The 144,179-nt window shown below is 45.6% G+C and overlaps 1 protein-coding gene across 1 annotated transcript; it reads right to left on the bottom strand.

Annotated features, from left to right (window-relative positions):
* Positions 1 to 37,459: 37,459 nt before the first annotated feature.
* On the bottom strand, positions 37,460 to 136,661 carry LOC311150471 (uncharacterized protein; the record flags this gene model as incomplete). Its single annotated transcript, XM_084187970.1, has 5 exons — positions 37,460 to 37,635; positions 83,975 to 84,113; positions 104,242 to 104,362; positions 136,252 to 136,444; positions 136,616 to 136,661. 5 exons carry the CDS (start codon positions 136,659 to 136,661, stop codon positions 37,460 to 37,462), a joined length of 675 nt encoding a protein of 224 aa, XP_084044096.1.
* Positions 136,662 to 144,179: the final 7,518 nt, after the last annotated feature.

The following is a 144,179-nucleotide window of genomic DNA, read 5'->3' as shown; positions in this document are numbered from 1 at the left end:
TACATTTGGTTGGGTCGCCCAAAAGGTTACATATTGTAGCTTTAAAAAAGACCCATCTGCTGTGTCAACTCAATAAAAACCCAACTGATGGTTAAATTAACCCATGTTTGGGTAATCCAAAGGCATGGCCTATTGGGGGCGTGGCTTTCAGATAGTTATTTTTGGCTCACCAGTGAGGGTAAATGTCATACATGTTCATCATGTTAAGTTTTTACACTGCAAATCACAATTTTCCTTAAATATTTTAATCTAAAATTAATAACATTATTATTTAAATATTATAACAAAGTGGTAACTATCCCAACATTGGGATATGCACAGGAACTCATACACTCTTGCCTTATTAAAGCTACAGAAGTGTCCATGCTCAACCTTAACATGTGTTCACAATACAACAGAACAGATTAACCGGGATGACATTTACTCTCACGGGTGGCCAACAATAACAAAGCCACGCCCCTACTAAGCCATGCCTCCAGTCTTCTGAGCTGACCCGGTGGATCATAGCTCAATAACCCAGCATCAACAACCCAACTTAAAGAAAACAATGTGTTGTCTGTGACCCAACTGGCTGGGTCAAAATATTTACACAAATTGGGTTGTTTTTCATCCAGCACTTTTTAGAGTGAACGTGTACAATGTGTCTTGACAGCTTGACGACCTCATGCCAGGTGTCACAGGTGGACTCTCACCTGTAGAATGTCACTCTGCCTTCAGGTAACAGTCCTCCAATCAACGGCTGCCCTCAGGTACCAGTCCACCAATCAGCAGCTAGTGTCCTTGTGCTTGGGCCTGTCTGTATCATCACTCCTCAAGGTGCAATAACAGACTGGGAGCATGCTGCTACCTGCCCAAACACTACCAGCCCTGTCCCCTTCTGACTATCTCCCTTGACTCTGCTGTGTGTGTTGTGTGTGTATGTGTGTGTGTACATTTGGGTTTCACAGATTTTTACCTTTTTCCAATCCCCCTACTCTCACTCTCTCTCTCTCTCTCTCTCTCTCTCTCTCTCTCTCTCTCTCTCTCTCTCTCTCTCTCTCTCTCCCTCTGTCTGTCTGTCTCTCTTTCTCTTACCATCTGTCTCTCTCTCTCTCTCTCTCTTCTTCTCATGCCACTCTCTTGGCGTCGTATCCCTTTGTGTGGTTATGTAAGTGTGATGTTCGTGTATTTTTAAGGGCAGTACACGTATGAGCGGGTGCGTCAGTGAGAAAGCGTCCCACTGGTTATCTCGCTGTGTAATCACACACATCAGTTCTTTAGTCCTTCGTTCCTCTCACACCTTCCTCTCTAAAGCCTGTCTTACTCAAGTACATCTCTTTCTCGGTTTTATATTTTTTAACAAACAGACCCTGATGGGACTCAATGGCCAGTGCAGCACAATAAAATGCATCTCTGCTGGCTTACTTTCACAAAACCATACTCTGAAGTGCACTGTATAATCGCTCCGCAGGTAATATGACACACATTACATTACAATGGAACGATTTGATTAGTGTAATGTTAGCTAGCTACATAGTTGTCTTTGTATCAAAGATAAAGGTGTAGTATAGAGAAACTATCGAGGTTAGCGAGCCAGCTACATTCGTTCGCAGCGGCGCCGTTTTTCAAACAAAGTCAACACTGCAGCCATTGCTAGCTAGCCAACACTACCAGCTAGCAGTACTGTAGCAACTAAATACAATATAATTTTAGTCAATGAGAATTTTGCAACGTAAAGCTTCACTTTCTGAACATTCGAGATGTGTAGTCCACTTGTTTAGCAAGCATGACTGACTTTGTGCTAGCTAGCCAACGTTTAATTATTTCTGCGTTATGAAAGGAACTTGTAACCAAGTATTGGTGCTAAATCGTGTGTTATTGGATGCTAGCATGCTAGTTATCTATGGCGTCATAGGATACGGTGCCCTGGGCGGTTTTCACGGAAGAATACTGTACCAAGTTAGCTAGCTGAATAAACAAAGACGAGAGTCTATTCCTAGAAAACATTGAACCGCTGTAGTTTAGAACAATTATAATTTCTAAAGTGGAAGTTGGGAGAGTTATATTTGAGTGTTTCAGTGAAAGGTAAGTGAGGGAGGCCCTGCTCTCTTGCTTCCTCAGATGTTTAGTTAATTTTATTCCGATCTCTTTTGCATTATTGTAGCCTTTTCTGTAGCCTGTCAACTATGTGTCTGTCTATCCCTGTTCTCTCCTCTCTGCACAGGCCATACAAACGCTTCACACAGCGTGGCTGCTGCCACTCTTATCTGGTGGTCCCTGCACGCAACAACCTAACTGGACTTCCAGGTCTCCGGCAGCCTCTGGAACTGCCGTTCTGCGGCCAACAAGGCAGAGTTCCTCTCAGCCTATGCTACCCTCCAGTCCCTCGACTTCTTGGCGCTGACGGAAACATGGATTACCACAGAAAACACTGCTACTCCTACTGCTCTTTCCTCATCTGATCGTGTGTTCTCGCATACCCCGAGAGCATCTGGTCAGCGCGGCGGTGGCACAGGAATCCTCATCTCTCCCAAGTGGACATTCTCTCTTTCTCCCCTGACCCATCTGTCTATCTCCTCATTTGAATTCCATGCTGTCACAGTCACTAGCCCATTCAAGCTTAACATCCTTATCATTTATCGCCCTCCAGGTTCCCTTGGAGAGTTCATCAATGAGCTTGACGCCTTGATAAGTTCCTTTCCTGAGGATGGCTCACCCCTCACAGTTCTAGGTGACTTTAACCTCCCTACGTCTGCCTTTGACTCATTTCTCGCTGCCTCCTTCTTTCCACTCCTTTCCTCTTTTGACCTCACCCTCTTACCGTCCCCCCCTACTCACAAGGCAGGCAATACGCTTGACCTCATCGTTACTAGATGCTGTTCTTCTACTAATCTCACTGCAACTCCCCTCCAAGTCTCCGGCCACTACTTTGTATCCTTTTCTCTCTCGCTCTCCTCCTCCCCCCCCCCCCCCCCCCCCTCTCTGTGGATGATTTCGTCAACCATTTTGAAAAGAAGGTTGACGACATCCGATCCTCATTTATTAAGTCAAATGACACAGCTGGTCCTGCTCACACTGCCCTACCCTATGCTTTGACTTCTTTCTCCCCTCTCTCTCCAGATGAAAACTTGCGACTTGTGACGGCCGGCCGCCCAACAACCTGCCCGCTTGTCCCTATCCCCTCCTCTCTTCTCCAGACCATTTCCTGAGACCTTCTCCCTTACCTCACCTCGCTCATCAACTCATCCTTGACCGCTGGCTATGTCCCTTCTGTCTTCAAGAGAGCGAGAGTTGCAGAGAGAGAGAGAGAGAGAGAGAGAGAGAGAGAGAGAGAGAGAGAGAGAGAGAGAGAGAGAGAGAGAGAGATGAGATCGAGAGAGAGAGAGCGAGAGAGAGGGAAAGTGTGCCATACGCCATAAATAGTCATATCCATCCTGCCTCATGAATCTATTTGTGATCATCCGATAATGTTTATGAATGCATTAGCTACTGTCACTGTATTCTTAGGTGTTCCATGTGACTTGATCCCTCCTAACATTAGCTACTGTCCTCACATATCACAGTACACCCACAAATAAATAGACCCACCCCCTCACCCCCTCTCCTATAACACATAATAGTTATTCTTAGTGGAAATGAATAGCGGCTCTTTTACAATGTTGCTACTGTAATATGAACTTTTCAGCATTGTAATGCCTCATTTTATTGTTTTACTTTGTAGCACAGTTAGATATTCTGTGTCATAAGGGCACAGCCTTAGATAGTCCTACTTACCACACATAGGCTACAGTAGACCGAGCAAAATGCTGTGAGGTACAGTGAAGACCTATTTTTTTGTTGTAATTCCTGTCCCCCCTCTTTATCCAGTGTGACTTACTACCCTCCCAGAGTGTCTCACATATGGCCTTAGGTTGGTGTGTGTGTCTCAGGTGTCTGATGGCACCTTAATTGGGGAGGACGGGGTCATAGTAATGGCAGGAACAGAATAAATGAAATGTTATCAAACATCACACACGGTTTCCATGTGTTCGATTCCATTCACTCCATTCCAGCCATTATTTTGAGCCGTCCTCCCTTCACCAAAAATTGCACTTTTCCTACTAGCACTAACTTTGCTGATTACTTCTTTATTGAGGAAAACATTTGCTTACTACGACTGTGATATGTGGTTGTCTCACCTAGCTATCTTAAGATAAATGTACTAACTGTAAGTCGCTCTGGATAAGAGTGACTCAAATGGAAATAGAAATCTGCGCGAGTGTGTGTTTGTGAGTGTATATCAAACACATGTGGACCTAGGTTGGCCCTTGGTTGTGGTATATATGGACAGCCTGATAGGGAAGCTGTCCGGTGTCTGGTATGGGGATTATGCAATTAACGTGGGTTAAAGCCACAACGCAGGCATGTTTTCTCCAGGCTCCACCATTGAAGTTTTATTGGGCCTGACCATGAAAGCCTTCCTAACGAGTAGCAGGATGCAGGGTGTGTGTGTGTGTTTGTGTTTGGTTGGAGGGGGAGGTGAGGGGGACGAGGCGGGAGGAGAGAGGACCGGGGGTGAGAGGGTGAGAGGGAACACACATCTTCCACACTGTTATTACATGACAGCCATTTTTAGGGCGTGATATACTGTTCTTTATAAATTATACTGTTCTAGTAAACTCAAATCATAGAGTTAAAAGCCTTTAGGATTAGTCAGACGAGCGCACGCGCGCACACAAAACACACACACACACACACAAAAAACACATACCAGCAGTACATTTGCTGTTCTATGGCTTTTCCTCCAAATGGTTTCCATAAAGCAGAGAGAAGAGATCACAGTGAGTGGATGCTATCTGTTTCACCCCAGGATAACACCTGAGGGGAGGAGACACACACACACACTGTGATCCCTCTGTGCTAAAGGCTGATTGGATCTGTTAAGCCAGCACACAGGTATTTACATAGAAACACCACTGAGGCACTGGGGTAGGTGCTGTCAGCTGGCCAGAGCTGCCCCCCTCTCTCAATTCAATTCAATTTAATTCAATTCAATTTAAGGGCTTTATTGGCATGGAAAACTTATGTTAACATTGCCAAAGGAAGTGTAGTAGATAGTAAACAAAAGTGAAATAAACAATCAATATTAACAGTAAACATTACACTCAGAAGTTCCAAAAGAATAAAGACATTTCAAATGTCATATTATGTATATATACAGTGTTGTAACAATGTGCAAATAGGAAAAAGTACAAATGGAAAAATAAATAAACATAAATATGGGTTGTATTTACAATGGTGTTTGTTCTTCACTGGTTGCCCTTTTCTTGTGGCAACAGGTCACACATCTTGCTGCTGTGATGGCACACTGTGGTATTTCACCCAGTAGATAAGGGAGTTTATCAAAATTGGGTTTGTTTACACAGATTCTTTCTGGATCTGTTTAATCTGAGGGAAATATGTGTCTCTAATATGGTCATACATTTGGCAGGAGGTTAGGAAGTGCAGCTCAGTTTCCACCTTATTTTGTGGGCAGTGTGCACATAGCCTGTCTTCTCTTGAGAGCCAGGTCTTCCTACGGCGGCCTTTCTCAATAGCAATGCTATGTTCACTGAGTCTGTACATAGTCAAAGATTTCCTTAAGTTTGGGTCAGTCACAGTGGTCAGGTATTCTGCCAATGTCTACTCTCTGTTTAGGGTCAAATAGCATTCTAGATTGCTCCGTTTTTTTTGTTAATTCTTTCCAATGTGTCAAGTAATTCTCTTTTTGTTTTCTCATGATTTGGTTGGGTCTAATTGTGTTTTTGTCCTGGAGCTCTGTGGGGTCTGTTTGTGTTTGTGAACAGAGTCCCAGGACCAGCTTGCCTAGGGGACTCTTCTCCAAGTTCATCTTTCTGTAGGTGATGGCTTTGTTATGGAAGGTATGGGAATCGCTTCCTTTTAAGTGGTTATAGAATTTAACTGCTCTTTTCTGGATTTTGATCATTAGCGGGTATCGGCCTAATTCTGTTCTGCATGCATTATTTGGTGTTTTTCGTTGTACACAGAGGATATTTTTGCAGAATTATGCATGCAGTCTCAATTTGGTGTTTGTCCCATTTTGTGAATTCTTGGTTGGTGAGCGGACCCCAGACCTCACAACCATAAAGGGCAATGGGTTCTATAATTGATTCAAGTATTTTTAGCCAGATCCTAATTGGTATGTCGAATTTTATGTTCCTTTTGATGGCATAGAAGGCCCTTCTTGCCTTGTCTCTCAGATCGTTCACAGCTTTGTGGAAGTTACCTGTGGCGCTGATGTTTAGGCCGAGGTATGTATAGTTTTTTGTGTGCTCTAGGGCAACGATGTCTAGATGGAATTTGTATTTGTGGTCCTAGCAACTGGACCTTTTTTGGAACACCATTATTTTTTGTCTTACTGAGATTTACTGTCAGGGCCCAGGTCTGGCAGAATCTGTGCAGAAGATTTAGGTGCTGCTGTGGGCCCTCCTTCGTTGGTGACAGAAGCACCAGATCATCAGCAAACATTAGACATTTTACTTCAGATTCTAGTAGGGTGAGGCCGGGTGCTGCAGACTGTTCTAGTGCCCTCGCCAATTCGTTGATATATATGTTGAAGAGGGTGGGGCTTAAACTGCATCCCTGTCTCACCCCACAGCCCTGTGGAAAGAAATGTATGTGTTTTTTGCCAATTTTAACCACAGACTTGTTGTTTGTGTACATGGATTTTATAATGTCATATGTTTTTCCCCCAACTGCACTTTCCATAAATGTGTGTAGCAGACCCTCATGCCAAATTGAGTCATCAAAAGCTTTTTTGAAATCAACAAAGCGTGAGAAGATTTTGCCTTTGTTTTGGTTTGTTTGTTTGTCAATTAGGGTGTGCAGGGTGAATACATGGTCTGTTGTATGGTAATTTGGTAAAAAAAACAATTTGACATTTGCTCAGTGCATTGTTTTCACTGAGGAAATGAACTAGTCTGCTGTTAATGATAATGCAGAGGATTTTCCCAAGGTTGCTGTTGACGCATATCCCACAGTAGTTATTGGGGTCAAATTTGTCTCCAGTTTTGTGGATTGGGGTGATCAATACTTGGTTCCAAATATTGGGGAAGATGCCAGAGCTAAGGAGGATGTCAAATAGTTTAAGTACAGCCAATTGGAATTTGTGGTCTGTATATTTTATCATTTAATTGAGGATACCATCAACACCACAGGCCTTTTTTTGGGTTGGAGGGTTTGTATTTTGTCCTGTAGTTCATTCAATGTAATTGGCTTTATTTGTCACTGTCACGGTTTCGGCCGAGGCTGCTCCTCCTCCTTGTTCGGGCAGGTTTCGGCGGTCGTCGTCCCCGGAGTACTAGCTGCCACCGATCTATGTTTCATGTTCGTTTGGTTTTGTCTTGATGTTGTACACCTGTGTCTAGTTAGTCCTCATTAGTGTCCTATTTAGTTCTCGTTGTGTGTGTATGGTGTTGTGTGTGATTGCTCTTCTGTTTGGTGTTCTGAGCTTCGTATCTTCCCTCCGTTGTTTGGAGAGGTTTTCGCACATGTTAGTGCGCCTTTTGTTTGACGCCTGTGTGCGCCTTTATTTCGCCTCCGGGCTTATAGTTCTTGTGTACTACGTGAATAATTCACTAAAGTCTTTTGGACTTAGCATCTGCGTCCTGCGCTTGATTCCTGCACCACACCCACCTTCAGCACCCCTGACAGAATCACACACCTTTATGAAATGGAATCAGCAGGAGCAACAGTCACGCCTGAGTCGCTGGAGGAGCATGTCCGCGGCCAGGATGACCAGATCAGACAACTGGGGACCGCTCTACAGGACGTCATCAACAACCTGCACCGATGGGAGTCCAGAGGGGTACCCACACCTCCACCTACCCTGCCACCCCCATCGGCCGGTCCACGAGTCCCAGGTCCGGAACCCAGTGGGATTCGGCTCTCGCTCCCGAGGGCGTATGACGGAACAGCTGCCGGGTGTCAGGGGTTCCTCCTGCAGTTGGAGCTCTACCTGGCCACTGTACACCCGGTGCCCTCGGGACACGAGAGCGTTTCCGCCCTCATCTCCTGTCTCACGGGCAAGGCGTTGGAATGGGCCAACGCCGAGTGGAGGAGGATGGACGCCACCACCATCTCCTACGCCGAGTTCTCCCGTCGCTTCAAGGCCGTGTTCGACCATCCACCTGAGGGCAAAGGGGCGTGGGAGCGTCTATTCCACCTGAGACAGGGGAGGAGGAGCGCACAGGCGTTCGCGCTGGAGTTCCGGACTCTAGCGGCAGACGCAGGGTGGAATGAACGGGCCCTCATCGACCATTTTCGATGTAGCCTACGGGAGGACGTTCAACGTGAGTTGGCCTGCAGGGACACCAATTTCACCTTCGACCAGTTGGTCGATATGTCCATCCGTCTGGACACCCTGCTGGCCACCCGTGGACGTCCCGAGTGGGGTCCGTCCATTCCACCCTCCGGCACCTCCGAGCCGAGCCCTATGGAGCTCGGGGGTGCTGGCGCTAGAGAAAGGAGGAGGAGGAGCCCGAGGGGGCCTGTCCCCTGCACCAAGTGCGGTCGTGGAGGGCACACTGCGGCCAGGTGCTGGGGAGGGTTCCCCGAGGGAGGAGACAACAGGCCACGCACTGGGGAGCCCTCCCAGGTGATTAGATGCCCCACTTACCCAGAGCTCTCTGTTGCGCACTTTTGTATACCTGTTTGTTTTCCACAGGTTGCACCTCATTCCCAGCATAAGGCGCTAGTAGATTCAGGCGCAGCTGGGAATTTTGTTGATCGGAAGTTTTGTTTAGATTTAGGGATCCCTCTCCTGCCTGTTGACAAGCCTTTTCCCGTTCATGCTTTAGATAGCCGCCCGTTGGGGTCGGGGTTGATTAGGGAAGTCACAGCGCCACTTAGGATGTGTGCGCAGGGGGGTCATGAAGAGACTATACAGTTGTATCTGATCGACTCTCCTGCGTACCCGGTGGTGCTGGGAATTCCCTGGTTAAGCACCCATAATCCTGCTATTTCGTGGCAACAGAGGGCTCTCAATGGGTGGTCTGCTCAGTGTGAGGGGCGATGTCTGGGTGTTTCCGTAGGGGCGACTTCGGTGGAAAGTCCAAACCAAGTGCCCGCACTGCACATTCCGCCTGAATATGGGGATTTAGCTCTCGTGTTTAGTAAAGCTAGGGCGACGCAGTTGCCTCCTCATAGACAGGGGGATTGTGCGATTGATCTCCAGGCAGGAGCAGCGCTCCCACGGAGCCACGTGTATCCTTTGTCTCAAGAGGAGAGAAAAGCTATGGAAACTTACATAGCCGAATCTTTGAGACAGGGAACATACGGCCCTCCACTTCTCCCGCCTCCTCGAGCTTCTTTTTTGTGAAGAAAAAAGATGGAGGGTTGCGCCCGTGCATCGATTACCGTGGTCTCAATCAGATTACTGTGAAATACAGTTATCCACTCCCTCTGATTGCGACCATGACGGAGTCATTGCATGGAGCGCGGTTTTTCACAAAACTGGATCTCAGGAGCGCGTATAACTTGGTGCGCATTAGGGAGGGCGACGAATGGAAAACAGCGTTTAGTACCACGTCAGGTCATTTCGAGTATCTCGTCATGCCATATAGGTTGATGAATGCTCCATCAGTCTTCCAATCCTTCGTAGATGACATTTTCCGGGATATGCAGGGGCAAGGGGTGGTCGTGTACATTGATGACATTCTAGTGTACTCGTCTACCCGAGCCGAGCATATAGCCCTGGTGCGTCGTGTATTGAGGAGGCTGTTGGAGCACGACCTATATGTCAAGGCAGAGAAATGTCTGTTTTTCCAGGAGTCGGTCTCCTTTTTGGGTTATCGGTTGTCCGCGTCCGGGGTGAGAATGGAGGTGGATCGTGTGTCAGCTGTGCGTAATTGGCAAACCCCAACCACTGTCAAAGAGGTGCAGCAGTTCTTGGGCTTTGCGAATTACTACCGGAGGTTTATCCGGGGTTTTGGACAGGTGGCAGCTCCCATCACGTCCCTTCTGAAAGGGGGTCCGGTGCGCCTGCAGTGGTCAGCTGATGCGGACAGGGCCTTTAGGAGACTGAAAGACCTGTTTACATCGGCTCCGGTGCTGGCGCATCCGGACCCCGCATTACCCTTTCAGGTCGAGGTGGACGCGTCTGAGGCCGGTATAGGGGCCGTACTCTCTCAACGGTCCGGCACGCCACCTAAACTCCGCCCCTGTGCTTTTTACTCCAAAAAGCTCAGCCCGGCGGAGCGAAATTATGACGTCGGGGACAGGGAGCTGTTAGCTGTAGTTCAGGCCCTTAAGGTGTGGAGGCATTGGCTTGAGGGGGCTCAACACCCTTTCCTCATTTTGACTGACCATCGGAACCTGGAGTACATCCGGGCAGCGAGGAGACTGAACCCTCGCCAGGCTCGATGGACTATGTTTCTCGCCAGGTTCGTATTTAAAATCACGTACATCCCTGGGTCCCAGAATGGTAAGGCAGATGCGCTGTCCCGGCGGTATGACACGGAGGAGAGGTCCGTTGAGCCTACTCCCATACTACCGGAGTCTTGTCTTGTGGCACCGGTGGTGTGGGAGGTCGATGCTGAAATCGAGTGAGCGTTGCGTACCGACCCCAGCCCTCCACAGTGTCCTGAGGGTCGGAAGTACGTTCCGCTCGAGATTCGGGATCGACTCATTTACTGGGCTCACACGTCACCCTCCTCTGGACATCCGGGTATTGGCCGGAGAGTGCATTGTCTTAGCACTAAATACTGGTGGCCCACGTTAGCCAGGGATGTGAGGGTTTATGTCTCCTCCTGCTCGGTGTGCGCCCAGTGTAAGGCGCCCAGACACCTGCCCAGGGGTAAGTTACAACCCCTGCCAGTTCCACAACGACCATGGTCCCACCTCTCGGTGGATTTTGTGACAGACCTTCCCCTCTCTCAGGGGAATACCACCATCCTGGTCATTGTGGACTGGTTCTCTAAGGCCTGTCGTCTTCTCCCTATGTCGGGTCTTCCTACTGCCCTACAAACCGCAGAGGCACTATTTACCCACGTCTTCCGGCATTACGGGGTACCCGAGGATATAGTGTCTGATCGAGGCCCCCAGTTTACCTCCCGAGTATGGAGAGCGTTCATGGAGCGTTTGGGGGTCTCGGTGAGCCTTACCTCAGGGTACCACCCGGAGAGTAACGGGCAGGTAGAACGAGTCAACCAGGATGTGGGTAGGTTTCTGAGGTCGTATTGCCAGGACCGGCCTGAGGAGTGGGCTCGGTACATTCCCTGGGCCGAGATGGCCCAGAACTCTCTCCGCCACTCCTCTACCAACCTAACCCCCTTCCAATGTGTGTTAGGTTACCAGCCGGTTCTGGCACCTTGGCAGCAGAGCCAGATCGAGGCCCCTGCGGTGGATGATTGGATGAGGCACTCGGAGGAGACGTGGAACGCTGCACACGTCCACCTGCAGCGGGCCATCCGTCGTCACAAGGCGAGCGCCGATCTCCACCGCAGTGAGGGGCCGGTGTACGCACCCGGAGATCGAGTCTGGCTCTCTACCAGAAACCTACCCCTCCGCCTGCCCTGCCGGAAGCTGGGTCGGCGGTTTGTGGGGCCTTTTAAAGTCCTGAGAAGATTGAACGAGGTGTGTTATAGGTTACATCTGCCTGTTGAATATAAGAATATTAACCCCTCGTTCCATGTGTCTCTTCTCAGGCCGGTGGTAGCTGGTCCACTCCAGGAAGGTGAGATAGGAGAGACTCCTCCGCCCCCACTGGACATCGAGGGGGCTCCGGCGTACACCGTTCGGTCCATCTTGGACTCAAGACGCCGGATGGGGGGTCTCCAGTATCTCGTGGAGTGGGAGGGGTACGGCCCGGAGGAGCGGTGCTGGGTGCCGCGGAGGGACATCCTAGACCCATCTCTCCTGTCGGAGTTCCACCGGGACCATCCCGCGCGCCCTGCTCCGCGCCCTCCTGGTCGTCCCCGAGGCCGGGGTCGGCGCACGGCTGGAGCCGCGCGTCAAGGGGGGGGTACTGTCACGGTTTCGGCCGAGGCTGCTCCTCCTCCTTGTTCGGGCAGGTTTCGGCGGTCGTCGTCCCCGGAGTACTAGCTGCCACCGATCTATGTTTCATGTTCGTTTGGTTTTGTCTTGATGTTGTACACCTGTGTCTAGTTAGTCCTCATTAGTGTCCTATTTAGTTCTCGTTGTGTGTGTATGGTGTTGTGTGTGATTGCTCTTCTGTTTGGTGTTCTGAGCTTCGTATCTTCCCTCCGTTGTTTGGAGAGGTTTTCGCACATGTTAGTGCGCCTTTTGTTTGACGCCTGTGTGCGCCTTTATTTCGCCTCCGGGCTTATAGTTCTCGTGTACTACGTGAATAATTCACTAAAGTCTTTTGGACTTAGCTTCTGCGTCCTGCGCTTGATTCCTGCACCACACCCACCTTCAGCACCCCTGACAGTCACGTTCGTTCAAGGACGGGTCAGACCAAGGCGCAGCGTGATATGCATACATGTTTATTTACCGATAAACACACAACAAAACAACAAACCAAACCAAACGTGAAGTCCAAAGGCTGGACACAAAACTAGCCTAAACACGGAACAAGATCCCACAACTAACGAGTGCCAATAGGCTGCCTAAGTATGATCCCCAATCAGAGACAACGAGCGACAGCTGCCTCTGATTGGGAACCACACCGGCCAACATAGATCTACACATACTAGAACATAAACATAGATATACACAACATAGAAAACCACACCCTGACTCAACATATAAGAGTCCCCTGAGTCAGGGCGTGACATTATAGGCATGGGAAAAATATGTTTACATTGCCAAAGCAAGTGAAATAGATAATACAAAAATGAACAGTAAACATTACACTCACAAAAGTTCCAAAAGAATAAAGACATTTCAAATGTCATAATATGTGCAAATAGTTAAAGTACAAAATAAATATGGGTTGTATTTACAATGGTGTTTGTTCCTCACTGGTTGCCCTTTTCTTGTGGCAACATGTCACAAATGTTGCTGCTTTGATGGCACACTGTGGTATTTCACCCAGTAGATATGGGAGTTTATCAAAATTGGGTTTGTTTTTTAATTCTTTGTGGGTCTGTAATCTGAGGGAAATATGTGTCTCTAATATGGTCTCTCAATTCAATTCAAATGTTCTCTCTCTCTCGCTCTCTCTCTCTCTCTCTCTCTCTCTCTCTCTCTCTCTCTCTCTCTCTCTCTCTCTCTCTCTCTCTCTCTCTCTCTCTCTCTCTCTCTCTCTCTCTCTCTCTCTCTCTCTCTCTCTCTCTCTCTCTCTCTCTCTGTCCCATCCCTTTCTCTCCCTCCACCCCTCTCTCACTTTCTTTCTCTACCTCATGTATAACTCAAAGGGATGTTTTCAGGATTCTCATTCTCTGGGCCATTGGGTACTGGTGCTATATCACTCAGCGATTCCATTTGCACAGTGTCTCTCTGTAAACACAGTGCATACACAAACACCAGATCTGAATTATCCTCCACACAGAGCCTTGAGAGAGACAGAAAGAGGCTGAGAGGCAGAAAGGGTGAAATATCGATGAAAGAAGAGTGAGGAGAAAGAGACGGCTGAGAAAATAATATAAATAAATAGAAAGAGAGAGACAGAGCGAGCGAGAAACTAGAAAGATGAAAGTGAAAGCACAGAAAACAGAAAGACCAATGAACCGACTATAGACAGAGACGTAAGAGGGTGAGAAAAACAGAGGGAGGAGAGAAAGGAAAGAGCGAATGGAGCGGAGGAGTAGAAGCCCTGCCAGCCAACACCAGCCAACATACTCCGTTCCCAGATATTCTGTTGTTGTCCTAGTGGGAGGGCCATTGTTGGGGCTGAGCATTGCCCCATGGGGGAGTGTGGGTAGAGGTCTGTTTGCCATTCCCTCTCCCTGCGGGTAGCCTGGTAACCCTGCACCACCACGTCTCCTAGGTAATTACCAATCTGAACACATTCCACACATCCCATTAAACCGGCTTCCAGACTATACATATTTCAATCAATCACCTCATCAGCTCTACTGGGTCTTTCTGTGTTGGTAGCAAGCGTTTATGAGACAAAGAGTGGAGAAATGAATGAAAATAAAGTACAGCACTGTGACAGAAGGAATGGATGGAGAGAAGTTGCTGAGAGATGTAGATGAGGGACAGAATGAAAGAGGTTAGGAATGGATGAGAATGGATGGAGGTAAGCTGTTTGGTTAGAGAAAGATGATAGACTAGTACAGGAAATACAATACCCTATAACATCAACGTCTATCTCACATTGATAGTACACTCCCCTCTCTCTCTCTTCATTTGGTTTTCCTTATACACCTACATACTGTAGCATCACTGTACCCCTCTGGCTCCCCACTTCTCCACCGACACCTTCATCCAATTACTATTTTAATTGGCTTTCATGCTGTTTCCATTGGCTTTCATGCTGTTTCCATATACATATTTCAGCTTGTCTATTTGTAATGTGTCTTAGTGGATAAATTAACCTCTCTCGTCGGCTGCCTTGGAGAAATACTGAGAACTCATGATGTCTTGGGGAGGTAGTGAGGAGGGTACAGCAGGCTGGGGAGTGGAGTCAGGGGACACAAACCACTTTCTGGGCCATTGCATGACAATCCATGAATACAAACAACTCATATCATTAAAATGCATGCCTAAGTGAAGAACTGCAGGTTGATGTAAATTTCATGGCTAGTGCCTTGTGTTTTGCGCTATCATGCGACATGCCACAAGTTTGCCATACAATTGGCACCATGTCCATGTCGGGGATCTGGTCACTGTGGGGGGGGGGGGGGGGGGGGGTCATATCTATGGGAGCTTCTCAGACCCCTGTGTGGAACTCTTAATTATGTTCCCACAGCCTCTCCAGAACGCCGGGAACATTCCTACTACATTCCAATACTCATCTCTTCAGTTTTATCATGTTACTCCTCCTTTCCTCCATCCCTGTCTGTTTTTTGTTTTCATAATTAATTGATCTCTCTCTCTCTCTCTCTCTCTCTCTCTCTCTCTCTCTCTCTCTCTCTCTCTCTCTCTCTCTCTCTCTCAGTTTCTATTACTCCTTCACTCCATTCAAGCTTTGGTAGTTCTCTCTCTCTTCCTGGGTAGTTCTCTCTCTCTCCCTGGGTAGTGTCTCTCTCTCCCTGGGGTAATTCTCTTTCTCCCTGGGGTAGTGTCTCTCTCTCTCCTTCTCTCTATCTTCTCTCTCTCCCCACCTCTCTCCCATCCCTCTCTTCCTTAATCCCAGTGGTGGCAGTGGTCTGGGCATCTGGACATGGGGCCTGGCATACAGTCAACCCTGCCACCAGCCTCCACAGTCCACAGTGATCAGGGCCCGGTTTCCCAAAAGCATCTCAAGGCTAAGTTCATCGTTAGAACATTCGTAGGACCATCGTTAAATCTCCGAGCTGTTTCCCAAAACCATCGTTATTAACGTAGCACTTGAAAATGACCGTAATCTAATGCCTGCCTCAAACAACTCGTAGAAAAGCTATGCACGTGGTTAGATGCTTTTTTGCCCTCCCGAATCACTTTATACACAGATCTCCGCAAAACATAGAATCACATGGTTTATCCGTCTCTCTGTGACCGAGATAGCTTCAGAACAAAGTTGAATAGAAATACAAAGTTGCCAATGTCTTTGATACAAACAAGTTACATATATGCTTCAAATGAAAACCGAGATGACTGCGTTAAAATATAAACAGTAAGCTATGTTCAATCGAGTTCTATTTTGCTACGTGTAGGCTACTGTCGGTAATTTGTCTCAATATATTTCATGATGTGTAGCCTAACATGTGTGCAGTGCAATGATGTGCAAAATCGGTGATTTTGTGAATTTTTATTGGGTAAGCATTAGAATAAAGCCGCCTCAATATTTACAGCCGTAGATGGTAATATCTCGCTGGGAGCTGATCCTTCGTCAGTATTGTGAAATAATTCTAATGTTAAGGAAAGATTTTAATGGAGAAAGCTGATCCGAGAGCAGTGTCAACACATGCTTCAACGACGCACTAAGCGGCCGTTCTCTCTGCGTGGTGTTTTGGAAAACGCATGTTACATCTTCGGCCATTGTAGGAAAGATGCATTGTTAAAACACTCGTAAGCCTAAATTCCATCGCTATCGGCAAACGGGCCCAGAGCAGTGCCTGGCTAATGGTGAATTGGCATTTAGATTAAGTCATTTCAGCACACTCCTCATCTGGTGTTGTAAACTGCATTGTAAAACAAATCTTGTAAAGCTGTCTAGGGGAAAAACATTTTGTTTTTTGGTCGCGTATCAAATAATGCTGCAATACACTGGTACATTTCCTGCAGGCAGGCGGGGCCTGGGGATGGAAAGTGTTGTGTACTTCCTATTGATTTACAATAGGGGCCACTTGACTGGAGCTCCATTTAGTAATGCTCCAAAGTACATGGGTTTGTGTATGAGGCTATGGGCAATTACATAGGAAACAATGAGTTACATACAGCATGGCTATATTTCATCCCAGCAATAAGTGGTTTGTTTTCCTTATGTACTGTGTTCTGCATAGGCATAGCAAAGACTTTCTCCAGCACGATATAAAACTCAGTTGTTAGTGATCAATGCCCCAGTCTCTGCTATGGTTTCGCTCTCAGTTCAATCCCCATTAGCCTCTTCACTTAAAAAATGCTGGGTTGTTTGGATGACCCAACTGCTGTGATGCAGGCATTGGGTCACTTAGTTGGGTTGATTTCTTTAAAAAGAGCAAGGTTGGGTTGTTGATGCTGAGTTATTGATGCTGAATTATTTTGATATGATATATGAGCCAGAGGGTCAGTTCAGAAGACTGGAGGCATGGCTTAGTAGATGTGTGGCTTTGCTGAAGTTATTTTTGGCTACCTGTGAGAGTAATTGTCATTCCGGTTACTCTGTTTTGTTGTATTGTTATCACATGTTAAGGTTGAACAGTGACACTTTTGTAGCTTTAATGAGGCTTACACAAGTGTATGAGTTCTTAAAGATCCTATGCATATCCCAATGTTGGGATAGTTACTACTTTGTTACAATATTTAAATAATAATGTTATTAATTTTATATTTGAATATGTAATGTGCAACAATATTCAAGGAACATTTTAATTGCAGTGTACAAACTTAACATGATGAACAGAAATGGGATTTACAGTGCCTTGCAAAAGTATTCATCCCCCTTGCCGTTTTTCCTATTTTATTGCATTATAACCTGTAATTTAAATTGATTTTTATTTGGATTTCATGTAATGGACATACACAAAATAGTCCAAATTGGTGAAGTGAAATGAAAAAAATAACTTGTTTCAAAAAATTCTAAAAAATAAATAACGGAAAAGTGGTGCGTGCATATGTATTCACCCCCTTTGCTATATAGCCCCTAAATAAGATCTGGTGCAACCAATTACCTTCAGAAGTTACATAATTAGTTAAATAAAGTCCACCTGTGTGCAATCTAAGTGTCACATGATTTGTCACATGATCTCAGTAGAGGCAACAAAGAGACCAAAGATAACCCTGAAGGAGCTGCAAAGCTCCACAGCGGAGATTGGAGTATCTGTCCATAGGACCACTTTAAGCCGTACACTCCACAGAGCTGGGCTTTATGGAAGAGTGGCCAGAAAAAAAGCCATTGCTTAAAGAAAAAAATAAGCAAACACGTTTGGTGTTCGCCAAAAGGCATGTGGAAGACTCCCCAAACATATGGAAGAAGGTACTCTGGTCAGATGAGACTAAAATTTAGCTTTTTGGCCATCAAGGAAAACGCTCTGTCTGGCGCAAACCCAACACCTCTCATCATCCCGAGAACACCATTCCCACAGTGAAGCATGGTGGTGGCAGCATCATGCTGTGGGGATGTTTTTCATCGGCAGGGAGTGGGAAACTGGTCAGAATTGAAGGAATGATGAATGTTGCTAAATACAGGGAAATTCTTGAGGGAAACCTGTTTCAGTCTTCCAGATATTTGAGACTGGGACTGAGGTTCACCTTCCAGCAGGACAATGACCCTAAGCATACTGTTTTTTTGTCTTATTTCTTTTTTGTTTCACAATAAAACATATTTAGCATCTTCAAAGTGGTAGGCATGTTGTGTAAATCAAATGATACAAACCCCCCAAAAAATCATTTTAATTCCAGGTTGTAAGGCAACAAAATAGGAAAATTGCCAAGGGGGGTCAATACTTTCGCAAGCCACTGTACTCTCACGAGTGGGCAGAAATAAAGACTTGAAAGCCACGCTCCTAATAGGCCACGCATCCTGAAAATAGCCTATGGATTACATAAAAAAAGATCCAGCTTCTCAGTCAACCCAACATGAATAAAACCCAACTGATGGTTAAATTAATTGTTGTTTGTGTAATCCAAAAAACCCAACATGTTCGGTTATTCACGCAACCCAACTGCTCAAAATAACCCAGTGTGTGTTCTGTGTCTAATATTTACTCAGTGCTGGGTTACCAAATAACCCAAATAAGGATGTTTTTAACCCAGCATTTTTTTGAATGTCATCCTTGTCCTACTATGACTATAGATTTTTTACTGGTCAGCTTATGTAGTCAGTATAAACTCCTGGCCCTATGAGTCAGAGGTGAGAACCACAGCGGCATCGATCTCCACACTGGTCAGGTAGCATGGGACTGTCAGACACTCACGGGGTACACACTGAATCAATGACCCCTCTGTACCTCCACACACATCCATCATGTAACACACACACACACATGCACGCATGCAAGCACACAAACTGTGACGCACACACACACACAATGATGCACACACAGGTACACACAAACACCGACACTCCCCTATGATCTCTACCCTTTGAGATGAGGAGTGTCCGAGGGAAAAAAGAGGGAGAGGGGTGAGGAGAGGGAGAGAAAGAAGTAGAGAGAGAGAGAGGAGGAGGAAGAGAGTGGGAAAGAGAGAGTGGAAGGTAGAGAGGGATGAACAATGGTGCCAATGGGGGCTGAGCACTCATCTAAATTTAACAGTGGTCTAGGTGGAGGAATAGCACCCAGGGGAGAAAGGAAGGAGTGACAGAGGAGAGGAGGGAGGAGCGTTCACAGAAGCATTCCTTGATTTTAGACATGAAGCAAGGAGAACAGGGCAGAATGCCAAACAGAGCATGTCTGTTCCGTCTAATGGATAGAAGATGAGAAACAACCTCTTACAGGTTTCCATCATTTCATCTGTAGGGACGATCTACTGGTGTTTATTGTATTACTCTAACGTTTGAGATAGGACAAGTAGTAGCCTATGTAATTTAGTGACAAGAAGAACTTACTTGGGGTATTTTTGGCTACCCTGTATTGCAGACTTCTGTTCTTTCCCTTGCAGCCTGCATTGTTTGTAAGGGTTACATGATTTACGTGCCACTAATTGTTACCTTCACTTAAAACATAGATCGCACCAGACTGCACATTTCACTACAAGCAAATGAAGACACACACACAGAGAAAGAACACTGTACCATTTCCTCAGTGATTCAGCTCACGATGCGGACGGTAGGCTTGAGTAATGCTCGGTGCCCAAGACCCGGGCAGAACCTCCCATCCCCCCCACTGGCCCCACATCCTCTCACACTTACACACACACACCAACCCACCCTTAGCGCAGTCTAGCGTTTAATTGGAATGGGTGAGCATGAGAACGCCTTGCGGGGCCACATATCTCCACGGCAGAGCCGTTCTCATCAGGGCGATGCAGCTAATCTGTTTCCCTAACGGCCACCCCTTCAGTGTGAGTAATGCCCTGGGCCCTACTGCTCTCTGCCTTATTAAGACACAATATATGACAACTAGCTCACTTTACACTCCACTAGAGAGGAGAGGGAGAGTATTGGGATGTAATGGGTGCGTGTGTGAGGGGGTAGGGATGTGTGTGTGTAGGGAGGGGGGGGGGGGGGGGGTGATTTGTGTGTGTGTGTGTGTCCATGCATTTACAATGAACAGGAATTGATTTAAACCTCCTTCTCTGCTCTCATGCCCCTCTGTCGCATTGCCTTAATCCACCCGTAGGCACTAAAGTAGGGGAGAGATTAGGACCTCCTAACCCCTCTGTCTCCTCTCAGTCCCTTCCTCGGTCAGTCAGTCAGTCAGTGAGTGGTCCAGACTAGCCTGTTTGTACCTCTCTCTATTTTCCTTTAATAACCTACAGAATAACGGTGGATTCCTCTTGGATACAGCTTTATTGCAGAGAGCGGAGTGTGTGTGTGTCACGCCCTGGCTCTGGGGACTCTTGTATGTTGAGCCAGGGTGTTAGTTTCTTTGTGTAGTGTCTATGTTTCGTTTTCTATGTTCTGTTCTAGGTTATGTGTTTCTATGTTGGCCGGGGTGGTTCTCAATCAGAGGCAACGAGAATCAGCTGTTGCTTGTTGTCTCTGATTGGGTACCATACTTAGGCAGCCTTTTGTGCACTTGTGATTCGTGGGATCTTGTTCCGTGTAGGTTTGTGTTTTGTTAACCGAGGACTTCACGTATCGTTTATTGTTTTGTTTTGTTGTGTTATTGTGTTGCTAAGTACTCTATTAAAGAAGATGTACGCATATCACGCTGCGCCTTGGTCCGTTGCTTACAACGATCGTGACAGAAGATCCCACCAAAACAGGACCAAGCAGCGTGTCCAGGAGCAGACAGCCTGGACTTGGGAGGAGATCTTGGACGGGCAGGGGTCCTGGACTTGGGAGGAAATCCAGGCCGGAATGGATCGCCGTCCGTGGGAGGAGACGGTGGAGGCACGCCATAGAGAGGAGCAGCGGCGCCAACCGGGCCGACGTCGGACACGCAAGAGGCAACCCCAATAAAAAATTTTGGGGGGGCACACGGCATGGACGACGGGGCTGCTGGAGGCAGCTACTGGGCGAGTTTGTGGATTAGGAGAGGAAGCCACCGGGTTTGGGGGGCTGGAAGGGAGGTTAGCGGAGCCTAGAGGTAGAGCAGAGCCAACTCCCCGTACTCAGGCTAGGCAGCGTGAGACTGGGCAGGTTCCGGGGTATGCGGAGCTGCGTACTGTGCCGCGAGTGGTCCGGCACAGTCCGGTACGTCCTGTGCGAGCACCACGCACGTGTCGTGCTAAGGTGGGCATGCAGCCAGGACGGAGTGTGCCGGCTCAACGCTCATGGCCTCCAGTACCCCTCCTCGGTCCCGGATATCCTGCGCCAGTGTCACGTGCTGTAGTGCCAGTACGAGTACACAGCCCTGTACGTCCTGTGCTGATGCCTCACACAGAGTGTGTAAAAATAGGCATTCAGCCAGGACGGGTTGTGTCAGCTCTTCGCTCCAGACCTCCAGTCCGTCTCCACAGCCCGGTCCGGCCTGTTCCTGCTCCCCGCACCAAGCCTGTGGTGCGCGTCGCCAGCCCAGTCCGGCCTGTTCCTGCCCCTCGCACCAAGCCTGTGATGCGCGTCGCCAGCCCGGCCCGGCCTGTTCCTACCCCTCGCACCAAGCCTGTGGTGCGCGTCGCCAGCCCGGCCCGGCCTGTTCCTGCCCCTCGCACCAAGCCTGTGGTGCGCGTCGCCAGCCCGGCCCAGCCTGTTCCTGTCCCTCGCACCAAGCCTATGGTGCGCGTCGCCAGCCCGGGCTGGCCTGTTCCTGCCCCTCGCACCAAGCCAATGGTGTGCGTCGCCAGCCCGGCCCGGCCTGTTCCTGCTCCCCGCACCAAGCCAATGGTGCGCGTCGCCAGCCCGGCCCAGCCTGTTCCTGCTCCCCGCACCAAGCCAGTGGTGCGCTTCGTCAGCCCGGTCCAGCCCATTCCTGCTCCCCGCACCAAGCCAATGGTGCGCGTTGTCAGCCCGGCCCGGCCTGTTCCTGCTCCCCGCACCAAGCCTGTGGTGCGCGTCGCCAGCCCGGTCCGGCCTGTTCCTGCTCCCCGCACCAAGCCTGTGGTGCGCGTCGCCAGCCCGGTCTGGCCCGTCCCTGCTCCCCGCACCAAGCCTGTGGTGCGCGTCGTCAGTCCGGCACAGCCCGTGCCTGTTTCACCGGTGCCTGGTCAGGTACCGGTCAGCTGCTCCACACCGGAGCCTAAGCAATCCGCTCCACCGATGTCCAGTCCAGCTCCAGCCAGCGGGACCAGACCAGGGGCGCTACGGGGGGGTTGTTAGAGGGTGGTGGTCACGCCCGGAGCCGGATCCGCCTCCGAGGTGGAATGCCCACCCGGCCCCTCCCCTGTTGGGTTTATGCTGGCGCGGTCGCAGTCCACGCCTTTGGGGGGGGGGGGGGGGGGGTACTGTCACGCCCTGGCTCTGGGGACTCTTGTATGTTGAGCCAGGGTGTTAGTTTCTTTGTGTAGTGTCTATGTTTCGTTTTCTATGTTCTGTTCTAGGTTATGTGTTTCTATGTTGGCCGGGGTGGTTCTCAATCAGAGGCAACGAGAATCAGCTGTTGCCTGTTGTCTCTGATTGGGTACCATACTTAGGCAGCCTTTTGTGCACTTGTGATTCGTGGGATCTTGTTCCGTGTAGGTTTGTGTTTTGTTAACCGAGGACTTCACGTATCGTTTATTGTTTTGTTTTGTTGTGTTATTGTGTTGCTAAGTACTCTATTAAAGAAGATGCACGCATATCACGCTGCGCCTTGGTCCGTTGCTTACAACGATCGTGACAGTGTGTTTATCTCAGCTTTATTGTGTTCATAATCATCTCTGTTTGTCCTCCTCAAGATACATTCTAATGACTCGCCAAAAGGCTCTACTGGGTATTGGACCAAGGTGCTATTTGGAATCAGTGGTGTCTGTGAGTGTGTGCATCTCAAGAAAGAAAGACACACACACACACACATACACACATACTTAAGCAAAACAAAAGCCAACTTCCATACAGTGATAAAGAAACTCCTGTGTAGTATTTCAACACACACAAGGTGACCACACACCAGGCACATCATGTCATTTAAACGGGGAGAATTGGCAAATATTTGGTAGATACAGTGGCTTGCGAAAGTATTCACCCCCCTTGGCATTTTTCCTATTTTGTTGCCTTACAACCTGGAATTAAAATGGATTTTTTGGGGGTTTGTATCATTTGATTTACACAACATGCCTACCACTTGCAAAATATGTTTTATTGTGAAACAAACAAGAAATAAGACCAAAAAAAACCTGAAAACTTGAGCGTGCATAACTATTCACCCCCCAAAGTCAATACTTTGTAGAGCCACCTTTTGCAGCAATTACAGCTGCAAGTCTCTTGGGGTATGTCTCTATAAGCTTGGCACATCTAGACACTGGGATTTTTGCCCATTCTTCAAGGCAGAACTGCTCCAGCTCCTTCAAGTTGGATGGGTTCCGCTGGTGTACAGCAATCTTTAAGTCATACCACAGATTCTCAATTGGATTGAGGTCTGGGCTTTGACTAGGCCATTCCAAGACATTTAAATGTTTCCCCTTAAACCACTTGAGTGTTGCTTTAGCAGTATGCTTAGGGTCATTGTCCTGCTGGAAGGTGAACCTCCATCCCAGTCTCAAATCTCTGGAAGACTGAAACAGGTTTCCCTCAAGAATTTCCCTTGAGGTGTTGGGTTTGCGCCAGACATAGCGTTTTCCTTGATGGCCAAAAAGCTCAATTTTAGTCTCATCTGACCAGAGTACCTTCTTCCATATGTTTGGGGAGTCTCCCACATGCCTTTTGGTGAACACCAAACGTGTTTGCTTATTTTTTTCTTTAAGCAATGGCTTTTTTCTGGCCACTCTTCTGTAAAGCCCAGCTCTGTAGAGTGTATGGCTTAAAGTGGTCCTATGTACAGATACTCCAATCTCCGCTGTGGAGCTTTTCAGCTCCTTCAGGGTTATCTTTGGTCTCTTTGTTGCCTCTCTGATTAATACCCTCCTTGCCTGGGCCGTGACTTTTGGTGGGCGGCCCTCTCTTGGCAGGTTTGTTGTGGTGCCATATTCTTTCCATTTTTTAATAATGGATTTAATGGTGCTCCATGGGATGTTCAAAGTTTCAGATATTGTTTTATAACCCAACCCTGATCTGTACTTCTCCACAACTTTGTCCCTGACCTGTTTGGAGAGCTCCTTGGTCTTCATGGTGCCGCTTGCTTGGTGGTGCCCCTTGCTAGTGGTGTTGCAGACTCTGGGGCCTTTCAGAACATGTGTATATATACTGATATCATGTGACAGATCATGAGACACTTAGATTGCACACAGGTGAACTTTATTTAACTAATTATGTGACTTCTGAAGGTAATTGGTTGCACCAGATCTTATTTAGGGGCTTCATAGCAAAGGGGGTGAATACATATGCACGCACCACTTTTCTGTTATATATTTTTTTGAATTTCTTTAAACAGATAATTTTTTTCATTTCACTTCAACAATTTGGACTATTTTGTGTATGTCCATTACATGACATCCAAATAAAACTAAATTTAAATTACAGGTTGTAATGCAACAAAATACAAAAAAACGGCAAGGGGGATGAATACTTTTGCAAGGCAGTGTATGATTGGTAAAGTATGTTTACATTTCATTTGCTCTGTTGAACCTACCCTTTGGAATGACTTCAATAGCATCAGTGAATCTATTAAGTGGACATTTCTCAACAATCATTCTCACGATAGCACATTGGTAATAGTCAGACGGTGACATACAGTTGAAGTCGGAAGTTTACATACACCTTAGCCAAATACATTTAAACTCAGTTTTTCACAATTCCTGACATTTAATCCTAGTAAAAATTCCCTGTCTTAGGTCAGTTAGGATCACCACTTTATTTTAAGAATGTGAAATGTCAGAATATTAGTTATTTCAGCTTTTATTTCTTTCATCACATTCCAAGTGGGTCAGAAGTTTACATACACTCAATTAGTATTTGGTAGCATTGCCTTTAAATTGTTTAACTTGGGTCAAACGTTTCGGGTAGCCTTCCACAAGCTTCCCACAATAAATTGGGTGAATTTTGGCCCATTCCTCCTGACAGAGCTGGTGTAACTGAGTCAGGTTTGTAGGCCTCCTTGCTCGCACACGCTTTTTCAGTTCTGCCCACAAATTTCTATAGGATTGAGGTCAGGGCTTTGTGATGGCCACTCCAATACCTTGACTTTGTTGTCCTTAAGCCATTTTGCCACAACTTTGGAAGTATGCTTGGGGTCATTGTCCATTTGGAAAACCCATTTACGACCAAGCTTTAACTTCCTGACTGATGTCTTGAGATGTTGCTTCAATATATCCACATAATTTTCCTTCTTCATGACTCTATCTATTTTGTGAAGTGCACCAGTCCCTCCTGCAGCAAAGCACCCCCACAGCATGATGCTGCCACCCCCGTGCTTCACGGTTGGGATGGTGTTCTTCGGCTTACAAATCACCCCCTTTTTCCTCCAAACATAACAATGATCATTATGGCCAAACAGTTCTATTTTTGTTTAATCAGACCAGAGGACATTTCTCCAAAAACTACGATCTTTGTCCCCATGTGCAGTTGCAAACCGTAGTCTGGCTTTTTTATGGCAGTGGATTCTTCCTTGCTGAGCGGCCTTTCAGGTTTACATTTTTTATTTTTTTATTTCACCTTTATTTAACCAGGTAAGCCAGTTGAGAACATGTTCTCATTTACAACTGCGACCTGGCCAAGATAAAGCAAAACAGTGCGATAAAAACAACAACACATAGTTTATTTATTTTATTTTATTTCACCTTAAATTTAACCAGGTAAGCCAGTTACAGAGTTACATATGGAATAAAACAAAACAAAACGTACAGTCAATAACACAATAGAAAATCTATATACAGTGTGTGCAAATGTAGTAAGTTATGGAGGTAAGGCAATAAATAGGCCATAGTGCAAAATAATTACAATTTAGTATTAACACTGGAGTGATAGATGTGCAGAAGATGATGTGCAAATAGAGATACTGGGGTGCAAATGAGCAAAATAAATAACATGTCAATAACAATATGGGGATGAGGTAGTTGGGTGGGCTAATTACAGATGGGTTGTGAACAGGTGCAGTGATCGGTAAGCTGCTCTGACAACTGATGCTTCAAGTTAGTGAGGGAGATAAGTGTCTCCAGCTTCAGAGATTTTTGCAGTTCGTTCCAGTCAGCAGAGAACTGGAAGGAATGGCAGCCAAAGGAGGTGTTGGCTTTGGGGATGACCAGTGAGATATACCTGCTGGAACGCATACTACGGGTGGGTGTTGCTATAGTGACCAATGATCTAAGATAAGGCAGGGATTTGCCTAGAAGTGATTTATTGATGACCTGGAGCCAGTGGGTTTGGCGACGAATATGTAGTGAGGGCCAGCCAACAAGAGCGTACAGGTCACAATGGTGGCTAGTATTTACATTTTAGTCATTTAGCAGACGCTCTTATCCAGAGCGACTTACAGTTAGTGCATACATTATTTTGTATAACCCCCGTGGGAATCGAACCCACAACCCTGGCGTTGCAAACGCCATGCTCTACCAACTGAGCTACATCCCTGCCGGCCATTCCCTCCCCTACCTTGGACAACTGTGCGCCACCCCATGGGTCTCCCGGTCGCGGCCGGCTACGACAGAGCCTAGATTCGAACCAGGATCTCTAGTGACACAGCTAGCACTGCGATGCAGTGCCTTAGACCACTGCGCCACTCGGGAGACTAAATGGGTATATGGGTATATAGTATATGGTGCTTTGGTGACAAAACGGATGGCACTGTGATAGACTACATCCAATTTGCTGAGTAGAGTGTTGGAGGCTATTTTGTAAATGACATCGCCAAAGTCAAGGATCGGTAGGATAGTCCGTTTTACGAGGGCATGTTTAGCAGCATGAGTGAAGGAGGCTTTGTTGCGAAATAGGAAGCCGATTCTAGATTTAACTTTGGATTGGAGATGCTTAATGTGAGTCTGGAAGGAGAGTTTACGGTCTAACCAGACACCTAGGTATTTGTAGTTGTCCACATATTCTAAGTCAGACCCGCAGAGAGTAGTGATTCTAGTCGGGCGGGTGGGTGTAAGCAGCGTTCGATTGAAGAGCATGCATTTAGTTTTACTAGCGTTTAAGAGCAGTTGGAGGCCACGGAAGAAGTGTTGTATGGCATTGAAGCTCGTTTGGAGGTTTGTTAGCACAGTGTCCAATGAAGGGCCAGATGTATACAAAATGGTGTCGTCTGCGTAGAGGTGGATGACGGCTGCGTGGTCCCATGGTGTTTATACTTGCGTACTTTTGTTTGTACAGATGAACTTGGTACCTTCAGGCATTTGGAAATTGCTCCCAAGGATGAACCTGACCTGTGGAGGTCTACCATTTTTTTTTATGAGGTCTTGGCTGATTTCTTTAGATTTTCCCATGATGTCAAGCAAAGAGGCACTGAGTTTGAAGGTAGGCCTTGAAATACATCCACAGGCACACCTCCAATTGACTCAAATGATGTCAATTAGCCTATCAGAAGCTTCTAAAGCCATGACAACATTTTCTGGAATTTTCCAAGCTGTTTAAAGGCACAGTCAACTTAGTGTATGTAAACTTCTGACCCACTGGAATTGTGATCCAGTGAATTATAAGTGAAATAATCTGTCTGTAAACAATTGTTGGAAAAATTACTTGTGTCATGCACAAAGTAGATGCCCTAACCGACTTGCCAAAACTATAATTTGTTAACAAGAAATGGTTGAGAAACAAGTTTTAATGACTCCAAACTAAGTGTACGTAAACTTCTGACTAAGCAGGGCTGGGCTTGGATAAAACCCTGGATGGGAGACTGAAGGGATAGCTAGGTGCTTCCCAGCCTATTGTTTTTTACCTTGAAGAGCTGACATTGTTTCAAGGGTACAAATTCGACATATTTTGTACAAGGTTTGTCTATGTTGGCAATTACCATGATGACATAATCCTGTGGCTGAAATCTTACCATCAAAACAACAGTTTACGTTGATTACTTTTTTTTACATCCAATGTACTGTATTTTCCATGTAGATTCCACATTACAATACGTTGACAAATTACATTGAAACAACCGGTTTGTGCCCAGTTGTCACGACTTCCTCCGAAGCTGCCTCCTCTCCTTGTTCGGGCAGGCGTCGGCATTCGTCGTCACCGGCCTTCTAGCCACTGCCGCTCCTCTTTTCATCATTCCATTTGTTTTGTCTTGTTTTTCACACACCTGGTTCATATCCCCTCATCAGTCTCTGTATAAGTATTCCCTCTGCTCCCCATGTCTTTGTGTGTTATTGTTTCCGTGTGGAGGTGTCGCTAGCTCGGTTGAACATTATGTACTTTTATCGCCGGGATATTCACCTGTGTGTTTTGTTTTCCCAGTACACATTTAAGGCGCACTGTATTTGGTTTACGCATTGCTGCGAACTGCTGTATTGGACGAATAAACCATATTCTGTGATTCACACCTCCTGTGCCTGACTCCGTCCTAATCACCCGCTACACCAGTGGGCAGTTCCTTTGCCTGTTCCCATCCCCTCTTTACAATGCCACATCCCACTGGGCACACATTGGTTGAATCAATGTTGTTTCCACATAATTTCAATGAAATTACATTGAACCAACGTGGAATAGACGTTGAATTGACTTCTGTGCCCAGTGGGATCAGACTATAAAGGACAAAGTCAATGTAGTGTGTTAATACATACAGCATTTATGATCTATTTCTTTATATACTGCAGAGAAAGTGAATGTTGGAGAATGTCACAGTGCGTTAGTTTGAGCAAAGTGGTTGTTTGATCAGTTTGAGCAGAAACTCTGTAGCTTGGTCCCATATCTGTGAGTGATATTGGCAAGACAGCACAAACAGATCTGGGACCAGGCTAGTAACTCTCAGAGCTCCAGTCCCAGTCCTGTTTCCTCCTTTAACTAAGAGAGTCCTAAGAGGACTTTGGGGAAGGGCAGAGTAGGGCAGAGTTGCATCTCCGACCATCTCTATTTCCATACAGGAAGCCTCTAGCTAAACTTATCTGTGTGACAACAGAGTAGAGAGCAGCCTGTGCCAACCGCACCAGGAATACTTTAAAGACACTGCTGGCTGGGACAGTCACTGCTTCTGGAAGGATAGTCCCAGTGGTGAGTTAGTGGTGGTGACACTGGCATCGATGTTGACAGCTACTGTAGCTCTCTCAACTGATGTGACTGACCGGCTGGCTAGTTCAGAGTCTGTATGGCTGGCTGGATGGAAGGAAGTTGATGGAGGAAATGTTGCTATTTATGGAAGATAATTGCCCAGAATTAGCCAGTGGTGTTCGCTCTATACACACACGCACACACACACACACACACACACACACACACACAGCCAGAGTGCTGGCAGAGGTATGTGTCCTTAGAGACATGTGGTATGATGGTGCACCCACTGTCCTTCTGTCCTGGCTCAGGCTGGGGCGACTAGGGTTGCAAAGCTACTGGTAATTTTGGTAGTTAAGAGAAAATCTATGGCAATCTATCGTAATTTTGGTCATTTATATTTGAATAACTTCAAAAATATTAATATATAGTATTCATTAATTAGATCTGTGTCCATATTGTCCATGACTTTCTAGTAGATAGACCATATGGTCAAAGAGAAAATAGCCTAATTAATGAACAATGGCATTATTTGCAATTAACTCTGCAACTCTTCCAACTATTGACTTTTTTCACAACTGCCACAAGTTTGACGTCAAAACATTGGCAACAAATACATATTGACATAGTAAAATAAATCAAAGTTTGTAAAAAAAATTTTTTAAAGGATATTTCATGCTGAAACCATCATATTCACTAAGTTGATAGTTTATATTTAGGATAATGTTTTACAGCTTTTTTTAATCATCTTATTTAATTATTTCATATATTTTACATGTGATAAGGCCACACAGAGGGCCAGAGATTATTACAGACAACTGTGATAATCTGAAGTACCCAAAAGGGCCATTAGATGTCTTGTGATAAATTACATAAAATCCTTGAAAGATTCTGGTAGTTTAACTGGTAAACTTCGAAGGTTTCCAGTAATATACCCTCCCTTTGCAACCCTAGGGGTGACCAACGTTAGAGCACGCAGGATCTGGGCTTACATCCTCCACTCATAACACTATGCATTATAATCACTGTCATCTTCGTCATCGTCGTTGACTTAATTGTCATCGTCGTCATCATCATCATCATTTACAACACTCACTGCCTTAAGACACTAGTTACATTCCCCATCGTTCCACTGTAACTGTGAAAGCATTAGATGGCCGGACAACACTACATATTTAGGATCTTAATTTGATCACCCTGTTGCAGGATAACTTTTTGAGATTTAAAAAAGGCCTCTGAAGTTTGTAATTTCCACTTTTAAATTTCAGTCTTGATTTTCTCTTACGAAAAATGTATCAACCCCTACACAACTGTCCATTAATTATAATCCACATAACAATTCACATTTCCTGATGCTGCAGGGTAATTTACCTGCTGTAGCAAATTGGCTCAAATTAAGGTCCTACATCTATAGCCTGACCACACCTCTCACTGTTAAAACCATCAGGGTGGAAACAGATCAGTAATGGTAGTTTCCTGGCCTGCACTGAGACAGGACATACACACACTGCACACAAACACATGTAGACACACACAAGTAACTATTTTTCAGCCCTGGCCTCTATTTCACACTTCTTACTGAGAGACAGTGAGTCAGTGTCTGGCTAGGAGACAGGAGAGGAATGAAGAGGAGAGGAGAGGAGAGAGGAGGATGAGAGGAGAGGAGAGGGGAGAGGAGGATGAGAGGAGAGGGGACAGTCTACAGTCCAAGGCCACATACTGACACTTCACTGGCTCAATATTCATAGACTACATTGTGCCTGGGAACGTCTGTGTCATCTCACCTACACTGATGCACATCGCACATACAAATGAGTAGACGATCTGTGTGTGTGTGTGTGTGTGTGTGTGTGTGTGCATGTGTGTGCATGCCTGAATACTTGTCTCTGGAGAAAGAGAGAGAGGAGTAGGATCTTAATTTGATCGCCCTGTTGCAGGAGAACTTTCCTGCTGTCCAGGACATTTAAAACTTGTTGTGTATTTGAGGTTTAAAAAGGCTTCTGAAGTTTGTAATTTCCACTTTGAAATTTCAGACTTGATTTTCCCTTATGAAAAATGTATCAACTCCTACAAAAATGTCCATTAATTATAATCCAAATAATAATTCACATGTCCTGTTGCTGCAGGATTCTTTTTCTGCTGTAGCAAACTGGCTCAAATTAAGATCCTACATCTGTATTAGTCCAGAGCGCCACGCTGAAGCACAATGATGATGATCTATACGGATGAGTATTAGATCTCTGGATGAGTACTTTGACTGGTCTCTGACAGGATTGAGAGAGATGAGACATGACTAATGACTTTATATGAGGGTACAGCTTGATACTGACGCAAGTGAATGCAATGTGTGTGAGTAAGCAGTTTAGTTAGTCTATGAGACACACAGCTGATCAAAGACATTATATTGCAATCAAATTAAAGACGGAGCCCACATTGTGTTCAGATGGCTGACCTGCTGGGTTTCTGCAGCGCTGACTATTCAGGCCTGAAATAATGGACTCGAAATGGTCACACACACACAAACACACATAACATGTATACACACAATAATGCAAGCACATACACACACATTAATGCGTGCACATGCACGCACACACACACACACACACACACACATACAGTATAATATGTAAAGAGTGAGAGTGAGGGGGATCCAGGGTCACAGCTGCTCCCTACCTGGTCTGTCTGGTCTATTTTCAAACCCAGCCCACATCAGCGCTTCAGTGGCGGTGGCACCAGCTATATTAGTCTCTGGCCTGGTTACACACACACACACACATACACCATAGACCCACACAACGAGAGACTGTGCTCTTTCACTACCAAACGGATGGGGAAAGGGGGTGGAGAGCGAGGGAAAGGAGGATCAAGAGAGGTGGAGAACTGGAGATGTCTGTGACATAAGATCAGGTCAACAAATCAGTGGAATCAAGCAGCTCAGCTTGGGTGACTCTTCAGAAGGACCAGAGAGGAAGCAGAAGGAAGCAGAGGGCTCAGGTCCACTGCAGTGGAAAAAGACAGACAGTCTTTAGATAGTGTAACCCTATCTGGGAGTTACCCAGGAGGGTAACCAACCTAACGCTGTCTGAAGAACACCCAGGCAGGTGGTAAGGTGGAAGGGAATTGCTGGCTATGGTGTTTCCTTCACAAGGAGCCCACACACCTTCACAGATCAACCCTCTCAACTCTCATTTTAGAAACCTCTTGACCTGACCTGACTGTCTTAGCCCTTAGGTTCCAGTATATCTAACATTATATCTACAGTAACATCATGTTATATCTAACATTCTGGAAATGCCTACATAATATTTTAAAGACTTTTACATTGAGAAAGTGTCAGAGGAAACTCTCCTCACCTCTCCCTTTAGTCCTTCTCTGTCTTCCCGTGTGCTACAGAGGGCAGGTAAACAGTGTGAGGATGTACTCTCCTGTGGGCATCTGGCAGTGTGTGTATTTGGTATTTTATTAGGATCCCCATTAGCTGTTGCTGAAGCAGCAACTACTCTTCCTGTGGTCCACTGAAAACATAAAACGTGACACAATACAGAACATGAATACACAAGAACAGCTCAAGTACAGAACTACATAATGTGTGTGGTGAAGAGAGAGTCCTTACTTACACACAACCCAACAAGTCTCAACACCCCCCAGCTGCCATGGGTGGCCTACGTTGCATGATGCCTACCCTGACCTAATTTAATTACATTTGAATTAAAAACCTGCATCGCTTATGGGGGAATGGTTGTATGCACACTCACAATTTCACACATTATAGACACGCTCACACTATAAGCATGCTCGCACACATTCACACACATACGTTTTCACGCACACAGCTATACGTACACACACTCAGTGCACACGCACGCATGCACACACACCTGGAAGAGTTGCCTCAATACCTGTCAATCATCGAAATTACTCTTGTGGTTTTAACAGACTTGTGTTCATCAACTTTTATAGGAGGCCATTTTGACTTGGCAGTAAGAGTGGGAGCCCTTTAATAAGGAATATGCCATATAGGATGAAAACAATGGCTCTATCCTAACTAGTCTTTCCGTGATTCCTCACCACCTTCTCAACCGTATTGGAGAAGGTCCAAGGTCCCTCCACTCGCTTTCTTCTCCAAAGCGGTTTGAGAATGAGGTGTGGAGAGAGGATACAAGGAATAGGAGAAAGATGAATTGAGAAAGAGCCAATATCCCTTGTCAGGCAAATGTCCACTGCATTCATACTCAATGGCAATTATGATAGTAAACTTGCTGATCCTGATAATCTTCAGTACATAATTATAGTAGAATATATGTAATATACCTTACTACACCACATTTCTTACACTGTGATGTTTCCAATATAAAAGGAAATCAAACAACAAATGGAGAGTGACTTAAAATATATACATTTATACACATGCTATAGTAAGTGATCTGAATGCATTGGATGCGAGTTAAGGAAATGGTACATGAGAAATGCAGCAGAGAGGACAGTGACCAGATGATATGTAGACAGTACAGTTTTGAATGTGGCCTAAAAACAAAATGTTTGTCAGCCATCTGTGGAAGCAATGCACAACTCCAACTTTAGAGCCAACTTTGTATTAGGCCAACTCAGTTCAATACAGAAACTGTGGAAGAAATGCACAACTCCAACTTTAGAGACACAGCAAGTGCTTTTTCCCCTCTAACTTAGACAATGGCCTACCAAGCCAAAGGATACACCATTTATCCAAAGTCATTTAGAACAATGGACTATGTACTACTCACTCTAGTGCAATAGAGAGAGGAAACTGGTAGATGGTGTGGCCCTTGTAGACTAGAGTTGTGCCCTCCGTGTCTGTGCAGATGACGTTGATTATGGTCTTCTAGTGTATCACCCCATATACAGTGCCTTGCAAAAGTATTCATCCCCCTTGGCGTTTTTCCTATTTTGTTGCATTACAACCTGTAATTTAAATTGATTTTTATTTGGATTTCATGTAATGGACATACACAAAATAGTCCAAATTGGTGAAGTGAAATTTAAAAAATAACTTGTTTCAAGAAATTCTAAACAATAAAAAACTTTTAACATCCCACGACGCACCATTGAATCCATTATTAAAAAATGGAAAGAATATGGCACCACAACAAACCTGCCAAGAGAGGGCCGCCCACCAAAACTCACGGACCAGGCAAGGAGGGCATTAATCAGAGAGACAACAAAGAGACCAAAGATAACCCTGAAGGAGCTGCAAAGCTCCACAGCGGAGATTGGAGTATCTGTCTATAGGACCACTTTAAGCTGTACACTCCACAGAGCTGGGCTTTATGGAAGAGTGGCCAGAAAAAAGCCATTGCTTAAAGAAAAAAATAAGCAAACACGTTTGTTGTTCGCCAAAAGGCACGTGGGAGACTCCCCAAACATATGGAAGAAGGTACTCTGGTCAGATGAGACTAAAATTGAGCTTTTTGGCCATCAAGGAAAACGCTATGTCTGGCACAAACCCAACACCTCTCATCACCCCGAGAACACCATCCCCACAGTGAAGCATGGTGGTGGCAGCATCATGCTGTGGGGATGTTTTTCATCGGCAGGGAGTGGGAAACTGGTCAGAATTGAAGGATGGCGCTAAATACAGGGAAATTATTGAGGGAAACCTGTTTCAGTCTTCCAGAGATTTGAGACTGGGGCGGAGGTTCACCTTCCAGCAGGACAATGACCATAAGCATTCTGCTAAAGCAACACTCCCCTTAAACAAGTAGTTTACTAAACTACTTGTTTAAGGGGAAACATTTAAATGTCTTGGAATGGCCTAGTCAAAGCCCAGACCTCAATCCAATTGAGAATCTGTGGTATGACTTAAAGATTGCTGTACACCAGCGGAACCCATCCAACTTGAAGGAGCTGGAGCAGTTTTGCCTTAAAGAATGGGCAAAAATCCCAGTGGCTAGATCTGCCAAGCTTATAGAGACATACCCCAAAAGACTTGCAGCTGTAATTGCTGCAAAAGGTGGCTCTACAAAGTATTGACTTTGGGGGTGAATAGTTATGCACGCTCATGTTTTCTGTTTTTTTGTCTTATTTCTTTCAAAATAAAAAATATTTTGCATCTTCAAAGTGGTAGGCATGTTATGTAAATCAAATTATACAAACCCCCAAAAAATCTATTTTAATTCCAGGTTGTAAGGCAACAAAATAGGAAAAATGCCAAGGGGGTGAATACTTTTGCAAGCCACTGTAGGTCAAGCCCTTGTCAGCAGAAAGAGGACGTCAGGGTTGTGTTCATTAGGCACCAATAAAGGAAATAAACAAACAAAGAGGTCATGAATAACGTCTCATTTTCATTTTCCTTTGCGTGCGCTGATGAACATGAACCAGGTGTAGGTAAAATAAGCCTGGGAAAACTCCAGGCCATATTTGTAGCCTAGTTTTTACTGGTCAGATCCCGTGGTCAGCAAAAACGACTGGCCTTATAGGCCTAAACAGTATAAATATCTGTGTTTTTTCATACCTTCATTCTCCTGGTTTTAATCACTTCAAGTGTACAACCTCTACGGTACCAACCAAAGAAACATTCCCTTCTACAAATAAAAAATACAACAGACATCAATCAAAATATTCAATCAAACAACAAGTTTGATGGAATATTTTGATGTTTTGATGAAGTGAGAGAAATGCACTGGCATGTATGTAACTGCATTGTGTATATTCCTGCATTAGCGATATAATGTATTGTTTAGCGGTTATTATCCTTAATATGGGTTAATATGGTAAATGTAGAATAAGCTGATTCAATCTTTTGATCACATTGTCAAAACAGAAATAAAGTAATTGAATGGGTTATAGAAAAAGAGACATATGAGTGAGAGAGAGAGAGAGAGAGAGAGAGAGATAAAGAGAGAGATGCAGAGTAGCATGAAATGAAGTACCAGGTTGTTAAAAACGTAAACAATGGGGGTTGTTTCTTAGATGTAACAGACTGTTGCAATGTAATACAGTATACAGTCTCAAGTTACTAACGTAACAAACAATGATAAGGATAGGCATGCATATGTGCAATTCAAAGAGCGAAACACAGACAAAAAAACTGGACGAACAACGAACAATAGTAAATCAACAATGTACAAACAGGCTTTGACCGATTATGTCTCGTGAAAAAAGTTGCCAACACTTCATATAGCATGTTGGTATATGAAAAGACACTTGTACATTCTTGGTATAGTCGTTATACAAAATATATCTCTGATATTATTGCATTGCTTTTCATATAATAGGGGGACAAGCACAGTCCATTCAAAGCTATTCAGAAAACAAAATAGAAACAAAATATAATATATTCAGAAATGTTTAATCCATTCAACTCTCTCAATAAAGGGCTTCTGTTGGGAGAGTTTAATAGAACAATATCTAAATATACTCAATCAAATCAATCAATCTATATACAGTACATACCACCCCCACACACATACAGCGTCTGACGAACGTGTGTGTTTGTGTCCTTCTCTACCTATGAGATCGATACCTTCTAGTGTTGCATACAGATTTAGGATCTTCATTTGAGCCAGTTTGCTACACCAGGAAGATAATCCTGCAGCAACAGGAAATGTAAATGATTATGTGGATTATAATTAATCAATTAGAGCGTGTCCAATCGGCTATGTTGGCCTGGTGGAAAGTGATTGTTTTATTAATCTAGCATGCATTTCTTATGTGTATTAATCCTTTAGAGCAAATACACAGTTGTAAAATGAAGTGAACTCTGCCCAAAGGCGTTGAAACCCAGGAGAAGATTGGCTAAAGAGGCAAAGTATCCACAGAGGCAAGTACTGGAGCTGACAACACAGAAACCAGCAGCAGAAGAGTGAAAGGTGTGTGTGTGTTAGAGGGTGTCAGCGTGTCTTTTGTATGTGTGTTTGTGTGTGTGTGTGTGTGTGTGTGTGTGTGTGTGTGTGTGTGTGTGTGTGTGTGTGTGTGTGCGTGCGTGTGTGTATGTGTATGTGTATGTATGCATGCCTGCATATGTGTTAGTGTATGTGTGTGTGTGTGTGTGAAAGCGTGCACATGAGTGTGTGAGGGAGTTTTGCATATTGAGGCCCAGAAGTCCTGCATGGTAGTCCGTCCCACTGATAGAGAATATGAGTGCATTGTTAAAGCAGAGAGCAGTAGAGCTGTGGAGGGAGCCTAGTCCACAGCATACACACAGGAAGCAGCAGGCTGAGTACTGTAACAATCTGCCTGTGTATGAGTGTGTGTGAGGAGCTCGTACACACACACTCCTGTCTCTATGGGACAACACAGTCCCCCCCCCCCCCACCACACACACATCTCTCTCTCTCCTCTTCTCTTCACCCCCTCCTCCTTCTCTCTCTCTGTCCTCTTCGCATTTCTTCACCTGTCCTCCTTCCTCTACCCCAGTCCAGTCTGTGCATTGGGGTAGGGGTACATAGGAGGTGGTGATGGGGTGTAGTCTGTACTGTGTGTGTGGAGGGGGCCAGGTCAGTAGGGGGCACTATGATGTGTTCAGAGCATGCTCCACTGTAGAGCCAGAGTGACCAGGAGGAGGGTGAGGGCCGTGGGTAGAGACAGACAGGCAGGGGGGCACCCTGCACCTCTCACCCTCACCACCGGGGGAGCGCGACCACCTGGGTTAGTGCCTACGGGTTTGTCGCTGGAAACCTCTGGTCGACCATCAGGGGCTGGAAGAGAGAGGGGGGGGAGAGATAGAGAGAGAGAGAACAAGACAAGGTAAGACATACACAATAAAGCAATTTTTAGCTGTTATTCGTAACCGTAGTTGAATGGGAGTGTAATCAGTAATTGAAATGTACTGTAGGCCTATGAGCAACCACACAACCTCACACACCTATACACACCTACATAACCCAATCCCTTCCCCCCAACTCCACCACACTCGCACACTTACACACCACACACCAGGGTTGGGGTCAATTCCATTTCAATTACAGTCAATTCAGAAAGTAAACCAAATTCCAATTCAAAATGTTCCACATTGAAAAAGCATTAAAGATAATTTAAATTGGAATTTCAGTGTACTTCCTGAATTGACTGGAATTGAAATGGAATTGACCCCAACCCTGCCACACACACTCTGACTGAGGGGTGATTGGCTGTCTAATCCAACAAGATCTCATAGTTTCCCTTAGAAATTCAACGTATTATCGATGAACGTGTACTTTTGACGCATGAATTCCTCATGGTTACAGGGTTAATTCCGTGTGGTTACAGAGTTAAAACAGAAACATCTCAAAGGTTTTAGGCATTGTGCTTCTGGTTAGGGCTATGGTTTAGGGAAGGCTTAGTACAAAATAATAAAAAACGACACGCTAGGTATCATCAGTATTCATAGTATGTTCACGGCTTGTTAGAACATTGTGAACTGCCGTAGCGCAGTGGTGTAAGCAGCCCACTCCGCTCCGAGCCTCATGAGTTCGCGCCCAGTGCTGGGCCATTGTTTTAATTTATTTGGGTGAGTGCCCGAAGAAGGCATACAGTTGAAGTCGGAAGTTTACATACACTTAGGTTGGAGTCATTAAAACTCGTTTTTCAACCACTCCACAAATGTATTTTTAACAGACTATAGTTTTGGCAAGTCGGTTAGGACATCTACTTTGTGCATGACACAAGTAATTTTTCCAACAATTGTTTACAGACAGATTATTTCACTTATAATTCACTGTATCACAATTCCAGTGGGTCAGAAGTTTACATACACTAAGTTGACTGTGCCTTTAAACAGCTTGGAAAATTCCAGAAAAAGATGTAATGGCTTTAGAAGCTTCTGATAGGCTAATTGACATCATTTGAGTCAATTGGAGGTGTACCTGTGGATGTATTTCAAGGCCTACCTTCAAACTCAGTGCCTCTTTGCTTGACATCATGGGAAAATCAAAGGAAATCTGCCAAGACCTCTTGTAGACCTCTACAAGTCTGGTTCATCCTTGGGAGCAATTTCCAAATGCCTGAAGGTACCACGTTCATCTGTACAAACAATAATACGCAAGTATAAACACCATCGGTCCACACAGCCGTCATACCGCTCAGGAAGGAGGCGTTCTGTCTCCTAGAGATTAACGTTCTTTGGTGCGAAAAGTGCAAATCAATCCCAGAACAACAGCAAAGGACCTTGTGAAGATGCTGGAGGAAACAGGTACAAAAGTATCTATATCCACAGTAAAACAAGTCCTATATCGACATAACCTGAAAGGCCGCTCAGCAAGGAAGAAGCCACTGCTCCAAAACCGCCATAAAAAAGCCAGACTACGGTTTGCAACTGCACATGGGGACAAAGATCGTACTTTTTGGAGAAATGTCCTCTGGTCTGATGAAACAAATATAGAAATGTTTGCCCATAATGACCATCGTTATGTTTGGAGGAAAAAGGGGGTGATTGCAAGCCGAAGAACACCATCCCAACCGTGAAGCACGGGGGTGGTAGCATCATGCTGTGGGGGTGCCTTGCTGCAGGAGGGACTGGTGCACTTCACAAAATAGATGGCATCATGAGAAGGGAAATTATGTGGATATATTGAAGCAACATCTCAAGACATCAGTCAGGAAGTTAAAGCTTGGTCGCAAATGGGTCTTCCAAATGGACAATGACCCCAAGCATACTTCCGGAATTCTGGCAAAATGGCTTAAGGACAACAAAGTCAAGGTAATGGAGTGGCCATCACAAAGCCCTGACCTCAATCCTATAGAACATTTGTGGGTAGAACTGAAAAAGCATGTACGAGCAAGGAGGCCTACAAACCTGACTCAGTTACACCAGCTCTGTCAGGAGGAATGGGCCAAAATTCACCCAATTTATTGTAGGAAGCTTGTGGAAGACTACCCGAAACGTTTGACCCAAGTTAAACAATTTAAAGGCAATGCTACCAAATACTAATTTAGTGTATGTAAACTTCTGACCCACTGGGAATGTGATGAAAGAAATAAAAGCTGAAATAAATAATTCTCTCTACTATTATTCTGACATTTCACATTTTTAAAATAAAGTGGTGATCCTAACTGACCTAAACAGGGAATGTTTACTAGGATTAAATGTCAGGAATTGTGAAAAACTGAGTTTAAATGTATTTGGCTAAGGTGTATGTAAACTTCCGACTTCAACTGTATATCGACGTTCTCAGGACCTTTTCAAACGTCAGAAATCGCTGTGGATTTCTAGTGACCAGCCTGGTCTAATCTCCAGCGCCTGATGATGGACAGCCCTCAGAATGTCATTACAGCCAATCAGAGATTTTTTTAAAATATGGGGGTGGGCAGACAGGGAACGCATGCACACACACACACCCACATGCGTGCGCACACACACACACACACACCCTCGTTAAACACACCCTCGTTACACTTTGAGATAGAGCTGTCTGAATGAAGAGTTCTCTCTCAAGTCCCTCATCCCTCACTTCAATTACTTTCCTTTCTCTAGCACTTCCCCTCTTCCTCTCACTTTGGCTTTTTGTCCTTTCTCAACCCCTCTCACCTCTTTCTTCCCTTTCTATTCCCTCTCTCCCCCTCTCCTCCTCTCTTCCCCTCCCAATCACTCCTTCTGTGGATCCACCTAGGCCTCAGCTAGACCTCAGTTCCCCTAATACTGGATTACAAAAGATTAGACATGACTACTGCCCATAACTCTGAGATGAGGAGACAGGCACAGAGAGAGAGAGAGAGAGAGAGAGAGAGAGAGAGAGAGAGAGAGAGAGGGGTAGCAATCAGTTCATCTGCTCTGTCACGCTGTGGGCTAAAACCCTGTATCAAAACTGTTATAAACTGACACGCGTGCGCACAGGCGTGAGAATGTCAGTGTGACAGGGAGGCAGACCTTGAGGTGACTCCGGTGTCTGTCCGATAACAATCTGTGGGCTATTAAAAACCTTCTCTCTCTCTCTCTGTGTGTGTGCCTGCCTGCGTTGGTCTGTATGTGTGTGTGTGTGTACGTGTGTATGTATCTGTATGTTTTTCACAGAGGCTGAGGGTTGGAGAGAGGAGCGAGGCAACACTCTCTAAGGACAGAAATGGGACTCCAGTGCCAATGGTTATTGTTCCCTTTGAACACAATAGACAAAGCCATCACGTATCCCCAATCAGACTGCTGCCATTGTTTCGACTAGAATGAATGGGATGCATCTGATTAGGCGGCTGTAAGAGAAGACACTTCAATATCAGCCATGGGCCTGAAAAACACAGTAATGTTTTTCACAATATTCCATATCTCTGCAGTCTCTATGTTTTTATCTCATTTGCCTCTCTCTCTCTCTCTGTTATTTTGTAGATAGAGTAAGCGTTTTTCTCCTGTCTCTGCTCGTCTGTCAGTCGACAAAATGGGAATCCTCCAGAACAGTTTTCTTCCATTAGTAAGCCATGCTGTAACATCAACAGTAAGTAACGTGACAACGGCTAACAAGCAGTCAAAACGGCTATAACGATCACTTGGAAGACACGTTGGACAAGCGTTCTTGTTATAGATCAAATATGTTAGTTTAAAATAGTTTTTAGTCCATTTTGTGCCTACTGAAGGTGACCCATTGCCTATGCATTGATCCTATTTGTGTGTGTCTGTACGAGCACAGTTTGCAGAATGTGATGCATCCTGGGAGTTTCTCAGAAGTTTTGTCTCAGAAGAACAAAGAGATAGTGAGAGGGTGGTGGATAAAATAAATGATTCAGGTAATTAGATGTTTTTATAGCTAACGGAGATTGTCGTTGTTGCATTAACCGCATACCACTGGGAAATCAATGTGATGAACAAGGTGATGGTTTAGGATACAATGTAACTGTGTGTATGTGTGTATGTGTGTGTGTACAGTATGTGTGTATGGGTACAATACTGCAGCATCCATCCAGAGAGACAGAGCTAGGTGTATTCTGTGTGCAAACTTTTCCCATCTATCCCATCTGCAGAGGTGAGAGACCCCTCATTGTGCCCATTATTCTCTCAGTGGAAAGACCTGATTCTCTTCTCCTCTCTCTCTCCTTTTTGTCTCTCTTCTCTCTTTCAGAGCATTCCTCATTTCATCCCTCTATATGAAACATGCTCAGGTCACTGCCAAGGCAGATTTATACCTGCAGAGCATTGGTAGTTCACACACTCATGTGCAAATATGATTGCACACACACACGCACTGCCTTCGTAGTCGAGTCATACAAGCTGAGGTTATTGCCATGTCCCTGGTGCACAAAGATGCAGTCTAGAGCTGAAAGAGAGGTGTGGTGTCTCTCTCTCTCTCTCTCTCTCTCTCTCTCTCTCTCTCTCTCTCTCTCTCTCTCTCTCTCTCTCTCTCTCTCTCTCTCTCTCTCTCTCTCTCTCTCTCTCTCTCTCTCTCTCTCTCTCTCTCTCTCAGCTGAGCTCCACAACTAAAGCCTCTTAGGGGCCTTCTGTCTGAAAAAAAGGCTGAGGGAGGAAATTGTGAATTCCTCTTGAAGCAGTTGATGTTTGATTCGTGTTGCCAGACGCCGCTCCAGGAAAACATGTGTGGAATATGAGAGATACAATACATGAATATCGAAAGGAGCAAAGTAAACTATCAAAACCTTGAGATATACGAGGTAATCATGAATGTCTTATGAGTTATTGTAACCCCAGGGATGAGTGTGTCAGGTGAAAGGTCAGTGAAAACAGAACAGACTATATTAACGCTGGGGCTATGGAGAGAGAGAAAGAAACAGAGAGCGAGAGCGAGAGCGCGAGAGAGAGAGAGAGAGAGAGAGAGAGAGAGAGAGAGAGAGAGAGAGAGAGAGAGAGAGAGAGAGAGAGAGAGAGAGAAGAAAGAAAGAAAGAAAGAAAGAAAGAAAGAAAGAAAGAAAGAAAGAAAGAAAGAAAGAAAGAAAGAAAGAAAGAAAGAAAGAAAGAAAGAAAGAAAGAAAGAGGGAGAGATGAACATTTATCATTTATTTAATGTTTTTCAATGTTGAATTGTATAACCTTGTTGCTTTGGTAACACAAGTATCTTTGTCATACCAATAAAGCATTTTAAATTAAATGTATTTGAGAAAGAGAGATGAAAATGGGATGCTATGGTTATCTAAAGAGGCTAACAGATAGGGCAGGACTCAGCTGGCTCATCTGTCTCGCTCTAAAATCCTTCTAACAAGGATGGAGATAGGGAGGAAGAGAAGGATATAGGGATGGTTGGAGAGGAGGCGAGGAGACCAGTGAACCTTGCAAAAATTCAATCTGGCGTTTCAGCTGAATAAATGCATCATCACTAGTCAGACACGGGGAACAGATATTCATTTTTCATTTTCACCAACAAGAACCAGTCCATCCCATCATGTGGACCAAGACTACCGTTACTGTGTTACTTTAAAGTCTTATGTAAGTGTGCTGTGATCCATGTAAAATGCACTTTAAATAAATCTGACTTGACATGAATTGCTGCACATACACTGAGTGTACAAAACATTAGGAACACCTGCTCTTTCCATGACATAGACTGACCAGGTGAATCCAGGTGACTTGGTAAAATCAACTTCAATCAGTGTAGATGAAAGGGACGAGACAGGTTAAAGAAGGATTTTTACGTATGTGTGCCATTCAGAGGGTGAATGGGCAAGACAAAATATTTAAGTGCCTTTGAACAGGGTATGGTAGTAGATGCCAGGCGGTAAAACATGAGCCTACAACAATAATTAAAATGAAGATGGCGAGAAAACTGTAGGCTATTACCCCATAATTTACCATTAGCGCCTGTCAGCCGCATAAGAAATTAGCGAATGGACTTGAAAAAGGGTGGTATATGCAGTGTGGTTCGACGCGAACACTAACATTTTACAGAGATGACTGGCCGGGACTGAGACGCGCGGTGGACAGCACTGGATGCATCAATCAATTCAGACTACAAGTGGGCCTAATGACAATAGAGTAGACAAACGTGCTTAGGTAGCCTAGCCTATTGTTTGACAATCAGATGAAAACATGACTGCATGGTTGTGTCCATTCCCCATTAAAAGCTAATACATTTTACAGTTAAATGACGTCATTACTATTCGGCCCATACATTTCTTTGGGTGCAAGTGCGTGCTCACATAGTAGAAATTAAATCTACCTTCAACCCTGGTCTCATGACAATTATGTCAAAACCATTGTAGTTATATGTCACTTTAAGTGCTATAGAAGCTGTGAATCCCACTGGGCACAGACGTCAGTTCATTGTCTATTCCACGTTGGTTCAACATAATTTCATTGAAATGGAAACAACATTGACTTAACCAGTGTGTGCCCAGTGGGATGTTATTGTAAGTACTATAGAAGACGTGTGGCTGTGCCTGATGATGCAGTGAGAGAGAGAGAGAGAGAGAGAGAGAGACAGGACAGGCACACAGAGCTCAATGTCAGGGGTGAGGGGCTGGGAGGACGGTGTGTGTGTGCCCGTGTGTGTGTGAGAGAGAGAGTATATGTGCGTGTGCGCATGTGCATGTGTGGAGGATGGGGGATGGCAGTGTTCATTTTCACCAGGGGTGTCTTTGAAGGGGGGTGGGGGTGGGGGGTAGAGGAGAGGGAACAAAGATAGTTTGTCAGCAGGTGTCTTGGGGCCTCAAGGTTAGAGTTGTGTTGTGTTCCAAACCAACCTGCAGTCATCGACACAGACTTGTGAGCACACACTAACACTCTCTCTCTTACACACACACACACACACACACACACACACACACACACACCGGTGCAGTCAGCTACACTATATGACCAAAAGTATGTGGACACCTGCTAGTCAAACATCGCATTCCAAAATCATGGGCATTAATAGGGAGTTGGTCCCCCCTTTGCTGCTATAACAGCCTCCACTCTTCTGGGAAGGCTTTCCACTAGATGTTGGAACATTGCTGCGGGGACTTGCTTCCATTCAGCCACAAGAGCATTAGTGAGGTCGGGCACTGATATTGGGCGATTAGGCCTGGCTCACAGTCGGCATTCCAATTCATCCCAAAGGTGTTCGATGGGGTTGAGGTCAGGGCTCTGTGCAGGCCCGTCAAGTTCTTCCACACCAATCTCGACAAACCATTTCTGTATGGACCTCGCTTTGTGCACGGGGGCATTGTCATGCTGAAACAGGAAAGGGCCTTCCCCACACTGTTGCCACAAAGTAGGAAGCACAGAATTGTCTAGAATGTAATTGTATGCTGTAGCGTTAAGATTTCCCATCACTGGAACTAAGGGGCCTAGCCCAAACCATGAAAAACAGCCCCAGACCATTATTCCTCCTCCACCAAACTTTACAGCTGGCACTATGAATTGGGGTAGGTAGCGTTCTCCTGGCATCCGCCAAACCAAGATTTGTCCATCGGACTGCCAGATGGTAAAGCGTAATTCATCACTCAAGAGAATGCGTTTCCACTGCTCCAGAGTCCAATGGCGGCGAGCTTTACACCACTCCAGCCGACGCTTGGCATTGCGCAAGGTGATCTTAGGCTTGTGTGCGGCTAATCGGCCATGGAAACCCATTTCATGAAGCTCCCAAGGAACAGTTATTGTGCTGAAGTTGCTTCCAGAAGCAGTTTGGAACTGGGTAGTGAGTGTTGCAACCAAGGACAGACGATTTTTACGAGCTACGCGCTTCAGCACTCGGCGGTCCAGCTCTGTGAGCTTGTGTGGCCTACTACTTCGCGGCTGAGCTGTTGTTGCTCCTAAACGTTTCCACTTCACAATAACAGCACTTACAGTTGACCGGGGCAGCTCTAGCAGGGCAGAAACTTGACTAACTGACTTGTTGGAAAGGTGGAATCCTATGACGGTGCAATGTTGAAAGTCATTGACCTCTTCAGTAAGGCCATTCTACTGCCAATGTTTGTCTATGGAGATTGCATGGCTGTGTGCTCGCTTTTATACACCTGTCAGCAACGGGTTTGGCTGAAATAGAGTCCACTAATTTGAAGGTGTGTCCACATATTTTTGTATATTTAGTGTATATTAGTGGCATAACAAGCCACTCTAGTATACCTACTTATCAATGGGGGCAGGATACATTAAATATAGGCCTAGTTACTTGTAATTCTAAGGTCAAGAAACATACATGATTCAAACGAACTCCTCTTAAAGCTCCTCTTAAAGCAGCTGAGTATCTATTATTCTTTTTGTGGAAGATCCTATTTCTTCCCGAGGCCACATCTTCCTTTAATGGACAGGAAGGATGCTTCTCCTACACATCTGAATCGGTACTCAAGGACACCGCAAGGCCATACTCCATTCTACATTCAGCTCTACGACTATCAATTGGAATGATATCCATGAATGACATGACTATATGGTATCCAAGAGGAATTCACATAAAAGCACAATGTCATTCCAATTCATGTTCTATCCAGGAAGCAGATAGCGAAAAAACATAGCAACTGAGGCTCTTCTGGGCCCTTATTCATAAAGCGTCTTAGAGTAGGAATTTCATTACAAATTGAATAAGACTATATGGACAGGGGGGACCTGATCCTAGATCAGAACTCCTGCTACTATAAGATACTTTGTGAATACAGGCCCTAAACCTGGGTGAACAGACAGCTAGTTGCAGTCCTGGAGGATGACAGTACTGTACTGTAGTTGTCACACCCTGGCTCTGGGACTCTATATGTTGAGCCAGGGTGTGTTCATTCTATGTGGTATATTTCTATGTTGGGGGTTCTAGTTCTTCTGTTTCTTTGTTGGCCTGAGTGACTCCCAATCAGAGGCAACGAGTGTCAGCTGTGGCTGGTTGTCTCTGATTGGGAGCCATATTTAAACTGTCTGTGTTCCCTTGGTGTTTGTGGGTTTTTGTTCCAGTTGGTCATTGTTACCTAGGACGTTACGAGTCGTTTTGTATCGTGTTTGCACTTTAACTAATTAAAGTATGTTCGCTCAACACGCTGCGCCTTGGTCCTCCTCTATGTATGACGATCGTGACAGAAAAACCCACCATACCAGGACCAAGCAGCGTGTCCAGGAGCAGGCAGCCTGGACGTGGGAGCAGATTTTGGACGGACAGGGGTCCTGGACCTGGGAGGAAATCCTGGCCGGGATGGATCGCCGGCCATGGAGTGAGACTGGAGAGAGGAGCAACGGCGTGATCAGGGTCGTCGTCGGACGGTCGAGAGGCAACCCCAAATAATTTTTAGGGGGGGGCACAGGGCATGGACGACGGGGCTGACGGAGGCAGAAAAGGGGCGTATTCAAAAGGCCACCAGGTTACGGGGGTCACTGGTAAAGGAAGGGAAGGAAGGTTTAGAGGCACGGCGAGAAGTACTGGGATGTGTTACCAGTCCGGTCCGGCCCGTTCCAGATCCCGGGGTAGAGCCAGTGGTGTGTGTCCCCAGTACGGTCCGGCCTGTTACGGCCCCTCGCACCAAATGGACGGTGCGCGTCGCCAGCCCGGTCCGGCCTGTTCCTGCCTCTCGCACCAAGCCTACGGTGTGCGTCGCCAGCCCGGTCCGGCCTGGCCCTGCTCCACGCACCAAGCCTACGGTGTGCGTCGCCAGCCCGGTCCGGCCTGTCCCTGCTCCACGCACCAAGCCTACGGTGTGCGTCGCCAGCCCGGTCCGGCCTGTCCCTGCTCCACGCACCAAGCCTACGGTGTGCGTCGCCAGCCCGGTCCGGCCTGTCCCTGCTCCACGCACCAAGCCTACGGGGTGCGTCGCCAGCCCGGTCCGGCCTGTCCCTGCTCCTCGCACCAAGCCTACGGTGTGCGTCGCCAGCCCGGTCCGGCCTGTCCCTGCTCCTCGCACCAAGCCTACGGTGTGCGTCGCCAGCCCGGTCCGGCCTGTTCCTACTCCACGCACCAAGCCAGGGGTGCGCATCGTCAGCCCGGCCCGGCCTGTTCCTGCCACTCGCACCAAGTCTACGGTGCGCGTCGCCAGCCCGGCCCGGCCTGTTCCTGCCACTCGCACCAAGCCAGGGGTGCGAGTCGTCAGCCCGGTTCGGCCCGTTCCTACTCCACGCACCAAGCCAGGGGTGCAAGTCGTCAGCCCGGTTCGGCCCGTTCCGGCTCCACGCACCAAGCCAGGGGTGCGCGTCGTCAGTCCAGCACAACCCGTGCCTGGGTCACCGGTGCCTGGTAAGGTACCGGTCAACTGCTCCACTACGGAGCTGAAGCTAACCGCTCCTGCTACGTCCCGTTCAGCTCCAGCCAGCGGGGCCAGACCGGACCAGTGGCGCTATGGGGGGTTTATTGGAGGGTGGTGGGAAAGGCCGGAGCCTGAACCACCGCCGAGGAGGAATGCCCACCCAGCCCTCCCCTGTTTTGTTCTAGTGGAGGTGCGGTCGCAGTCCCCCTTTAGGGGGGGGGGGTACTGTCACACCCTGGCTCTGGGACTCTATATGTTGAGCCAGGGTGTGTTCATTCTATGTGGTATATTTCTATGTTGGGGGTTCTAGTTCTTCTGTTTCTTTGTTGGCCTGAGTGACTCCCAATCAGAGGCAACGAGTGTCAGCTGTGGCTGGTTGTCTCTGATTGGGAGCCATATTTAAACTGTCTGTGTTCCCTTGGTGTTTGTGGGTTTTTGTTCCAGTTGGTCATTGTTACCTAGGATGTTACGAGTCGTTTTGTTGTTTTGTATCATGTTTGCACTTTAACTAATTAAAGTATGTTCGCTCAACACGCTGCGCCTTGGTCCTCCTCTATGTATGACGATCGTGACAGTAGTTCAGGGAGGTGTTACAGCTTGTAGCAGTCCTTGATATACACCGTTTGATCCTTCCCAACCCTCCTCGTTTTATAATCACCTACAATTATGATGTTGCTGTTTCTACAGACGTGCTGACAGACACACTGATAGACAGACAACCACTTGGTGATACATACGTAGTGTGCTATCCCCAGGCTGTGTAGAGGAGTCTCATTGCGGGAATCACACACACACACACACACACCATTACCGCATCAGCAGTAATTAGGATGAAGGATTATTACATGGCAGGCCAGAGATAAACAGGCTTTAATGAACTATGTGGAGGCATGCAGGTAAACAGTGGTAGACATTTTATCACAACTAAAATGGCCAAATAACTTCTTAAATTAAGCACATTAATCAACATTATAAGGGGTGTAGAGCTTAACTGGCATACATAAGCAGCGCGTGTGTTTCAAGTTTGGGGAAGATCATTTTCACCATAAAAATGCACCTTTATAATAAAAGCATTACATGCATAATCACATTTGCGGTCACTTTTGATAATGATGTTTTCCCGCTAATGGAACATTCACACTTATAGCCTACTGCAGTGTGCACATTGCTGCCCTTATAATGTGAAGAAATCGCCTAATAGTTTATCAACATTTTAAGCTAAACGTTCTGATCTGTTGCGTCAGCCTCATTGCGTAAAACAGTTTTTTTGATGCTAGTGGTTGTATTAATTTGGGATCTATCGCATCCCACAACTGTCCCAGACTATGTTTGGATAATTTATTTCTCGCACAGAATAGAATAGGTCAACTTTTGTACTATGAGGGATAGTAGATTGACATAGGCTAGTGCTTTAGCTGTTCATTAGGCCTACTCATCTTGTTGGCTGACGAAAAGTAAATGTGGACAGTTCTTCCAATATCTTCAACATGCACCTCAGAATTGGATAAGGTAAGGACGAGCACAGTTGCGTCCCCAATGTGTCTGTCTTCACTTGTAGCCTGTGAGAAAGACCCGATCACATGATGGAGCGCCATGTGAGGGAGAGGTGCTTCGGAGCAAGCAGCACTCAGGGAGAAGGGAATTATCATTATTATATTCAGTCCAAGGGCACAACGGCCGCTGGCCGCAAAAGGCATGGATTTTTGGGGGGGCATTACGGCCACACAAAGGGGATGCCGCCGGGAAATTCGAGGCATTATACAGTGCTTGTCAAATTGTGAATGAGAGACTGATGAAGTGTGTACAGCCTGAGCAAAAAACAAAGCAGAGTCTCATGCCTTTCATGCAACTTTTTTCAAATCATCATTAGAGTCGCATCATGCAGCCTTACAATGTATTACAAATCAAAACATTTAGCCCAACATTTTTTGAACAACTAAAGTTACATTAATAACTCTAAATTAAGCATATAGGAGTACATATTTCTTTGTTAACTGCACAACACAGAATAGCCACGTATGCGCACTCCCTCAAATAGCTTGGAGAAAATATCCTTTCTATTTTATTCAGCTTTGTTCAATTGTATTCTTCATACTATGAAATAATATAAAATAATGCCACGGATTTCTAAGCAAATCTTGTCTGCTAAATGAACTATTGTAGCCCACAGCCATCTGGCATAGCCAGATGAGGACCAAACATAAGGATAACTCCAAGTATGCTATTCTGTTCTTCTGAAATAGACTAAATATTCTTCATATCATGTTTCTTTAGACCTGTCTAAAATAAATAATGGACTTATTGTGAAGGTGTAGGCTATATTACATGGATTTATTAGACTTTTTTAAATGTAGATGTTCCAAAGGTCCTGGAAGCCAGGAGCAGCTAAATGTGTTTATGTTAACTAACGGTCAATTACCGTGAGACCGGCAGCTATTTGCTTGACAATCACAGGCTGACGAAATTTCGTGACCGCTACAGCCCTAGGTACACACACACACAGATACAGTGGGGAAAAAAAGTATTTAGTCAGCCACCAATTGTGCAAGTTCTCCCACTTAAAAAGATGAGAGAGGCCTGTAATTTTCATCATAGGTACACGTCAACTATGACAGACAAATTGAGGAAGAAAATTCCAGAAAATCACATTGTAGGATTTTTTATGAATTTATTTGCAAATTATGGTCGAAAATAAGTATTTGGTCAACTACAAACAAGCAAGATTTCTGGCTCTCACAGACCTGTAACTTCTTCTTTAAGAGGCTCCTCTGTCCTCCACTCGTTACCTGTATTAATGGCACCTGTTTGAACTTGTTATCAGAATAAAAGACACCTGTCCACAACCTCAAACAGTCACACTCCAAACTCCACTATGGCCAAGACCAAAGAGCTGTCAAAGGACACCAGAAACAAAATTGTAGACCTGCACCAGGCTGGGAAGACTGAATCTGCAATAGGTAAGCAGCTTGGTTTGAAGAAATCAACTGTGGGAGCAATTATTAGGAAATGGAAGACATACAAGACCACTGATAATCTCCCTCGATCTGGGGCTCCACGCAAGATCTCACCCCGTGGGGTCAAAATGATCACAAGAACGGTGAGCAAAAATCGCAGAACCACACGGGGGGACCTAGTGAATGACCTGCAGAGAGCTGGGACCAAAGTAACAAAGCCTACCATCAGTAACACACTACGCCGCCAGGGACTCAAAATCTGCAGTGCCAGACGTGTCCCCCTGCTTAAGCCAGTACATATCCAGGCCCATCTGAAGTTTGCTAGAGTGCATTTGGATGATCCAGAAGAGGATTGGGAGAATGTCATATGGTCAGATGAAACCAAAATATAACTTTTTGGTAAAAACTCAACTCGTCGTGTTTGGAGGACAAAGAATGCTGAGTTGCATCCAAAGAACACCATACCTACTGTGAAGCATGGGGGTGGAAACATCATGCTTTGGGGCTGTTTTTCTGCAAAGGGACCAGGACGACTGATCCGTGTAAAGGAAAGAATGAATGGGGCCATGTATCGTGAGATTTTGAGTGAAAACCTCCTTCCATCAGCAAGGGCATTGAAGATGAAACGTGGCTGGGTCTTTCAGCATGACAATGATCCCAAACACACCGCCCGGGCAACGAAGGAGTGGCTTCGTAAAAAGCATTTCAAGGTCCTGGAGTGGCCTAGCCAGTCTCCAGATCTCAACCCCATAGAAAATCTTTGGAGGGAGTTGAAAGTCCGTGTTGCCCAGCGACAGCCCCAAAACATCACTGCTCTAGAGGAGATCTGCATGGAGGAATGGGCCAAAATACCAGCAACAGTGTGTGAAAACCTTGTGAAGACTTACAGAAAACGTTTGACCTGTGTCATTGCCAACAAAGGGTATATAACAAAGTATTGAGAAACTTTTGTTATTGACCAAATACTTATTTTCCACCATAATTTGCAAATAAATTCATTAAAAATCCTACAATGTGATTTTCTGGAGAAAAAAAATCTCATTTTGTCTGTCATAGTTGACGAGTACCTATGATGAAAATTACAGGCCTCTCTCATCTTTTTAAGTGGGAGAACTTGCACAATTGGTGGCTGACTAAATACTTTTTTTCCCCACTGTATAGTCCCCCTCCTCACACAAACACACACACACACACACACACACAAACTCTCTCATACAAACTCCCACACACACACACACACACACACACACACACACACACACACACAAACTCTCTCATACAAACTCCCACACATACACACACACACACAAACTCTCTTATACAAACTCCCAAACACACACACACACACACACACACACACCTGTCTGGGGTACTGTGCAGTCTACTGTTAGGGATGTGTGTGTGTGAGTGTGTCTCAGTGTGCTGTCAGAAAGGTGAAATAAACTAGTCCAGTTTGGTCCCTGGCAGCAGAAAGCCTATCCATAGCGCCACACTGCTAATACACCAATCAATAGCTATTACATTCCCTGTTACACACCTGCAAGCAGGCAGGCATACACACACACACAGACACACACACACAGACACATAAACACAAAGAGGCACGCGCACACAAAGACACCTCGGTGGCTACACCTGCCTCCCTTACTGCACAGGCAGCTGCATTCATATCACAACCCAAGCGCCACTGCACAATCTATAAGGAGGCAAAAATAAGCAAGTTGCGAGAATGTTCTGTTCATCTGGTCAATAAAGCTTGTGTGAGAAGACAGTTGTTTTGTCTCTTCCTAACAGAACTTTAGCCATTCCAGTATTGTGACCTGTGTGTAGTGATTGTGTTAGCTTATTTCCCCGGGCAGGTTTCTGTAGGATCTGTGTGTTCTAGTGGGTTGTATGCGTACGTATGTGAATGTGTCCATCCATGTGTGTGTGCACCCATCCGCGTGTTTGTGTGTTGTGGGTTGTTTGAGTTGGTAGAGGGTTGGTAGAGTGCTACTAGAGACTTCATTACAGGCCTAATCAACAATACTCATCTAGTGGGATGAACCCTGCACGATGTGATGTAACAGCAGCCTGGATTACGCTAGCTAAGGATGAGCGGCAGGTAACCTAGCGGTTAAGAGCGTTGGGCCAGTAACTGAAAGATCACTGGCTCGGATCCCCGATACGACTAGGTGAAAAATCTTCCGATGTGGCCTTGAGCAAGGCACTTAACCCTAATTGCTCCTGTAAGTCGCTCTGGATAAGAGTGTCAGCTAAATGACTGAAATGTAATGTAAAATAATTACACATTTACAGGTAAGTAGGGTTCAATGACACACGGATGGATGGATGGATGGACGTATGCATTCACATATCAAATCAAATCAAATCAAATTTTATTGGTCACATGCGCCGAATACAACAGGTGCAGACATTACAGTGAAATGCTTACTTACAGCCCTTAACCAACAGTGCATTTATTTTTAACAAAAAAAGTAAAAATAAAACAACAACAAAAAAAGTGTTGAGAAAAAAAAGAGCAGAAGTAAAATAAAGTGACAGTAGGGAGGCTATATATACAGGGGGGTACTGTTGCAGAGTCAATGTGCGGGGGCACCGGCTAGTTGAGGTAGTTGAGGTAATATGTACATGTGGGTAGAGTTAAAGTGACTATACATAAATAATTAACAGAGTAGCAGCAGCGTAAAAAGGATGGGGTGGGGGGGCAGTGCAAATAGTCCGGGTAGCCATGATTAGCTGTTCAGGAGTCTTATGGCTTGGGGGTAGAAGCTGTTGAGAAGTCTTTTGGACCTAGACTTGGCACTCCGGTACCGCTTGCCGTGCGGTAGCAGAGAGAACAGTCTATGACTAGGGTGGCTGGAGTCTTTGACAATTTTGAGGGCCTTCCTCTGACACCGCCTGGTATAGAGGTCCTGGATGGCAGGAAGCTTGGCCCCAGTGATGTACTGGGCCGTACGCACTACCCTCTGTAGTGCCTTGCGGTCGGAGGCCAAGCAGTTGCCATACCAGGCGGTGATGCAACCAGTCAGGATGCTCTCGATGGTGCAGCTGTAGAATTTTTTGAGGATCTGAGGACCCATGCCAAATCTTTTCAGTCTCCTGAGGAGGAATAGGCTTTGTCGTGCCCTCTTCACGACTGTCTTGGTGTGTTTGGACCATGATAGTTCGTTGGTGATGTGGACACCAAGGAACTTGAAGCTCTCAACCTGTTCCACTACAGCCCCGTCGATGAGAATGGGGGCGTGCTCAGTCCTCTTTTTTTTCCTGTAGTCCACAATCATCTCCTTTGTCTTAGTCACGTTGAGGGAGAGGTTGTTGTCCTGGCACCACACGGCCAGGTCTCTGACCTCCTCCCTATAGGCTGTCTCATCGTTGTCGGTGATCAGGCCTACCACTGTTGTGTCGTCGGCAAACTTAATGATGGTGTTGGAGCCGTGCCTGGCCATGCAGTCATGGGTGAACAGAGAGTACAGGAGGGGACTGAGCACGCACCCCTGAGGAGCCCCCGTGTTGAGGATCAGTGTGGCAGATGTGTTGTTACCTACCCTTACCACCTGGGGGCGGCCTGTCAGGAAGTCCAGGATCCAGTTGCAGAGGGAGGTGTTTAGTCCCAGGATCCTTAGCTTAGTGATGAGCTTAGAGGGCACTATGGTGGTGAATGCTGAGCTGTAGTCAATGAATAGCATTCTCACGTAGGTGTTCCTCTTGTCCAGGTGGGAAAGGGCAGTGTGGAGTGCAATAGAGATTGCATCATCTGTGGATCTGTTGGGGCGGTATGTAAATTGGAGTGGGTCTAGGGTTTCTGGGATAATGCTGTTGATGTGAGCCATGACCAGCCTTTCAAAGCACTTCATGGCTACAGACGTCAGTGCTACGGGTCGGTAGTCATTTAGGCAGGTTATCTTAGAGTCCTTGGGCACGGGGACTATGGTGGTCTGCTTGAAACATGTTGGTATTACAGACTCAGTCAGGGACATGTTGAAAATGTCAGTGAAGACACTTGCCAGTTGGTCAGCACATGCTCGGAGTACACGTCCTGGTAATCCGTCTGGCCCTGCGGCCTTGTGAATGTTGACCTGCTTAAAAGTCTTACTCACATCGGCTACGGAGAACGTGATCACATAGTCATCCGGAACAGCTGGTGCTCTCATGCATGCTTCAGTGTTGCTTGCCTCGAAGCGAGCATAGAAGTGGTTTAGCTCGTCTGGTAGGCTTGTGTCACTGGGCAGCTCGCGGCTGTGCTTCCCTTTGTAGTCTGTAATAGTTTTCAAGCCCTGCCACATCCGACGAGCGTCAGAGCCAGTGTAGTACGATTCAATCTTAGTCCTGTATTGACTCTTTGCCTGTTTGATGGTTCGTCGGAGGTCATAGCGGGATTTCTTATAAGCGTCCGGGTTAGAGTCCCGTTCCTTGAAAGCGGCAGCTCTACCCTTTAGCTCAGTGCGGATGTTTCCTGTAATCCATGGCTTCTGGTTGGGGTATGTACGTACGGTCACTGTGGGGACGACATCATCGATGCACTTATTGATGAAGCCAGTGACTGATGTGGTGTACTCCTCAATGCTGTCTGAAGAATCCCGGAACATGTTCCAGTCTGTGCTAGCAAAACAGTCCTGTAGCTTAGCATCTGCGTCATCTGACCACTTTTTTATTAACCGAGTCACTGGTGCTTCCTGCTTTAGTTTTTGTTTATAAGCAGGAATCAGGAGGATAGAGTTATGGTCAGATTTGCCAAATGGAGGGCGAGGGAGAGCTTTGTATGCGTCTCTGTGTGTGGAGTAAAGGTGGTCTAGAGTTTTTTTTCCTCTGGTTGCACATTTAACATGCTGGTAGAAATTAGGTAGAACGGATTTAAGTTTCCCTGCATTAAAGTCCCCGGCCACTAGGAGCGCTGCATCTGGATGAGCGTTTTCCTGTTGATTTATGGCCTTGTACAACTCATTCAGTGCAATCTTAATGCCAGCATTGGTTTGTGGTGGTAAATAGACAGCTATGAAAAATATAGATGAAAACTCTCTTGGTAAATAGTGTGGTCTACAGCTTATCATAAGATACTCTACCTCAGGCGAGCAAAACCTCGAGACTTCCTTAGTATTTGATTTTGTGCACCAGCTGTTGTTTACAAATATACACAGACCGCCACTCCTTGTCTTACCGGAGTCAGCCGTTCTATCATGCCGATGTAGCGTATAGCCCGCTAGCTGTATGAAATCCATGTCGTCGTTCAGCCACGACTCGGTGAAACATAAGATATTACAGTTTTTAATGTCCCGTTGGTAGGATAACCGTAATCTTAAGTCATCCAATTTATTTTCAAATGATTGAACATTGGCTAATAGGATTGATGGAAGAGGCAGTTTACTCGCTCGCCGTCGGATCCTTACAAGGCACCCCGATCTACGTCCACGATATCTCCGTCTCTTCCTCACGCGAATGACGGGGATTTGGGCCTTGTCGGGTGTCTGTATGATATCCTTCGCGGCCGCCTCATTGAAGACAAAATCTTCGTCCAATACGAGGTGAGTAATCGCTGTCCTGATATCCAGAAGCTCTTTTTGGTTATAAGAGACGATGGCAGAAACATTATGTACAAAATAAATTACAAATAACGCGGAAAAACACACATAATAGTACAATTGGTTAGAGGGCTGTAAAACGGCAGCCATCTTCTCCGGCGCTGTTCTGGATACTTAGTATGTGCAAAGGCACACACACACACACACACACACACACACACACACACACACACACACACACTGCTCTGTGTATTACATTATGGATTACGCTGGGAACAGATGCAGGAGAGAGAGAAGGAGAGAAGATATAGGCTCTACCCTCGTCTTCTCTACTCATTTCCTCTCCTCCACCTCTTCGCTATAGCTCTCTCTCCCTATCTCTTAGTCTTTGCAGCGTCAGGTTATTATTCTCATTGCAGATGGAACCGTGACTGACGGGAAATGATCATATTCTATTTTCTATCTGCTCATCAGACCCATTCCCTGGTTTACAGCCAGTGGTGGAAAAAGTACCCAATTGTCATACTTCAGTAAAAGTAAAGATACCTTAATAGAAAATGACTCAAGTAACAGTGAAAATCACCCAGTAATATACTACTTGAGTAAAAGTCTAAAATTATATTGGCTTTAAATACACTTAAGTATTAAAAGTAAATGTAATTGCAAAAATATACTCAAGTATCAAAAGTATAAATCATTTCAATTTGCTTATATTAAGCAAAGCAGACGGCACAATTTTCTCTATATTCTTTTTTTAACGGATAGCCAGGGGCACACTCCAACACAGACATAATTTACAAACGAAGCATTTGTGTTTAGTGAGTCCGCAAGATCAGAGGCAGTAGGGAAGACCAAGGATGTTCTATTGATAAGTGAGAACATAAGTGAACTATGTGACCTGACCAGGAAAACCTTGGGGACATAGTTACTGTATGTATGGCCTAGGCATGTCCGTGTAGTTGATTGGATGGCACAATGTTATTCTCACTACATTACTCATGTCACATTACAGAGAAAAAATGGCATGATACATTGGGTTGTCATTGCAGAATGCATTGCAGACCATATAGAAGGTGCCTAAAGTAATCAATTCACTTTTCCCAAAGGAGCGGGAAGAACATTTCCGTCTGTTTGACATGGGAGTTACATTGAGTTGGTTACATTGCAAGAATAGCAATGTAGATTCAATGTAGATTCAATGTATACTGAACAAAATATAAATGGAACATGTAAAGTGTTAGTCCCATGTTCCATGAGCTGAAATAAAAGATCCCAGAAATGTTCCATAAGCACAAAAAGCATATTTCTCTAAAATGTTGTGCACAAATGTGTTTACATCCCTGTTAGTGAGAATTTCTTCTTTGCCAAGATATCAAGAAGCTGATTAAACAGCATGATCATTACACAGGTGCACCTTGTGCTGGGGACAATAAAAGGCCACTCCAAAATGTGCAGTTTTGTCACACAACACAATGACACAGATGTCTCAAGTTTTGAGGGAGTGTGCAATTGGCATGCTGACTGCAGGAATGTCCACCAGAGCTGTTGCCAGAGTATGTAATGTTCATTTATCTACCATAAGCCGCCTCCAATGTCGTTTTACAGAATTTGGCAGTAGGTCCAACCGGCCTCACAACCGCAGACCACATTTGGCTTCTTCAACTGCACTCTAAAAATGTGGGGTTCAACAAGGGTTGTTCTAAGATCCTCAAAGTTCTTTGAAGAACCTTAATGTTCTTGGCACTGAAAATTGCCCCCAAAAGGTTATTTCAAGAACCCCATAGGAGGTGGGGTTCATCGAGGAACCTCCTTAGTTAGTGGGGTTCTTGCAGGAACCTAACTGCCCAACTGAAACATTTGGATTTGAATTTGAAAGGACAGCAGGTGCAGGCACTTAACTGAAAAATGTAAAGGTCTCAATTTAAGGTAAGGTTTGTCCCTTGTATGATCTAAATTGATATTGTTTTATGATGATACCATCAATCTTTCCATATTTGTGCAAATCTTTCTAAAACAGAAAATTGACAAAATTCAATGGACATCAATCAACAAAGAGGTACGAATATGTAGGCTATAAGAATATGTTGAAGGCTAGCTGTATTGGGTGCAGATGACTGAACTGCTCACTTTTGTGTCTGTGTCTGCAGGTATACAGACGAGGAGGCATACAAAGGTATGTCAATTGGTATTGGTATGTTATGCAGATCACATGTACCATCCTCCTCCCTTACCTCTTCATTGAATATCCCATAGGCCTCTACATTATAGACAAGGTATGTGTATGAAAACCATTATCAAAAGAGTATTTTTCATTCACATTTACCACAAAAACCAAGATATGAATACTGCGATGTGCATGTTGAGTTAATCATCTGTATAATTACAATTTTTTGGATTCACAGACTTCACCCTCCCTACACCTCTGATGAATATAACAGGAAACCTGTTTAATCACCATGCACTGCAAAATCATTCTGACTATGGAGTTGACCTCATTTTTGGATTTTGTCATTCTGCTTTGCCACTAAAATCCTAATAAACACTGACAACTAAAATATGGTGTTATTGTTGTTATTGTTATGCGTATTATTATTATTAATTAATAATAATAGGGGAGAGGGGTTAGTAGAGTGGGTAATTCAAAAATGAACCCCAAAAAGTTATTTGAGGATCCATTAAAAGGGGTTCTTAGAAGAACCCTTTTAAAGGGTTCTTTGAAGAACTTATATAGGTTCCCCCACAGGATCGTCTGACACCAGCCACCTGGACAGCTGATGAAACTGAGGAGTATTTCTGTTTGTAAAAAAACTAATTCTGATTGGCTGGGCCTGGCTCTCCAGTGGGTGGCCCTCCTGTCCAGTCATGTGAAATCCATAGATTAAGGCCTAATTTATTTATTTAAATTGACAGATTTCCTTATATGAACTGTAACTCAGTAAAATCGTTGAAATTGTTGGATGTTGCATCTATATTTTTATTATAGTCAATGTAGCTTCTGCAAGAAAGGCAGGTTCCTTCTCCCTATATGTTACGGGGATGGTGACGTGTAATATAGCATCTCATGTTGATGTCATCATTGGTTAGGCCCTTCTCGCCTAGAGGCTATAGCATATACAGTATATGCCACTGTAAACAGGCCTAGTCAAGTTTGATTTGATGTGTGTGTCTGTGTGAGTGTGTGCCTCTGTCTCTCTCTCTCACTTCACGTTTGCATGGACCACAACCAACTCTAGCCACAACGACACAATGACACGCAGCAAAATAGATCACTAATTATTTAATGAGCCCTATCTCTCCCTTACCTTGAGGGCGAAAGAGCATGCAGTGCATTGGTTATTACCTCTAATAGCCGGGAAGGGGACTGGACTGCTGTAGGGCTGCTCTTCTGAAGGGGCTATTCATTTGGCTAGCAAATTAGCCTATTAGCTGCTAAAGGACCCACAGTGGCACATTAGGCCCAATCTACCCACCAAGAATTGCGAGAGAAATACACCTTTAAACTTTTCTAATGAAATGTAGACTCCGGTTCTGGAATACTTTGGGGAGGCAAGAGTTGGAATGTAGGCAATACAAACTATGATTGCCTTGGTTCTATGGTTGTTGAAAGCCATGTTATTATTTGTTTGTCTTGCGCTCGAGTTTACTTGGCTCATCACGCTCTAGCGACTCTTTGTGGCGGGCCAGGCGCCTGCGGGCTGACTTCGGTCGTCAGTTGAACAGTGTTTCCACCGACACATTGGTGCAACTGGCTTCCGGGTTAAGCGAGCGGGTGTTAAGAAAAGCGGCTTGGCAGGTCATGTTTCGGAGGACGCATGACTCGACCTTCGCCTCTCCTGAGCCCGTTGGGGAGTTGCAGCGATGAGACAAGATCATAAACACGAAATTGGGGAAAAAAAGGGGGTAAGAATTACACACAAAAAATAAAAAAATAAAGGAAATGGGAGAACATGTCTAGATGCTTTTTATAGTGGAGATCAAGTTTATAAATTCCCTGGCTGGGCTGATGAGACAGTGGATTGTGCAGTCAGATGGAACAGAGTAAATAGGCATTTTAACATCATAGACTTTAGATTCATCCAGGCGACCGACTAACCCCCAGCGCTGGAACGCACGCATTAGAAATAGACCCCGGGGAAAAATATTTACTGTCGAGACTCTCATCTCCAACAGAACACGGATAGATAGCCCTGCAATACAGACACCATCTGTAGTAACAGATAGTCACGATTCGTAACTGAATCTAATTTCTGTCAACAACTCCATTCGAGCACCGAAAAAAGTCTACAACCCCTATCACCAGACCACATAGGGACTAGAGTGCATGCGCGCCACATGCCAGCGCACGACAGGCCAGGCTTGGTGATGAAATCCCAGATGAAAACCCAGTAAAAAAATACATATGGGGGAAGGCTGTCCCCTTATTGACAAAGAGTGAGTTACCCCTTCATCCCCATTCTAGACAACAAAGCATCTGGGTATGGAGGGAAACTCATTTTATTTGTATAAAAACCACATACTGTATGGGAGACACAACACTTTCAACACTTGTGAACACCGTGGAACTTGGGGTGGAAACAACTGTGTCTATGTGCCAAGGTATGCCCGAAGCCAGGCCCACTCTTTGTACCGGGGCCCCAGCGACCAGTGACGTACCCAGATTGGCCATGCCTAAGCTAAACTGGTAGGTGGGACCAGTCAGTTCAGAATAATCAAGCGACTGAACGCTATGTACACTAAACAAGAGAGCTACAGCAGCAATTCCACCATGGGGAGGCAGGAATAGCTTGCTCGCTTTGGCGAGTTAGGTAACCTGATTAGCACGCTTCGCAGCGTTTTGCTAGCCTGGTCTCGACAGTCTCGTGTGACCGGATCACCGTGGCGGGCCGGACCCTTCAGTGACAATACGCGCAGGCCCCAGTTTGCACCAAGCCCAGGCTAAACAAGCAGCCTGGTCACTAGAAACAGCCGTTGATTTCGAACGTTTGAAAAGGTCCTATAGGCTATGGATCATTTGATTGAGACCACACTAAATAGCCTATAAGCGCACTTGATATTGCGCGCCCAGCGAAGATTCAGAGATGAGAGGCGGCATCAGGCACACATCGCTATATAGCCTAATAAGCAACTAATTCTAAAACACTGAGAAATATTTACATTTCATCAATTACAAATTACATGACCCTCCCCTGGACTAGATTTAAAAAATACTAAACCCTCCCCTTGACGGAAATTGAAAAAGCATGACCCTCCCCCATTTTCCTCCAGATAACCAATCTGTAAATTTAGATCCATCACTAACCACATGGAATTAATTTGTCAGAAATCAACGTTCATCCATAATACAGCAAATTATGAAGTAAAATTATGAGATCAGGTTGAAACAAGACATTTGATCTGACCAAAGACCCAAATCCATCCCCGCGTCCCGCAACAGCCTCAGCTGAGGTACAGGCCTCCGGGAGAAGAAAGTCACAATTGGAAACACCAAGCAGCCGGTGACAAAGCGCACACAAACTGGTTCAAGCGAGGGCAGCCTGAGCATGCACCAAGCTGAGACATAGAAGACAACACACGTGAGTATCTTTTGGTAATATGGTGCAACCGCATGACCTGGGGCACGAACCTGAATCTGGTTTGTTAGCCTTCGTCGTTTCGGTCGCGTTAGCCATCTTACTCATTGCTATAGCCAAGCTAAGCAACCCGAAGAATAACTAATTACTATGAAAACTAAATACAAACTCTAGCACACAACGGCCAAAGGGGGGAGCACGCTCAACCACAAATGGGACAGTTTAGTTGGAGCAAAGTTTGATAGTCTCGCATTCCAAATGATTTTAAGATAGTAACGTGAATTGTTTTACTCAGCTCGAGGTGAAAAGTGGAAGAATTGAAGGAGTGAATCCTTGACTCAGTGTTATCACCTGTGAAAGTCGGGGTTCGCCTTGTCAGGCATGATTGTAGTTCTCGCCATGGCGATGTGTTGTACCGACTGAAAGGGAACAATAGGATGACAAGGAGAAGCAGGATTATCCATCACTGTGTCGGCCCGAACAGCTGAGGAGGAAATGCATGAATAAACTGCTTCCCGTGGTCCGGGCAGAGGGGGCGTGCGAAAAAAAAGTGATGTTTGCAGCCGTGAAAGTACAATTCTCCTGTTCTAGCAAACACCATCTGTCAGGAATAGTGGCAGAACTCAGTGTGTGTGTTTGTGATGTGTGTGTAGCAGCCTCAGAATCCCCCAGGTCCTGCTGTTAGGTTGTCTCTCCCTGTTGACTCTTCAATGCAATATTCAACGTTTGTCCAAGTCCCCAGGATGTCAGGAGATGCCTTCAATGCCGACCACTATGGGCAACGGTGAGCGCTATTACCATCAAGTAGGCTTGTGGCTTGCTAGGGCGTTGTGGGCGGGGGATGGGAGTAAACTGCGAGCTCCAGCTCAGAGGATCGTGTCTTCAATCCCAGTGCTAGGCACTTGTATTTTTTTTTACCCTATCCTAAACCTTAACTTAACCAATCGGAATTAATGCCTAAACTTAACCGTCAAAACTCGGACAAACGTGGACAAACCTTGAATACTGATGTCAAACCATGAAATCTTGTTGCTCTCAGAAGGTGAAGGTGGAGTGAAGGACCGATAGATATCCTGATGTCCTATTGTGCTCATACAGCGGAAACAACCGGCAGTTAGTTCAAGCGTGACGCAGGAGAGGCAACTACAAAGAAGAGTGTGTCTGTGTGTGAGGAGGTGGTCACAAGGGACACAGACAGCCTTATTTATATCTGTCATGGTGTCTGAATGCCGAAGCAGGTCCCCTGTATATGAGTGTGCTCTTTGTAGGTTCGTCCCTAGAGACTGGAGACCCCCCCACACACACTCCGAAAGCACCCCACACATCAAACACGAGTCGGTCCGTCAGTGTGACATTAGTAGTGTTTAGTCAGCAGGTTTGTGCGGCGGAGGGGACTGAAGGACGTCAGACTAACACATCTATCACTTTCCACCACTCACCACCACTGTACTGTACACTCTACCACTCTCCACCTTTCCTCCCTCCTTAGAGCAAGCCAACCACTCACCTACCTACAGTACCCCACCCCAGAGCTGGGCTAATACCAGTCAATATCTATCACATCCATCAGCCTTAGGACCCATCAGATGAATTACACCCAGATTATGGATCACAGATTATGGATCATCTCCTGCATTAATCCTTTGATCACACAGATTATGGGTTGTAAATGTAATCTGGTAGAGAGGGAATGTGTTTGACCTGGTTTCTGTCATGTGTAGAGCCTTGTACGGGCATGAATTTGAAGCCCATGCCCTACCCATGCCCACAACATTCAGGCCCTACCCAACCCAGACCCGAACCCGAAATCAGAAATAACTTCCTCCGTTAGTATCCATTAGCTGCTCGTCTGTCTGTCTGTCCCTCGCTCCCTGCGCTGCTCACACTGCATGCACTCTGTGCATGACTCTGCTTGTGTGAGTATCCATAGAAATGCCTCTGCTTGTTGTTCTGCTCAATGACGAGACAGAGAGCAGTTAGCTGTAAACTAATGTAGCTACTTTTCGTCACTCCATACTCAGACAAAACTCAAGGAACATGATTATTATCTGAAAAAATAATCTCTCCAGTGGACTCTGACAATGTTCTGGTCTTCTGACACCATGATATGTACTGTGCAGCAGAGCACAAGCAAATGGCTCAGCTTCAAAATGTTAATGATACATTTAGTGATACACTAGCCCTACCCGTACCCTAGTTATTGATGAAGAAACAGGTCCTACCCGGCCCTAACCCGGTGTATAATGTCAGGGCCCATCGGGCTCGGATCGGGTAGCAGAGCTCTTGTCATGTGTACAGAGGATCTCTTGGTCTGGATGAAAAGAGGAGTAGCTAACTCTGACCATTGTGGAACGTGGGTCTGAAGAACTGGACCACATGCGAGAGTAGTACAAAGAGACAGAAAGGAACAAGCAGGACATCTCAGAGACAAACTAAAAGACCTCAACTTTGAGCCCAGAACTTTGGTCTGGATCCGTCTCAGTCTTCAAGAAACGGACAAACTTCAGACACACACACAGAAACCAACGAGAGGCCTGTCAGAGACTTCACAGGAAGGGCATTGTCTCTGTTCTCCATGGTTGAGTATGAGAGGCAAGCAGGCACTTTGGGGGGAACTTCTCTTTAAAGCCTATAAGGCCCTAAAGGTGCGCAGCAGCTGTTTCCCCTGGAATGGGTAGCACATTCCTGACGCACACGCCAGCCTGCACTGGACACGGCGGACCAGCTTCGGTGTTACTAGGATTATAGAGGATCTTATTGGATCTTCTCTGAGTACCGGTCTGCCCTGCGCCCAATCACGCACCTGCCTTTCATTTAATAACACACCTCCCTATGAAGTGAGATGTGAGGACGGAATATGGGCGGAGAGGCACAAGGAATGGAGAAGGAGGGATCACGTGGATATAGGAGGGTTAAGGAAGAGTGGAGAAGTAACATGAGGGTGGAGGCATGAGTAGAGGGTATGGCTGAGGGGAAAGAGAGGCGAGAGAGTAGAGGTAAGGTGAAGAGGCATAAGGGCGGAGAGGAGTGCCACTCTCTACCAGACTGAGTATACTGTAGCTACCGTCCTCCATAAAGGCTCAGCTCTGGCCCTGTGGGACCCTGTGTGCCTGTGTCTGGGTCTGTACAGCAGATGTCTGGGCCCTGGGTGGAGGATGGAGGATATTACAGCAGGACTGTCATTTCCCCTGGTTCCCTTGGCCTTTCATCCAGGGCTCAGCAGAGCTCCACAAGGCAGGTCAAGGCAGGGCAGGGTGGGGACTGGACGGGGGATCGAAAAGGCTTACGGAAGGGGCTTTGGTTGGGCTGGGCCTGGATGAGGCAATAGCAGGGACTTCGCCATCAGAAAACACCTTACTTCATCCCCCGTACAGTTTTTCATAAAGTCAACTTCAGGGGTAATTTGGATTTACGTAAATTATTCCTCCATCATCGCGTATCTTTGTGGAAAAACATCAAAATGTGATGCATATAAACTGATACCAGGCTGCTCCCAACCACAGCCCAGCCTCCAACAGTCACTCTGGGTCTGGCTAGTTTCTGTCTATGTTGGCATGGTCCTCTCTGGAGGAGTTTATGAGTCTGTTAGAGGGGATTAACGTTAAGTAGTCCCTGGACAGACCAGGAGGCCATCAGGCCAGGAAATGTTTTTCATTAGACATATTTTACTCCATAAGGAGCTCCTTACTACAGCAGAGATGTACTATTATAGGAGAGATGGAGTGTGTCCCAAATGGAACCCTATTAAAATACCCTAATAAATACCCTATGGGCCCTAATAAAATACCCCCCAAAAAATTCCAGAGATAGTGCATTACTTTTCAACAGGGCCTATATGTCTCTGGTCAAAAATAGTGCACTAGGGAATAGGGTGCTGCTTGTGATGCAGCCATGGACTAGTACACCTCTGGGATGCTAGCAGACATGGACTAGTACACCTCTGGGACGCTAGCAGACGCTAGCCTGTGGGATACAGTGGGTTTCAGTTAGCTAGCTAAGCACTTTTTAAACAGCATTTATCGAGGTATGTGAGGGAAAAAAGTATTTGATCCCCTGCTGATTTTGTACGTTTGCCCACTGACAAATAAATGTTCAGTCTATAATTTTAATGGTAGGTTTATTTGAACAGTGAGAGACAGAATAACAACAAAAAAAAACAGAAAAACGCATGTCAAAAATGTTATAAATTGATTTGCATTTTAATGACGGAAATAAGTATTTGACCCCTCTGCAAAAGATGACTTAGTACTTGGTGGCAAAACCCTTGTTGGCAATCACAGAGGTCAGACGTTTCTTGTAGTTGGCCACCAGGTTTTCACACATCTCAGGAGGGATTTTGTCCCACTCCTCTTTGCAGATCTTCTCCAAGTCATTAAGGTTTCGAGGCTGACGTTTGGCAACTCGAACCTTCAGCTCCCTCCACAGATTTTCTATGGGATTAAGGTCTGGAGACTGGCTAGGCCACTTCAGGACCTTAATGTGCTTCTTCTTGAGCCACTCCTTTGTTGCCTTGGCCGTGTGTTTTGGGTCATTGTCATGCTGGAATACCCATCCACGACCCATTTTCAATGCCCTGGCTGAGGGAAGGAGGTTCTCACCCAACATTTGACGGTACATGGCCCCGTCCATCGTCCCTTTGATGCGGTGAAGTTGTCCTGTCCCCTTAGCAGAAAAACACCCCCAAAGCATAATGTTTCCACCTCCATGTTTGACAGTGGGGATGGTGTTCTTGGGGTCATAGGCAGCATTCCTCCTCCTCCAAACACGGCGAGTTGAGTTGATGCCAAAGAGCTCCATTTTGGTCTCATCTGACCACAACACTTTCACCCTGTTCTCCTCTGAATCATTCAGATGTTCATTGGCAAACTTCAGACGGGCATGTATATGTGCTTTCTTGAGCAGGGGGACCTTGCAGGCGCTGCAGGATTTCAGTCCTTCACGGCGTAGTGTGTTACCAATTGTTACCTTGGTGACTATGGTCCCAGCTGCCTTGAGATCATTGACAAGATCCTCCCGTGTAGTTCTGGGCTGATTCCTCACCGTTCTCATGATCATTGCAACTCCACGAGGTGAGATCTTGCATGGAGCCCCAGGCCGAGGGAGATTGACACTTCTTTTGTGTTTCTTCCATTTGCGAATAATCGCACCAACTGTTGTCACCTTCTCACCAAGCTGCTTGGCGATGGTCTTGTAGCCCATTCCAGCCTTGTGTAGGTCTACAATCTTGTCCCTGACATCCTTGGAGAGCTCTTTGGTCTTGGCCATGGTGGAGAGTTTGGAATCTGATTGATTGATTGCTTCTGTGGACAGGTGTCTTTTATACAGGTAACAAGCTGAGATTAGGAGCACTCCCTTTAAGAGTGTGCTCCTAATCTCAGCTCGTTACCTGTATAAAAGACACCTGGGAGCCAGAAATCTTTCTGATTGAGAGGGGGTCAAATACTTATTTCCCTCATTAAAATGCAAATCAATTTATAACATTTTTGACATGCGTTTTTCTGGATTTTTTTGTTGTTATTCTGTCTCTCACTGTTCAAATAAAACTACCATTAAAATTATAGACGGATAATTTCTTTGTCAGTGGGCAAACGTACAAAATCAGCAGGGGATCAAATATTTTTTCCCTCACTGTAGCACCTACATTTCCTGTAAAACTGCATATACTGTAGTCTAGAGACAGAGAATCATAGATTAATTTGAAGAAAAATTCTGGATACAGAGAAAATCCCATTTAGAAGTTTACATGAATTTGAAAGTTTGGTATTGTAAAATAGTTATTGTGTCCGCTGCTGTTGAACCATTCCACAGGTCCCAGCGGATTTGCTTTCAAATGTATTTGCAGGTCCATGTTTTCACCTCCACAGCAACCATTAAAGCCAGTGTGTGTTTTAGTGTTAACTTACATTTTAGTCATTTAGCAGACACTCTTACCCAGAGTGACTTACAATTAGTGCATTAATCTTTAGATTATGTATGAAAAATGTATGCACTCACTAACTGTAAGTCGCTCTGGATAAGAGTGTCTGCTAAATGACTAAAATGTAAATGTAAATAGCTGGGCTAGACAACCACAAATCACAGCCGTAGCAAGTACATTTTCCCGAAAGTATTCACCCCTCTTGGCATTTTTCCTATTTTGTTGCCTTACAACCTGGAATTAAAATACATTTTTTGGGGGTTTATATAATTTGATTTACACAACATGCCAAGCACTTTGAAGATGCAAAATATTTTTTATTGTGAGCATGCATAACTATTCACCCCCCCCAAAGTCAATACTTTGTAGAGCCACCTTTTGAAGCAATTACAGCTGCAAGTCTCTTGGGGTATGTCTCTATAAGCTTGGCACATCTAGCCACTGGGATATTTGCCCATTCTTCAAGGCAAAACTGCTCCAGCTCCTTCAAGTTGGATGGGATCCGCTGGTGTACAGTAATCATTAAGTCATACCACAGAGTTTAAATTAGATTGAGGTCTGAGCTTTGACAAGGCCATTCCAAGACATTTAAATGTTTCCCCTTAAACCACTTGAGTGTTGCTTCAGAAGTATGCTTAGGGTCATTGTCCTGCTGGAAGGTGAACCTCCGTCCCAGTCTCAAATCTCTGGAAGACTGAAACAGGTTTCCCTCAAGACTTTCCCTGAGGGAAAGCGCCATTCATCATTCCTTCAATTCTGACCAGTTTCCCAGTCCCTTCCGATGAAAAACATCCCCACAGCATGATGCTGCCACCACCATGCTTCACTGGATGGTGTTCTCGGGGTGATGAGAGGTGTTGGGTTTGCGTCAGACATAGCGTTTTCCTTGATGGCCAAAAAGCTCAATTTTAGTTTCATCTGACCAGATGTTTGGGGAGTCTCCCACATGACTTTTGGCAAACACCAAACGTGTTTGCTTATTTTTTTCTTTAAGCAATGTCTTTTTTCTGGCCACTCTTCCGTAAAGCCCAGCTCTGTGGAGTGTACGGCTTAAAGTGGTCCTATGGACAGATACTCCAATCTCCACTGTGGAGCTTTGCAGCTCCGTCAGGATTATCTTTGGTCTCTTTGTTGCCTCTCTGATTAATGCCCTCCTTGCCTGGTCAGTGAGTTTTGGTGGGCGGCCCTCTCTTGGCAGGTTTGTTGTGGTGCCATATTCTTTCCATTTTTTAATAATGGATTTAATGGTGCTCCGTGGGATGTTCAAAGTTTCTGATATTTTTTTATAACCCAACACTGATCTGTCCTTCTCCACAACTTTGTCCCTGACCTGTTTGGAGAGCTCCTTGGTCTTCATGGTGACGCTTGCTTGGTGGTGCCCCTTGCTTAGTGGTGTTGCAGACTCTGGGGCCTTTCAGAACAGGTGTATATATACTGAGATCATGTGACACTTAAATTGCACACAGGTGGACTTTATTTAACTAATTATGTGACTTCTGAAGGTAATTGGTTGCACCAGATCTTAATTAGGGGCTTCATAGCAAAGGGGGTGAATACATATGCACGCACCACTTTTCTGTTATTTATTTTTTAGAATTTTTTGAAACAAGTTATTTTTTTCATTCCACTTCACCAATTTGGACTATTTTGTGTCGGTCCATTACATGAAATCCAAATAAAAATCCATTTAAATTACAGGTTGTAATGCAACAAAATAGGAAAATCGCCAAGGGGGATGAATACTTTTGCAAGGCACTGTATCAGCAAAGTCAGTACTAGTAGGGATTCATTTAAGATCCTCTTTGAAGAGGTAGGGTTTCAGATGCTTTCGGAAGATGGGCAGGGACTCTGCTGTCCTAGCTTCCATAATTGGAGGTACTGTTGCTGCATTCCTATTCACCACTGCATATTCAACAGATAACTCTCGTCTTATTGGTTTCCTGAGACACACACACACGTGCGTGCATCAACCCACACACACCCTTGTTGGTGTAACAGAGTGAGGTGTCCTTGGGACCATGGTCCATTGGCATTCAGGGAATTCAATGCACACGTACATGCACACACACACACATGCACACACACCTGATATAGAATACCTGATGTATTGCTCACCTGATATAGAATACCTCATGGTAAGCTGCAATCATCACGGCTGTCTACATCCCTCCACAAGCCAACACTACTCTGGCACTCAACAAACTTTATGGGGCCATAAACGAACAAGAAACCGCTCACCCAGAGGCAACGTGTCTGGTGGGCGGAGACTTTAACACGGGGAGACTTATATCCGTCCTACCTCACTTCTACCAACACGTCTCCTGCGCCACTAGGGGTGCTAAAACGCTCCACCACTTATATTCTACTCACTTTTATTCTACCCCGGAACATAACTACTGGGATATGTTCCGGGATTCATCCGATAGCATTGAGGAGTTTAACACAACAGTCACAGGCTTCATCAATAAGTTCATAGACAACGTTGTCCCCACAGTGACTATAAGAATGTATCCAAACCAAAAACCATGGATTACAGGCAATATCGCGCTGGGTTAAAGGCTAGAGCTACCGCTTACAAGGAATGGGACACGGACATGGACACGTACAAGAAAGCCTGCTACGACCTCCTACGAGACATCAAACATGCAAAAGGACCATATAGGAGGAAGGTGGAATCCTATTTCACTGGCTCCGACGCTCGTCGTTTGTGACAGGGCTTGAAGTTGATAACAAATTACAAATGGAAACCCAGCCGTGAGTTGCCAAGTGATGTAGAACTCCCAAACAAGCTAAATGACTTGTATGCTCACTTCGAGGAATACAACACTCTGTCTTGCGTGAAAACCCCGGTCTTCTGGATGACTGTGATCTTGCTCTCCGTGGCCGATGTGAGCAAAACGTTTAAACAGGTTAACAATCACAAGGCCGCCGGGCCAGACAGACCAGCTGGCAAGTGTCTTCACTGACATTCTCCTTGTCCCAGTCTGTAATCCCAACATGTTTCAAGCTGACACCCATTGTCCCTGTTCCCAAGAGCTCCAAGATAACCTGCCTAAATGACTATCGCCCTGTAGCAATCGCATCTGTATTTATGAAGTAGGGATTAACATGGGTAACCGGGATCCCAGGACTGTCTCAGGAACAAGACCGGGAAATGACAAGACCGGGAAAATAAAACAATTCCCCCCAATGTCGGACTAATGCAATTCCACAAAATACACAACACGCCCAGCAGCAGATTAACAAAAAATGAAATAGCACATTATCCAAACAGGTTGTTGCATGGAAGCCTTCAGCATAGCGTATCTACTTCACACAAAGTCGGCATGAATTCAAAGCACACGCATAATTGACACTGCCGGACTGCACACACTACCCGAATGCGGTTAATAAACCCTACAAGAAACCCCTACAGTATAGCCTATAAAATAACGTGTGCCTCTTTGAGCTGTCATTGTGACTCTTCAGACAGTCACAAATTTGATAGGTCTATGCACAATTCACTACATTTGCATCTCTGTCACAGACATGAAGTCTATTAACAATTCAGAGTATTAGGGAAAGTGCTATCTTCTCCAGTCCTAGAGGCTATTTTCCTATCCAGTCCCAATCCCACTGAAAACCAAAATCCTGACTCGTGTCTCGCATGAAAATTCCTTATTCTGTAATACATATACACTGAGTGTACAAAACATTTTGCCCTCAGAACAGCCTCAATTCATCAGGGCATGAACTCTACAAGGTGCGAAAGAGTTCCACAGGGATGCTGGCCCATGTTGACTCCAATGCTTCCCACAGTTGTGTCAAATTGGCTGGATGTCCTTTGGGTGGTGGAAACTGTTGAGCGTAAAAAACCCAACACTGGATTTTCTGCGTAAAAATAAATACAAATGGTAATTTGACTGCAGGAAAGGGTTTTAACCTGTCTCCTCCCCTTCATCTACACTGATTGAAGTGGATTTAACAGGTGACATCAATAAGGGATCAGCTTTGTCTATGTCATAGAAAGAGCAGGTGTTCCTAATATTTTGTACACTCAGTGTAGGTTGCATTATCAAAGCACATCTCTCGCCTATGCATGTCAAAATACCGCTATAACATTTCCCCCGTTTCTCTGCGCTGTAGTACTTGTTGCCCATATGACCGCTTCGGTAGAGAATGTGTGATCAACAAACGGTATGAGAGTAGATATGGTTATTTTTTAAACAGTTGGTCCCCATTAAGATACCTTGATATTTAAACTATTTTCTATTTTCATCTCCCCGTTATTCGTGAGCTGATCTGCTATCTGTATAATATACCTTGAAGGAGGTTATCTAGCAAGCTTAGCAACTTAGACATTTGACTTTTGTCATTTGACTACCGTTACAACGTTTGTATGATTCGACAACGCTATACTTGGGATGCGCTCTGTGCGTCCTGAGTGCGTCCTGAGTGCGCTCTGTGTCGAGATAGCCTACTGCTGAAATGCGCTGAATTAATTGAGGAACAGGATAATGCTCTGAATTTATGAACGGCTTGTTTGGCAATTCACAACAATGTAATTGCCGATCAAAGATAGTTACTCTATCGTTACTAAATCTCTGTTTCATTTGCTCTGAAATGTTTACATAGTGGCAGAGCCGACAAGGTGGACGAGCCCCTCTTATTTGGGGAGAACCCTGGCATAGTGACCATATCTTGGTTTTAAATGCTTCAAATGGGCACTTCCGTTTTTGCGGTATTTCCCAGGAGTCTCAAGATAAATATGAATTATTCCCGGTATTGACACTTGATTGATATTCGTGAAAATATTACTCCCTATTATGGAGTGCTTTGAAAGGCTGGTCATGACACACATCAACACCATTATCCCAGACACCCTGGACCCACTCCAATTCGCATACCACCCCAACAGATCCACAGACGACACAATCTCAATTGCACTTCAAATCAAATCAAATCAAATTTTATTGGCCACATGCGCTGAATACAACAGGTGCAGACATTACAGTGAAATGCTTACTTACAGCCCTTAACCAACAGTGCATTTATTTTTAATAAAAAAGTAGAATAAAACAACAAAAAAGTGTTGAGAAAAAAAGAGCAGTAGGGAGGATATATATACAGGGGGGTACCGGTGCAGAGTCAATGTGCGGGGGCACCGGCAAGTTGAGGTAGTTGAAGTACATGTGGGTAGAGTTAAAGTGACTATGCATAAATAATTAACAGAGTAGCAGCAGCGTAAAAAGATGGGGTGGGGCGGCAGTGCAAATAGTCCGGGTAGCCATGATTAGCTGTTCAGGAGTCTTATGGCTTGGGGGTAGAAGCTGTTGAGAAGTCTTTTGGACCTAGACTTGGCACTCCGGTACCGCTTGCCGTGCGGTAGCAGAGAGAAGAGTCTATGACTAGGGTGGCTGGAGTCTTTGACAATTTTGAGGGCCTTCCTCTGACACCGCCTGGTATAGAGGTCCTGGATGGCAGGAAGCTTGGCCCCAGTGGTGATGTGGACACCAAGGAACTTGAAGCTCTCAACCTGTTCCACTACAGCCCCGTCGATGAGAATGGGGGCGTGCTCAGTCCTCTTTTTTTCCCTGTAGTCCACAATCATCTCCTTTGTCTTGGTCACGTTGAGGGAGAGGTTGTTATCCTGGCACCACACGGCCAGGTCTCTGACCTCCTCCCTATAGGCTGTCTCATCGTTGTCGGTGATCAGGCCTACCACTGTTGTGTCGTCGGCAAACTTAATGATGGTGTTGGAGTCGTGCCTGGCCATGCAGTCATGGGAGAACAGGGAGTACAGGAGGGGACTGAGCACGCACCCCTGAGGGGTCCCCGTGTTGAGGATCAGTGTGGCAGATGTGTTGTTACCTACCCTTACCACCTGGGGGCGGCCCGTCAGGAAGTCCAGGATCCAGTTGCAGAGGGAGGTTGTTTAATCCCAGGATCCTTAGCTTAGTCATGAGCTTTGAGGGCACTATGGTGTTGAATGCTGAGCTGTAGTCAATAAATAGCATTCTCACGTAGGTGTTCCTACTTCACACTGCCATCTCTCACCTGAACAAGAAGGGAAATAATGAATGATGTTCATAGACTACAGCTCAGCATTCAACACCATAGTCCCCTCTAAGGTCATCACCAAGCTAGGGACCCTGGGACTGAACACCTCCCTCTGCAACAACATATCCGCCATGCTGACCTTCAACAGGGGTGTGTGCTTAGTTCCCCCCTGTACTCCCTGTTCACCCATGACTGCATGGCCTTGCATGACTCCAACACCATCATCACGTTTGCTGACAAAATGACAGTGGTAAGCCTGATTACCGATGGCAATGTGGAGGAGGTCAGAGATTTAGCAGTGTGGTGCCAAGACAACAACCTCTCCCTCAACGTCAGTAAGACCAAGGAGCTGATCGTAAACTATAGGAGGAAGAGAGGAGAACACGCCCCCATCCACATCAACAGGGTTGTAGTGTAGGGGGTCGAGAACGTTAAGTTCCTTGGCGTCCACATCACTAAGGACTTAACATGGTCCACACACACCCGCACAGTCGTGAAGAGGGCCTTATCCCCCATCAGGAGGCTGATAAGATTTGGCATGGACCCTCGGATCCTCAAAAAGTTATACAGCTGCAACATCGAGAGCATCTTGACTGGCTGCATCACCACTTGGTATGGCAAATGCATCGCCCTCGACTGCAAAGCGCTACAGAGGGTGGTGCGGACAGCCCAGTACATCACTGGGGCCGAGCTCCCTGCCATCCAGGACCTCTATATCAGGATGTGTCAGATTAAGGCCCAAAACATTTTCAAAGACTCCAGCCACCCAAACCATAGACTGTCCGGAAAACGGTACTGGAGCATCGGCTCTCGGACCAACAGGCTCCGAGACTGCTTCTACCCCCAAGTCAAAAGACTTCTAAATAGCTATAAGACTGCTAAATAGTCTGTTTCTTAAACTAGACACTCTAATGTATTTGTCCTCTTGCTCAGTTGTGCACCGGGGCCTCCCACTCCACTTTCAATTCTGGTTAGAGCCAGTTTGCGCTGTTCTGTGAAGGGAGTAGTACACAGCGTTGTACGATGATCTTCAGTTTCTTGGCAATTTTTCGCATGGAATAGCCTTCATTTCTCAGAACAAGAATAGATTGACGAGTTTCAGAAGAAAGTTATTTGTTTCTGGCCATTTTGAGCCTGTAATCAAACCCACAATTGCTGATACTCCAGATACTCAACTAGTCTCAAGAAGGCCAGTTTTATTGCTTCTTTAAATCAGCACAACAGTTTTCAGCTGTGCTAACATAATTGCAAAAGGTTTTTCTAATGATCAATTAGCCTTTTAAAATGATAAACTTGGATTAGCAAACACAACGTGCCATTGGAACACAGGACTGATGGTTGCTGATAATGGGCCTCTGTATGCCTATGTAGATATTCCATTAAAAATCAGCCGTTTCCAGCTACAATAGCCATTTACAACATTAACAATGTCTACACTGTATTTCTGATCAATTTTATGTTATTTTAATGGACAAAAAAAGTGCTTTTCTTTCGAAAACAAGGACATTTCTAAGTGACCCCAAACTTTTGAACGGTAGAGTACATACATACACACACACACTTTTACACTCATCATTTGCTGCTGCTACTCTGTTCTTTATTTTACTCTATTTATTATCTATCCTGATGCCTAGTCACTTTATGTACAAACAGTGGGGAAAAAAAGTATTTAGTCAGCCACCAATTGTGCAAGTTCTCCCACTTAAAAAGATGAGAGAGGCCTGTAATTTTCATCATAGGTACACGTCAACTATGACAGACAAATTGAGGAAAAAAAATCCAGAAAATCACATTGTAGGATTTTTTATGATTTTATTTGCAAATTATGGTGGAAAATAAGTATTTGGTCACCTACAAACAAGCAAGATTTCTGGCTCTCACAGACCTGTAACTTCTTCTTTAAGAGGCTCCTCTGTCCTCCACTCGTTACCTGTATTAATGGCACCTGTTTGAACTTATCAGTATAAAAGACACCTGTCCACAACCTCAAACAGTCACACTCCAAACCACTATGGCCAAGACCAAAGAGCTGTCAAAGGACACCAGAAACAAAATTGTAGACCTGCACCAGGCTGGGAAGACTGAATCTGCAATAGGTAAGCAGCTTGGTTTGAAGAAATCAACTGTGGGAGCAATTATTAGGAAATGGAAGACATACAAGACCACTGATAATCTCCCTCGATCTGGGGCTCCACGCAAGATCTCACCCCGTGGGGTCAAAATGATCACAAGAACGGTGAGCAAAAATCCCAGAACCACACGGGGGGACCTAGTGAATGACCTGCAGAGAGCTGGGACCAAAGTAACAAAGCCTACCATCAGTAACACACTACGCCGCCAGGGACTCAAATCCTGCAGTGCCAGACGTGTCCCCCTGCTTAAGCCAGTACATGTCCAGGCCCGTCTGAAGTTTGCTAGAGTGCATTTGGATGATCCAGAAGAGGATTGGGAGAATGTCATATAGTCAGATGAAACCAAAATAGAACTTTTTGGTAAAAACTCAACTCGTCGTGTTTGGAGGACAAAGAATGCTGAGTTGCATCCAAAGAACACCATACCTACTGTGAAGCATGGGGGAGGAAACATCATGCTTTGGGGCTGTTTTTCTGCAAAGGGACCAAGACGACTGATCCGTGTAAAGGAAAGAATGAATGGGGCCATGTATCGTGAGATTTTGAGTGAAAACCTCCTTCCATCAGCAAGGGCATTGAAGATGAAACGTGGCTGGGTCTTTCAGCATGACAATGATCCCAAACACACCGCCCGGGCAACGAAGGAGTGGCTTCGTAAGAAGCATTTCAAGGTCCTGGAGTGGCCTAGCCAGTCTCCAGATCTCAACCCCATAGAAAATCTTTGGAGGGAGTTGAAAGTCTGTGTTGCCCAGTGACAGCCCCAAAACATCACTGCTCTAGAGGAGATCTGCATGGAGGAATGGGCCAAAATACCAGCAACAGTGTGTGAAAACCTTGTGAAGACACACAGAAAACGTTTGACCTGTGTCATTGCCAACAAAGGGTATATAACAAAGTATTGAGAAACTTTTGTTATTGACCAAATACTTATTTTCCACCATAATTTGCAAATAAATTCATTAAAAATCCTACAATGTGATTTTCTGGATTTTTTTTCCTCATTTTGTCTGTCATAGTTGACGTGTACCTATGATGAAAATTACAGGCCTCTCTCATCTTTTTAAGTGGGAGAACTGGTGGCTGACTAAATACTTTTCCCCCCCACTGTATCTACCTCAAATACCTTGTACCTCTGCACATTGATCTGATACTGGTACTCCCTGTATATAGCTCCATTATTGTGTATTTTATTTTATTCCTCTTGTGTTACTATTTTTAAATGTTGGGAAGAGCTCGTAAGCAAGCATTTCACAGTAAAGTCTACACCAGTTGTATTCGGCACGTGACAAATCAAATTTGATTTTACACACACACACGTGATTAGATTAGCATTATCGACGGTGATGTGACCCTGGAGATGGACCGGGTATATTTAGATGGGCCAGGGAGCTCCCCTTTATCACTCCGCCAGCTCGGGCTGCCCTACGTGGGGGAGAGAGATAAATGAGCTACCTCTACCCACCTGAATCTCTGAAGCCTCGCCATGTGTGCTAATACATAACACAGAGGCTTTGTCCCAAATGGCACCCTATTCCCTACATAGCACACTACTTTTGACCAGGGCCTATAAAAGCTTTGCACTATATACAGTAGGGAATAGGTTGCCATTTGGCAACCAGCCAGAGACAGGCATTCCTGCTGGAACTGGGCTCTTGGCAAATAAAGCCAGGACATTCCTGGGTTATTGAGGAGCATGAGGACGAGTACAGTAGAGGTAGAACAATGGGATTCTGCTGCTCTGTCTCCCAATTCACACTGGAATGTACCGGGGGATATGATGTACTGATGAGGAGGGAGGGATGAGGAGGGAGGGATGAGAAGGGAGGGATGAGGAGGGAGGGATGAGGTGGGAGGGATGAGGAGGGAGGGATGAGAAGGGAGAGATGAGAAGGGAGGGATGAGGAGGGAGGGATGAGGTGGGAGGGATGAGGTGGGAGGGATGAGGTGGGGGTTTTCCACTGTGGCAGACACACAGTCATGGACATGTGTGCGCACACACACTCACACCAATGCATACATACAAATACAGACACAAGCATGCACGCAAACACACACATACGAATGCCAGGGGCTAGCGTGACATACCATGACTGTCTGTCAGTGTTTAGGCTCTCTCTCTCTCTCTCTCTTTCATGCATTCTCCCACGCAGACTAGAGGGATGCTTCTATCACACACAATCAATGACTTGTCTCCTACTACACAATCCACCAAGGCAGATTCACCACTAATACACATGAAAGTGTATTGTTAAGAAACAACATATCCCAAACATCCTCACAACGTTGACTAAATGCATTATTAGCAGACTAATGTGTGCATGCCCAGGTAATAGAGGTGTAGAATTGAGAGAAAGGGCCAGATCTGTGTATCGACTGGGACCAGGGGGAATCCACAGGGACTGAGCGTGTGCACTAGCCACTTAATTAAAGCTCTATCCTATTGAGTGGCAAGGAGCCACACACACACACACACACACACCTATTGAGCGAGAGGTCGTGCCGGCGGTGAGGGGGACAAAGCGCTTCTCTCTGATACATAATTGATGTGCCAATTAAGTCTGCCCTGGAACGGAGTACTATACCTGAGGCTAAGAGGAGAGCTGATCTCTCCATCTCTCTGTGGTGCAGGTGATCTGAGCTGGGACAGTTACGCTAGAGCTCTCACTTTATCTCTCTCCATCTTTCGCTCTATCGTTGTCTCTTTCTCCTTCTCTTGTACACATACATTACCTCTTAGGCTGACTCTCTGACTGGTAGCTTGCTGCTGATCTTGTATAACATCCTGCCAACACTTTCACCCAGAAAAATTGCACAGGAGCTAGACTACAGCCACTCAATGAAGCAGTACAAAGCCTTGTACTACTGTTAGCGTCACTGAGAAGCCAATACAGCAGCCATCCCCCTGTATCCGGCTTCATTGAGCCAACGACAGGCTAATAACAGTTTACCCACTTAAAACACTCCTCTATTCTTCAACTGTGACAGCCCTCTTCCCTATCCCTATCCCTCACTCTCTACCTTAAGGCCTTAAGACTACATTTTAAATAGAGAGTGGGTTGTTGAATAGAGATGTGCTGTCAGAAAATGGTTTTCTTATGCAGTGCCGTAAGGAATAGTGTGTGTGTGTGTGTGTGTGTGTGTGTGATCTCCAGTATTTCTCTCTTTACCAGCTGACAGGTTACAGAAAAGGTGTCAGTGGAAAGCAGGTGAAAGCTCCACCTTGAGATTTCTCTATCGATCGCTCGGCTGGGCTGCAGACAATGGCTAGAACAAATACCACCGCAGGTGAGTGTGTGTGTGTGTGTGTCAGGTGTGAGACATCAGTCAGGAAACACACACCTAATATCTGCCTGTTCCCTGGATGCCTGTAACTGACGTTGATAGTTACTATCTAGGAGTGGTTTACAAGGATGACACACACCTGCCGATTTGGAGAGGCACCTGGAGTGTGTATGAGTGTGTGTGTGTGTGAGTCTTGGTGACTGTGACACACACCAGCTTATTTAAATAAGTTCACCAAAGCTACAGTACAGTTAGTTAGAGTGTTAAAAGAGGTGTGTGTGTGTTCAGTACAGGGCCCCTTGTCCTCTCCTCTCCCAAAGAACCAGCTCTCCTGTTCAGGAATCTCCTCCATCTTGGGGTCTTGTCATATCAACTGGCCAACTGGTGGGTGACGTCCTCTTAAGCCCATTTACTCAATTGTACCCCTCTGAGCTATGCCCTCTACCCCCTAACCGTACCCCAGTAAAGCACAAAACCTTACCCTCTCTCTCACCCTCGCTCCCCCTGATTCCTTAACCCAGGCCCCTGCCATGCTGTTTCCACGCTAGCGCCTGTTTAGCGCATGTTGCTAGGTGACCCTCTCTAAAGCATGGTAGGTTGTGCATCCTGATTTCCCTTCTGTATTCCCCTGCTTCCATACCCCTTGCATTTCCAGCGGGACACCCCTGATCCTGCCCAGATTCTTCCCACTTGGGTTGTCTGCGAACGAGAGGCAAAGAGGGTTGAGAGAGGGTGTTTCTCAGAAAAGGGGGAGGCTGGGGGTGAGGAAGTTGGTCACCCTCTCCCTCCTTGGTGCTTTATGTTACCCTTTAAGGGTGAGTTTGAGACAAAGGGAAACACAGAGACTGATGGGTAGTAATGAAGTAGCTGTATGAACGGGCTTTTTCTCTCTCTCTCTCTCTCTCTCTCTCTCTCTCTCTCTCTCTCTCTCTCTCTCTCTCTCTCTCTCTCTCTCTCTCTCTCTCTCTCTCTCTCTCTCTCTCTCTCTCTCTCTCTCTCTCTCTCTCTCTCTCTCTCTCTCTCTCTCTCTCTCTCTCTCTCTCGGCTCTGAGAAGAGAGAGAGAGAGAGAGAGAGAGACAGAGAGAGAAAGAAGTACAGTTTGAGAAGAGGAGGAGTGGAAGGAAGTGTGGAAGGATGAGGAGCTTAGAGTAATGGTAGTTTAAGGAGCCGTTTGCTTTCTACTTTTCTGGGAAGTCTTCAGAGTGGAATCCCTGAATGGGCTGCTATACAGAGAAGGTTGAGAAAGCAGAGTGCTTTTATCTCTCTCTGTTTGACTCACACTTTTTCTCCATCTCCTTTTTCCTCCCGTTCCAAGCCTAGAAAGATTTAGAGTGATGATCTAGTCTCTCTATACAGTACCAAATTCCACTGCCAGGGCAAGAGTGCAATGTGCAAACGGATAGTATTGCAACATACTGTAACTTTAAGCCCAGGACTTTTTCCTTACTATGAAACCTGACTAGTCATTGCCACTTACTAGGGCCCAGAGTTTTTCCAGAGTTTTCCCCATTGTTTTTTTACGTGGTGAGGAAAAACTCCTGTTCATAAGCATACTGTACAACCATCTACCAATAGGTGCCCTTCTTTGCGAGGCATTGGAAAACGTCTCTGGTCTTTGTGGTTGAATCTGTTTTTGAAATTCACTGCTCGACTGAGGGACCTTACAGATAATTGCATGTGTGGGGTACAGAGATGAGGTACTAATAAAACAATTATGTTGAACACTATTATTGCGCACAAAGTGAATCCATGCAACTTATTATGTGACTTGTTAAGCACATTTTTACTCCTGAACTTATTTAGGCTTGCCATAACAAAGGGGTTGAATACTTATTGACTCAAGACATTTCAGCTTTTCATTTTTTATTTTGTGTGTGTGTGTGTGTGTGTGTGTGTGTTGGCGTGTGTGACTGGAATAAATCTGTAAATTAATTAATAGTTCCTGGGTCAGAGGTCATCCCTGTAAATCAACAGTGCCCCAGAGGCAGGTCCAGTGGCCTTGTGAACTCACTGGCACATCAATATACTGCCACACACACAAACAAATGAAGAGCACGCACATACGCACACACATGAACAAACCCTACATAGCAACCACTCAGCAGGGAATGAGACCATCGATGTCAAGGCAGATGTTTACTGAGATAGAGAGAGAGAGATGAAAAGGAGAAGAGTGAAGGGGTGAGGAGGGGTGTGGAGGGGTGAGGAGGGGGGAGAATGAGATAGGTGAAGAGGGTGGAGGGGTGAGGAGGGTGGAGGGGTGAGGAGGATGGAGGGGTGAAGAGGGTTGCGGAAGGGTAAGGAGGGTGGAGGAGGCTGGAGAGGTGAGGAAGGGTGAGGAGGGTGGAGGGGTGAAGAAGGTGAGGGAGGGTGGAGGGGTGAGGAGGGTGGAGGAGGGTGGAGGGTGAGGAAGTGTGAGGAGGGTGGAGGGTGAGGAGAGTGGAGAAAGGTGCAGGAGAGTAGAGGGATGAGGAGGGTGGAGGTGTGAGGAGGAGTCAGTTGGATGATTAGGTAGCCAATGAGCAAATCAGAGTCATCAGGTTTTCTGTCTTCTCAATAATCACTTCAAGCTTTAGCTTTTCGCAATCCTCCCCAGGCCTGCCCAAGGCTCTATGTGAGTGTGAGTTTGTGTGTATCAAGGAGACTATAAATCTTATCAGTCAGGGACAGAGGGAGGATTGTTAGAGAACAGTTTGTTTCTTTGCGTTCCACAGGTTGGAGGATTTAGAGTTAAGCTCTGTAGCAGCTGTGACCATGTGTAGGCACTGACTGAGAGAGAGAGAGAGAGAGAGAGAGAGAGAGAGAGAGAGAGAGAGAGAGAGAGAGAGAGAGAGAGAGAGAGAGAGAGAGAGAGAGAGAGAGAGAGAGAGAGAGAGAGAGAGAGAGAGAGAGAGAGAAAGAGAGAAACAGGACATGAACTGGCATGGTTGCCCAGTGAAGCAGATGGACTATTCTCCTTCTCAGATGTTTTCCAAAGATAGGATGCCCAAGCAAGTGAAATAAACAATAAAAAGTCAACAGTAAACATTACACTCACAAAAGTTCCAAAGGAATATTATGTCTATATACAGTGTTGTAACGATGTGCACATAGTTAAAGTACAAAAGGGAAAATAAATCAACATAAATATGAGTTGTATTTACAATGGTGTTTGTTCTTCACTGGTTGCCTTTTTCTTGTGGTAACAAGTCACAAATCTTTCTGCTGTGATGGCACACTGTGGTATTTCACCCAATAGATATGGGAGTTTATACAAACTGGGTCTGCGTATTCTGAGGGAATGTGTCTCTAATATGGTCATACATTTGGCAGGTGGTTAGGAAGTGCAGCTCAGTTTCCACCTCATTTTGTGGGCAGTGTGCACATATCCTGTCTTTTCTTGAGAGTCAGGTCTGCCTCTCTCAATAGAAAGGCTATGCTTACTGAGTCTGTACATACAGTAGTCAAAGCTTTCCTTCATTTTGAGTCAGTCAGAGTGGTTAGGTATTCTGCCACTGTGTACTCACTGTTTAGGGCCAAATAGCATTCTAGTTTGCTCTGTTTGTTTGTTAATAATTTCCAATGTGTCAAGTAATTTTATTTTTGTTTTCTCATGATTTGGTTGGGTCTAATTGTGTTGGTCCTGGGGCTCTGTTTGTGTTTGTGAACAGACCCCCAGGACCAGCTTGCTTAGGGGACTCTTCTCCAGGTTAATCGCTCTGTAGGTGATGGTTTTGTTACGGAAGGTTTAGGAATCGCTTCCTTTTAGGTGGTTGTAGAATTTAACGGCTCTTTCCTGGATTTTGATCATTAGCGGGTATCGGCCTAATTCTGCTCTGCATGCAGTCTCAATTTGGTGTTTGTCATATTTTGTGAATTCATGGTTGGTGAGTGGACCCCAGACCTCACAACCATAAAGGGCAATGGGTTCTATAACTGATTCAAGTGTTTTTAGCCAGTATTCTTTGATGGCGTAGAAGGCCATTCTTGTCTTGTATATCAGATCGTTCACAGCATTGTGGAAGTTACATGTGGCGCTGATGTTTAGGCCGAGGTACGTATCGTTTTTTGTGTGCTCTAAGGCAACGGTGTCTAGATGGAATTTGTATTTGTGGTCCTGGCAACTGGACCTTTATTGGAACACCATTATTTTTGTCTTACTGAGATTTACTGTCAGGGCCCAGGTTTGACAGAATCTGTGCAGAAGATCTAGGTGCTGCTGTAGGCCCTCCTTGGTTGGGGACAGAAGCACCAGATAATCTCTCTCCCTCTCCCTCTACACTGGTGTTATGAGTGTTATTACAGTGGGTTGTTCACTTGTAAACATAGCTATAGAGGTCAAGGTGCAGAGTAGATAGTTTGGCAGTCTGACTGTATATTTGAAAACAAAGCTGTAATAGAGACCTTCACTTTGCAATACAACATAGTCCTGCAGTTAGTATTGGAGTTATATGGTCCAGGCAGCGGCCTTGCAGTTACATCTGAACCCACACCACTGATGGTGTGTGTATGTGTATGTGTATGCGTGTGTGTGTGTGTGTGTGTGTGTGTGTGTGTGTGTGTGTGTGTGTGTGTGTATGTGTGCGTGTGCGACTCACAGCTCCTGACCGTCCCCGTTCCAGATCCTTGACACCCGTCCTCATCGTCACAGTCTCCACTGCCGTCCTCTGTGTCTCCACTACCCAGCTCCCCCCAGGACTCTCTCTGGACCAGCCCTGGCAGCATGTCATGGATCTCCTGGTGGAGAGACAAAGCACTGTGTTATAAGACAGGAATAAACACTCACAACAGCTAACGGATTAATTGCTGTGACTATGGCGTACCTGAATGCAGGATACAGATAATCCCACTGCACAGCCTCTCTACTTTTCTCTCACTCTGACCCTTTATCCAAACCATCCACTATCATATCCTTATAAACACAACCAAACAGACAATCATTGAAATAGGGACCAACTCCAGTGTTTGCCAAGATAATTATTATCTGGCAATAGCAGAAACAGACTGTAACCTTAAACTAAAACAAGTCTTAAAGGTTGTGTCAGTCTTCTACACCCAAAGGTACTATATTCCTCTGTCTATCTTCAAATGGATACCTCTTAGCCACATCATAACACATTGGGAGTAAAGCAGTCAGTAGCATTAGCGCGATAGCATATTAGCTCTGGTTCCAAACACCCCCCCCCCCCCCCAACATAACCCTTCACACCCCAGCGTGTGACAGCGTCGGTGGGCCGGGGAGCTGCCAGCGACAGCCCTCTGCTCCAGCGTACCCAACGGTCTTTAAATCGACTGTGTGTGTGTGTGTGTGGCACTGTGGTTAATTTCCCTTTTTATTACTTTTTTTGAGGGGGGAGATCAGCTTTAATATTGCAGATAGATTGTAGGTTCTATCAATTTAATTGTTTGCATCATTTCCAATCCCCTTTATTTTTTTTTCCCAATATACTTTTCCCCCCTACCATACCATCTCTACCCTAATTGGAGTAAACTAACAGACAACAATACTTTTACTGCTACTTACAGCTATTTTCGCTCACATCTGCAGTACCTGTAGTTAAATAATTATACATATATTCCTAATTTCCTCTTTCTTCAAGTGCTGGATTGTCACCCACAGCTGCCAAGCCACCATTCATTATGATCTGCAAATTATGAAATGCAAATTAATTACTTAAAAATCATACAATGTGATTTTCTGGATTTTTGTTTTAGATTCCGTCTCTCACAGTTGAAGTGTACCTATGATAAAAATTACAGACCTCTACATGCTTTGTAAGTAGGAAAACCTGCAAAATCGGCAGTGTATCAAATACTTGTTCTCCCCACTGTATATATATACATCAAATGATGAAGAAAAACTCAAGAAAAACTCCTGACCTGACAAGGCTTTATTTTTGTCCCTGCAATTCCTTGCTTGTAAAGATGTCCGAACAACTTTGGTGAATAAAACAGTTTATGGTAACCATTTTCTCCTCAACATATCATTGACTCCATATTGACCTTGCATGTTGCCACCTGTCATTCACCTCAATGAAGATGACATCTTAATGAAAAGGAATAGGACATTCTCACATCCAATGGCTTTGAGACAGGTGCTACATATCAAAGTCAATGTTTAAAAGAGGAAGACTTTGTATGTACAGTATACAGTACCACCAACTTTGATTATGTCAAACCGTAGGTCTTCATCAGGTCTGCATACATTTGTTACCATCACCATCACCATCAAAGCACTGCTTCCCAAATGGCACCCTATTCCCTATATAGTCCACTACTTTTGACCAGAGCAATACGGGCCCTGGTCAAAAGTAGTGCACTACATAGGGAATAGGGTGCCATTTGGCACACATCCTACAGCACTTTCCTTTCACTCTTACCATCTTCTTTCACCTTGACCATATATAACTAATTCACACCATGGCCACTGCAAAATAAGCATCTCCTGTACTGAGTAGCAACTTGAAAGACTAGCCACGATGATTAGAGAGACTGCCCTTCCAATCAGCGTTTTGATTGGCTCTTCCCTTCTTACCTCTCAGCATGGGGTGGTCTAATTGGATGCCCCGCTGGCCATTCCAGGAATGTTATTTCTTGACTGTTCAAGGTCTTTTTTTGTTTCATCACAACATGGCTGAGGTAAGGATCACCTGACACAACATCACAACTTCAAAAGAGACTTTGGAGTAGAAAGGTGAAGTGAACTATGTAGAGTTTACTTGATGTATGCTAGAGTATGTACTGCATGCAAGCATGCATGCACACACACACACACTTATGAGAGCTGAGAGCATCAGTCCATAGACGCAAGTGACCTTGGTAGCAGCTGGACCATTCACACACATAAAGGTTTGAGTGGACAGTGGAGTGACACAAAGTGGTAGAGACACTCTCGTCCTTGACACAATGACAATTAGGGATCTGTCGGTTACTCAACATCTTTGACACTGGAGGTGACATCTTGGTTGATTGTGACATTTAGAAAAATGTCCGCTGATGTCACGCCATGCTTTCTCCATAGGACCACTTCAAAATCTCAAGAAAGCACATAGTATTTCAAAAGGAATTGTGGTCTCTGACCATTTCCTAATTTATGTATGGTTTCACACATAGACTCTAAGCCTTCATATGACAGTTCAGTACTACATTTTTACATTTTAGTCATTTAGCAGACGCTCTTATCCAGAGCGACTTACAGTTTTTTAGTGAGTGCATACATTTTCATACTGGCCCCCCGTGGGAATCGAACCCAGAACCCTGGCATTGCAAACGCCATGCTCTACCAACTGAGCTACACAGGACTATCTTTATGTAATGACAGTATCTTTATGTAATGACAGTAGCCTAATCTTCTTTTTTGAGACATTGTACTTTGCTCAAGACAAGGCAATGTCAAATATAAAAGGAAAGAGGTCAGAATGGAATGAAAACTCACACTTGACTAAACACAGAGAATCCATAAGCAGAGAAATGACAGTGTGTGTCTCTGCTGCCCCTCATCTGAGTCTGTTCCATTCTTATAGGGCAAATATGAGCTTTTCATTAGGAATTCACCAGCACCTCTCTCTGTCTTTCTCTCTCTCTCTCTTCAGACACAGGTTTCAAAGTCATCAGGAGACAAGAAGCTACTTAATGCAAGTTCTTATTATTCTCCCTCTGGACTAGATAACAATACAATAGAGAGAAAGAGAGAGAGAGAGGGAGAGATGGGAGAGAAAGAGAGAGAAGGAGACAGGGGAGAGGGGAGGGAGAGAGTTGAGGAGTTCTTAAGGATTATGAGTTCTAATGTCTTTACGGTGTTATATATTAGATTCTAGGGCAAAAGTAGCTAGAATTCATATGAGCCCAATATAGGCTTTTTCTTTCTTTCTGTTTCCCCAAATGTTTGGATATACTGGTAAAGTTTCCAGGTTGTTAGCTAGCTAGCCAATGAGGTAACGCGACTGAACAAAGTGTCAACAAATGATAAATGACCCGCGAGTAGTTTTAGAACGGCCCATGACATGGTTTATGAATGCAAAATGCGGTACTGTCGATCCGCTATAGGAAGAAAAAAACATTGTGCCGGTAATATGGGTCAGATCATATGAACTGTGTGAGTAAACTTCACGCCTCACTTCACAGCTTTTCCCGCAAAAGTGAAAGTTGTACACAATAGTTGCCAGATCATACGATAGCTTGTTTTACAGGCAGTAGCTACGAGGGTAAGCAAGGGTAACATATAAATCACTAGCGATATGTGTTTTCATGGTAATGGCACCAGATCATGTTACAGGCTGTTGACAGTGGGATATGTGTCCCTTTGTGTCCCTTTGTGCTGCCTATTTTGAGGCCAGGGTGAGAAGTGCTTGGCTAGGCTAGCATGAGTAGCATCCGGTGCACACATGGCCAGAGGGCTAATATCTCATAATAGGCACTGCAGTGCTTCTTTGTCTGTCTGTATTTCCTCAGCCTCTGCATTGTCACAGAAGTCACATGTACTGTACTCTGTACTGTATGCAGTGCCGGCCCAGCCAATAAGCGACATAAGCGGCTGCTTAGGGTCCCGCGGCCGGTAGGGGGCCCCCGACCAAGAGGGGTCACTAACATGTTTTGCCCATGAGGTGGGCCCCCCCCCCCCCCCCCCAACAACATCTCGCTTAGGGCCCCCAAAAAGCTAGGGCCAGCCCTGACTGTATGCTGGTGATTATGTACTGCACTGCAGTAGTCACGTTCTTGGCTGGGGTTGAAGCTATTGAGATTGGGTAGTGGGTGTGAGTTTTTAATGGTAGTTTATCGAATGGACACTCAACTACTTTCGCTCTACTCTCTCTATTTACCAAGTTCCCGATTTATCAAATCAAATGACTTTATTTAGAGTGAAAAGTAGATTAATCCAAGGGGATAGAGTGGTTTAACCTATACAGTCATGTTAATTGAGCAAGGGTAAGTTTACTAACACCTCGCCAGAAACACGTTAAAAACTACACTCAAGTCAATTGTATCTCCACTACATCGATGCAGATATAATGATGCACCTTGGCAGCAGCGAGGACAACCTGTTAGTAGAGTAGAGTAGAGTAGAGTAGAGTATAGTAGAGTAGAGTAGAGTAGAGTAGAGTAGAGTAGAGTAGAGAGAGAGAGAGAGAGCTAGAGAGAGAGCGATAATAAAAGATAGACTTTTCTTCATCGGTGGTGGGAGGCGCAATAAACCTATTAACCTGTAATTATGCAAAGTAACCAAATGAAACTGCTAATTCATTAGCCATATTCATGAGTTGATGAGCAAACAAGCATCTGGGGCTGAACAGCATATAGCTAGATAACCAACTAGCTCTCAGAGTCTCAGGTCAGAATTAGACGTTCATCCATGTTTATCAAGCCTCAAATTTCAAAGTTGTTGCAAACTTCAAATTTCAAAGTGTTTAAGGTTAAGTTTAGGCATTAACTACAAATGTTTAAGGATAGGGTTAAGTTTAGGCATTAACTCCAAAATCTTAAGGTTAGGCATTAACTTGGGATAGGCTTAAAACAGAAATCAAAATGTTCTATCGCTGGATTAGAACTGGCAACCTTTGGAATCAGAGGCAGATGGTTAACCTTTGAAACATTTGGAATCAGAGGCATTTAAGGTAAGGGTTAAGGTTTGGGATAGGCTTAAAACAGAAATCAAAATGTTCTATCGCTGGATTAGAACTGGCAACCTTTGGAATCAGAGGCAGATGGTTAACCTTTGAAACATTTGGAATCAGAGGCTTTTAAGGTAAGGGTTAAGGTTTGGGATAGGCTTAAAACAGAAATCAAAATGTTCTATCGCTGGATTAGAACTGGCAACCTTTGGAATCAGAGGCAGATGGTTAACCTTTGAAACATTTGGAATCAGAGGCGTTTAAGGTAAGGGTTAAGGTTTGGGATAGGCTTAAAACAGAAATCAAAATGTTCTATCGCTGGATTAGAACTGGCAACCTTTGGAATCAGAGGCAGATGGTTAACCTTTGAAACATTTGGAATCAGAGGCGTTTAAGGTAAGGGTTAAGGTTTGGGATAGGCTTAAAACAGAAATCAAAATGTTCTATCGCTGGATTAGAACTGGCAATCTTTGGAATCAGAGGCAGATGGTTAACCTTTGAAACATTTGGAATCAGAGGCATTTAAGGTTAATGTTTGATTCCAAATGGTTACACCCATCCACCATCCCCATCCACAACACCCTAGCAAAACCGAAACCTACTTGAAGGTAACAGCGCTCACTGTTGCCCCTAGTGGCCAGTTTCCACGTCATCTCCCGATGTCTTGGACGTCGAATACTGACTTGTATCACAGGTAACCTGACTGAGATAACCCACCGACCGGGTATTATCGTAAAGGTCAACTTTGGGCACGAAAACTATCCAACTCCGCCCAAAATGGGGTGTGCCTTTGGTGGTTCCTCGATGTATCATTCTGGTCATGCGCTGACTGACGTAGCTAAGCTAGCCACTTTAGCTAGCCAGTAACTCCTCCAGTATGTGTTGATGTAATTTCACAGGATTTGTTTTTGGACGGAAGCTGTAGAGATCTGTAAGAAATGGCACTTCTGTAGCCAAATATCTTATTCATACATTTTTCTGAATTTTTAAGCATTCAATGAACTGGTATGATGGTGCATTGATCAGTTATACAGTTTAAAGCCGTTATTTTAGCATTTTTGCTTCCGAAGACATTATACACAACACTGTTCCTCCTAATGTGTGTGTGTGTGTGTGTGTGTGTGTGTGTGTGTGTGTGTGTGTGTGTGTGTGTGCATGTGTGTTACAACACCGTTTGGCCCAGTCGTCTTTAAAGCCCCCTTTAATTAACGAGAAAATCAATTAAATTAATTAAACACCGTGACAACTGCCTTCACAACGACCGTGGCAACTCGTTAACTGGCGGCATTCCAAAATGTTGTGTTTTTGTTTGTCGGGATGCATGGTTGTTTATTACCGTCCCAATCTCAATGGAGCAGGAGTGGATTGAAAAGCACAGTAAAGTTTATCGTGATGTAGCAGCTATGTAGAGGCAAGGCCCATATTCTCAAACTGTATGTGTGTGTGAGGATTATTCTACATAAAGCCTTTACATAATACGATTTTATAGGGGCTTTTATATGGTAGTATTGACTGGATAGGCTTTCCTCTGCCTATGTGGCCTGTTCTGAAGAGGGCCTGTGGATGTACTAGAAAGTAGTATTTGATGCCCATGACATCAGTTTGCTGCCCACAATGTCCAGTTTGATGCCAATTACAAGTCTCCAGTCTTCTTCAGACATTATAGGGCGAGGAGATTTCCCTGACCACAAGATCTCACTGGGCAAACTCCAGTCCCTTCTCAACTCTGTGTTGTTGTTTTTATCGCACTGCTTTGCTTTATCTTGGCCAGGTCGCAGTTGTAAATGACTTGCTTACCTGGTTAAATAAAGGTGAAAATATATATATATACAAATACAAATGTGTATCATGACAAGGATGATTCCACTTCATGTCTGGTTTCACTGTGTAGCTGTGATAGTGGGAGAAAATCAACAACTAGCACTAGGCCGTGTGGTGCTACATTCCAAAGGACAGGGAACAATTTCTACTCTGGCGATGGATCAATAAAGCTTTTTAGATTCAACGCCACTGTGAAGGAGGGGTAGGAAATAGAGGGCTTACTTCCTGTTTGATGTCATCAACAACAATCTTCAAAAGTAATAAACCACAAATATGAATCTCCTGATTGGTCACGCTGTAAGTTGCACCTAGGTAGCGCACCAATAGACTTCAGAGGAATCAAAAATGCATTATTCTGATTGGTCAGGCTGTAAGGCCTATAGTGCGCCGGTGGGGCCAGACGGAGAAGGGCACCCTGGGAAAGAAGTGTATGCCACATGGCGAGACTGAGATCACATACACACACAGACAGACACGGCGAGACTGAGATCCTCATGCTTAGCTTTAGCCCTTAGATCTCATGCCAAGCGTCAGCAGCACCTACAACATGGGCTCTGTTCTGCTCTACTCTGTTCTGTTCCAACATGTTTCTCCCTGCTCCTGTTCTTGGCATTTCAGACAATGCTCCAGTTGTTCTGATCTTGACTCAAGTTGGCTGTGTACACGGTTTACTGTTCCTTGCTGTTATGTATGCAGCCTTCTCCATCACTAAGTCCCAAATGGCACCCTATTCCCTGTGGTGTACTTGACCAGGGTCCATAGGGCTGTGGTCAAAAGGGGTGATCTATACAGGGAATAGGGTTCAATTTCGGACCCAGACCATGTAGAGCTCAGGGCAAAGCAATGTTAGGAGAATGTTATGAGTGAATCAGTTATGAGGATGTTTTAAGATGGAGAGATACAGCATGGTCAGAGCTGCAGGGGTGGGTGTGTTCATCTGTCTGATCACAGTGACTCACTTGCTATGATGTGTTTGTACTTTTTAGATCTTGGCCGTGGGTTTGGCTCTTGGTTCGCAAACTGTTTTAATGAATGTTACATAAATGTTAAACGCATTACTAACACGTGGCGATCTTCTGCGTCGACTCTTAACTATCAGTGCAAGCCAACCCACTGGGCACAGATGTCAGTTCAACGTCTAGCTTTGATTTACATTCAACTAACGTGAATTCAATGTGAAATCAACAAAAAATTCACCATGTCATTGGATTTAGGTAAAAAAACGAAATGCCCTTACTTTGATTACTTTTTGCAAATCTATGAGATGACGTGGAAACAACGTTGATTCAACCAGTTTTTGCCCAGTAGGAAGGGTTAATCCCATATGATCCACAAGCTGAAGGATATGAAGCCTTTTTAGAGTATTGAGACAGCTACAGTGAGGGAAAAAAGTATTTGATCCCCTGCTGATTTTGTACGTTTGCCCACTGACAAAGAAATGATCAGTCTATCATTTTAATGGTAGGTTTATTTGAACATTGAGAGACAGAATAACAACAACAAAATCCAGAAATACGCATGTTATAAATTGATTTGCATTTTAATTAGGGAAATAAGTATTTGACCCCCTCTCAATCAGAAAGATTTCTGGCTCCCAGGTGTCTTTTATACAGGTAACAAGGTGAGATCAGGAGCACACTCTTAAAGGGAGTGCTCCTAATCTCAGCTTGTTACCTGTTTAAAAGACACCTGTCCACAGAAGCAATCAATCAATCAGATTCCAAACTCTCCACCATGGCCAAGACCAAAGAGCTCTCCAAGGATGTCAGGGACAAGATTGTAGACCTACACAAGGCTGGAATGGGCTACAAGACCATCGCCAAGCAGCTTGGTGAGAAGGTGACAACAGTTGGTGCGATTATTCGCAAATGGAAGAAACACAAAATAACTGTCAATCTCCCTCGGCCTGGGGCTCCATGCAAGATCTCACCTCGTGGAGTTGCAATGATCATGAGAACGGTGAGGAATCAGCCCAGAACTACACGGGAGGATCTTGTCAATGATCTCAAGGCAGCTGGGACCATAGTCACCAAGAAAACAATTGGTAACACACTACGCTGTGAAGGACTGAAATCCTGCAGCGCCCGCAAGGTCCCCCTGCTCAAGAAAGCACATATACAGGCCCGTCTGAAGTTTGCCAATGAACATCTGAATGATTCAGAGGAGAACTGGGTGAAAGTGTTGTGGTCAGATGAGACCAGAATCGAGCTCTTTGCCATCAACTCAACTCGCCGTGTTTGGAGGAGGAGGAATGCTGCCTATGACCCCAAGAACAACATCCCCACCGTCAAACATGGAGGTGGAAACATTATGCTTTGGGGGTGTTTTTCTGCTAAGGGGACAGGACAACTTCACTGCATCAAAGGGACGATGGACGGAGCCATGTACCGTCAAGGCAACAAAGGAGTGGCTCAATGTCACGCCCTGGCTCTGGGGACTCTTAAATGTTGAGCCAGGGTGTGGATTTTCATTGTTTAATTTTTTATATCTATGTTGGCCAGGGTGGTTCCCAATCAGAGACAGCTGTAGCTCGTTGTCTCTGATTGGGGACCATACTTAGGCAGCCTTTTGGCATGTTAGTTTGGTGGGATCGTGTTCCGTAAGGTTTTGTGTATAACCTAGGACTTCACGTATCGTTTGTTTTATTGTTTTGGTTCGTGTTGTGTACACTAAATAAAGAATGTACGCTTATCACGCTGCGCCTTGGTCCGCTTCATCTGTCGACGATCGTGACAGAAGATCCCACCAAAGGAGGACCAAGCAGCGTGCCCAGGAGGAGAGTATGGCGATGTCGCAGGTGGGCCAATGGTGGTCTTGGGAGGACATATTCGCGGGCAGAGGGCCATGGGCAAAAGTAAATGCCCAGGCAGGAGAGGAGAAACGGCGCCAACCGTGCCGACGACGGACACGCGTGTGGCAACCCCAATAAAAAAATGTTGGGGGGCACACGGCGTGGACGACGGGGCTGCTGGAGGCAGCTACAGGGCGCATCGGCGGACTAGGAGAGGAGGCCACCAGGTTTGGGGGGCTAGAAGGGTGGTTGGCGGAGCCTAGAGGTAGAGCAGAGCCAACTCCCCGTACTCAGGCTAGGGAGCGTGAGACTGGGCAGGCTCCGTGTTATGCGGAGCCACGTACTGTGCCGCGAGTGTTCCGGCACAGTCCTGTACGTTCTGTGCTAGCACCACGCACGTGTCGTGATAAGGTGGGCATGCAGCCAGGACGGAGTGTGCCGGCACAACGCTCGTGGCCTCCAGTACCCCTCCTCGGTCCCGGATATCCTGCGCCAGTGCCACGTGCTGTAGCACCAGTACGAGTGCACAGCCCTGTACGTCTTGTGCTGATGCCTCACACATATTGTGTGGAGATAGGCATTCAGCCAGGACGGGTTGTGTCAGCTCTCCGCTCCAGACCTCCAGTCCGCCTCCACAGTCCAGCCCGGCCTGTTTCTGTCCCTCGCACCAAGCCTGTGGTCCGCGTCGCCAGCCCGGTCCGGCCTGTTCCTGTCCCTCGCACCAAGCCTGTGGTGCGCGTCGTCAGCCCGGTCCGGCCTGTTCCTGTCCCTCGCACCAAGCCTGTGGTGCGCGTCGCCAGCCCAGTCCGGCCTGTTCCTGCCCCTCGCACCAAACCAGTGGTGCGTGTCGCCAGCCCAGCCCGGCCTGTTCCTGCTCCCCGCACCAAGCCAGTGTTGCGCGTTGTCAGCCCGGTCCGGCCCGTTCCTGCTCCCCGCACCAAGCCAGTGATGCGCGTCGTCAGTCCGGCACGGTCCGTACCTGTTCCACCGGTGCCTGGTCCGGCACCGGTCAGCTGCTCCACACCGGAGCCAGAGCAATCCACTCCACCGGTGTCCAGTCCAGCTCCGGCCAGCGGGACCAGACCAGGGGCGCTACAGGGGGTTAAGAGAGAGTGTTGGTCACGCCCGGAGCCGGATCCGCCTCCGAGGCGGAATGCCCACCCGGCCCCTACCCCGTTGTGTTGGTGTGGCGCGGTCGCAGTCCGCGCCTTTGGGGGGGGGTACTGTCACACCCTGGCTCTGGGGACTCTTAAATGTTGAGCCAGGGTGTGGATTTTCATTGTTTAGTTTTCCATGTTTTTCGTTCTAGATCGTTTATATCTATGTTGGCCAGGGTGGTTCCCAATCAGAGACAGCTGTTGCTCGTTGTCTCTGATTGGGGACCATACTTAGGCAGCCTTTTGGCATGTTAGTTTGGTGGGATCGTGTTCCGTAAGGTTTTGTGTATTACCTAGGACTTCACGTATCGTTTGGTTTATTGTTTTGGTTTGTGTTGTGTACACTAAATAAAGAATGTACGCTTATCACGCTGCGCCTTGGTCCGCTTCATCTGTCGACGATCGTGACACTCAAGAAGAAGCACATTAAGGTCCTGGAGTGGCCTAGCCAGTCTCCAGACCTTAATGCCATAGAAAATCTGTGGAGTGAGCTGAAGGTTCGAGTTGCCAAACGTCAGCCTCGAAACCTTAATGACTTGGAGAAGATCTGCAAAGAGGAGTGGGACAAAATCCCTCCTGAGATGTGTGCAAACCTGGTGGCCAACTACAAGAAACGTCTGACCTCTGTGATTGCCAACAAGGGTTTTGCCACCAAGTACTAAGTCATGTTTTTCAGAGGGGTCAAATACTTATTTCCCTCATTAAAATGCAAATCAATTTATAACATTTTTGACATGCGTTTTCTGGATTTTTTAGTTGTTATTCTGTCTCTCAATGTTCAAATAAACCTACCATTAAAATTATAGACTGATAATTTCTTTGTCAGTGGGCAAACGTACAAAATCAGCAGGGGATCAAATACCTTTTTTCCCTCACTGTAGGTTATAGGGGAGGAAAGGGGCCCCATCCAGCCCTCCTCTCTCCTCTCCCTGGCCGTGTCGGGGTTATAGGGGTAGGGTACCCCCTATGTATGGTCAGACTTTTTTCCCTCACTGTAGGGCTGTGACGATTATGGAATTTGGTGTAATGATTAATTGTCATGCAAATGAGAAAGGTTATTGTCATATTTGTATTTTTTTTTTAATGTCTTGATCTTGTAATGCATCATAATGCATATTTGGACATTTGCTTTGACATCCCTAATATATGATAATTGTGCCAGTCCTAGACAGCCAGTGTATCTAGGGCCAGTCTATGACATGGCATAGTGGACATAATCGCTTTTATATGCCATAAAAGTTGCCTGTCCTGTTGCTCTGCACTCCACCATGGCTACCATGACGACCAACACATAGAGGAGGGAAAGAGAATGGTGGGAAGAGAGGAGAGAGAGAGAGAGATAAGGAGAAGAGGAGAAGAAAAGGAGGAGAGGAGAAAAGAAGGGCCCAAAGGGGGGTAAGGGAGGGAAGGAGAGTGGAAACAAAAAACATGTCAGTCTGTCTCTCTCCCCCCAGTAGAAATACCCTGGCATCTGAGGACAAATCAGGTATTTAGTCTCATAAGGGCTTTCAATTTAGCGCTAACTCCTCACAAATATGCAATATATTCTCATTCACTCTCTGCCCCCCCCTCCCCCTCTCCATCTATCTTTTCTTCCAAAACATTCTTTAGTCTGAGATGAACAGGCAGCTCCGGAGAAATGTATGTGTGTGTGTGTGTGAGTGTGTTTATCCTATTCAGACTGAAGACTGCGTTGCCAGGAGTTACCAATCCCCTTCTTAAGAAGAGTTTACATGGTGAGAGGAGGGGACTGACAGAGAAAGATGCTGACTCGATGTGTGTATGTGTGTGTGTGCGCGCGCTTGTGTGTATGTGTTTACTCGTGTGTATGTGCTCGTGTGTGTGTGCATGCTAATGCAAGTGTGTGTGTGTGTGTAAATCACTCTAAAGCACCCCAGCAGGGGGCTAAAGACACACATTCCAGTTTTTTATGAGAAACGGGCAGAGAATATTGATATTGTGACCAGGCTCAGCAGGTAGCAGGACAAAGCAGGCCCTATTCCACACAGTGAGGATAGAGAACAGCAGTGGGAGGGGTTTCCAACCCCACATCACAGGGACAATGGCAGAGCAGGGAGTCAGGCTGTAGTTCTACAGACATACTAAAGTCATGACTGGTATTTCAACAGGGTGAGTGATCTGAACTTCCCACATAAAGTGTGTGTGTGTGTGTGCACAACTAGCTCTAACAGTCTCACGTCAGAATTAGACGTTCATCCATGTTTCTCAAACATCCAATTTCAAATTTGTTGCAAACGTCAAATTTCAAAGTGTTTAAGGTTAAGTTTAGGCATTAACTCAGAATTGTTAAGGTTAGTGTTAAGTTTATGCATTAACTCAGAATGGTTAAGGTAAGGGTTAAGGTTTGGGATAGGCTTAAAACAAAAATCTAAAAACAACTTTCTTTCGCTGGATTAAATCTAATTATACACACACACACAGAGACAGAGGCAGAAGCTTAGCCCATCCACCATCCACGTTCACAACGCACTAGCAAAACAGAAACCTACTTGAAGGTAACAGCGCTCACTGTTGCCCCTAGTGGCCGGTTTCCACGTTATCTCCCGACGTCCTCAGACATGGATGGACGTCGAATACTGACTTGTATGACAGGTGACCTGGTTGTGTATGCGTGTGTGTGACAGGCCCGCCCTGACAACTTCAGCAGCACCATCACCTCATCAGAAGCAGGGAAGGGCCCGGTTTGTCCCACCAAAGAAACGAGTGGAAGAAAGGGTAGAAGGAGAGAAGGATAAAAAGGGAATAATAAGACAATAATAAGAAAGTCTGCAGAAGTCCTTTCTTCCTTTGCTTCCCTCATCTATTCTCACATTCTCTCCATTTGCTCAGGGACAGATTCTATTGCCCTGACGCCACTGTCTCCATGATAAAAAGGAAACGTGTGTGTGTGTGTGTGTGTGTGTAGTGTGTGTGTGGAAGCCTGACCAGAGACAGACGGCCAACAGAATAATATTTTCCGTGTGTGTGCATGTGTGGGTGTGTGTAATTAGATTTAATGTTGGCTCAGTGGATGAATGCTATGTAATACACTCTAATTTGGCCAGGGGGCCACCAGGGACAAGTTAACACTGCTACAGTAGAAAGACTTGGAGCAGGGGCAGTATATCAAGTGATCAGTTCCCCCCTGTCTATGCATTCTTATTCATTGTGATCTAAAAGGCTAAACTGATCCTAAATCAGCACTCCTACTCTGAGACGTTAGATACATACGACCCCAGAGGATAGAAGGAAGCTGTGGATGATTTAGCTAACCATGGTAGTATGAGACCCACATTGGGATTTAGCCAAGACACCGGGGTTAAAGGGATACTTCGGGATTTTGGCAATGAGGCCGTTTGTCTACTTCCCCAGAGTCAGATAAACTTGTGGATACCATTTTTATGTCTCTGTGTCCAGTATGAAGGAAGTTAGAGGTAGTTTCACGAGTCAATGCTAACTAGCGCTAGCACAATGACTGGAAGTCTATGGGTATCTGCTAGATACCCATAGACTTCCAGTAATTGTGCTAACGCTAGTTAGCAATTGCACTAGCGCTAGTTAGCAACTTCCTTCAAACCGCACGCAGAGACATAAAAATGGTATCCACGAGTTCATCTGACTCTGGGGAAGTAGATAAAGGGCCTTTTTGCCAAAATCCCGAAGTATCCCTGTTAATAATACATGCTCTGCTCTCTGCTCCTGTCCGCAGCAGGCTATAGATTTCAGGCCGGACTTCAAACAGAGTGTCGGTATTCCCTGAGGCCGGGATTCCAAGGGGCCCCTGACATGGAATACCGCCGGGCGGTCACTGAGGGGGTGATGAGGGGACAGGGGGGTTATGGTCGCCCCTCTGGGTGTCTTCTATTCAGACCCTAGGCAGGCTGGGAATATGAAGAGGAGCTGGCTCTCTGCTTTTATCTCTACACCTTCTAATGAGGCTTGATATATTGCTGACTATTCCTCTGTGTGGGGGGGTGGGGGTTAATGTGTGTGTGGTGTGTGTGTGTGTGTGTGTGTGTGTGTGTGTGTGTGTGTGTGTGTGTGTGTGTGTGTGTGTGTGTGTGTGAACTTTGCTAGCTCGCGTGATGAGTAAGCTTGACTGACACCTGAAGACTTGCACAGGTGATCTTGGTTTAAACCCTGATCGGGTGTGTGTTTGTTTATCTCACTTCATCCCAATCTCTCTATCCCTTTCTATGATGTCTAATTAAGCAATAAGGCATGAGGGGGTGTGGTATATGGCCAATATACCACGGCTAAGGGCTGTCCTTATGCGAGACGCAACACGGAGTGCCTGGATACAGCCCTTAACCGTGGTGTATTGGCCATATACCACAAACCCCAGAGGTGCCTTATTGCTATTATAAACTGGTTACCAACGTAATTAGAACAGTAAAAATAAATGTTTTGTCATACCCGTGGTATACGGTATGATATACCAATCAGCATTCAGGGCTCGAATCACCCAGTTTATAAGTGGCATTTAATAAGCACAGATGGCAAACCTCACACTAGAACAAACCGCTTATATACTGAACAGAAATATAAACGCAACATGAGCTGAAATAAAAGATCCCAGAAATGTTCCATACGAACAAAAAGCTTATTTTCTCTCAAATGTTGTGAACAAATTTGTTTACATCCCTGTTAGTGAGCATTTCTCCTTTGCCAAGATAATCCATCCACCTGACAGGTGTGGCATATCAAGAAGCTGATTAAACCACATTATCATTACACAGTTGCACCTTGTGCTGGGGACAATAAATGGTCACTCAGTTTGGTCACACAACACAATGCCACAGATGTCTCAAGATTTGAGGGAGCGTGCAATTGGCATGCCTGCTGCAGGAATGTAGTACATCCAACCGGCCACACAACCACAGACTACGAGTAACCACGCCAGCCCAGGACCACCACATCCAGCTTCTTCACCTGCAGGATCGTCTGAGACTAGCCACCCAGACAGCTGATGAAACTGAGGAGTATTTCTGTCTGTAATAAAGCCCTTTTGTGGGGGAAAACTAATCCTGATTGGCTGGGTTAGGGTTAGGGTTAGTGGGTGGGCCTATGCCCTTCCAGGCCCACCCAGGGCTGAGCCCCTGCCCAGTCATGTGAAATCCATAGATTAGGGCCTAATTTATTTATTTCAGTTGACTGATTTCCTTATATGAACTGTAACTCAGTTAAATCGTTGAAATTGTTGCATGTTGCATTTATATTTTTGTTCAGTATACAACTGAGATTTTAACAATTCTAAAATCAGACACAAACAAGTGAAATCGGGATATCTTTTTGATAACGAGTGCTGACGCCCTCACTGCTAATTGCCTATTCACGATCCCAAAACCCACACAAGCCGCTCTTGGCTTCAATACACACTGCCTACCTGCTGCTGCTCTGAGCAACAGAATATTAACTTTATGAAAATAAAAGAATATATACGCACATGCCACTGCTTCAGGCGTTGGAACAGACAAATAACATAACGAAATGAAGGAGGGCTCTAATATACTCCCACTGAGGTTTATTAAAACACACAAACACACAACACGTCGACGGTGGATAAAAACGGAGAGTGAAATATTGTCTGTTTTTGTGCGTCTCCAATAACCCACCGGGAGGGTACATCAGAGATGCAGATAGTTTCGGAGACCTTTGAACTCCCAGTACCTCTCCAGTTTAAAAAGGAGCCAGTGAATGTCTCATATGATCCACTATGGGGCTGCAGTGTTTCAGAAGCACCAGTTGTACTGTAAAGGCTAGCTCAATCATTAAGTGTAACTAACGTTACAGTCTATTTGTCTCATCTCGGGCCTCAAGGCATTTGGGGTTTACTATAATAAAATGTTTAATAACAATACGATCATTTACTGTGGCAGACTTTTTGTTCAGTCAGTGTGACCTAGGCTTAACTATGTTTAGCCTTTATACAGTATTCAGTATGTCGGCCATACAGAAATAAAACCCAAAACGATGGTGTAATTACAAGCACCATACTCCAATCAACTGCACAACTACACGAGAAGAGAACTGCTATATGTAACTTTCAGTTTAGTTACCCTGATAAACTGACTGATTGATGAAGAGATAATTGCTCTCTGTACTCAAATGTGTGCTATATATTGTGGACCTAGGAGTTAAGAATTGAATGAGCCATAGGCCAATAGATAGTAGATCCAATTTTGAGGAGACCCAGCAGACAGTAGGCCTGGCCAGTAGTCTATTAATCATTCATATAGCTAACAGACCTCTCCCTTTCTTGTCTGAGCCTTGGAGTCAATACACAGACCTATCCCATCCTTTCATCCCAGTCCATCTCACTAAGCACTGCTTTCACCAACCTCGCTCATCCCCATACTGTGTGTGTGTGTGTGTGTGTGTGTGTGTATCTGTGCGTTTGCTCACACATGCATGTGTGTGTATGTGTGTTCCACTTCCCAATGAAGCGTACTGGCGACAGGCAGGGAGGGACACACATTAACATCGTAATGCTGCTATAGGGAGACAGATAGAGCATTGTGAACGCATCTCCACCCAAAAACAGCTGGGCTGGTGGCCTGCAATCAGAACCCTCTCAGAGCTGCTTCCAAAGACATTAGCTGTATTTACTGAGTGGAGGGGAGAGGAGAGGGAGAGAGAGGGAGATGATCTACAGACAAGAGAGAAGGTGAGAGAGAGAGTGAGAGAGAGAGGGGAGAAGGGGATGATCCTCAGAGAGAGAGAGAAAGAGAGAGAGAGAGAGGAGGGCTGGAAAGGGCGAGGCATTCAATGGACCTTTATATGTGGGGTCAGGAGATTAGAAGGCTCAGTGCTTGCCTCCGCCGCTGCGGACGCTCCTCTGAGAGTACGTGTGTTTGTGTGGTGTGTAAGAAAGAGTGTGTGTGATAGTGTGTGTATGTGTTTTCCTACCCATATAAAACCCCATAGTACCTTACAGTCCAACCTCCACCCCCCCAATGGCAGTGCCAGTGTAATACTGAGCTCTTGTATGGAGTATGTCATAATGTGTATCAGTACACTGGGTGTAAACAGTGCCAACAGTGCCCCCTGTGATGCCAGCTGATGCCAACTCAGTGGGCTCTAATAGGAGAATGTCATGTGGAGGTCTGGAGGTTACAGACACCGTCACTTCAGAGCACCGCTCTGTACAATCCTCTTAGCAATACACACAGCCCTACAGGTTGCATTATGATAATTACTCAAACATCTCAGATATGGACAGGCTTGTAAATGTCAGTGTGTGTGTGTGTGTGTGTGTGTGTGTGTGTGTGTGTGTGTGCAGGTGTGCATGTGTGTCCGTTCCCGAGCATGTGTGTGTGTGCAAACACATGTGTCTCTCCTCTCGCATGTGTGTGTGTTTCTGTGTGTGTGCGTGCGTAAATGTGTGTGTGTGTGTGTGTGTGTGTCCGTGCCCGAGCATGTGTGTTTATCCATGCTGAGTGAATCCTGGAAAGTGGCTATGGGCAGATTAAACAGGGTGACCCTGCCTGTGCTCTTATCTGGAGTAAACACTGAAGCCCAGCACCTCCTCGCTCTCTCTCTCTCTCTCTCAATTCAATTCTCTCTCTATATATATATTTCTCTCTCTCTCTCTCTTTCCCTCTCTCTCGCTCTCTCTCTCTCTCTCTTTCTCTCGCTCTCTCCCTCTCGCTCTCTATGTCTCTCTCTTTCTCAGTCTTTCTCTCTTTCTCTCTCTCTCCTTTTCTCTCGCTCCTCTCCATATCTGTCAATCAGGACTTCTAAACCCATGTATTCCTCTGGGCTCTCTCACTAGAAGAATCAAGGTAGAATTTCTTTAATCTCTTTAAATGTCAACAGCATCGTGGCGCTATCATGGGTTGCCATGGCAACGACCCCTTGCCACCCCAGAATGCATTGCCGGGGGAAGTCACCGTTGTCAATCAGAGGAGACATCGGTGACCGCTCAGTGATAGGAGGATGGACAGACAAGTAGAGAGACAGAGAGGAAGAACAAGAGAGAGTGAGTTAGATTATATATATATATATATATATATATATATATATATATATATATATATATATATATATATATATATATAGAGAGAGAGAGAGAGAGAGAGAGAGAGAGAGAGAGAGAGAGAGAGAGAGAGAGAGAGAGAGAGAGAGAGAGAGAGAAAGAGAGAGAGAGAGAGAGAGAGAGAGAGAGTGATAGACATAGAGAGAGAATGGGAGAAGGCAGGAGAGAAGGTGAGATGATGGACAGTAAAGAAGTAAGAGAGAGGGGAGAGACAGAGAGAGAAGAGAAGAACACAGAGAGTGAGAGAAAAGAGAGAGGGGCATAAAACAGATGAAGAGAGAGAGGGACAGTGATAGAAGGAGGATGAGAAAGGAGGGGACAAAGTGAACGAGGGAGAGAGAGATAAAAGGAGAGAGATAGGCAGTGTGTGTCTGAGGGTATCGAATGCAGGGCTACAAAAGGCCTGGTGGGCAGCGGCGCAACAGAATCTGTCCCGTTTGTCCCCTCAAATGGCCCCTAGGGACCCCTGGTTAATGGGTCCTTTATACTGGGGCCTTTTCAGGACCTAATCCTCATCTACATAACAACAGTGTCATTTGGAAGCTGCACTGTGTCATCTCCGCCTGGCCGTCACTCACTACTGACCTTTTGCTCTCTGAGTGTCGCTCTCGCCCAATGTCTGGCTTTCTCTCTCTGTCTCTCATTTTTTCTCACTCTCTGTCTATCTTTCCATCTCTCTCATTTATCGTTTGCTCCCAAAACAATGTTGGTTTAAGAGAGAAACACAGTAAAGCAGAGGTCAGCTAATAAAATACTATGCCTCAGATGTCATGTCACGGTGTGTTCAATAATCACATAACAGAATCAAACGGACTGAAACGGACTACAGTATAACCAGAAGCAATCCAATAAGACCAAACCGTTTTCTCCAGTTTTCCCTATAATGAACATGCCCCAACCAGGTCAGAACCTGTCCTATATAATACAATATGTAACATAGGATAATACAGTTGATAGAATACAGTAGATTGTAGCATCTGTATCAAGTTTCACACATTCCTCCGCTCCTCTTCAACAACTGCCCTGAGGTTAGATTACAGTACAGTCCAGTAAGAATCTGCTCTGCTCTCATTGGTGGAACACTGTTGTAGGAGACATGGATCCACCTACAATACTCTCGCCCCACTTCCACAGAATGTAGGTATATCTGTAGAAATCACTAGGGGACTAGTTATGCACTGTACCTTTAGAGAGCGTTCAGTTTGAAAGTATACTAGTACGACACACCGAATACACAACAAAAATATGTTTCTTTACACATGTTTTAATACCCATCCTCTCACATGGGAACTGAATGATAAGAGTATAAACCTGTTGAGTATCAACCACCTTCACCTTCGCCTGGTCCCAGATCTGTTTGTGCTATATGTGCCTATAGCCAACTCAGCAGTGATACGCTTTTGTGTTAGTATAACCATGGTAACGGCGTGAGGCTGGAGGTAGGGCCTACCTGGTTGAGGCGCTCCAGCCTCTCCTTCACCTCGGCCAGTTCGGGGTTTGGGCTGCGAACTTTGACCTCTGGGTTCTGCTTCTGGGCCTGGAGACCATTCCCCACCACTCTGCCTGTATAACTGGAGAGAGAGGGGATATAGGGGGAGGGGGGGAGGGAGAGCGATAGAGAGAGAAAGAGAGAGAGATGTAATTGATCGTTCGCTTGTTGAACACGGCCAATAATAACTTTACAATCGGGATTATATGTCTACAAACAACCAACCCTCATTCAATATGCATCAAAACCCAAACAATCAAAGTGCATAACACTGTAGTGTAAATGATCATGTCTCCGCTAAAATATTAATGAAATTTTCCAACTCAGCCCTTCAAGTCTGTTTTAAAATTCAAAGTAGAACAAAAGCACTTTGGATCCACTCAAAGTGATGAGAACAGTTTGTCCAGCACATTGTCATCAACGCTGCCTTCTCAGAGAAGCCCACCCTAAATCACCATACATTACAGGAGAGGTGCTGGTACTGTACTGTATGAGCAGTTCTGGTCTCTTTTTACGACTGAAGGAGAGGTGCTGTAAGTGCTGAGTGTGTGTATGTGTATGTGTCTGTCTGTCTGTGTGTGTGTGTGTGTGTGTGTGTGTATACAGTGCCTTGCAAAAGTATTCATCCCCCTTTTTCCTATTTTATTGCATTACAACCTGTAATTTAAATTGATTTTTATTTGGATTTCATGTAATGGACATACACAAAATAGTCCAAATTGGTGAATTGAAATGAAAAAAATAACTTGTTTCACAAAATTCTAAAAAATAAATAACGGAAAAGTGGTGCGTTCACATGTATTCACCCCCTTTGCTATGAAGCCCCTAAATAAGATCTGGTGCAACCAATTACCTTCAGAAGTCACATAATTATTTAAATAAATTCCACCTGTGTGCAATCTAAGTATCTCATGATCTGTCACATGATCTCAGTATATATACACCTGTTCTGAAAGGCCCCAGAGTCTGCAACACCACTAAGCAAGGGGCACCACCAAGCAAGCGGCACCATGAAGACCAAGGAGCTCTCCAAACAGGTCAGGGACAAAGTTGTGGAGAAGTACAGATCAGGGTTGGGTTATAAAAAAAATATTGAAACTTTGAACATCCCACGGAGCACCATTACATCCATTATAAAAAAAATTGAAAGAATATGGCACCACAACAAACCTGCCAAGAGAAGGCCGCCCACCAAATCTCAGGGACCAGGCAAGGAGGGCATTAATCAAAGAGGCAACAAAGAGACCAAATTTAACCCTGAAGGAGCTGCAAAGCTCCACAGCGGAGATTGGAGTACCTGTCCATAGGACCACTTTAAGCCGTACACTCCACAGAGCTGGGCTTTACGGAAGAGTGGCCAGAAAAAAAAAAAATAAGCAAACGCGTTTGATGTTCCCCAAAAGGCATGTGGGAGACTCCCCAAACATCTGGAAGAAGGTACTCTGGTCAGATGAGACTAAAATTGAGCTTTTTGGCCATCAAGGAAAACGCTATGTCTGGCGCAAACCCAACACCTCTCATCACCCGAGAACACCATCCGTTATTCATCGACAGGGACTGGGAAACTGGTCAGAATTGAAGGAATGATGGATGGCGCTAAATTCAGGGAAATTCTTGAGGGAAACCTGTTTCAGTCTTCCAGAGATTTGAGACAGGGACGGAGGTTCACCTTCCAGCAGGACAATGACCCTAAGCATACTGCTAAAGCAAGAGTGGTTTAAGGGGAAACATTTAAATGTCTTGGAATGGCCTAGTCAATGCCCAGACCTCAATCCAATTGAGAATCTGTGGTATGACTTAAAGATTGCTGTACACTAGCGGAACCCTTCCAACTTGAAGGAGCTGGAGCAGTTTTGCCTTGAAGAATGGGCAAAAATCCCAGTGGCTAGATGTGCCAAGCTTATAGAGACATACCCCAAGAGACTTGCAGCTGTAATTGCTGCAAAAGGTGGCTCTACAAAGTATTGACTTTGGGGGGGTGAATAGTTATGCACGTTCAAGTTTTTTGTTTTTTTGTCTTATTTCTTGTTTGTTTCACAAGAAAAAATATTTTGCATCTTCAAAGTGGTAGGCATGTTGTGTAAATCAAATGATACAAACCCCCCAAAAAATCTATTTTAATTCCAGGTTGTAAGGCAACAAAATAGGAAAAATGCCAAGGGCTGCGATTCAGCAGGCTGCAGGTGGAGCGATCCAAAACGACTTAACAGGGCTATGGGGGGTTGGGTAGAGAAACTCCCATATGTGCTGGCATAGAATCAAATGGGACTTTTCTTCAAGTTCCGGTACAGCCCATAGGTGGAAATATAAAGTGAGGTGATTCCTCTTATGGAGAGCCCAGGGAAATAGAGGACTGTGTGTGTGTAGGTGGGGTGTGTGTGTGTGTGAGTTGGGTGCATAGTGTGTACCTGTATGGTGAGTTCACCTAAGATGTATTCAAATATAAAAGCCTATTACCAAGGTGAACTGGATTATTGCTGGTTTGTGATCTTAGTTCGTCTTGATAAGGTGTATCTGTACCTGCTCTTCCTCTAGATGGAACAGCACTTCACCGAGTCGCAATTGAAGTGTTAAACCTCCCCTAGCTTCTCCCCTCTCTTCTCTTCTCTTCATCTCTCCTTTGCATTGCTAATGCTTACCCTCTCTCTCTCTTTCTCTCTCCCTCTGTGTCCCTCTCCCTACTTCTCTCTCTCCTCCCCCTCTCTCCCCCTCTGTCTCTCTCTCTAATTGCACCTGCAGGTCTAAAAGCCTGTCTGAATTATCCCCACTTCCCCTGACATCAATTATGAATTGAAAAGTCAAATGGCTTCCTTTGCTTGGGTTGAAAGGTAAAGAGAGTGTCGGACTGGGCTATGACTTGGTTGGGGGAGGAGGTGGGATTATTGGCTGGGGAGGAGGTGGGATTATTGGCTGGGGAGGGGGTGGGAGTATTGACGTGGTTGTATTCTGATAAACAAAGCTAATTAAACAGGAATATTTTTGAGTGTAGAATAGGGTATCAATGAGGGTTGGGGGTGATGGGATGGGGTTGGTGTGTGATTGAGTGAGTGTGTGTGTGTGTGTGTGTGTGTGTGTGTGTGTGTGTGTGTGTGTGTGTGTGTGTGTGTGTGTGTGTGTGTGTGTGTGTGTGTGTGTGTGTGTGTGTGTGTGTGTGTGTGTGTGTGTGTGTGTGTGTGTGTGTGAATTCAGGGCTGAATATCGTATGGCAGAGTTGGGTCAGGCTGTTAATACTCCATGAAAGTTACCAGGAAGTGACTGCCCCTTTTTGAACTTTTGTAGGCTTTTTGAATGCTCTTCGATAGGCAAAAAAACGTCATTAAAGATAAGTTAAGATAAAGTACTAACTTATCTCATCTTATCTTATACAGTATTTTTACATGGCCAGTCCATCAGATTCAACTCAACATCTGTCAGCTCTAGTTTATATAACTGAGTATTGTAATACTAGTGAAGAGAGGGAGATGCCTTTATGTGTGTAAGGGAGTGAATGGGCAATTGTATGAGAGAGAGTGTGTGTGTGTGTGTGTGTGTGTGTGTGTGTGTATGTGTGTGTGTGTGTGTGTGTGTGTGTGTGTGTGTGTGTGTGTGTGTGTGTGTGTGTGTGTGTGTGCTTGCAGGCATGTGTGGGCGGCTTGTGTGCACGTTTGTGAGGTCAGACGGTTCAGGCCATTGACACATCTAATTGAGCAAACAATTTGATTTAGCTCCCTCTCTCCCTCCTTCTTTTCCCACTCAACCCTCTTGCATTTCACCACTAACACAGACGTGCACACACACACACACACACACACACACAAGCTTGACACTCTAAAGATCTCCATCTCTATTAGCTAACACACACATCTCCATTTAAATTGAGCTTGATAAATGCATTTTCCAAAGCAAACAACTGCCTCGCAATCAAAACAAACTCAGTGGACGAGGGCTGGGTGGAGTGTGTGTGTGTGTGTGTGTGTGTGTGTGTGTGTGTGTATGTGCTGCATCATAGAGTAGATTTGGATACAGACCTAAAGGCCTTATTGATCTAACCCTAACCTCCACACACACCCCTCATTAATGATGTCTCTATGACCATACCCTGCCCCTGAACCTCTCAACTACTGAGCCATGTAAGCTTCAAGCTATATCTTCAGGCCAAGACATTCACACACGCACGCACTACATATAGAGATGAACACTCCCACCACACACACACTTCACTAATGATGGCGCTGCTGTAAAGCCTATAAGCTAACAGGGAGACCCAGAGGCCATGGCTGGAGGAAAGAGTGAAATGTGGCTTTGCGGAACCTGGTGCACACACACACACACACACACACACACACACAACATGGAGGGAGGGAAAAACTCTGAAACACTGAAGGGCACTGAGGTCTTGAAATGGAGGGTTCCTTTAGTGTTGTTTGGGTCTAGTTCCTAGTAGATTACGCTTGTCTACTCTTACTGTTACCTTGGCAACGAATGTGGAGGGTTGTTGAAAACGAGTGTGGAGGGTTGTTGAAAACGAGTGTGGAGGGTTGTTGAAAACGAGTGTGGAGGTGCTGTTGACCATGTCCCCATTTACAGCACATACTCACACAATTCTTCTCCACTCTCTTCTGGCACTTGCCACAGCACTAAACTCTGGTCACTATGATATATGACTATTAAGAGTTAAGAGCCCAGAGGAATACATGGGTTTAGAAGCCTTGAGTGAGAGAGATGGAGAGGAGCGAGAGAAAGAGACTGAAAGAGAGAGAGAGAGAGAGAGAGGGTCTGCTATACAAATTGATGGATAGTGCGGTTGGGGGAAAAACATACAACGTTATAAAATCCATGTACACAAACAACAAGTGTGCGGTTAAAATTGTCAAAAAACACACACATTTCTTTCCACAGGGCCGTGGGGTGAGACAGGGATGCAGTTTAAGCCCCACCCTCTTCAACATATATCCATATATCAACATATATCCATATATCAAGGAATTGGCGAGGGCACTAGAACAGTCTGCAGCACACGGCCTCACCCTACCAGAATCTGAAGTCAAATGTCTACGGTTTGCTGATAATGTGGTGCTTCTGTCACCAACCAAGGAGGGCCTACAGCAGCACCTAGATCTTCTGCACAGATTCTGTCAGACCTGGGCCCTGACAGTAAATCTCAGTAAAACAAAAATAATGGTGTTCCGAAAAAGGTCCAGTTGCCAGGACACAAATACAAATTCCTTCTAGACACCATTGCCCTAGAGCACACAAAAAACTATACATACCTCGGCCTAAACATCAGCGCCACAGGTAACTTCCACAAAGTTGTGAACGATCTGAGAGACAAGGCAAGAAGGGTCTTCTACGCCATTAAAAGGAACATAAAATTCGACATAACAATTAGGATCTGGCTAAAAATACTTGAATCAGTTATAGAACCCATTGCCCTTTATGGTTGTGAGGTCTGGGGTCCGCTCACCAACCAAGATTCACAAAATGGGACAAACACCAAATTGAGACTCTGCATGCAAAATTCTGCAAAAATATCCTCAGTGTACAACAAAAAACACCAAATAAAGCATGCAGAGCAAAATTAGGCCGATACCTGCTAATTATCAAAATCCAGAAAAGAGCAGTTAAATTCTATAACCACTTAAAAGGAAGCGACTCCCAAACCTTTCATAACAATGCCATCACCTACAGAGAGATGACTTGGAGAAGAGTCCCCTAAGTAAGCTGGTGCTGGTGCAACAACAACAACACAATTAGACCCAAACAAATCATGAGAAAACAAAAAGAGAATTACTTGACACATTGGAAAGAATTAACAAAGAAACTGAGCAAACTAGAATGCTATTTGGCCCTAAACAGAGAGTACACAGTGCCAGAGTACCTGACCACTGTGACTGACCCAAACTTAAGGAAAGCTTTGACTATGTACAGACTCAGTGAGCATAGCCTTGCTATTGAGAAAGGCTGCCGTAGGCAGACCTAGCTCTCAAGAGAAGACAGGCTATGTGCACACTGCCCACAAAATGAGGTGGAAACTGAGCTGCACTTCCTAACCTCCTGCCAAATGTATGACCATATTAGAGACACATATTTCCCTCAGATTGCACAGATCCACAAAGAATTTGAAAACAAACCCAGTTTTGATAAACTCCCTTATCTACTGGGTGAAATGCCACAGTGTGCCATCACAGCAGCAAGATTTGTGACCTGTTGCCACACGAAAACGGCAACCAGTGAAGAACAAACACCATTGTAAATACAACCCATATTTATGTTGATCTATTTTCCCATTTGTACTTTAACTATTTGCACATTGTTACAACACTGTATACATACATAATATGACATTTGAAATGTCTTTATTCTTTTGGAACTTCTGAGTGTAATGTTTACTGTTAATATTTATTGTTTATTTCACTTTTGTTTACAATCTACTTCACTTGCTTTGGCAATGTTAACATACGTTTCTCATGCCAATAAAGCCCTTAAATTGAATTGAATTGAATTGAATTGAGAGAGAGAGAGAGAGAGAGAGAGAGAGAGAGAGAGAGAGAGAGAGAGGGGGGGGGGGGGGGGGAAATACTGAGTGAGAGAGGGAGAGAGAGAGAGAGAGAGAGAGAGCAAGAGTGAGAGAGAGAGAGAGGGACTTATAAGGGGCCTAGTTTCTTGGGTTTATGAGGAGGTTGGACATACTCTGGTCTGAAATGAAGTCTTTGTTTAGGAAAGGCCAAACTGTTCTCACACACTGATAGCTGAACCACACTCACAGTGACTTCCAGTAACATTAAACAAATGAAGTTAGTCGCTAATGCTGAAGAGACACTCAGACAAGTATTTAATAAACAAAGATCCCCAGACAGGTCTGTAATAACACAGTAAACACACACTGTCGAAACACAAACACACTCTTTCTGATGCACTCAGTCATATAAAAAAAAGCCACATCCCGTACACAAATACATGCACTTATAATGACAATACAGCTTAGAATGTGAGTATTTCAAAGACCACACTGTTCTAGTGGAAGTGTTCTGGGACGTTTAATAGCAGTTAATAGAGGAGAGCGGTGGGGAAGGAGATGGGGATGGAGAAGAGAGAGAGCAGCCAGAGGTCAAGCGTAGGCGAGCCTGAACAAGGTGCTCTCTCTCTCTTTCTCTCTTTCTCTTTCATTCTGCTCTCTCTCCTAGTCTTTCTCTGGGGCTAAGTTGGGTCAAAGAGGCCTAAAGCATACCGAAGAGGGGCTGGGATGGACCCACAGCATCCTAGCCCTCCTCACTAACATGGGTTAGGTCTTGGGCTGAACCCAGAGTTTCCTGGAGCTCCATACCAAAGCTGGGCTGTGGCTGGACTAGGGTTGGACCAGGGTTGGGATCAAAGAATCTCAACACCACATACCCTATCAGGGTTTGGGCTGCTATAATGCAGATGCTGTGATAGCAGCAGCAGTGTAAGGCTAATTGACAACAATGCACAAGCAAAGCTACATTTCACTCAATGCCTCCAGCCCTCCAGCTAGAAACAAACAAACAAACACTTGAGACTGGATGAAATGGGGGATAGACCAAGTTCCGGCATGCTGTGTGCAGTGGTGCCAATCTGGCGCAGAGTTCAGCTAGACCACAGTCTATTGGCCGAGAGAGGGCCGAGAGAGGGCCGAGTTCGGCTTTCATCTGTTTCCATCAGATACGCTCCGGTCAGCCAACAGCTAGCATGACCACCACGACCACGTCCAGCACATAAACATACAAACAAACAAACAAAAATGTGGGCTGTTTCCACGGCACTACAGAACTTAGGCCTAACGCTTCAATACATTTTACATTTTAGTCATTTAGCAGACGCTCTTATCCAGAGCGACTTACAGTTAGTGAGTGCATACATTTCTTTTTTCAGACAATAGCGATCTAGGTTTAAAGTGATTGTGAGTGGGTTACACTGTAAAGATATGAAGAAATAAAGCCATGTCTAGCTATTCCCCATCTCACTTTTAACTTCCCTTTAAAATGTTGGTCATTTAGCAGATGGTCTTATCCAGAGCGACTTTAAAGAGCAATTAGGGTTAGGTGCCTTGCTCAAGGGCACATCGACAGATGTTTTCCCTAGTCGGCTCGGGGATTCAAACCAGTGACCTTTCGGTTACTGGCCCAACGCTCTTAAATGCTAGGCTACCTGCCGCCCACATTAGTGATGTATATTGGCAATGAGGGATGACAAAGGAATGGAGGAATGGAGTGATGGATGTCACTGAATATGGAACCTAAAATTTAACCTAACAGAAATGTGTTTTTTTAAAGCTAAGTGGCCAACGGTGATGTAAGCTTACTATAAACCAACCCCAGGTCATAGTTAGCCTAGTACCTAGCCTCTAGCTAGCCTACCACTGCTACTCACTCAACTAGACAGGGCCACCCTGGCATCACCCCATAATCCCCATTCTATAACTTCTTAGATGTGGCTAAGGCAATTCAGACCAATTCACCAGGGTGTAATTCCAAACCAACCACATAGCCATAAACGGTCCTCCCAGTTATATTTCAAGAGGACCCTTACTCCCCATGAGAAGTACAGAACCTAGCCAGCACAGGTGCCTAGCCCCAGGTGAAACACATAACCCAGCCAGGAGACAGAGACAGAAGCTGCAGACTTGTTAGAGAAAAGCTGTGGGACAAAAGAAGTGTAACTGTAGTCAGGTGGAGCCTGTGGACTTGGGGGTGTGAGTTATGTGTGTATGGAGGGGGTCGGGGGGGTGGGAGAGAGGTTGACCTGTTCAGGAAACATTCCAGGCACTATAGTTATAACCTATATCATCCAATCATCAACAAGAACTAGCCTCGCCCCCAGCCGTTTAGACACTCTTCTACAAGAGAATACAGTATGACGTCTGGCAACGCAACTCTATCAAGAACCCTATGTAATGGGATGGCCCCTAGCTTACTGTACATCCCCGAAGACTCCTGAAATAGCTGATAATAGGGATAACACTAGCATAGATAATAATCAAATGAAATGTGATCCAGCTGAGAGACACGTGACAGTACTGCTATGTAGCAGGCTAACAGCATTGATCCCAGCAAACAGTGAACGTTCCTACAATGTTTGGTAACATTCCAATGATATCTGACATCAGGATTAGGAGCTATCGCATTGAGGCTGTCGGTTCTCCTGAGGATACAGCATTAGGAGCTTGTCGTCATTCTGTTCTGGCATTCTGTTCTTGTCTGGAGTGATAACATGACATGTCTGCTGTGTCCCAGGCTGTCTCTATCTCTGACTCATCAGTCACCGGGCAAACTGACTTCAGCCACACAGGGACACTGGCCAGCGGCAGTAGTAAAGGGTACAGGACATACAGAGAGCAGAACATTGTCATCTTTACTTTGGGCAAGGAGCCAGCACAGCACATCACATCACAAGACAGGGACATGGCCACTACTCAACTCTCCGATACTAGGAGCAAAGCACAACTATTTGCATGAACTCAGAGAGAGAGAAGGGAGAGAAATGGAGAGAGGGAAAGAGAGAGAGGAAAAGAGAGGGAGATATTTAGACAGCAACTGAGAAGTTTCTCTATAATGCTTATTGGATTTGCTAAATAGACTAATGGGGAAGCAGTAAGGGGTAGGAGGTGAGACAATTGTTGAACCAGTTTCAAATGTTCCAAACACACATTGTTGCAGCTCTCCCAGAGCTTTTTGCTTCCTAAAGCATGCCTCCAATTTAAGCAGGGAGGGGCAGGGTTGAGCTAAATGGGGTGAGAAGAGGAAAGACAGGGAGAGATGAGGAGAGACGGAGGGAGACGGTATGAGACGAGAGGGAGACAGGGTGAGAGGGTGGGGCGTGGGTAGTGATGGAGGGTGTGGACCCCTGGGTAGAAAGATGGTATGCCAAGTTTACATGCCCCAAAGGCTGCTGGGACAGAGAGGAATTACTGAGACTACTGGTGACAGTGGCACATGCCCCATGTGGCTAACAGCTGTGTGGTAAAGGGAGTGAGGGAGGAGTGATGGAGAGAGAGATGGAAAGAGAGATGGTGAGAGATAAGGAGAGAAGGGAACCAACCAAGAAATATATACAAAAATACAGACAGATTAATGACTGATTAATCACAAATAATTATGCATAATTATGCACACACACACCTTTTTCTGACACTGTAATTACCTTGTCTCTATATCAAGTCTGATAACCTGCAATTAGTCCTATTGTATACACCTCTATTTCTCTCCTCTTATTTCTCTCTCTCTCTCTCTCCGCAGGCTAGATGTGCCTGCTATAGCTCAGTTCTCATCATTAATGCCAATTAAAACCCCCACTGTGGGCTTCTCTCTCTTGCTCTCTCTCTCTCTCAACACAAAGGGAGCTGCTCTGAATATGTTTCATTTCACCACTACAAAAAAGGGTCTCCATAGGTGAACCCTTTTTGGTTCCATGTCTAATCTTTTTTTTTTTTTTTTTTGTCATTTTAGCAGACGCTCTTATCCAGAGTGACTTACAGTTAGTGAGTCCATACATTTTTTTTTTATATACATAATCTTCTGTAGACATGGTTCCACATGGAACCCAAAAGGGTCCTTCAAAGTGTTCTCCTATGGGGACAGCTGAAGAACCCTTTAAGGTTGTAGACCTTTTTTCTGTACTCCAGGCTAATGAACAAGTATCGATTTATCCAACACTCTCCGCCACTGGAAAGAGCTAAATTCATTTGGTGTAAGTGACTTACTCCTTGCAACAGGTTTGTAGGTTAAGAGGTGTGTGTGTGTATGTGTGTGTGTGTGTGTGTGCACGTGTAATGTGCGTTACGATTGTGTAAACAAGCTTTATTTTCATCTCTGGTCCCACAGTGGGGGAATAGGTGTTAGTCTGCTCCCACACTGCCCCCCTGTGGTTCTAACAGGGTAATATAGCCTTCTACTGGATACACAGTGAAAGGCTAGAACGATATTCTCTTTCAAAAGCCACTGGCCTGTGAGCCTATGGGAGAGTAACCAGGGACCCTAATGTCATAGAATTGGAATGACTCAAATTGGTTGTTCTATATATTATATATCTATGCCTTAATGCCTTGACTGTGCTTTAAACGGCTTCTCACTGATGTGTGGCTGCAGGGCATATCTTATTCTAGGTTAAATGTCTGACTCATTGCCCTATGTGGTCTCATAAAAGGCTTGGAAAGGTCCCCTAGGGAGGAATGGGTGGTGTGTGTGTGTGTGTGTGTGTGTGTGTGTGCGCTGCCCCTGGCTTGCCTCACACCACTCATCTATCATAGTAATGAGTGATGAGATGCCCTGGGGGTGACATGACAGAAACGAGGATCCTTTTATAGCTTGGGACAATGAAACCACACACACACACACACACACACACACACACACACACACACACACACACACACACACAGTCATTAGGCATTAGGAGGTAATACAAGTGTATTAGATGGTTGCAATTCTTCCTCTCTGTGATCCACCCATACTGACAGACTGAGACTAGGGACAGACGGAAATCTTAACTTCTGTCCCATTATGACTCAACCATAATGGGATATGGAAGGGGGGGGGGGAGATGGAAGGAAAAAGATGGAGGGAACGAGGGAGGGAGATTGGGGAGGGAGTGAGAGGAAAAGAGGTTCTTCCTCTGTTATGGTACAGTGTGGTTATTAGGGCTGGCTCCAGCTCGCCATGGCAATGGCTCATTCCGGTAACTGTGGGTTACACTGCTCTGGTAATGTTGACATTCACTCCAAGGCAGGCGGAGGCAGGGCCTTTTTCCTCCTTACCTCAGCCAAGTACAGAGCACAACAGAATAGCAGCTATGGAGAAAGATTTCACTTTCTCTCTTTCAACTACAGTGGGGGAAAAAAGTATTTAGTCAGCCACCAATTGTGCAAGTTCTCCCACTTAAAAAGATGAGAGAGGCCTGTAATTTTCATCATAGGTACACGTCAACTATGACAGACAAAATGAGAAAAAAAAATCCAGAAAATCATCAACTTTGTAGGATTTTTAATGAATTTATTTGCAAATTATGGTGGAAAATAAGTATTTGGTCAATAACAAAAGTTTCTCAATACTTTGGTATATACCCTTTGTTGGCAATGACACAGGTCAAACGTTTTCTGTAAGTCTTCACAAGGTTTTCACACACTGTTGCTGGAATTTTGGCCCATTCCTCCATGCAGATCTCCTCTAGAGCAGTGATGTTTTGGGGCTGTCGCTGGGCAACACGAACTTTCAACTCCCTCCAAAGATTTTCTATGGGGTTGAGATCTGGAGACTGGCTAGGCCACTCCAGGACCTTGAAATGCTTCTTACGAAGCCACTCCTTCGTTGCCCGGGCGGTGTGTTTGGGATCATTGTCATGCTGAAAGACCCAGCCACGTTTCATCTTCAATGCCCTTGCTGATGGAAGGAGGTTTTCACTCAAAATCTCACGATACATGGCCCCATTCATTCTTTCCTTTACACGGATCAGTCGTCCTGGTCCCTTTGCAGAAAAACAGCCCCAAAGCATGATGTTTCCACCCCCATGCTTCACAGTAGGTATGGTGTTCTTTGGATGCAACTCAGCATTCTTTGTCCTCCAAACACGACAAGTTGAGTTTTTACAAAAAAGTTATATTTTGGTTTCATCTGACCATATGACATTCTCCCAATCCTCTTCTGGATCATCCAAATGCACTCTAGCAAACTTCAGACGGGCCTGGACATGTACTGGCTTAAGCAGGGGGACACGTCTGGTACTGCAGGATTTGAGTCCCTGGCGGCGTAGTGTGTTACTGATGGTAGGCTTTGTTACTTTGGTCCCAGCTCTCTGCAGGTCATTCACTAGGTCCCCCCGTGTGGTTCTGGGATTTTTGCTCACCGTTCTTGTGATCATTTTGACCCCACAGGGTGAGATCTTGCGTGGAGCCCCAGATCGAGGGAGATTATCAGTGGTCTTGTATGTCTTCCATTTCCTAATAATTGCTCCCACAGTTGATTTCTTCAAACCAAGCTGCTTACCTATTGCAGATTCAGTCTTCCCAGCCTGGTGCAGGTCTACAATTTTGTTTCTGGTGTCCTTTGACAGCTCTTTGGTCTTGGCCATAGTGGAGTTTGGAGTGTGACTGTTTGAGGTTGTGGACAGGTGTCTTTTATACTGATAACAAGTTCAAACAGGTGCCATTAATACAGGTAACAAGTGGAGGACAGAGGAGCCTCTTAAAGAAGAAGTTACAGGTCTGTGAGAGCCAGAAATCTTGCTTGTTTGTAGGTGACCAAATACTTATTTTCCATCCATAATTTGCTAATAAATTCATTAAAAATCCTACAATGTGATATTCTGGAAAAAAAAATCTCAATTTGTCTGTCATAGTTGACGTGCACCTATGATGAAAATTACAGGCCTCTCTCATCTTTTTAAGTGGGAGAACTTGCACAATTGGTGGCTGACTAAATACTTTTTTTCCCCACTGTATTACACACAGAAACACAGTCTACCTGATGAAAAATGATTGCAGTACACAAACTCACAGAAGGTAGCACAAAACAGAGAAATAATAATCACACCCCCACCAGGTAACTCTAATGAGTAATGACAATAAAATAATGCACACGCACACATACACATATCTCATTGCCTCTCCCCAAATGAGTCTGGGAACAAGAGGATACTTTATTTGTCCCAAGCAGCAGCAGGAGAGACACTTCTTAAGTGGCTGAACATTAGCCATGTCCAGCTTGTTAACATGATGGAATAAATCACTCTCTTGTTTAGAGGTTACGCGAGACAGAGCTAGAGGGAAACAATGAATTCAGTACTCTTAGAAAAAGAATATGAGGACACCTTTTGGGTTCTATATAGGACCCTCTGTGGAGAGGGTTCTACCTGGAACCAAAAGGGTTCTACCTGGAACCAAAAAGGGTTATTCAAAGGGTTCTCCTATAGTGACAGCCGAATAACCATTTTAGGTTCTAGATAGCACCGTTTAGTGTCCTCATATTCTGTCCCTCAAAGGTTGCACACTAACACATGTACTGACAGGACTAAAGGATAGTAACATCCCTAGACAGCCCAAGTATGGATCATTCCATCATACCTACTTTAAGAGCATAATTCTCAGAGTGGAGAGAATGAAGCCAGCATCAAGACACAGTAGTTAGAATACTGTATGTAGCCTAGTGCTTGGTGTAATTCTAGTAAACTGATGCCCTCTGGTGGTGAGTAGATATAATCAAATCAAATCAAAGTGTATTTGCCACATGCGCCGAATACAACAGGTGTAGACATTACAGTGAAATGGTTACTTACAAGCCCTTAACCAACAATGCCGTTTTTTAAAGAAATATGTAAATAAAGTGTTAATTAAGAAAAAGAAAAAAAGAAAAGCAAATAGCTAAAGAGCAGCAGTAAAATAAAATAGCAGTAGGGAGGCTATATACAGGGTGTACCGGTACAGAGTCAATGTGCAGGGGCACCGGCTAGTCGAGGTAATTGAGGTCATATGTACATATGGGTAGAGATAAAGTGACTATGCATAAATAGTAAACAGAGTAGCAGCAGCATAAAAGAGGGGGATGGGGTGGGGGGGCAGTGCAAATAGTCTGGGTAGCCATGATTAGCTGTTCAGGAGTCTTATGGCTTGGGGGTAGAAGCTGTTGAGAAGCCTTTTGGACCTAGACTTGGCGCTCTGGTACCGCTTGCTGTGCGGTAGCAGAGAGAACAGTCTATGACTAGGGTGGCTTGAGTCTTTGACCATTTTTAGGGCCTTCCTCTGACACCGCCTGGTATAAAGGTCCTGGATGGCATGAAGCTTGACCCCAGTGATGTACTGGGCCGTACGCACTACCCTCTGTAGTGCGTTGCGGTCGGAGGCCGAGCAGTTGCCATACCAGGCGAAGATGCAACCAGTCAGGATACTCTCGATGGTGCAGCTGTATAACTTTTTGAGGATCTGAGGACCCATGCCAAATCTTTTCAGTCTCCTGAGGGGGAATAGGCTTTGTCGTGCCCTCTTCACGACTGTCTTGGTGTGTTTGGACCATGATAGTTCGTTGTTGAAGTGGACACCAAGGAACTTGAAGCTCTCAACCTGTTCCACTACAGCCCCGTCGATGAGAATGGGGGCGTGCTCAGTACTCTTTTTTTTCCCTGTAGTCCACAATCATCTCCTTTGTCTTGATCACGTTGAGGGAGAGGTTGTTATCCTGGCACCACACGGCCAGGTCTCTGACCTCCTCCCTATAGGCTGTCTCATCGTTGTCGGTGATCAGTCCTACCACTGTTGTGTCGTCTGCAAACTCAATGATGGTGTTGGAGTCGTGCCTGGCGATGCAGTCATGGGTGAACAAGGAGTACAGGAGGGGACTGAGCACGCACCCCTGAGGGGCCCCCGTGTTGAGGATCAGCGTGGCAGACGTGTTGTTACCTACCCTTACCACCTGGGGGCGGCCCGTCAGGAAGTCCAGGATCCAGTTGCAGAGGGCGGTGTTTAGTCCCAGGATCTTTAGCTTAGTGATGAGCTTTGAGGGCACTATGGTGTTGAACGCTCAGCTGTAGTCAATGAATAGCATTCTCACGTAGGTGTTCCTCTTGTCCAGGTGGGAAAGGGCAGTGTGGAGTGCAATAGAGATTGCATCATCTGTGGATCTGTTGGGGCGGTATGCAAATTGGAGTGGGTCTAGGGTTTCTGGGATAATGGTGTTTCAAAGCAGCCTTTCAGCCTTTCAAAGCACTTCATGGCTACAGACGTGAGTGCTACGGATCGGTAGTCATTTAGGCAGGTTATCTTAGTGTCCTTGGGCACAGGGACTATGGTGGTCTGCTTGAAACGTTGGTATTACAGACTCAGTCAGGGACATGATGAAAATGTCAGTGAAGACACAGGCACTGTGTCAATGTGTTGTAGTGTGTACCAGTCACTGGGTGTGGAAGTACATCAGAGGAGGCTGGTGGGAGGAGCTATAGGAGGACAGGCTCATTGTAATGACTGGAATGGAATTAATGGAACGGTATCAAACATATAGAAACCACATATTTGACTCCGTTCCATTAATTCCATTCCAGCCATTACAATGAGCCTGTCCTCCTATAGCTCCTCCCACCAGCCTCCACTGAAGTACATACTGGTCTGTGTGTCTGGGTCACAGGAGGCTGCTGAGGGGAGGACGGCTCATAATAATGGCCAGAGTGAATGGAATGGCATCAAACACATGGAAGCCACGTGCTTGTTTGTTTTGTTTTGTTTATTTGGATCCCCATTAGCAGAATCAGCAGCTCCTTCCTGCGGTGTCTTTGATACCATTCCACTCATTCCGCTCCAGCCATTACTACGAGCCCGTCCTTCCAAATTAAGGTGCCACCAGCCTCCTGTGGTTCTGGGTGTGTACTGTCAACTCACTGTGAGAGCCACCAGCAGACAGGCCACATACACTCCTGGGAAAAGCCATGTAGGAAAAGATGACATCCCCAAAATCACATCCTCACCCTCTCCTAACCCCTCGTTTGCTGTCATTATAGCTTCCTCACCCGCATCCCATATGTTCATAAACACATACGACCTCATACTGTGCAGGCAACCACATACACACATATAAACACTCTAAACACATGCACGTGCACACATACGCACTCACACTAACTCTCTAGCGTGCACGCATAGGCCTCATCCTCATTATAACAGGGTGGGAGTGAAAGAGAGAGGGATGGATGGGAGGGTTAGACTCAGAGGAGGAGAGGAACAGAGGGAGGAAATGAAAATGATTGCCAGTGTGTCACATGGACAGACGAGCTTTAGGAAGTGGGCTGGGTTTAGAGATGTCTCTAATGAAAGTGATTGGAAAACCACTGGTTCTGGGGTGAAGTTTCCAGGACAGATCTAGGATCAGTTTCTCCTCCCCCAATCCTAACCTTAACCATTAGTGTGGAAAATGCTAAACTGCTCCAAGATCAGCGTTTGGGGCAACTTCGCCACACACCACTTTTCTGGCTGTTTCTACTAATTTACCAGCAGGTGGCAGCATTGGCATGATGCAACAGGTGAGACTCAACAGTGTGTGTGGAAGAGGAGGAGTTAAGGGACTAAAGCAGAGATTATAAGAGCAGACCCCCCCCCCGAGTGGTTACGGTTAGGGCTATTTGGGGAAGGCTTAAAACAAAATAATTAAAAACAATGTGCTGTTTCCAGCAAGACTCATCAAGTATTCTCCCGGCTTGCTAGAGCATTGTGAACTGCGGTGGCACAGTGTTCAGAGCCGCGTGCTTCCCCACTGAGCATCATGAGTTCGCACCAGTGCTGGGAAATAGTTTTTCATTGTTTGGTTGAGTGTGGAGGAAGGCATATATCGATGTTCTCAGGACCTTTTCAAACATCTGAAATGTAAGTCTGTTTCTAGTGATCAGCCTGCATATAGCTGAGGTTAGCGGAGGCAGCTGGGGCCAAGAGGGGGCAGATGGGGCATGTGTGGGTGGGGATGACGGGTGGGGTGTCACTAAATACCTAGTGTGGTTGGACCACCTGTCTGACTGTCTGCCCCAGACCTGTGTGTGTGTATGCCCCCCCAGACACAACTATGACAAAACAACCAACAAAAACGGGTCACAACTCCTGGTGCTCTGTCACACGCTGGGTCTGTACATAGTCAATGGTAGGCTTCGAGGGTACACCTACAGCTCATCCCTTGGCAGTAGTACTGTAGATTACTTTATCACTGACCTCAACCCAGAGTCTCTCAGAGTGTTCACAGTCAGCCCACTAACACCCCTATCAGATCACAGCAAAATCACAGTCTACTTGAACAGAGCAATACTCAATCATGAGGCATCAAAGCCAAAGGAACTGCATAATATTAAGAAATGCTCTAGATGGAAGGAAAGTAGTGTGGAAACCTACCAAAAAACTATTAGGCAACAACAAATTCAACTTCCTGGACAAAACGTTTCACTCTAATAGTGAAGTTGCAAACTTGGCAGTAGAAAACCTAAACAGTACATTTTACCTCTCAGCTTCCCTATCAAATCTAAACATTTCAAGCAGACAACCTAAGAAAATTAACAATAATGACAAATGGTTTGATGAAGAATGCAAAAACCTAAGAAAGAAATTAAGAAACCTATCCAACCAAAAACATAGAGACCCAGAAAACCTGAACCTACACTATGGTGAATCACTAAAACAATACAGAAATACATTACGGAAAAATAAGGAAATCAGCTCAATGTAATTGAAGAATAGAATCTAACCACTTCTGGGAAAATTGGAACATACTAAACAAACAACAACACAGTGTTATCTAACCAAAACTGAGATGTATGGATAAACCACTTCTCCAATCTTTTTGGCTCTATAAAAAAGAACAAATAGCAAAAACATATACATGATCAAATACAAATCTTAGCATCAACTATTAAAGACTACTAGAACCCACTGGATTCTCCAATTACATTGAATAAACTACAGGACAAAATACAAACCCTCCAACCCAAAAAGTCTGTGGTGTTGATGGTATCCTAAATGAAATAATAAAATATACAGACAGTAAATTCCAATTAAACTCTTTAACATCATCCTCAGCTCTGGCATCTTCCCAAATATTTGGAACCAAGGACTGATCACCCCAATCCACAAAAGTGGAGACAAAGTGGAGGAAAATCCTCTGTATTATCATTAACAGCAGACTCATACATTTCCTCAGCGAAAACAATGTAATGAGCAAATGTCAAATTGGCTTTTTACAAAATTATCGTATGACAAACCACGTATTCACCCTGCACACCCTAACTGACAAACAAACAAAACAAAACAAAGTCAAAGTCTTCTCATGCTTTTTTTATTTCAAAAAAGCTTTTGACTCAATTTGGCATGAGGGTCTGCTATTCAAATTGACGGAAAGCAGTGTTTGAGGAAAAACATACGACATAAAATCCATGTACACAAACAACAAGAGCACGGTTAATATTGGCAAAAAACACACACATTTCTTTCCACAGGGCCGTGGGGTGAGACAGGGATGCAGCTTGAGCCCCACCCTCTTCAACATATATATCAACAAATTAGCGAGGGCACTAGAACAGTCTGCAGCACCCTACTAGAATCTGAAGTCAAATATGATATCACAAACACAAACAGACCCCCACAGAGCCCCAGGACAGCAACACAATTAGACCCAACCAAATCATGAGAAAATAAAAAGATAATTACTAGACACATTGGAAAGAATTAACAAAAAAACAGAGCAAACTAGAATGCTATTTGGCCCTAAACAGAGAGTACACAGTGGCAGAATACCTGACCACTGTGACTGTCCCAAAATTAAGAAAAGCTTTGACTATGTACAGACTCAGTGAGCATAGCCTTGCTATTGAGAAAGGCCGCCGTAAGGCAGACCTGGCTCTCAAGAGAACACAGGCTATGTGCACACTGCCCACAAAATGAGCTGGAAACTGAGCTGCACTTCCTAACCTCCTGCCAAATGTATGACCATATTAGAGACACATATTTCTCTCAGATTACACAGACCCACAAAGATTTCGAAACAAATCCAATTTTGATAAACTACCATATCTATTGGGTGAAATACCAGTGTGCCATCACAGCAGCAAGATTTGCCACAAGAAAAGGGCAACCAGTGAAGAACAAACGCCATTGTAAATACAACCCATCGTTACAACTGTATAGAGCCATAACATGACATTTGAAATGTCTGTATTCCGTTGGAACTCTTGTGAGTGTAATGTTTACTGTTAATTTTTTATTGTTTATTTCACTTTTGTTTATTATCTATTTCACTTGCTTTGACAATGTAAACATATATTTCCCCTGCCAATAAAGCCCTTTGAATTGAATTGAATTGCGAGAGAGAGAGAGAGAGAGAGAGAGAGAGAGAGAGAGAGAGAGAGAGAGAGAGAGAGAGGACTGGGGGAGGGGTTATACAACTATGGGGGAGTCCATTGTCAAGCAGGTTACACTTGGCCAAAAAGCTCCATTGACAGTACATTGTTAAAGGGCCAACTGTAGCTAGTGACTGTTGTTGTTATAAAGCCAATATACAAGCTGACTGTCCTCCTGGACAGATGACAATATAATACCATCGCTGTCTGTCTGTCAATCAATCAGTTGAATACTTCAAGTAACCATTGTACCTGGGAGTTATTTTGCCCCTTGTGCATGTATAGCATGACATGGGCAGGTAACTCTGGTTCTGGAGTGCCACAGTCAGGTACTTCAGGTTTTTGAGTTGATCAGGATTGCCTAAAGTTTGGTGCCAGTTTTGCCTGTGCTCCTGCCAACTCTTTGCTGTCATTGTCAAGCCAAACTTGTTTAAGTGGCATGAGTGAGTTGGAATGATAGCAGAAACAGACTGGCACACAGGCTAGATAACTTTACCCCTGGCTAAAGATAACAGCTGAGGCCACGTGTGAACCAGGCAGACATGGAAAATACAGTCACAGGTATGAGAGGACTGGGTTGTATTCATTAGTGTACACATTTCAAATCGCAGCAATGGTTTTTGTAATGGAAAAAGAAAGCGAGCATTTCTTATTGGACAACGTCAGGTAGATCCCTCCCTGTTGCAGTCTGTTTTCTTCCGTTTCGTACCTAATGAATACAACCCTGATCAATACGACTTCACTACAGCTCTACAGCTCTAACCCCCTCTGTGTGTATTCTAATGCAGCTCTAAGGGCTGTGCAAATCCTCTCCCAAACCTCTGCTTTGATCCAAACACAGAGTGTGTGTGTAGCCGGGTGGACACGGATTATGGCCCTATAGATGGCTATAGACTATTTCTGGGCTACTGGCTGGCACGTCACAGGCAAAAACCAGAGGTCCCCACAAGAAAAGTAAACAAACAAATATTTGACCAACTGGGGACATTTTGTTGGTCCCCACAAGGTCAAATGCTATTTCTAGAGTGTTTAGGGTAAAGGTTAGAATTAGTGTTAGGGTTAGAATTAGGTTTAGGGTTAGGGTTAGGAGCTAGGGTTAGTTTTATGTTTTAGGGTTAGGGTTAAGGTTTTTGGGTTACGGTTAGGGTTAGGGTTAAGGTTAGGGTAAGAGCACAGGTTAGCGTTAGGGAAAATAGGATTTTGAATGGGACTGAATTGTGTGTCCCCACAAGGTTAGCTGTACAAGACTGTGTGTGTGTGCGTGTGCGTGCGTGCGCGTGTGTGTACAGTAACCCGAGCCCATAGGAAAAGCGTTCCTAGGATTCCAGGCCTGTTTGGGGTGGTGTGTTTGACTGGAGCTCCGCGGGTCTCTGTGGGAATGTGGGCTCCGCACGGAAGAGCTACGGAATGCCAGTAGAGTCACGTCCCCGTCACACACACACACACGCACAAACTCTTGCTCGCTCCCTCCCTGCTGCCAAGCACATCAACGCAGTGAAAGCACCCACACACACCACCACCCGCTTCCTCACACACGCACGCACACACACTCACACAACAGGGGCCTGATCATTTGGTTTCATTACAGTCATAGACCATATAGATTCATGGACCATGCAGCCCCAGTGTCTAACCAATGAAGAGAAGTCATAAAATAGTCATAAAAAAGTGATATCATCATGTATCGTGGCTCATGTATGGTGTTCTATGGAAAAGATGAGCTCAACCCCAGCTCCAACCCTTTCACCCCAGATCTCAGGCCTGGGTTGGGCTGCCCTGCCTGGGCCTGTTTGAGAAGGTCAGCCTGCTTAACCCTGGACCTAGACCTGTGAGTCTTCCCGTTGGTTTCTAAATTGTTCATGCCGATGGAAATGAACGTAATGAGACATAGCAGCTCTGACCCAGAATAACTCCTGGCCCTATAGCCTCATGATGTATGTAATCATTAATGTATAATGGCTCATGTCAAATCATTATATTCCCCAGTAGAACTTGGTCAAATATCACACGTAATAAATACGATACTTGAACGTCTTTGAGATGCGCTTGATTTAGCTTGGAATTTGCACATTAGGGACATTTCATTGGTTCCATTGTACCGGGCAAACTAAATCAAGCAGATCAGCTCATATACAGTGGGGAAAAAAGTATTTAGTCAGCCACCAATTGTGCAAGTTCTCCCACTTAAAAAGATGAGAGAGGCCTGTAATTTTCATCATAGGTACACGTCAACTATGACAGACAAAACGAGAAAATAAATTCCAGAAAATCACATTGTAGGAATTAATGAATTTATTTGCAAATTATGGTGGAAAATAAGTATTTGGTCAATAACAAAAGTTTCTCAATACTTTGTTATATACCCTTTGTTGGCAATGACACAGGTCAAACGTTTTCTGTAAGTCTTCACAAGGTTTTCACACACTGTTGCTGGTATTTTGGCCCATTCCTCCATGCAGATCTCCTCTAGAGTAGTGATGTTTTGGGGCTGTCGCTGGGCAACACGGACTTTCAACTCCCTCCAAAGATTTTCTATGGGGTTGAGATCTGGAGACTGGCTAGGCCACTCCAGGACCTTGAAATGCTTCTTACGAAGCCACTCCTTTGTTGCCCGGGCGGTGTGTTTGGGATCATTGTCATGCTGAAAGACCCAGCCACGTTTCATCTTCAATGCCCTTGCTGATGGAAGGAGGTTTTCACTCAAAATCTCACGATACATGGCCTCATTCATTCTTTCCTTTACACGGATCAGTCGTCCTGGTCCCTTTGCAGAAAAACAGACCCAAAGCATGATGTTTCCACCCCCATGCTTCACAGTAGGTATGGTGTTCTTTGGATGCAACTCATCATTCTTTGTCCTCCAAACACGACGAGTTGAGTTTTTACCAAAAAGTTATATTTTGGTTTCATCTGACCATATGACATTCTCCCAATCCTCTTCTGGATCATCCAAATGCACTCTAGCAATCTTCAGAAGGGCCTGGACATGTACTGGCTTAAGCAGGGGGACACGTCTGACACTGCAGGATTTGAGTCCCTGGCGACGTAGTGTTTTACTGATGGTAGGCTTTGTTACTTTGGTCCCAGCTCTCTGCAGGTCATTCACTAGGTCCCCCCGTGTGGTTCTGGGATTTTTGCTCACCATTCTTGTGATCATTTTGACCCCACGGGGTGAGATCTTGCGTGGAGCCCCAGATCGAGGGAGATTATCAGTGGTCTTGTATGTCTTCCATTTCCTAATAATTGCTCCCACAGTTGATTTCTTCAAACCAAGCTGCTTACCTATTGCAGATTCAGTCTTCCCAGCCTGGTGCAGGTCTACAATTTTGTTTCTGGTGTCCTTTGACAGCTCTTTGGTCTTGGCCATAGTGGAGTTTGGAGTGTGACTGTTTGAGGTTGTGGACAGGTGTCTTTTATACTGATAACAAGTTCAAACAGGTGCCATTAAAACAGGTAACGAGTGGAGGACAGAGGAGCCTCTTAAAGAAGAAGTTACAGGTCTGTGAGAGCCAGAAATCTTGCTTGTTTGTAGGTGACCAAATACTTATTTTCCACCATATTTTGCAAATAAATTCATAAAAAATCCTACAATGTGATTTTCTGGATTTTTTTTCTCAATTTGTCTGTCATAGTTGACGTGTACCTATGATGAAAATTACAGGCCTCTCTCATCTTTTTAAGTGGGAGAACTTGCACAATTGGTGGCTGACTAAATACTTTTTTTCCCCACTGTATTTGAAAGTATTTTTACTTTATTTGTAATTGTATTTGACCCAGGTCTGTCCCCACCCACAAAACCACCTCTGGCTTTTCAGCAGTAAGTCATTAAAATCCTTGTTTTATTGTCTTTGCTATAGTGAACAACTCACACACACACACACAAACACACACACACACACACACTACTCTGACACTAGATAAGGATCAGACACTCTGGACTTAAGTATTATAATCAATTTCACTGTAACATCTTCAGTTCCAATTTCTTGTTTTGATAGAAGATTAAACTGATCCAAAGCTAAGGGGCTTTCATCCTTGCCGACTATCATCTTTGTGTGTGTGTGTGTGTTATAACACATTATACCATAGCACTGTTGAATACTTGTTTCTGATTAGCTTGAAGGGCATTCTAGACCGTGCATTATTTCCTTATAACGCACAGTATATTTGCACAGTAGAATTTTAATGGCTATATTCTTACATGTTCTATGTTTGAGCAACTTTTGAAAGCAAAAGCTGAATTGAAAACATTATTGGCATTGTTGAATTACATTTTCATAATGGTAATCTAGGACTGATGGTTTGGTTAGCTAAACCAAATATTTTTTATAGCTAAACCAAGATAGAGCACAGCATGTTGTTTAAAATGGGAACAAATTAGTCATAGTGGGCAAAACAAGCAATGAGGTGGGCAGAGTCAAGCATGAGCTAGTGAGATCCTATTGGTGCGTTCTAGCACATATTTGCATATTTCCGTTAGGGAAATGCGCGTGTGCAATAACTCAATTTTGCCATTTTTTAAAACTTTGGCAAAGGGTAAAGTCTACAAAACTTAGTCCACTCTGTTCGTAACAGATTCTAGTTTTGGGAACAGCTAACTGTATTGAGATCAAATGTTTCTTCGATGAGAAGATTAGCAGAATGTCGGCCAAAATCCATCTCGTTCCATCTTCTCCCACTGCAGGCCACTAGGCTTCCTTTCACTACCATATTTGGTAGTGAGTGGAACTGAATCCAGTGAAATCTGTGGCTAAACTAGTAAGTCTGTTTGTTTGCTTACCATGGCAACTACTATAACTATCTAGTAAACTTGCTAGCTAATTCAGTGGATGTTAAACACATTTCTAGTGGCAAATGTGTTCAACTATAGCCATGGTATAAAAGGGTAAATGAACTCGGGGCTCTGTGCGTTCTCTGGAAAAGAATGCAAGTCCGTGGAAGGTCAGTTCCACTCTGCTAGTGCGTCGGGGAACACACCTTCCACGTCGTTCATTATTTTCCATAGAACGCATAGCCCCTCGTTGATTATCCCTTACTAACATGATGGAGAAGTCTTGTGGTTACATCTGTCCTTTTGTGTCCCATTTAGAGTGACATTCAGAGTGACATAAAGGGACACATTTGGAGGTTTGTCCCCTCTCCAGTCTCCAGTAGCACGGGCCAGAATGTGTATTGGGGAGACAAAGATGAGAGCAAAAAGAGTGAAATGCGTGCACACACACATCTGGACACACAAACACACACAATCACTGCTTGTTCACTCACACCCACCCACACACACAATGGCATTGGCTGGCACCCTGGGCATGCTAGCAGCTTGGAGTCATTGAGCTCAAAGAGAGGCTCTTCAAACCACTTCATAGAGGAAATTAAACCACAAAGACACAGCCCTCCACCATAGCTACTGTTACTAACTCACCCCATCACCCCCTCCATCCATCCAGCCCTCTATTCCTCCCTCCATCCATACCTCTCTCATTCCTCATTCCTTCCCTTTCCCTCCCTCCCTCCTTACATCGCTCTCCCTTTTTTTTCTTCTACCCATCCCTCCATCTCTTCCTGTCTCTCTCTCTCTCTCCCTTCCTGACTCTCTCTCTTCCTCTCTTCCCCGCTCCCTCCCTCTGTTACTCCCTCCCACCCCTCCTCACTAGTTTGAAGCCTTGCCAATGAGAACATTGTGAAACATTGTGAATGCATGTCAGTCCCATGTACAATCTTCTAGTAATATATATATATATATAATTGATGGGCCATTAAATACTGTTGATTACATTTCCTGAGCACATCCAACTAACTTTGCATACTGCTCAAAGGAATGCTACAACATTCTCCATAAAAGTTCTATATAGGGAGATACAAGTCATCACATTATCCAAGCTTGCTAGATTAATTTATTACCAAGAGTCAACACGCTCACACAGATAATGCAGACATACTGCACATAGTCAAATTTACAGACTGACAAACACACACAAACACTATGGGAACCCACAAACACAATAAGACATGCACACACTTACACAATCATTAAAACATCATAAACCACCCCACACACACGTGGATGTACTGTGTATAAACCCACACACACACACTCGGTGCATACATTCCATTGTCTCTCCTCTCTCTTTCGCCCACGGCCACGACAGTGCACTCCGCTGACACACACACACACACACACACACACACACACTGAGAGAGAGTGTTGTCAGTGAGCAGTGTAGGTCATGGTGGGGTCCTGGCCAACAGCTGAGGGTTATGGGAAAGGGATGGGCCGCTGGCTCTGAGGATAACTGGATAGGAGAGAGGGATGTAAGGAGGGGAGGAAGGGAGGAAGGAGAGAAGGAACGGAGAGAGGGGTGTTTGGTTAGGGTGAGGTTGATAAGGTTGGGATGAGGGGTGACGCAAGGATGAAAGGTGAGGGCGAGGTTAGGAAGGGTGAGATCTAGGAAGTGTGGAGGGTTGGAGAAGTTTGGGGGGATTGTATGTCCTAGAATTTTGTCTGAGACGGGGCTGTGTTTGGGGCTCTGCCAAACAATGAGAACATGGTCTCATTGACTCACTGAATGACTGACTGACTGGTGTCGTAAGTAACATGACGATTAACATTACTATTACTCTCCTTATTACTGATCCCACTGTGGATGAGATACTACATTTACATTTGAGTCATTTAGCAGACAGTGGCGTGTCCAGGGGGTGGCACAGTGCACTGTTCGGATGTTGGACTTATTTTGGAGTAGACTAATGTGCAGCTAACCTACTTAACCTACTTTTTGAAGTGATTCTTTGGACAATTAGATGAAAACATGACTGGCTGTGTTCATGACACATTAAAAAGTAATACATTTGTACAGTTAAATTACATGTCTACTATAAAAAAAACATAGGAGGTCTCGTAAAAAACATAGAGACCCCTGAATGTCACGGTATAATTCACACTGGATGGCACTTTCAAGTGAATTTACTTCTGTATGCTAATACCCTGATATACAATCCTGGGAATGTACCAAACCTAAGCTGAAGCATTTAATGCGCTGAACCATCATAATTATATTGAAATATCCACCTTGCATCAATTAAGGTTCAAAAATGTTATGGCCCCCCTAAACTGGGTCTGTGCCCCACCTTGGCCACCCAATTCAAAATTCTCTGGACACGTCACTGTTAGCAGACACTCTTATTCAGAGTGACTTACAGTAAGTGCATTCAACTAAGGTAGGTAAGACAACCACATATGGGGAGAGGGAGAGAAGGGGAGGGGGTAAAAGCAGGAGGAGGATAAGGGAGGTGGGAGGTGGAGGGATAACAAAAGAAGGGAGGAGGAGAGACTTCGCTATGGGGCAGCCCCAAAAATCACACACACTGCAGACATCCAGACTGGGTCTCTGTGTGGACAGACAGACAGACATGGTAGTTCATCTCAGAACGGGCTTCTGGTCAGAGCTGGTATGTAGGGATTTCACTGCCAAGACGCAAGCCTCAGCCACACACACTCTGGCGAGGTCCCCCCTTAATAAATGTTATATCTGACTGTCAGTCCCTCAGTCGTCACCACAACCCCCCCCCCCCCAACTCTCTCTATATCACTCTCTCAATGTCCCTCTCTCTCTCCCTCTCAACATCCCTCTCCCTGTCTCTCTCTCTCTCTCCTTCTACCCATCTCTCTCTCAACCTCAATCTCTTCCCATAGCAGAGAATAAGCTATCCAATCAACATTGTGACCGTATGGCTACTTACTTGGCTCCAGCTTGGGTCTCTCTCTCTCTCTCTCTCTCTCTCTCTCTCTCTCTCTCTCTCTCTCTCTCTCTCTCTCTCTCTCTCTCTCTCTCTCTCTCTCTCTCTCTCTCTCTCTCTCTCTCTCTCTCTCTCTCTCTCTCTCTCTCTCTCTCTCTCTCTCTCTCTCTCTCTCTCTCTCTCTCTCTCTCTCTCTCTTCAATAGACTTCATTGACATGGCAAGTTAAATTACTTACATTGTCAAAGTATACATTTAACAAAAATGGTGGGACCAACAGCAATAATAATAGTAGTAGTGGAAATGGGATTACCATTAACAGCAACTACAACAATATTAATGAGAATAACAATAAATGAAAGCAATAGTAGTCGACCAGTCTCAACATGACTGAGAGGACACATGACATGGTATGAAAGCCAAACAAAACAGGAAATATTATTGACATTACATTACACTTTTCACTGGCTGTCCCTCAGGTTGTGGCAGGAGGACACATATTTGGCTGGCAAAATTGCACATTTTGGCTTTTCACCCAATAAATATTTGTTTTTTTCTTCCTCTTTTATAGTTTCAAATTCTTTGTACTGAATGATAATTTGGGGAAAGAAAGATTCTCTGAGGTCTGAGTATTTGTCACAGTGTAATAGGAAATGCAGCTCTGTCTCTACCTCTCCCCGGGGGCAGAGTGAGCACAGCCTGTCCTCTCTGGGCAGCCAGGTTTTCCTGTGACGACCGGTCTCTATAGCCAGACTGTAGTCACTGAGTCTGTACCTAGTCATTGTTTTCCTCAGTTTTCTATCAGTCACAGTGGTCAGATAGTCTGCCACCATGTACTGTCTGTTTAGAGCCAAATATCATTGAAGTTTACTTAGATTTTTTGTGGTATCTTTCCAATAGGTGATATATTTTTCTTTTTGCTTTGTGATGATTTGGTTGGGCCAGATTTTCTGAGTGCTGTCCTGAGGCTCTATGAGGTTGGTTTTGGTTAGTGAACTGAACCTCAGAACCAGCTGGCTGAGGGGACTCTTCTCTTGTTTCATCTCTTGACATAGTAGAGCTGTGTGATGGAATGTTTTGGGGTCACTTGTTTCTAGATAGTTGTAAAATTTGATGGCTCTTTTTTATATTCGAATAAGGAGGGGGTATTGGCCCAATTCTGCTCTACATGCGAAATTTGCAGGGTTTTTTTTGCAATACAGTCTTGCAAAACTCTACATGCAGTATTTCGATTGATTCAGTATTAGAGAGCGGACCCCAAACTTTGCTGCCATATAGAGCAATTGGTTCTATAACTGATTGGAACATTTTGAGCCAGATTCTAATTGGAATTTCGATTTTAATATTCCTTTTAATGGCATAGAATGCTCTTCTTGCTTTGTCTCAGCTCATTCACAGCTTTCTGAAAGCTACCTGTGTTGATGATATTTAGATTAACGGTCAGGGCCCAGGTCTGGCAGAACCTGTGCAGATGATCTAGATGCTGCTGTAACCCCTCCTTAGTGGGAGACAGTTGCACCAGGTCATCTGCGTACAGCAGACACTTGATTTCAGTGTTGTGTAGGGTGAGACCAGGTGCTGCTGATTCTTCTAATGTTTTTGCCAATTCATTAATGTAGATATTAAATAGTGTTGGACTTATTGGGCAGCCCTGTTTCACTCCACGTCCCTGAGAGAAGAAGTCTGTTTGCTTGTTGCCGATTTTAACCGCACATTTGTTTTTAGTGTACATTGATTTAATAACATCATATGTTTTCCCTCCAATACCACTCTCTATTAGTTTGTAAAAAAGACCTTCATGCCAAATTGAATCAAATGCTTTGTTTTGGTTTACTTGTTTGTCAATTAGAGTGTGGAGGGTGTAAATATGGTCTGTTGTACGATAATTTTGTACAAATCCAATCTGGCTTCTGCTTAGGACGTTGTGTTCATCAAGGAAATGATGTAGTCTGCTGTTTTTGATACTGCAGAGAATTTTCCCCAAGTTGCTGTTAACGCAAATTCATCTGTAATTATTTGGGTCAAATTTGTCTCCATTTCTATAAATTGGTGTGATCAATCCTTGGTTTCAAATATCGGGGGAAATACCTGCAGTTAGGATAATGTTGAAGAGTTTGAGTATAGCCAATTTGAATTTGTGGTCTGTATATTTGATCATTTCATTTAAAATACCATCAGCACCACAGGCCTTTTTGGGTTGGAGAGTGCAAAGTTTTTCCAATAATTCTTGTTCTGTAATTGGGGTATCCACAGGATTCTGATAGTCTTTGACTGCTGCCAAGGGATGAGCTGTAGGTGTACCTACTAAAAGAGTCCCCTCTTAGCCTACCATTAACTATGTACAGACCCAGTGTTTGACAGAGCTTCAGGAGCTGTACTCCATTTTTGTTTTTCACTTTGTCATAGTTGTTTCTGGGGGGGTATGTGGGGAGGGAAAGGTTGTTGCTTCCCGGTAGGTGTTTGTCCCCATGACTGTTAATAGTGTCTAGTTCTGCTGTTCTAGCATTCAGGTCTCCACAGACTAGCACATTGCCTTGGGCCTGAAAGTGACTAATCTCCACCTCTAGAATGGAGAAACTCTCTTCATTGAAGTAGGGTGACTCTGAGGGGGGAATGTATGTAGCACAGAGGAAGACGTTTTTATCTGTTAAGATAGCCTCCTTGTTGATTTTAAGCCAGATAACGAATTCTCCTGTTTTGATCCATTCGATTGAATTAGTTAGTTCAGATTTATACAATATTATCATTCCCCCTGAGTCTCTGCCCTGTGTGATTCCTTTTAATTTGGTGGATGGTACGATTATCTCCCTATAACCTAGTGGACAGCCAGTGGAAACATCACCTCTGCACCATGTTTCCTGTAGTACTACAATATCAACATCATCAATTTCTTTAAGGAAGTCTGGGTTTCTGCTCTTTAGCCCGAAAGCAGAGGACTTCAATCGTTGTAAATTCCAACATGCAACGTAAAAATATTTCATAACAGTTTTTTCTTTACCTTCAAAATGAAATAAACACTCACAATCCAACAATAACTATTAAAATATGATTTTTCAATTAACTCTTATTATGCAAATGTGATTTGTTTATCATTTAAGATAGTATTTGTGTCATGCCACTTGGGTGGATGTAGTGTGAGGATGGTGAAGTTCTTGTGCTCATCTTACCATGACCCTTGGCCTATCACATGTGAGCATAGTAGATTCAGCATTTGTTTGATGTCACTCATTTCATTGGTGGGAGCTAGGCCAGTTGCTCCTCTCACAGCTTGTGCATAGCTCTGCCTGCCGGGCTGTGGCTCCTCCAGGTGTGGGTCTGCTGTGTGGGGGAGGGGGGTGTTAGGCCTCGTCTGGATGGGTCTGAAGCTGGGCTGGGGTGGTCTGTGCTGCGCTGGCTATGGTGGGCATTGAGGTTGGTGGTGCTGTGGTCGTGGCTGTGGGGTCCAGGGTGTTGGTCCGGGGTGTTGTCTCTGTGATCTCGGGGGGGTGGAGATTGCTCCGCTGTTCCTGGGTGGAGAGGTCGGGATGCGGTTTAAAGTGACATCCTTGAGAGTCTTAGCAAGGATGGGGTCTGTCTCCCTGAACAGGTGAACATGGTCATAGAGACAGTCCAGATCAAGGGTGGGATGGTGGGCCAGGTGTACATTGGGTCGCAGGGCACAGTCCCAGGAGAGGCTGGAGTTTATTCTTTGGATTGTGGCAGGGTGGAAGTCCTTTCTCTGTAGAAGGGTTGACACCAAGATCCTTGAGTTGGGGAATATTGCGGAGGCCTTCTCAATCACTCCCCGTAGTGAAGTCGCAACCCTCTCCTGCTGAGCACGCAGGTCGTTGCTTCCGGTGTGTATGATTATGTGGCTTGGCAACCCGAGCTGGGCCTTATCAAGCAGCGCCATGGCACTTTGCGTTGTTGGGCACCACACCTTTCTCGTTTTGTGTCTAGGGAAAAGTTTCTTCTCCTGAACAAACTTCCCATTTGAGTCCATCAACAGGACAATCTCAGCCAGTGTTTCTTCTGGACTGGAGGGGGTAGAGTTGGGGTTGGTGGGTGTTGGAGCTGGGGTGTGGCTGGTCTGTGCCAGTGCCGCTGTCAGTGGGAGGCTGTTCTGTGGGCTGGGGGGAGGCATGCAGCCGGTAGGGCTGGGGAGGCCTGGCTGGTTGAGGTGGGCTCCTCTGCTGTGTGAGGGCAGGTCATAGAGTGGTGATCTAGCTGCTCCTGCAGCCTGTCCTCTGTTCTCTTTCTCTCCTGCAGCTCCTCTCTTAGTGTGGTCAGTTCGTTATTACTGCTCTGCCTGTCTTTTTGGAGCTCTCTCACCTCCTTTGTTAGATCAGCCAGCTCTCTCTTGAGTCCGTCTCTCTCTTGCTGAACTTCTTTCAGCTGTGTTGCAAGGCTGCTGTCCTGCTCTGTCCGCACCTTGGTTAGGAGCTCCTCTAAGGTGTGGATGTCTGGTTGCTGTTTGCTCACACTCTCCCTGAGCAGGACCACCTCCCCCTCCAGTTTGGTGAACTCGTCCCTCATGGCAGCCATGATGGTGAGGAGGGCCTGAGCCTGCTCTGCACTGAGGGGGTCGCTCTCCTCCTGGGGCGTGTCCTCCACTATGGTGGGAAGAGAGGTGCTGGATGTGCCTTTTTGGGTGGGGATTGTGGGGGTGAGGGTGGTGCTGGTGGAGTTTGTCTTGTGGGAGGGCATGTCACTGGTGGTGTCCTTCTCTCTCTCTGCTCTCTCCTTAATGGTCTGAAAGTCTGTTTCAAACAGCCTAAGGTTACCTTGCACCATGAGAGTCCCAGTCTTGTAGAGGTTGATTGTTATCATGGTGCTGTCAGGGTCGTCTGTCTCTTTGACTTTCAGCTTCCACCCATTACAGATTCCCTCTTTCTTTATGGATGGGTAGTGAGAGCAGACTGCTGAGCGCCATGCATTTGGCTGGTCAGTGAGAAAGATGAGATTACTCACATCACCGTTTTTATAGAGTTCTGTCAAAAGGGTTTCTGGCCTCCCCTTTAGTAGTTTCTGTTTAAAAGCTTTCCTCATTGTGTCATTTTTGGCCTCTGGGGGGTAGAGAATGGACTCAGCGCTGAGGGGGAGTGGGGACATGGTGCCTGTGGGCTCTGCTACTACTGCTGCTGCTGCTGCTCTGTTCTGCTGCACCGTTGCCATGGCAACCAGTTTTGTTTGTCTGCTGCTGTTGCTAGCTAGCTCCTGTTTAGCTCAAAAACCAGCAAAAAGAGTGAAAAATCTTCACACACAAAAACAGAAGATATGTTTAAAGTTAGAGTCCGTGCTTCTTTTTGATTTACTCACTCAGTTTGGTCGTTTGATGTAGTTGTATTAACTTCCCTTGCTAGGTTTGTTCTAGCTCAATTTTCTGGCTGGCTTGTTAGCCTGCTGGCTAAGTACATGTTGGTGTTGTTGATGTTGATGATGAGATAAGATGTTTGTGTACAGATGTAGGATCTTAATTTGAGCCAGTTTGCTACAGCAGGAACATAATCCTGAAGCAATTATTATGTGAATTATTATGTGGATTATAATTAATGGACATTTTTGTAGGGGTTGATACATTTTTCGTAAGGGAAAATCAAGTCTGAAATTTATAAGAGAAAATTACAAACATCAGAAGTCTTTTTAAACCTCAAATACACCACAAGTTTTAAATGTCCTGCACTGCAGGAAAGTTCTCCTGCAACAGGGTGATCAAATCAAGATCCTACATCTGTACAAGGTATCTATTTGGAGTGTATTTGCTTTGTACATTCTCCCTTTTTGGAGTGTGGGTGTGAAAGATTGACACCTATGTAATTGTCTTAGTCCATTGAGACAATAACACACACACATGCACACGCACTCACACACACACACACACACACACAAATGCACACACACACACAAATACACACACACACATACACACAAACACACACACACACAGTATGTATGTGAATGAATAGGTGGCCCAGCTGTTGTATAGCATTTGGAGAGTATAGAGTGATATGAGTCAGTGTGTGTTATTTTCCTGCTGCTTTCTGGGAAGCGCGGTCCACCATACCCACAGAGCCTCTGTGTGCCCCACCCCTCTCCAGGAAAACAGAACTCTACTAGGTGTCAGTGGTACTGATGTCGATGTGGTGGTGGAGTCAGGCGCAGGACACAGAAGCTTAATCCAAACAGACTTTACTAGTCAGGAAAAGGACAAATACAAAATAAAGAGCCTCAAACGACGGAGGCGAGTGATACGCAGACCGTGCGTAAAACACTAAATACAAGAGATGCGCAAACAGTGCGTAACTACTCTTGAATACGAGAATGCAAAATCCAACAAACTCCAACAGACAGGCATACAAGGAAGACAAAACCAAACAAACATCGATAACATTCAAAGGTGGCAGCTAGTACTCCGGGGACGACGAACGCCGAAGCCTGCCCGAGCAAGGAGGAGGAGCAGCCTCGGCCGAATCCGTGACAGTACCCCCCCCCCCCCTTGACGCGCGGCTCCAGCCGTGCACCGACCCCGGCCTCGGGGACGACCAGGAGGACGCGGAGCAGGGCGCGTGGGATGACCACGGTGGAACTCAGTCAGGAGGGATGGATCTAAGATGTCCCTCCTCGGCACCCAGCACCGTTCCTCCCGGGCCGTACCCCTCCCACTCCACGAGATATTGGAGACCCCCCATCCGACGTCTCGAATCCAAGATGGACCGAACTGTGTACGCCGGAGCCCCCTCGATGTCCAGTGGGGGCGGAGGAGTCTCTCTTATCTCACAGTCCTGGAGTGGACCAGCTACCACCGGCCTGAGAAGAGACACATGGAACGAGGGGTTAATGTGATCATCAATAGGCAGTTGTAACCTGTAACACACCTTGTTCAATCTCCTCAGGACTTTAAATGGCCCCACAAACCGCCGACCCAGCTTCCGGCAGGGCAGGCGGAGGGGCAGGTTTCGAGTCGAGAGCCAGACTCGATCTCCAGGTGCGTACACAGGACCCTCACTGCGGTGGAGATCGGCGCTCGCCTTTTGTCGACGGATGGCCCGCTGCAGATGGACGTGTGCAGCGTTCCACGTCTCCTCCGAGTGCCGCACCCACTCATCCACCGCAGGAGCCTCGATCTGGCTCTGATGCCATGGTGCCAGAACCGGCTGATACCCTAACACACACTGGAAAGGGGTTAGGTTGGTGGAGGAGTGGCGGAGAGAGTTCTGTGCCATCTCTGCCCAGGGGATATACCTCGCCCACTCCTCCGGCCGGCCCTGGCAATAAGATCTCAGAAACCTACCCACATCCTGGTTCACTCTTTCTACCTGCCCATTGCTCTCTGGGTGGTACCCCGAGGTAAGGCTCACCGAGACCCCCAAGCGGTCCATGAACGCCCTCCAGACTCTGGAGGTGAACTGGGGACCTCGATCAGACACTATATCCTCGGGCACCCCGTAGTGCCGAAAGACGTGGGTGAACAGTGCCTCAGCGGTCTGTAGGGCAGTAGGGAGACCCGGCATTGGGAGGAGACGACAGGCCTTAGAGAACCAATCCACAACGACCAGTATAGTGGTATTCCCCTGAGAGGTGGGAAGGTCTGTAACGAAATCCACCGAGAGGTGAGACCATGGCCGTTGTGGAACGGGCAGGGGTTGTAACTTCCCCCTGGGCAGGTGTCTAGGCGCCTTACACTGGGCGCACACCGAGCAGGAGGAGACATAAACCCTCACATCCCTAGCTAACGTTGGCCACCAGTACTTAGCGCTAAGGCAGTGCACTGTCCGGCCAATACCTGGATGTCCAGAGGAGGGGGACGTATGAGCCCAATAAATCAGACGATCCCGAACCTCGAGCGGAACGTACGGCCGACCCACAGGACACCCTGGGGGACTAGGGTCGATACGCAACGCCCGCTCGATTTCCGCATCGACATCCCACACCACCGGTGCCACCAGACAAGACTCCGGCAGTATGGGAGTGGGCTCAATGGACCTCTCCTCTGTGTCATACCGCCGGGACAGGGCGTCTGCCTTACCGTTCTGGGACCCAGGGATGTAAGTTATTTTAAATACAAACCGGGTTAGAAACATGTTCCACCGAGCCTGACGAGGGTTCAATCTCCTAGCTGCCCGGATGTACTCCAGGTTACGGTGGTCAGTCAAAATGAGAAAAGGGTGTTGAGCCCCCTCAAGCCAATGCCTCCACACCTTTAGGGCCTGTACCACGGCTAACAGCTCCCTGTCCCCTACGTCATAATTTCGCTCCGCTGGGCTGAGCTTCTTGGAATAAAAAGCACAGGGGCGGAGTTTAGGTGGCGTGCCGGACCGTTGCGACAGTACGGCCCCAATACCGGCCTCTGACGCGTCCACCTCTACCTGGAATGGTAAAGCGGGGTCCGGATGCGCCAGCACCGGAGCCGAAGTGAACATGTCCTTCAGTCTCCCAAATGCCCTGTCCGCCTCAGCTGACCACTGCAAACGCACCGGGCCCCCCTTCAGCAGGGAAGTTATGGGAGCTGCCACCTGTCCAAAACCCCGGATAAACCTCCGGTAGTAATTGGCAAAACCCAAAAACTGCTGCACCTCTTTAACCGTGGTTGGGGTTTGCCAATTACGCACGGCTGACACACGGTCAACCTCCATCTTCACCCCTGACGCGGACAACCGATAACCCAAAAAGGAGACAGACTCCTGGAAAAACAGACATTTCTCTGCCTTGACATACAAGTCGTGCTCCAACAGCCTCCCCAACACTCGGCGCACCAGGGCTACATGCTCGGCTCGTGTAGAAGAGTACACTAGAATGTCGTCAATGTACACTACCACACCTTGCCCATGCATGTCCCGGAAGATCTCGTCCACAAAGGATTGGAAGACTGAAGGAGCATTCATTAACCCGTATGGCATGACGAGATACTCATAATGGCCCGAGGTGGTACTAAATGCTGTCTTCCATTCATCTCCCTCCCTAATGCGCACCAAGTTGTAGGCGCTCCTGAGATCCAGTTTTGTGAAGAAACGCGCGCCGTGTAATGATTCCGTCATACTCGCAATCAGAGGGAGTGGATAACTGTATTTCACAGTGATCTGATTGAGACTACGGTAATCAATACACGGGCGCAACCCTCCATCCTTCTTCTTCACAAAAAAGAAACTCGAGGACGCAGGGGAAGTGGAGGACCGTATGTATCCCTGTCTCAGAGAATCGGCTATGTATGTCTCCATAGCCACCTTCTCCTCTTGAGACAGAGGATACACATGGCTCCGCGGAAGCGCTGCTCCTGTCTGGAGGTCTATCGCACAATCCCCCTGTCTATGAGGAGGCAACCGCGTCGCCCTCGTTTTGCTAAACACGAGTGCTAAATCCTCATACTCAGGGGGAATGTGCATTGCGGGCACTTGGTTCGGACTCTCCACCGAGGTCGCCCCCACGGAAACACCTAGACATCGCCCTACACACTGGGCAGACCACTCTTTGAGAGCCCTTTGTTGCCACGAAATGGAGGGATTATGGGTAATTAACCAGGGAAGCCCCAGCACCACAGGATACGCAGGAGAGTCGATCAGATATAACTGAATAGTTTCCTCATGACCCCCCTGCGTACTCATCTTAAGTGGTGCTGTGACCTCTCTAATCAACCCCGATCCCAACGGGCGGCTATCTAGTGCATGGACAGGGAAGGGAGCATCAACAGGAAGGAGGGGAATCCCTAACCTTACACAAAAATTCAGATCAACAAAATTCCCAGCTGCGCCTGAATCGACTAGCGCCTTATGCTGGGAATGAGGTGCAACCTGAGGAAATCTTACAGGTATACATAAGTGAACAACAGAGAGCTCTGGGTAAGTGGAGCGCCTACTCACCTGAAATGACTCCCCAGTGCGTGGCCTGTTGTCCCGTCCCCCTGGAGACCCTCCCCAGCACCTAGCCGCAGTGTGCCCTCCACGGCCACAGTTGGTGCAGGGGACGGCCCCCCTCGGGCTCCCTCTCCTCCTCTCTCTAGCGCCAGCACCCCCGAGCTCCATAGGGCTCGGCTCGGAGGTGCTGGAGGGTGGAATGGACGGCCCCAACTCGGGACGTCCGCGGGTGGCCAGCAGGGTATCGAGACGGATGGACATGTCCACCAACTGGTCGAACGATAGGTTGGTGTCCCTGCAGGCCAGCTCTCGACGAACGTCCTCCCGTAGACTGCATCGATAGTGGTCGATGAGGGCCCGCTCATTCCACCCCGCATCCGCCGCTAGAGTCCGGAATTCCAGGGCGAACTCCTGTGCGCTCCTCTTCCCCTGTCGGAGGTGGAATAGACGCTCCCCCGCCGCTTTCCCCTCAGGTGGATGGTCGAACACTGCCCTGAAGCGGCGGGAGAACTCCGCGTAGGTGATGGTGGCGGCGTCTATCCCCCTCCATTCGGCGTTGGCCCACTCCAACGCCTTGCCGGAGAGACAGGAGATGAGGGCGGAAACGCTCTCGTATCCCGAGGGCGCCGGGTGTATGGTGGCCAGGTAGAGTTCCACCTGCAGGAGGAACCCCTGACACCCGGCTGCGGTGCCATCATACGCCCTCGGGAGCGAGAGCCGAATCCCACTGGATTCCGGAGCTGGGATGGGAGGACTGACCGATGGTGGTGGTAAGGTTAGAGGCGGTGTGGGCACTCCTCCGGTCTCCCATCGGCGCAGAGTGTTGATCACCTCATGCAGGGCGGATCCGAGTTGCTGGATCCTGGCGTCTTGACCGCTGACTCGATCCTCCAGCGACTCGGGTGCCGCTGCTGCTCCTGCTGACTCCATAATGGTGTGTAATTCTGTCAGTGGTACTGATGTCGATGTGGTGGTGGAGTCAGGCGCAGGACACAGAAGCTTAATCCAAACAGACTTTACTAGTCAGGAAAAGGACAAATACAAAATAAAGAGCCTCAAACGACGGAGGCGAGTGATACGCAGACCGTGCGTAAAACACTAAATACAAGAGATGCGCAAACAGTGCGTAACTACTCTTGAATACGAGAATGCAAAATCCAACAAACCCCAACAGACAGGCGTACAAGGAAGACAAAACCAAACAAACATCGATAACATTCAACGGTGGCAGCTAGTACTCCGGGGACGACGAACGCCGAAGCCTGCCCGAGCAAGGAGGAGGAGCAGCCTCGGCCGAATCCGTGACACTAGGACAGTGCACCATTCGTACTGCAACACCATTATCCAGAATATGGGATGGGGAACCATTTTTACTGTAGCTCCACATACCAGGAATTATAACTCTACTGGGACACAGTGCCATTCGTTTCGTACATGTAACACCATCCTCGCCTCTTTTCTCAAATCTGGTCTCCTCTTCTCCCCTCCTCTACTTCGCTCCTCTCCTCTTCCCTCACCTCTCCTCCTATCTCATATTTTCTCCTCCTCCCTTCCTCCCTTCGCCTCTCCTTTCCTCTCTTTTTTGTCAGGGTAGGCTATGACATTCCCAGGCAGGATGGGTGCAGGCTAACAGGGCTCCAGTCTTTCCCAGACAGCCTCATAAGAGGGTCTTTATTTCTACCCTTCAGGCTTTGGGGGTCCCCACTGCAGGTCTGTGCCTCACTCCGCTCTCCCAACAATGGGCCTTTATCCTGCCAAGGCCCCCCTGGTCCCCCTCTCCTCGACAGCGCTACCTCCCCCGACCAGGGGCACAGGGGCGAGAGAGGGGCACAGTGCCACCCGGGGCAACCCTCTTTCATGCCCTGTCCTGTCGCTCTCTCACATATACACACACACAAACACACACACACTCACAGGGTACAGAGCCATAGAGTAAAGATATGAGCGGTTGCTGACTTAGCAGTGGTTGGATAACAGTGCACCATGGGGTGAGCCGGGCCCACTCAATTTCACACATTTCTCAATAAATATAGTGGCTCACTGAACCAAAGGATAAGTCTGTAATCTCACAAAGACTCTATTTCTTTTCTCTCTGTTACTCTCTTTCTCACAAACACACATGCACACACACACTACTGAAAAAGTGTCAGATGAACCATATCTTCTCAAAGCTGAGTGCTGATTTCATTTGTTTAGCCTGGTGTTGTGTTCCAGCACTCTATGTGCCACCTCTCTACCCCGCTCTTCTCCTCCTCTCTACCCCTCTCTTCTCCTCCTCTCTACCCCTCTCTTCTCCTCCTCTCTACCCCTCTCTTCTCCTCCTCTCTACCCCTCTCTTCTCCTCCTCTCTACCCCTCTCTTCTCCTCCTCTCTACCCCTCTCTTCTCCTCCTCTCTACCCCTCTCTTCTCCTCCTCTCTACCCCTCTCTCCTCCTCCTCTCTACCCCTCTCTCCTCCTCCTCTCTACCCCTCTCTTCTCCTCCTCTCTACCCCTCTCTTC

This window comes from Coregonus lavaretus, assembly GCF_964263955.1.
Source record: "Coregonus lavaretus genome assembly, chromosome: 23".
Lineage (NCBI taxonomy): Eukaryota > Metazoa > Chordata > Actinopteri > Salmoniformes > Salmonidae > Coregonus > Coregonus lavaretus.
This window is presented reverse-complemented; position numbering and strand designations above follow the sequence as displayed.